We start from the raw sequence: 144179 nt of genomic DNA on the forward strand, positions 1-144179 counted from the left end.
TTTGGAGCGACTGGAAGGAGTATTTCCTTAATTATATTGCAAATCTTGAAGATGTTAATGGTACCTTTTCGCCTGAAAGGAAAAAAATGAATTCATGTTATGTTTGGGTCCAGAGGGACTTCGTGTGTATAATCAATTACAGAAGCAGGACAGAGTTGGGGGAGATATGGATGTATTCAAAGCAGCTATTCTTGATCTTGATGACCATTTTTCGCCAAGTGTATGCATTTCATTGCAAGACATTCTTTCTTCCAAAGGAAACAAGACAAACATGAGAGCATTGAAGACTATGTAGCAGCATTAAAGAAACTTGCCGTCAAGTGCAGATTCGCTCAACTACATGATGAATTTATATGGATCAGGTTGTCATGTATACAAAAAACAAAAGCATACAAGATAGGCTATGGGTAGAAGGCAAGGGCACATTAAAAGATATTAATGCAATGTTTAAAAAGGCAGAACTTTCGAACGTTGTGCTAAGGTTTCGTTAGCTCATGAAATAAAAGAAAGTAAAGTTGTGAGTAAAATTTCAGAAGGTAAAGTCAGTCATGAGACCAGGAAATATTTTAAAGTTGTTAGCAATAAGAAAGAAAGTGTTGAATTCAAGGAAGACACTGATCTAGTTTGTTACAGGTGTGGCAGTCGTTTTCACTCAGCCAATTTTACTAAGTACCCGGCATGATCAACCAAATGTTTAGTGTGTGGCATAATAGGACACTGCAAAGGTCTGTAGATGGAAAACGTATAAAAATACAAAAGGTAAAGTGCCCTGCATACAAGAAGCAGAATTTGACACTAGTTCTTCTTCAAGAGAAGAGGGTGTACAAACACAAGCCACCATGAAATAGAAAGTTGTTTTAAACATCTCAGATCTTTCTTTCACTTAGCCCATGTGTCAGGTTTCTTTGGGAGGTGTGTCTATTCAATTGGCGGATGACTCAGGCTCACCTTATACTATTATAGCTCAACATGTATGGGAGGAAAATTTCATCCCTCAAATTGGTAGTTGGTTGAAACCTCCTGATATTACCCCTGAGAGCTATAAGAGAGAGAAAATTGATATTCAATTGTTCAGATTACTGATCTTTAAATTCAAAGGCAGGCATGCCACTGGGAAATTTTATGTTGCTACAGAAGGACCATCTGTCTTAGGGTGGAAAGATCAAAAGAACCTGAATATCATTCTTGAACCCAATAGCAAGGAACAGGTATTAATTTCTTGTGAGGGTGAAGACACTAAGAAATGGGTTCTAGATGAGTTTCCTTCTGTTTTCTCATGCCAAATGGGGAAACTCAAAGGTTTTACTCCCCAAATTCGACTCAAAGATGGTGCTGTGCCAAAGATACATAAAGCACGCAACATAACTTTTATCATAAGAGCTGAAGTTAAATCTGAAATAGATAAATTGTTAAGTTCCAATGTAATTAAAACAGTTGAAGAAGCAGAGTGGGTTTCTCCATTGGTCGTTGCACATAAGGCCAATGGAAAGGCCCGCTTATGTGTGGATTTGAGATACTTAAACAATCACATACTAGTTGATCAATGCCCACTGCCTAGGATAGATGAAATGCTGTCATTGACACGAGAAGCTAAATGGTTTTCCACTTTGGACTTATCAGCAGCATATCACCAGGTTGTTCTTGATCCTGATAGCAGACATTTAACAACATTCTGTACTCCTTTTGGTTGTTTCAGGTTTAAGCGTATGCTGTTTGGTTTAGAGTCAGCGGCTGCTGTTTCCCAAAGGTTAATGTCTAGGCTATTCGGTCATATGTCTGAAGTCATTTTTTTCCTGGATGACATTTTAACTATGGGTAAAAGTAAATCACATCACGATACCATCCTCAGGGAAGTTCTCAAAATTCTAAAAAACAATGGTCTAGCTGCTGAGTTACACAAATATACGTTTGAAGAAAAATCTGTTACATATTAAGGGCACGAAATTAGTGAGATGGGCATGAAACCTAAGACAAAATTGGTTGATGCAATCATTAACTATTCAGCACCCTAGTCGAAGGACGAACTTAGATCCTTTCTACGATTAGCTGAATTTAATTCAAGTTTGTCAATCAATTCTCACAGAAAACGTATGAGATGCGTGTTTTGATGAAGAATAAGACTCCATTTGTTTGGAGTGAGGGATGCCAGAAAGCGTTTCATGAAATAAAGTCCGCTATTGCTAATGCGCCTACCCTACAAGGCTTTGACCCATTGGCTGATACTTATCTCACCACTGATGCAAGTGGTACTGGTCTGGGAGGTGTGCTCTCACAGATGTTTACTCAGGGTGTAGAAGTTGTCATAGCCTTTGCCTCACGCTCGCTCTCACCTTGTGAGGAGAAATATTCTGTCATTGAGCGTGATACTTTGGCTTGCGTATGGGCAATGGAATACTTTCGCAAATTTATTTGGGGCAGAAAGTTTACTCTCCGGTCTGATCATAAGCCTTTAACTAAATTGCTGACAACTGAAGGGTTGTGCATGGCTTCAGTAAGAATAGCAAGAATGTCCATGACACTTCAGGACTATGTATATGAGGTACAGTAAGTTTCTGGAGTCAAGAATGTAATTGCAGATTTTCTTAGCAGATTTTCCCTATCTGTCAAAGAAATTGATCAGAGTTCATTGAATGATTGCTGTGTTGCTGGAACATTTTCTGATTCCAGTGGCTTATGCAGGGATAAATGGGAACTAGAGTCTGCAAAGGATGAAGTCCTTAAAAGTGTCAAGGATAAAATTACTGATGGTTGGTCTACACAATCCGAATCTGACCCGCAAATTAGACCATTTTGGGTAGTCAGAAATTAATTAAGTGTTGTTGACAATAATGTGTGTCGTGGTGAAACGCTTATTCCACCTAAAGCAATTTGTCAAAAAATTATTGATATTGGATAAGAAGGTCTTCCTGAGGTTTCCAGAACTAAGAGAAATATTAAAGCTTTGTACTGGTGACCTGGAGTTGATTTAGAGATTGAAAGATGTGTCCGAGAGTGAGTGTGTAAGTTGCGAATGTGCAGACAAAAGTCAAAAAACTCTTAACCCACCGATGTCTTCTTTAGGGTGCCCCAGGCTACCGTGGGAAGAATTGGCCTTAGATATTATGGGACCTATTGTATGGAAAGATGGTATGTGTAAGCATATTCTAGTTTTAGATTACTTATTTTCAAGGTGGATTGAGGTGAAAGTAGTTGAACGAATTGACACTGAAGTTGTAATCCGGTTTTTGATCGAATGTTTTATCAGAGAAGGGTTGCCCGCTTCTATTCTAACTGACAACGGTATGCAATTCAAATCTGATGTTATGAAAAGGTTCATGGAGTTCACAGCTCTGTACCATCCCAAGGGAAATTCTGTTGTTGAAAGAGTCAACAGAGTCATAAAAGGAACGTTCTAATTGGCTAACAAAGGAAGAAAACGTTGGAATGCAGAATTAGATAAAATGATATGGTCATACAGAATAACGGTTCATGACACATGTGGGGAGAGTCCCTTTGGACTCATGAGAGGCAGATGTCCATATTGCAAGATTAATCCTGTATGGATGGGCAGAAGTAAAAAGTATGCATGAGACAGCGCAAAAGTTAGAGAAAACATTTGTAAGTCGCAAAGTAAGAACAAAATGTATTTTGATGTAAAACATGGCACCAGGAATGTGTTTTTGAAGGTTGGCCATTTAGTAAGAATTAAAAATGCAAAGAAAGTCGGGAAATTACAACCGTGTTTTTCTGAACCTAAGACTGTCACCAAGGTAATGCGCAATACGGTGATGTTAGATGATGGTAGCATTCACTACATGAGCCGCGTTGCTTTGGCTCGTCTTTCCGGGTTAGAAAACATGCCTAAAGAGGGAGGAGTGGGTCTTGACTACTGGTGGTTAAGTCCTATCCCAAGCTCTGATTCAGTGACTGGTCAAGACACCGGGTTGAGAAACGACAACACTGAAAGGGAGTCCAGTATTACTGAATTGGATTCTGGTGTTGTGCAGAGTCTTGGTATTCAAGATACTTTGTCATCTGTGTCCACAGCAGAACCTGTTTGTGGAAAATATAGTCATCCTGTGTGTACCAAGTTTGGAAGGCAAATTGTTGCACCTAAATTTTTACAAGATTTTGTGTGCGATTAAATTATATATATATTTTTTTTGTTTTGTACTTTTGGTACACGATTGTTCTAGCTCATATGTTTGATGTTTCATTTTTATTTAGTTTTGTTTCTTCAATTTTTAGAAAGGGGGATGTGTAGTAATGTGTTGTAATGTATTAACGTTGTAGTAATGTATTAGCTTGGCATAGGGGTGGAATATTAGATGGTGAATGTGATGACATCAATTAGAATGTCTATTTATGTGGGAACTGTGGAATGTTCAGGTCATTCTGCTTGTGTCCTTGTTGGCGTGTCAGCACCCTTTTTACTTGCTTAACCACTTTGAAAATAAAGAAGCTATAATTAAATTTGAGTGAAGCTTTACAATAGGGGCAATCCTAAAACTCTACGGCAAAATCTGTTCTCCTCCAACTGCATAGCATGTACGTCCCTCCATCCCCAGATCACCGTACCATATGTTAAAATCGGAATACATTTACGTTTATAGATCTCTAAAAAAAAGGAAAAAAGAGATATTGGAGATAGCATTTAGGATCATGCACATCACCTTTTTTTTAAAACAGGCACTATCAAAGAAGTACACCAGGAATTTGGGACTCCCTCACTGCAAACTGAATTAAAAACAGCGGTAAGTACCAGGGATCAGAATGCTAGGTCTTCCTTAAATAAATCCAGGGGAATTCCATCTGGGCCCGGTGCCTTCTTACCTTTACTGTTAGCAATTGCTTTCCGGACATTAAAAAATAAGGTTTTGACAAGTTAGATTCAGCTGTAGTGGGTCATTCTCTGCAGCAAAGTCAGCCGAACAAAGGCCTGCATAATGGGTCAGCCAAGTCTCGGGGGGATATGGACAGTTACTTTGTCTGCTGGTAGGGTGGGAGATAGAACAGACCGTACGGCCTTCCAGAAGGCCTGAAGGTCTCTTGAAAGGCAAGAGCTCACCACTAGATCACACTTTTCTTCCTTCAATACTGCCTTTCTTTTCTTAATAATTAACATCAAGGGGTGGTGATGGACAGAGTCTCTGAATTAAGCAGAAAACTCTCACCCAGTCAAGAGATCAGGGCTAGATCCAACACCGTTTTTTAGCTCACTGCATCATCCCAGTTTCAGAACCTGGCTGTATGCAAATTAGTCTGTTCCTGTCCCAGTGCATGATGGGAACAGGGCAAACCAAACTACAAAGCCAATTCTTACACTGGAAAGGAAACAAGCTACCGGGGACCGGTTTCTGGCATTTCAGCCTCTTCGGCCCGGCTTGCTTGAATCCTGATGGTGCAGTGAGCAAGGGACTCATGTCTGAGCATACCCTTCCACGCTTAGGGTGGACAAAATAATTAACATCAAGGGGTGGTGATGGACAGAGTCTCTGAATTAAGCAGAAAACTCTCACCCAGTCAAGAGATCAGGGCTAGATCCAACACCGTTTTTTAGCTCACTGCATCATCCCAGTTTCAGAACCTGGCTGTATGCAAATTAGTCTGTTCCTGTCCCAGTGCATGATGGGAACAGGGCAAACCAAACTACAAAGCCAATTCTTACACTGGAAAGGAAACAAGCTACCGGGGGCCGGTTTCTGGCATTTCAGCCTCTTCGGCCCGGCTTGCTTGAATCCTGATGGTGCAGTGAGCAAGGGACTCATGTCTGAGCATACCCTTCCACGCTTAGGGTGGACACAATAATTAACATCAAGGGGTGGTGATGGACAGAGTCCCTGAATTAAGCAGAAAACTCTCACCCAGTCAAGAGATCAGGGCTAGATCCAACACCGTTTTTTAGCTCACTGCATCATCCCAGTTTCAGAACCTGGCTGTATGCAAATTAGTCTGTTCCTGTCCCAGTGCATGATGGGAACAGGGCAAACCAAACTACAAAGCCAATTCTTACACTGGAAAGGAAACAAGCTACCGGGGACCGGTCTCTGGCATTTCAGCCTCTTCGGCCCGGCTTGCTTGAATCCTGATGGTGCAGTGAGCAAGGGACTCATGTCTGACCATACCCTTCCACGCTTAGGGTGGACAAAATAATTAACATCAAGGGGTGGTGATGGACAGAGTCTCTGAATTAAGCAGAAAACTCTCACCCAGTCAAGAGATCAGGGCTAGATCCAACACCGTTTTTTAGCTCACTGCATCATCCCAGTTTCAGAACCTGGCTGTATGCAAATTAGTCTGTTCCTGTCCCAGTGCATGATGGGAACAGGGCAAACCAAACTACAAAGCCAATTCTTACACTGGAAAGGAAACAAGCTACCGGGGACCGGTTTCTGGCATTTCAGCCTCTTCGGCCCGGCTTGCTTGAATCCTGATGGTGCAGTGAGCACTTGTTGTAAATTATTTTGTCCACCCTAAGCGTGGAAGGGTATACTCAGATGTCAGTCCCTTGCTCATTGCACCATCAGGATTCAAGCAAGCCGGGCCGAAGACGCCTGAAATGGCAGAAACCGGTCCCCGGAAGCTTGTTTCCTTCCCAGTGTAAGAATTGGCTTTTGTAGTCTGGTCTGCCCTGTTCCCATGATGCACTGGGCCAGGGACAGACTAATTAGCATACAGCCAGGTTCTGAAACTGGGATGGTGCAATGAGCTAAAAAACGGTGTTGGATCTAGCCCAGATCTCTTGACTGGGTGAGAGTACTCTGCTTAATTCAGAGACTCTGTCCATCACCACCCCTTGTTGTAAATTATTTTCTTTTCTTAATGGCAAGCTTATACAGCTTCATTCTTTCCCTTATCACTATCGGGTCACTAGGATATTGTTTTGAGGCTCTGCGTATGGCATTATTATTCTCTCTACAAGCCTTGTCGAACCAGGAATGAGCCTGATTACAGGACTGTGACGTAGGTTTAGAAAGTAGATATTTGATTCTGTCTAACAGGGTTACAAAACCTTGTAAGATGTGAGCTGGATCACGTGGTATACAATTACAGCTAGACACCAGGGCAGAGCTAAACGAAATTACCTGCGACATAATACTAGTCATGTTCGCTGAACGCCAGACCACCCTGCACCCAGCATCTTTAGTGGATAATGGCTGAATGGTTAAAGGTTTGGGCTTCAGTCCCCTAAAGGTAACACTAACTTATCAGAAATAGGATTGTGGTCACTATAAGGCTCGATAAGGACCTCACAATCTTTGATAGAGGGAAACATGCCCCTAGAGACAAATACGTAATCAATAGTACTTCCTATACCTCGTCCAGTAAAGGTGGGAATATAGTGGTCAGTCAAATTGGGCGTCATATTAACCATTCCTCTTTCTATCAGGTGGCTGAATAGAACCCTTCCCCTGGTGTCCATTACATTTTGGTCCAGCTCAGAAGCGGCTGGATCAAAGGGGGACTGGGAAAGCAGTAATGGAAGTCCGAATTTCGCATTAAAATCCCCCGCCACCAACAACTTAAAAGGATGATCCACTCGAGCCTCTTGCTCCACAAGCTTCTCAATCAGCATAAACAGCCCTTGAAAATTGCTTTTGGATGTAAAGTTATTATTATAAACATTTACCAGGTACAGCTTAAAAGTATCTTTCCAGGCAAAACAAAAAACCTGCGTCTCTCCCTGCTCCTGGAATAGCTGAACAATCATGCCAGCAATTTCCACTTTAAACCAGGCCGGCATGCCCCCCTTAGCTCCGCTGGATGTAGAAGGAGCAGCGGGCAAGTTAAACACATTAATCCGTCAAAAACAATATCCTTACTCTCCCACGTTTCTTGCATAAAAACTATACAATACAATCTTTGAGGCTATATCTGCTATATTCCAATTTAGAATTTTCAAACAAGCATTATCTATATGGCCTTTAAAATTGATTGCAATCACACTTATCCTGATGGGGGAGGAAGCAGTAAGGGGCCAGAGGGCAAATGGGAAACAGAGGTTACATTTGCGGAATCCTCCAGGCTAGTCCCAGTACAATGTCCTACCCCAGGATAGTCAAGCGGTAAGATGTTGTTCCTCCGTACACGAGGTCTACAATTACAAAAACCCTACCCACCACCTCTAGGCCTGGCACCGAAGGTGCAGGATTAGGTCGGGGAGGGGACAGTATTTGGTTGGCAAGCACTGGACTAGCAAGTAACCTGTCTGCCTCCTGAGAAACAGGGTAGGGGGACACCTCCACAAAACGTCACTCTATTTCTTCCAAGCCAGTCAGAGGGGCAAATCTTTTGGACAGGTGTAGTGATAGTGACGAGGGAGGTTCAAACAATAGCGGGTGTCTGGTAGGAAAACTACCTGAGGTACCCGATTTATTCCGCAAATGCTGATAAAACAGCCAAGTGGGACTATCTTGCTAGAACTATTCTTGACCATTTCCATTCTAGCTTTATACAGTATTTCCGGGACCACCTTTGGCGAACGGAAGTTTACTACAATAACATCTCCTTTTTTCTGCAAGGCCCTGCCCCTAATGTCACCCGCCCGCCTTGCCATTAAAATGTCACTTGAAATGTCCCAACTGCCAGTAACGTTGTTGTTCAGCCAATGAATAGATGTATTTATTGGGCCTCTTGTAGATTCCGCATTAGTTTCTGTGAGCCTAGGCACATCAGTCAGTACTACAACGTATGGAGCTGATGCTGGAGGAAGATCTATCGTAGGAAGAATGGCCGTGTCTCTGGGGCAAGCTGCTGGGCAAATAGCGGGTAGGGTTGTTGGCACAATCTTAACTGGCTGGGAGCCATCCTTGACTTGATCAATGGAGATAGTGGTGAAATCACTGACCGAATACTGGGTGCAAATAGAGATTAAGGACCGAGGATCATTTAACTTTGCTATATTGGATTCAATTATATCCAGATGATCAAAAATGGGACGTAGCTTGGAATCCAAAAGCTCACTTAAACATTTGTTCTTTGCACCGCATGAATTCACATTGGGCTCCACCATCCCCCCAATAGGATACCATCTACAGCTTTGTTTTGCGAAAGGGGATTGCTAATTTTGGCAGAAATTCTCGCCTTTATAGTTTTAGCAATTTTCCTCCTTCGCTTGTTTCTAGGCCCACGTTCCCCTTATGAGGCAATGAGCTGAACCATGCCATCAGAACATGTTGGGCACAGCCACATCCCCCGCAGTTGCTGGACCTCCACCCTCCCTGCAGGGCTGGTTCACAGTAGAAGTCAAAATCCTTGGTGCCTCTTGCAAGCTTCTTATTTCCACAACACCTTGTACTGGTAAAGGCTCGTTATAACTCTGATTGATGTGAGAATTGACCTCTTCATGTTGTAAGGGGAAGGCGGTGTTCAACCATCTGAATCTCACTTGAGACCATGTCCACAGCTGGTGTTAGATAGTTATCAATTGTTGAGCGCGTGCGAGCAGGTGGTAGCCCGCTGGGCAAGCTTGAAGCCCCCTTTCTCTTACTCATGTTGGAACTTTTCACTTAAAGGGATAATGTAGTTTAAGCGTAACTTCAGGCGTAGCTGTTGGGTAGACGGGATAGGCTGCGTTCCTTACTCCACGGGCAAACACAGTTATTCTCACAGCAATTAGGGAAAGTATATACACTATGCCTCAGGTAGAGAATACAATATGGATATCCGGAGAATCTGCTGCAAGTCTTAGAGGGTTGGCCCAGCCCAGCCTTATCCGGTCTTCGATGGGCGCGGATGGGCCCGGGCGCGGCCCGCGCCGCGGAGGGGGGGGTGGTAGAGCTATATAGCTCGATAGAAGCACCTTCCCCTCACCTGCAGCAGTGGGAATACCTTGCATTGCACCCTAGGAATTGCAGTCGCACCATGGTGAGTCCGGCCCAAACAGGGAGCAGGTGATGTGAGCTAGCGGTAGTAACACCCTGGACTTAAGCTCCAGCCAGGATGTGTTTCCAGCAGGAATTAGTGCCCTCCGCAATGGCATAGCCGAGCCCCGCACACAGGTGGCGTATGTAATAATATTCGTTCCTCCTCCCACCCTGACAACAATGTCAATAGTTAACTAAGAGGCAAGTAAATCAAACTGTCGAACCCTCTGGGTGGCCTGGGATGCAATTATACATGGGCAAAATGTTAGATTATTAAATCAAACAAGAGAATGTTTTGTACAGTGCATATCTGTAACACACATTTTTCACGCTGAGATTACACGTGGTAAAGAAAAAAAGTAAGGCAATCTGAAAGATAACTATTGCCTAGAATCACATAATTTGGTCGAAGTGGGAAGCTGGGATTGATCGTAGGTTTTCTGGTTTCACATTGTGCCCTTCTCTTTTATCCCACTTCAATAATGAAGGCAGTTTTATTTTATACTTGACTCTCCCAAGGTGGTGATAGCATGTAGAGAAGGGTTACCTCAAAGTGCAGTAAAGGGAAAGTTATTCATATATTGCATAGCACAGTATTGTCAAATCTTTGACTCTTCTAGAGATTAGTAGATTAATTTAGACGGCAGTATGGAATGAAACCCTCAAAATAACCCCATGATTCACTTACCACACAATGCAAATGCAACTTACCCTCCATCCCACCCCTGCTCCGTAACACCCTACTCTCACCCAGCTGGCATAAATCTATGCGGCCCTCGGACATACCACAGACCATAATCGTTTATATCTATTCTATAATAACACGTGAAGGAAATATATTTTATGATTTGGAATATTGTAATGGTTTTAATTAACTACACAATAAAGAATTTTCTCTTTCTATTTCTATTTCATACGTTGTGGCCCCGGGGAAAATGTATGTGAGTACCTAGGGTCTAAAAGGTCATAGAATTAAAAAAAAAATGTAGGACGAAATTGACAGGACAAGAAAAGAGGAAATGAACAGGTAACAGGACTTTGAAATGGCATGGAGTTAGACTAAAAGGATTGGGTAAAAAGAAATTACTTGGACCAAAAAGATATGAGTACAGAGATAAAATTACTTGGGGCAAGAAAAAAGAATGTGGGACAAGAAAAATGTGTGGAAAAGGAAGAAATGAAAAAGGAATATAAGGGCATTAGGTAATGAAAGAATTCAGGTAACAAACATTGGCAAAGTCAAAAGTTTTGACTTTAATGTGCTAATCAATGCAAATACATGTGTTAATGCCTTTGTTTTCTGGCTTCACTACATTAAAGCCAGACCTATTGGTTGTGCATATGCTCGTTTTGGTTGAAGCAACTAGATTGAGTGCAAGTATACATGTATATGTGGGTTGTAAAGATAAGTGCATTGTCTGTGACTTGCCCTTGATTCTTGAATAAAACTTTAAAAAGCCTAATGCAGTTACATCAAGTATCCACTACCTTGAGGTGAGAATAATATAGTCCTCTGGACAGAGCCAACCCTCGCTTTGTGTATAATGTAATAATTAGTAACAGTAGGTCACAAAAACAGCTGCATTGTCAAGCTAGACTTAAAAAAGACAGCAAAAAAAGTAAAAGAAGAACGACAACGTGAAAAGAAGGAAAAAAAAGAAAAAAATTATAAACATAGAACATGGTACATGAAGAAAGGTCCCAGGGAAATAAATATATATATATAAGAGGGCAGGACGAATACGGGAAGGGGTTACAGCAAGGAGCTTAAAGGAGGGCTTGGTCACAAAAAAACATAGCACATGTGAGAAGAGGCCAAGATGTGTTCTACATTCTGTCCATCAACTGTGTTTTTTGCAAGATGTGAGAAGGGCACGGAGCTTTATAAAGGCAAAAGTAGTTTTATTGAGTGAGAAAAAATAACCTGTACCACATGTACACAGCACAGGCAAGAAAATGAAGATATGAGTCAAGAAGGTGTAACATGGGGTTTAGAGAGGGGTAGTGAGAAGGCGGAAATGGATGCAGGGCAAGAGGAAATGACTTGGAGAAAGAGCGTTGGACAGAAGGTAATAAAAAGTATGTAGGTCAAAAAGGGAATGGGGCAAGAAAACACATATGGTGGGGGCAAGAAAAGGGTATTATGGGGCAGGGATCAAAAGATGTAAAAAGAAGAATGGTGTGGATCAAGAAGAATATGAATGGGTTGAAAATGACTGACTAAAAAAATCTAGGACATGAGTCTAGAGAAAATGAAATGCTGTGGAGAGGATGTAAAATGAAATTGCATGGGGCAAATGAAAGGTCCTGAGCAAGAAGGAAGGTAATGCAGTAAGCTGAAAAATATGGGGGTGACAATTTGAGTAAGGACAAAAACAAAAGAGCTTGGGACAAGAAAGGTTGTGGGATACGGAGCAAAACAGATGTGGGACACGAAAATACAAAAGTGACAGCAATGGAGAAAGCGGTAAGGAAAACACATCTGTGTGGGGTAGGAGGGGGTTAAAAAGACAAACACTAGACAAAAAAAAAGACATGGTTGCAGATTTAGAACCTCATGACCAGAAAACGAGAAATAAAGTTTCATATCGCGTTGTGATGTAATGCAGTTGGGTCGCTTCTCTGGCTTTCTGGTTTTTTCTGTGTGTTTTTTTCCCCATAGTCCTTTGACCTCTTATCACTTCAGTACCTGGTTACCCTGGTAACCGAACCTTTAAATCTGGGAAAAAAAACCGCGAAAGTAAAGTTCTGCTGCAAGGACTCCACAGCCTATCCAGAGTGCTTCGCACTGAACGTCCGCGCTCCCTCTCCGGTGACCCCGACGAACGTCTCCCTGCATTCCGAAGCCGACCCACCGCAATTTCTTTTACTTGGGGTCAGAGGGCTCGAAGTGGTAAGTGTTGCAAAGTGCGAACTTAAGGGAGGGCTTTGAAGCGCGGACGCTTGTTAGTCGTGCTGCTAGAGCACGACCCTTCAGCCACTCAGGAAGCCCAGTAGAAGTTAACCTTCCCCAGGGATGTTGTTTACCTTCTGTATTTTGGGCTGCCTTAATTTCTTATGGCTAGTTTTAGTTGTTTTGTTTACTTTGACCGGATATTAATATTGTGCGGAAAATAGTACTTATTTGTTTACTAGAACCTACATTTCTAAATATCAAACCTCACTCTGAAAGGTGACTTTTTTAAATAATCAGCCCTAACGAGGGGCCTCTCCATGAGGTCGTTAGTAGAATGTGTTCTTATGTGTACATATTAGCTACTCGGGAGACGCACGTGTTTTACGTTGTAGAAGTCCTAAAACGCGAAAAGGCTTATGAGAATAAAAGGGCGATCTCTGAACCAGCCGACGGTAGTTAAACGGGTGAATTGACTATTCTGGTGGGTTTTTAAAAACATTTTTTTTAATTGTATCGCGTGTTTTAATAAAGCGTTTTGTTTGAGGAATGCGGGAACTACTCTGCCACACCACTCTGGGCTTCAAGCAAGTCCACGCCGTCCTGTCATTTGATGGAATGCGAGCATTACTTACAAATGATTTCAAGGAAAAACGGTTTCCCCGTCTTAGGTTTCAAAAAACACCCGACTCACCTGGTGAAACTACCCATTGAATTAAAATAGTGTCACGGAAATGTGTGCAGCCTCCATGTCAAATTTTGGGAGTAAAATCACTTACCTTCCTATAAGGCTACGATTGATTTAAGGGGCTTGTAGCGGTGTCTGAGCGGGATGGAGTTTGCCTCACAGGTAGACCTTGAAATGTTAATTCCGCTGATGGTCAGTCTCTTATTTCTTCCTTAAGTCACTGATCACATTGTAACGTATAGGAAACCAAGTTTTACTAAATGGTGTACGAGCAGTGGTAGCGACCCCCACAGTTCTTACATAGGTTTGCCGCGAGTGTATGCCATTAAATTTTTTTTTTTTACAATTTCACGTGTCCCCATTAATCGTCTAATCTCCGTACTATCGATTCTGCTGCTTAGATTAGTAGTGCCACAGTGGTCCTCGACTCGGACTGTGTGTGGCACGAGGAGAAACTTACACCTGGGCTCGACTTCTCCTTTTTTATTTTTATTTCCCCCTGGTTACAGTATACGTCATAAGCTACCGTTACTTTTAAGCCTCTTTCGTGACCGGCAATGCACATACCAAAAGCCAACATAACCGTGTATGACAAAAGGGAGCAGGCGCGCAACACCCATTGAGAAGATTTAGGAGGGTAGTATGGTAGAAGGTAGTATAGAAAGGAGTTGGGTACCATGACGAAGGAATAATATGGTGTACTGGTATATGTTGGTTAGCATTTAATTATGTATTTTCCCAAATATCGAAGTATAAGTACATTGTGTTTTTTTATTTTTTTTACTGATGGTATAATCCTTAAACATTCAAATATTTAAAGTTGGTATTATGGTGGAAAAATTATTTGGGAAAAAATATTGTTTAATGAAATTACAACCAGTGTGTATTCAAATATAAAAAAAAAACATCCTGAATAATGAAGATTACAGGTAAGTAACCGGGACATTAAACTACATTCCTCCAAGAGCACCTCCTAAACCATTAGCATAACACTTATTTCGCAGCAACTTCGATCGGGGCATAAGAGCTGGTCTTCTCCTGCTTGGGAGGGACGAATTCTGCAGTAGAATGAATGCAAGCAGCTACAGACTCGAAGCACCCACAGTGTAACAGGAGCCATGCAGAAAAAGTAATAAAATAGTCCCCCACCTCCCCACCCCCCACCAACGGATAAACACAACTAAGCGTACTGGTGCTGTACTTAGTCCTTGCTTCCCTGGGAGGAACAAAGAGTCAAAGAGGCAGGACTGACCACTAGAAAGCAAGGCTTTTTAAAGGACACTGAAACAATTCAAAAGCATGGGCCATGCCTTTAGGCCTACTGAGAAGTATACTAAAGTAAACAAGAGGCCATATGCTTACACTCAACCTAAAAAAGGGTTCTAGCGTAATCTTAACCCTTGTAATTGACGGTGTGGGTGAGTGGGGAACTCGTATAAAGTAATTTTATCGATCGGTTTAAAGCGGCTTCCAAAACTCTTCAGTATTGCGATCCACTTTGTAGAACGACAAACTATCACAACCCATCTAAATGTAATTGACACAAGGCAGGTGATTTTTTTTTACTGTAAAGCATAGTTTCGTAGCACACCGTCCCTGACACAGAACCTTTCCATTGAAATGACCACTAACTTTGCATCGACGTAACGTTTTACTGCTAAAACTACATAGCACACACATTTTAGTGTGGTAATCTGTTTTCTATGAATATCATTGGTGCAACACCAAGTAAAACGTTTTGATTTGTTTCCATTGGATTAAAATCAGTTTCCAACCCACTTCAGACTTGCCATTTTGCTTTTTGAACTGTTGAATGCGTTCAGTTCGTTTATAGGTCTTCACATGTTGTGATGCAAAAAGAGTTCCTGCTACCTTTCCTATCAAACTCTTATGTATTCCAGCAAGATTGCCACATAATTCACTTTAAAAACTCATTTGCAGTCAGAGAAATAAAAGTGAACACCAATGCCCATGTTAAGAGTAAGTAGCAATTTGTCACAAGACCCATCCTGCCATTTTACATTTGTCTTTGAAGCACCGACAAATATGACCGCATTTAAAGGCATCTTTATTGCGCAGACTTTCCCATCCCATCAAAAATTGACTTGTGACTCAGTTTGGGAAATGCGGGTTTAAAGTATTTTACAGCTTTGCTAAGTTTCCCAGGTCTGCTTCAGGCCAGTTTTCTTTCTTTAAATTCTCAGACTTGGTCTTTTTTTGCCATCATTATAAAACCAGCACTGCAAATTCCCCATATAAAAATGTATTTATAAAATCTGTAGCAGTTCATACACATAGAGCTGGCTAACTTGCTACCTTTTTTCCTTAAGCTCCAAACCTCCTGGAGGATTCTGATTCCAAGCCCATCAGGCAGCTGAGCAGCTCTCTGAAGAAGTCAAGACAATAGGACGAGTAAGCTTGCAGACCCCAGAGTGTTCTGAAGGTCTAACTTTTGATTCAGTTGGAGCAAGTGGGGATCAACTCTCTAATGAGAGGGCAGCGGTTTCAAAGCAGGTTTCTATCTTACCTAGACAGCAAACACCATGCTAGATTTCCGTCTAATGGACTTTCAATTCTGACTCCTTTCGCGTCTACAATGTAAATGAGCATGGTGAAGTTTGTGTTTTAGATGTAACATTTCTGACTTAGTTGGGCCCCCAGACTTCTTGCAATAGAACTAATCTGTAGTAGTAAATGTACCACTAATTACCCGTTATCGTGTCCTTACTGTGAGTTAGATCCGGTTTCACGGTAAGGCTTCCTATTGAGAGCACCCCGCCTCCCATCTTTCCACACCCTGAAAACCAAACCAATATATTCCATGTGCTCAGACTATCAAAGGGACTGGTTCTACCAATCTCTATTTATACCCATGGGTTAAATAAGGAATCGACCGTGGTTGAGCTTTGATCTTTCTGAACTTTATTGGTATTCCGACAATCATTTCATAAATGTTGGCCATTGTAAGTGACGACGTCCATGACCGGATCAGTGTTTTTTATATGTTGAATATGTGGATCAACAAAGTGACTACAAATCGCTTCAAGTTATTGATGGAAAAACAAATGTTCCTCCTATGTGTCAAATCATTGGGAGGGGGTAGATAAAAAGTTAGTATCTCAGAAGATCCTGCTTTTCATTTAAATATTAATCCAATAGCACTATCTTCCTTTAAATTTAGATTTAAGGGTTAGGCGTGATTGTCGAGACCTGTTTTTGAGGGCTGGCTATTGTAATTAAGTATTCTGTGACCAGTGTTTAGTTTAAGGAGAGACCTTTTGAGAAGGGTATGTGGCACCAAAATGACAACCTATTTTTGGGTGGAGACATCAGGGGAAGCTGGGTATGAATAGGGCCAGGATCATAGTCCTACTTTTTCAGCTAATCTCTGAGGATTTGTTATTATTGGAGAGTTTGAAGCAAGTATTTTGCGACACGTTGCTTAGGGTGAAAGGGATTTGTCCTGAAATAAAGTTAAATAATGCAGCAATATTGGTCAAATAAGCTTGGAAATAGTCGGTGTTGAAGTGATTTAATGAAGAAGCTTAAGAAATTTGTATAAAATTATTGAGCAGTTGATAACTGATTCGGTTTTCCCTGACATTACATGGTGCAGCGTGGAATGTGTGATCTTCTCTTACAAGAAAGAAATAATTGTAGATGGTAAATGGTAGATCCGTGTCGGTGGTAATTCCTGTTATGTGAGGGGCAGTGTGGTATGTGTGAATAAATGCTGCGCAATGGTGTGCGCAGATTTATTGTGGTTATTTTAGAAATGCCACTTTTAGACCTTGGCATTTTTGTGTGCTATGTGTCTGCCTGCCTGACGTCTATTGCATTTCTGGCTTGCGAGTGACTGGAGCTGAGGTATATGGGTGGCTCCGGGAGGGGCAGGATGAGTCAACAATGGGCTGAATGGGACACCTGGGCTGAGCGTAGTGAGGGGTAATCCACTGATTCTGTAAAGGACTGTGCCCAGCCTGTACAATGCTGGCTCCGTCCCCTGTGTTTTCTAATCAGAGCCCCCACCTGACAAAGGGGAAGAGGAGCTTGAAAAACAAAGTGCTCCAAATCCCCCCCTGAACCAGTTGCATCTGGTTCCCCCATGCCCTGCACTTTACACAAAGGAAATGTAGCATAAATATAGGGGCTGTGACCCCTTGAAATGTTCAGTTCTGTACTTTGGTGCTGCTGCTGGGGCCCAGCGGGGGGCTACCATGAGGGCTTGCCTTCCTGGACCCTTCATTGTCCTTTATCTTTGAGGACATTTTCCTGTGACTTATTCTTTTCCAGGACCTTTTGCTGTTTTCTGCGCCCTGTGAGCGCTTTATCCTGAACTTTCTCCAAAGGAGAGGGAGAGCCTGGGGGCTGCGCAGCCCTGAGCTGCAGACCTTGGTGAGGGAATGCTCATCATAGGGATTCCCTAATGATGCCAGGGGGATTGCGGGTGCCCCCAGCTTACGCATTTGTTTTCATGGCGGGTGCCCACCTGCTGATGCCGTTATTTTTACCCCGGGTGCCCACCCTGCATTGCTGGCAGGAGAGCCGCGGCCGAGAATGGCAGGAGCGGAAGTCCGGCCATGCATGACTGTGCGAGTGGCCCACAGCCGGAAGGAGTTCGACTGGAGCCTCGCAAGCTCCATGTCGAGGCCCGGGAGACGGAAAATGCTTAGCGCGGCTCCCGAGAGCAGAAGGGAAACCCTGCGGACAGGAGAAGCAGCTCCAGCCCCAGGGAGACGAGAGAAGCCAGGAGTCCCCGAGGCAGCCCGGTGAGTGAGGGCTGGGCGGGTCGCATGGCCCATCCAATGCGATTGGCATATTGTTGTTTAAAGGGCCAGAGGATCCAGTGTTCTTGTGCTGGCCATTCCCTGAGCGGGCCCGCCGTCGCGGGCTACTCCAACAAGGCTGGCATGTTTTGTTTGGAGCGCCAGTGCGCTCCACGATGGGGGGGGGGGCAAGTTTATTGAAGAGACCCGTGGGAGCCAGAAGGCACCGTATGCCGGGCTCCTCTTTTGATTTACAGATGCCCCGCTTGCTAGAGGGCAGCTGCCACGTTTTGGGGGCATGTTTGTGGAGAGGGGGGGGGGGGGGGAAGAGTAATTCCAGGGCTCCTTCCCATGATCCTCAGCTGCAGCTGCAACATTTTGCACATTGTTCTAAGGGCATCGGAGGTGTCAAGGCCTCATTTGATATTTACAGCTGCCCAGCAAGTAGTGGGCAGCTGCAACGTTTAGGCCATTCATTTTTTGGGGGCATTTGTGCTTGAGTTAGGAGTGAGATGCACTCCTCTGCCCCAGTACTTTCACAGCTGTGCAGCACGGTGTCAGCTACTACGTGTAGGCCTGCACAAGTGTGCACATGGAATCTGCTGCATTGGCAACGCGCCCTGACATTTGGACATACGGCATTTGAGCCCCTTTGAGAAGGCCAGTTGGCCCAGGGGACTGTTGGGTTTATAGGGTGCCAGGCCCTAATGTGATTTGTGGTGCTAGGAAATGGGATCTATATGTTATGATTTACGCACCCTGATTTATGCCTCTAAATGTGGTTTTAACCTCATAGAAGCTATGGAACGTCCAGCTCCAGTGCTGGACGTTCCATTGTGCAGGTGAGGTTCGAACGTTCAACGGCCGACGGCAGCACTACGGAGGTAGTGGTGCCGTCGGCCGCTGAACGTGCGCAGCAATTAAGGGGTTGAGGTTTTGCATATTGTTATGTTTGAGTTTATTCTCTACTGTGGTTTATGATGGTGAGAATATTTCCTAACGTGAGTTATACTTGGGGAGGTTATGGTCTAATGTGTTTAGGCTTATGAGGTTGGCGCAGAATTTATTTCACGACTAAATGTGATACTGTGCATAATTGTGTTACAGGATGATGTTGATACAGTGTTTATCAGTAATTACTGGTTGTGTTCTATGTGCTACATTTACTATTTTTACTAAGTGATGGTTCTGACAGTGGTCCAAGTGGCCCTGTCATGCATGTTTGTATGTAATCCCAAGTAAATATTGCCCAGTGCCAGTTGGTACAGTGTATATTGCGTGATGACTATCCTATTGTGTTTTATGGTAATACAAGCGCTATTTTTGATAACCTTGTGTGGAGTTCCTTTTGGTGGTATGCCTAGCATGTTGCTGTGTTGCATAAATGCTTTACACATGGCCTCCAGGATAAGCCTGACTGCTTGTGCCAAGCTACCAAGGAGGTGAGCAGGGGTAGTCTTTGGCATGTAACTCACTTGCCCTGACTAGAGTGGTGGTCTCTTCTTGGCTTTGGCGCAAGCCTTCGCCAACCAGAGATCCCATTTCTAACAGTAAAGCAACAATCGGGCACTTTGCAAGGTAAAATAATGCAAAGCATAATACAACCTCCCGATACGTCATTATGCATAAATACGGCTATGCATAATACACCAATTGGGTAATTTGTTATGCAGTAACCATGCAATGCGCAATACGCTAATCAGTTTTCAGTTTTTGGGTAAAGGGGTATTTTTAGGGTTCAGGGTCAGTTTTCAGTTTTTGGGTAAAGGGGTATTTTTAGGGTTTAGGGTCAGTTTTCAGTTTTTGGGTAAAGGGGTATTTTTAGGGTTCAGGGTCAGTTTTCAGTTTTTGGGTAAAGGGGTATTTTTAGGGTTCAGGGTCAGTTTTCAGTTTTTGGGTAAAGGGGTATTTTTAGGGTTCAGGGTCAGTTTTCAGTTTTTGGGTAAAGGGGTATTTTTAGGGTTCAGGGTCAGTTTTGGGTTTTTGGGTAAAGGGGTATTTTTAGGGTTCAGGGTCAGTTTTGGGTTTTTGGGTAAAGGGGTATTTTTAGGGTTTAGGGTCAGTTTTGGGTTTTTGGGTAAAGGGGTATTTTTAGGGTTCAGGGTCAGTTTTCAGTTTTTGGGTAAAGGGGTATTTTTAGGGTTCAGGGTCAGTTTTCAGTTTTTGGGTAAAGGGGTATTTTTAGGGTTCAGGGTCAGTTTTGGGTAAAGGGGTATTTTTAGGGTTCAGGGTCAGTTTTGGGTAAAGGGGTATTTTTAGGGTTCAGGGTCAGTTTTGGGTAAAGGGGTATTTTTAGGGTTCAGGGTCAGTTTTGGGTTTTTGGGTAAAGGGGTATTTTTAGGGTTTAGGGTCAGTTTTCAGTTTTTGGGTAAAGGGGTATGTTTAGGGTCAGTTTTCAGTTTTTGGGTAAAGGGGTATTTTTAGGGTTCAGGGTCAGTTTTGGGTTTTTGGGTGAAGGGGTATTTTTAGGGTTCATGGTCAGTTTTGGGTTTTTGGGTAAAAGGGTACAGGGTAAAAATTAAATATAATTAAATTTAAATTACATTAAATTAAATTGATTACATTAAATTACATTACATTACATTAAATTATATTAATTTTAATTAAATTACATTATATTAATTTTAATTAAATTAAATTAAAAAAAATATTATATACTTACCAATACTTACGTTGTAATTGTATGCGTTGTAAAGGTATATGCGTTGTAAATACATGCGTGGTAATGGTACTTCGTTGTAATGGATCCTGCGTTGTAAAAATTGCGTGGTAAAAGTATGCGTTGTAACGTCATACATCCCTGTACGATGTAATCAAAGTGCAACTCTGCACTCTGCCCCTGTACTGCCACTCCCTTGGCAATACAGGTCTCGATACGAGCCGAAGCAGATGCTCGCCTGGCTGACCCAAGAGGGTCCAAGAGTGTCTCCCTCCGAATCCATGTCCCACCCCAGGAGTCGACACACTTTACCTGGGGGCGCAAACTCACTCCTCTCCTCGTCCAGCGGCTGGGCCACCAATGCAACTTTGTGAAATGGCAACGGCGGCTCAGGCCGGCAACTCTGCTCCTCTGGGACTGCCGATCCGGGCTGCTACAGTTACGAAGATCTCAGGCTGCCACAGAGCACACGCACAAAGCATCGCTTAGTCTTCCTTAAACTTTGGGTGCACGAACACTGGGCACTCCACACGAAGGTCTCAAGCTGCATGAAGATCACCCGCACAGCATCGCTGAGACTCACTTTAACTCTGGTGCACATGATAACAAGGCAAATCCTCACATAGGTCTCACGGTGCACAACACACCTGCACACAGCGTCTGACTTACTTGGATTCCAGTGCACATGATCCCAGGGCACGCTCAGGCTGCAACAAGCACACGGCGCTGCTGAGACTCTTATGGAAATGTTGGTGTTCCTGTGTTTCCGAAACAGGGAGCCAGCTCACTTCGGGGCCTTGGCAATAAGCTACCTCAGGACACAGCGCAGAGCAAAGTCCTTTCTAGCAGGGGGAAACAGCATAGTCTCATTAGCCTTTCCTTGGTTAAAACCGTAAACTGCAGGCCAGCCCCAGAACACCCAGCAAGGGTCTGTCCTATCCTTCAGTCTCTTCAGTTGTTTCTTCCTTCGCAAAGGTTCTATTGACCACGAAGTAGCTCCAGTCTTGTTCACACTAGATCAAGTCATTCTCCAAAGTTCAGGGGCTTCAGTTCTCATAGTTATACCCCTCAATGGCTTTGAAGTATTTGTGTTTCAGGGGGCACTGACCCCCTGTTCAAACCAGTTCTGGGTGCCTCCCTGCCAGTGACACCTTTCTTCCTTTGATTAGGTGGGATCTGGATTATCAATCACGCAGCAGGAGATGGGACAATTGTTTTATAGCAGCAACCCAGGCCTCTTCACATCAAGGGACTTCTCCTACACTCCAGCTGCAGGTCAGCCTGTTGCTGTCGCCTCTACTCCCCTGGGTCAAGACATTCGCCAGATCCTATCGCTTTCAAATCCAGACTGTCCATCCACAGCCAGGTAGACACACAAATGTTAGAGCACAAAAACTCAGCCACTTCTAAGAGTGGCTTCTAAACACACAGTGCAAAAACCACTTTCATAAAAAGGTGTATAGGGCCACCCTTAAGCTTAACCGGGAAAATGTAATCCTCCGCGTTAGCACTTTTCTGAAAATGGCCATCCACTCGCACGTCTACATGGACACTTCATAAATTGACCTGACTGCACCTCCTTTTAAAATGTTTGATAAGGAACTTGAATTTGGACCTTGATTGATGCTCTGAAAAATGTTTTTATGTTATGATCTTAACATTATAGTTTAATTTGATAACACTTTTAATGTACCAGGCTGCTTACACTGGATAGTGTCCTGAAAATATTCTGATGCTAGTTTGTCAAACCTTTTGCACTTTACTACATTATGCTGCTATATTTTATGAAATACTTTGTTATTGGTCTGACCTAACCATAAGTTTATGATGAATTTGTTGCGTTGTTTTGCATAATGTATAGGTCCGTGTCTATTCACGGTGTAAGTCATGAATGTCTTATTTATGTAATGTTTAAATGCACATTTCTTGCTGGTAGCTTTGTTCTGTGCTTTTATGGATATTTTATATCTGAATAAAGATTTTTGAAAAATGTGTTATTACACCGTAAGTTCAGGCATACTAAACTTCACCTTTCCATCTTAAGCTTTTAGGAAGGTAGGCTTTAAAACATATTACACAGCCATCCCATTCTATCCTACAGCCAAGATGGCCTTTCCACAGTGAAAAACGAAATGGAGATTCTTTAACTTTCAGGACATGGCACACACCTTAGTACATGTCCTACCTTTCAAATGCACTTCACCCTGCCCAAGGGGGTACCCTAGACCTACCATACGTGTGTCTGATGTGCATCGAAAGGGAAGGGTAAGGTCTGGCAAGTGAGTGCACTTGTCAGAACAACATGGCTGTTTAACAAATTGCGCGCAGGCACTGCAATGGTAGGCCTGAGTTCCCTTTTTATTACAGCTACTTGTGAGTGGCACAAATAGTGCTGCCGTCCCACTAGTAGCAGTTGCATTACCAGCCCTGGCACACATAGTGCACTTTACTAGTAATGCAAGCATATCTATCCTGGACAGCCAATTGCCATTATATATTATATAGACCCCCCACCAGGATTTAGCGGCACAAATATGGAAATTTAGTGGCACAAATATGGAAATTTAGCTGCATTTTTGCAGCACTATTTTACTCATAATCAATAATTTTCAGCCTTAAATCAATAGAAACTGTTTTAGCAGAGTATTCCACTTTGAATAGGCAACTAACTATCCATTGGATGTCGGATGGAGGATAGCTGTATAGAGCGTAGGAGGTTTTCGAACAGATAGTGCATGCTCTTAGGACTGGTAAGCGCACTTTTATAGTTCATCATAATAAATCCAAGGCCTGATTCACAAATAAAGTACTGAATCTGTAATAGTATGTTTGCACCTATGTACAAGTGCAGATGTATAGCTTTTCTGAAGTCTGTCAGGCACATGCTTTCATGTGTATTTCTGGAAAGATCCGGTGGCATTCCCAGCAGGATCTATCCCTGCTGTGCAAACTTCTCATAGTGAACTCCACACAGAGAAACCCTTCATCTAAATCTAGGGGTGATCTAGACCCTTTACGCCCTGAGCTGGAGTAAAAATCAACACTTTCCAGGGTGAAAAGCGGAGGAAGAGGAATTTGTGAATGCCAATAAAAATATGTTTCTGGGTGTTCACAAACTTCTGTGACTTCACGTTACGCTTCCTGTGGCGTGTCTAGGTGTGCGTGTATGTGTTTGAGGTCTTGCACACAGGGCGTCATTATAGGAAAGTGCAATCCCATGGAATAGTTGGCAAGTGGTGCTTTGTCTTGGGTGATTGACACATTTAATATGTCCTTGATTTTTTGCTAAGTTCATTTTGGAACCTGGGCTGTTTTAAAGCCAGTTCTAAACAATTAGGTTGGTAAAGTGGGTATTTTCTAATGTTATTTCATGGACATAAATAACTGCTTTGTTCTACTCGTGATCAAATGTCACTCTCTGAAAACATTCAAGTGTCGCACTTAAGCAAACTAAAAACTTAACATGTGGTGATTGTGCCGTGTTCTGGAGGTCGTATCTGGACTGCCCCATCCATTTCTGGATGTCAGATCGGCCGGCCTCGAGTCAATACAACCAACTCAGACTGGAGATAAAGCTGAACTAGCACAGGTACTCATGGGCACAGGTTTAGATTTGGCTTCTCACATTGCACCAATCACAGGATTCCAGACCTTCTCCAAGAAAGATTTTGGGACTGCTGTTTCATGTATTCACATAGATCTGAACAATGCAAAACTGTATGCAGGGATCAGTTGCTGGCTGTCCAATATTTGTGCAATAGCACATGTGTTTTCCGGCGAAAAAACAATGTTCCCGAGAAGAAACTCTTTCCTTTAATCAGTGTGTATCTTTTCTGTGCCCTTTCCACCTGGAGAGGGGTTTACTGCGCCATTCGCAGCACCAAACATGCGACCATTGAAAGGGTCAGAGGTTACTAACTGATGTGATTGTGGGCATTCACAAACTTGCAAAGCATAACAAAAATACGATTTCTTCCTCCCATGGGTGTGATTCACTCCCTTAAAATGCCTTTTGTGGATATCTTGCACTTGTAATATCAAACCATGTGTGCCCTCTACAATGTACCTTTACAAGTGCCACTGGCTCTGTGAATCAGTTCCTGTATCTGCATTGCTGTCTCGAGGTCTGGACTCTACTTCAGTCGAGTCCACTTAGACTTTATCTTACGCACTGTGGTGTGTACAGTTTTGCACTGATATTCGTGACAAGCAAGCTCCTTCACTTCTGCTATTCAGGAAGGAACTGAACATCTTCCTCTTCAAACCACCCCACATGCAACCCTCAATACGCAGGGCATACTTCATAAGCCAACCCCCCCGCCCTTTTCCTACCTGCATCCTCTCCATGAGATCGCAAGCTCTTTTTACAGTTTGTGCGCTACTGCAAGCAGTTTAGCAAGTTACAAAATTACTCGCTTTTACCGAAGGGCACAATACACTTAGACCAGTCCTCGCAAACCATCTCTAAAGCACCAACAAAATCATAGGAGCTGCCTGCAATGCATGGTGTTTGACCACTGCCTCCCTCACCAATCAAACCTGGTCCATTAAAAAAAAGCCCTTTTGTAAAAATCGCAGCATTTTTACAAAATTGCAGATTTTTGTGGCAAACCGCGAAATCCTGGAGGGTCTGATTATACAGGGAGCACTTGCACTTTGGCACTCTTTAGCAGTGGCAAAGTGTCCAAAGCATAGAAGTTGGCAACACCATGTTAGAAACAAGCATTAGAAATGCAATAGGTCTCGCAGCATTAGAGTTAGTGCTTTTAGAATTGTTAATGGTTTTTTTTGTAAATCTTTAGCATGAGGTTGAGGGTGAGTGAGGGTGAGGGGTTGAGGGTGAGTGAGGGTGAGGCTGAGGGTGAGGGTGAGTGAGGGTGGGTGAGGGGTTGAGGGTGAGGGGTTGAGGGTGGGTGAGGGGTTGAGGGTGAGTGAGGGTGAGGGGTTGTTCCTGTTGGGCCAGCCCTGCTGCTGGCTGGGGGAGGGCTGGTGAGACTGGTGGAGGGAGTTGATGGAGAAGGGGTCGAGGTGTGAGTAGGGGTCTGCCGACTGGGAATACGACAGGGGCTGGTAGGGGGGCGGGAAGTACGGAGGCTGAAAGTCAGACGAGCCAGAATGAGAGAGAGAGGAGGGGCCGGGCTGTACAGGTGCTGGCTCATGGCCGAAAGGTGAGGTAACATCGGGTTCCCGTTGCTGCTGCCATCATGTCGGTCCAGAGGAGAGAGGAAAAACACAAGATGTAGGTAATTGAGAAAGAAAAAGGACTCAAAATCCGCGCGCATGCTTCGTATATTCAGTTTTGCGCTTTTCACTTCAATTATCGAGTTTTAAAAAAAAGAAATTATATAGCTATATTTAACAGATTAATCGTAAGTCAAAATCGCTGGGAAAAAATATGCATCAATAAAATCAATTATCCATCTAAAAATGCACTATGGAATGGACTCCTTGCGTTTTTTTAGCGCCGGATACTTCCTATCCAATACCTGCGCACTATTGGAAGTTCGTAGAATAAAGACAGAAACACGATTTGCCCAGGATCACACAATTTTTATGGCGCTGGAAAACATTGTAAAACTCTGGACTCAGGATTGCGTAAACTACAATGTAGCCTTGATCACATGTATGACAGCTCGTTCCATGTGCATTAATGCTCAAACAGTGCTTCTCCAACACAAATGACATCCCCAGCTCACGGTAATCACCACAGGCACGCCACATCAGTCAAACAGAGCACGTACCCGAGATTTTAAAGGCATTTGAGCACCAGTTTCCGGGTGAAAAGAATCAATTAATGACAGCGAGATATGTATGAGGAAAAACACATTTGGCAAGCAATGCAATTCAGCGGTGTGCTTTGTATATTAGAAGAAGTACGGGGAAAGCTGCAAAGTGTGTTTTTTTTGTTTTGTTTTTTAGGGGTGAGGGGTCCCACTGCGGAAAAATACATAGATGTTTTTGCAAACGATTGCTGAATTTTAAAACATAGACGGGTTGCCTAAAGCAAAACGTGAGTCACCAGTGGCACAGCCTGTCATCCGAGGGCAAGGCGCTTCCAGTGCGAAGAAAAACAGATTAACATATTTTCTCACAGAAAGAAACTGTGCCGTGATTTTACCGCTCCATGCTTGCTGGAATTACACAAATACTTAATTAAAGATAGTCGCACACATACTGCCGTTACGACGCTTGAAAACGACCGTTTCTAAATTCGTTTTACGCAAGCACCAACCAGCTGACTAACAGCTCCGCGACGAAGAAATCGCAGTTTTGTGCACCCACTGGCGTCCCCGCGTTACACTGTTCATGTGGTTCAAAAGCAGCTGACATAAGCAAAGTTCTGCGTTTAGATTCCACCCTGACAAGCACATTTATCAAGTTAATGCAAATTGTTATAGTGCGTGCCAGTTTTTAAGTGCGGCTGCGAGTGAAGTGGGCTTTATGTTAATAAATAAAAGTATTTGCGGCCGTGCACATTCTAGGTATTGCGTGGCTGTGAATATTATAGGTATTGCAAGGCTCTTAATAAAGCGGGCGCCATGTTAATAAATAAAAGTTTTCAGCAGCCATGCATATTATAGGTATTGCAGGGCTGTGAATAAAGCGGGCATCATGTTAATAAAATAAAAGTATTCGGCGACCGTGCACACTGTAGGTATTGCGTGGCTGAGAACATTATAGGTATTCACTCAGCATGGTGCCCTTGTTCACATTGCCCTGAAACTGCGCTTTAGATCTTGTTTAATTTTACATACACAGGCTGATCAAAATTATTTGAATAAACAACTTACCTCTGGTTAACTGTGCAGTTGTGCATTTATTTCATGTAACACAGTTTTAACCAGTCTTTTTTAAAAGCAAATAAACCATTGAAACAGGGCTGTCTACGGGATAACATGATTAGTCTACATCATACAGTGTGTTTGAAATATGCGTTACAGCAGTTTATCTAAGTACTGCCTTGTGAAAAACTAACTACAGAACCACTGAGAGCTTTATATTGTCCAGCATTTAAATCCGGCCGTCATCCATAATGCTTGGTAGCAGGCTCTGCACTCTGATTACAGAACGCCGGTGTCATTAAGTGAGCAAATTAAAGACGTGAATAATTCACTGGTGCGGCTGATTGTTGTGCTGTTTGCACGCAAGATATAAAAGAAGAGAGGGAAGTTGGGCGCGCCAGAGCTGGATGGGGCTAGGAACTTGTTCACTTCACAGGCGAGCATGTACGTCGGGCACAAACTTTGCAACTTCTATTGCCCGGCGGGTGTCTGTATGTTCCAGGCTTACCGGTACTTTTATTGCGTGGTGGAGCGGTGAGGCGCCCGCGAGCGGAGGGAGGAAGTTGGGCAGAGCAGCAAATGCTGCAGAGGGAAGTGTGTATTAAAGAAGCGTTGCAACCTTAAGGGAAAGATTGCATGTGTGCCAAGCGTGGGGGAAGAGAGGGGATTCAATGCGAAGGGCAGGGGAGCTTGAAGGAGCACGCCGCGGCGTATAAAACAAAAGAAAGGAGGCGCCTGCTTCATGCCGGGTGAAACTGCCACGCATTAATGCACACTGCCCGGGCGAAACTGCCACGCATTAATGCACACTGCCTGGGTGATACTGCCACGCATTAATGCACACTGTGAGAGCCATCTCCCTCCCTGGCTTCATTCCCATATGAAGAGAAGCACAGGGGAAGAGCAAATTAAGTTGTGCGAGCCGGCCTAAAAGACAAGACGGAGGGAAGAGAGGGGAGGGGGGAGGAGAAATGCGACACGGCGGGAAGGGGCAGGCAGGATGACTCAGGGGAGGGGGCGGAGCGGGGCAGAGCGGCATGTGGGTGTGAAGAAGCCGGGCCTTTGAAGTGAAGCTAAGCTTCACTTCAAAGGTGTCGGAGGAATGCGGGCGGCTGTGCACGCGCTTTTAAGCTCAATGCACATGCGCATTGAGCTTAAAAGTCACGGGCACTGCAAGGAATCGCCACGATTCCTTGCAAGTTAGATAAAGAGTCGATGAGCCCCTATAGTCTCGCTTGCTCGATGCGCATGCGCATCGACAGGCGAGACCTAAAAAGGCCTAGGGGAAAGCCAACCGTTTAGGGACTTAAGCCAAAAAGGGCCAAGTCCTACAGTCCTATATAAAAAAGGTGATCTTTAAACCATGTGTGTTTTTATCTAATAATGGGAAAGCTTTTAACCCCTTGCATGCTGATGACGGCCGGGAGCCGTCATGACACACAGTGCTCGTGTTCTGATGACGGCTCCCGGCCATCATGACAGCACCGGCGATTGGAATGTGCCGCACAGGCGCAGAATCGCAGCCACGCCCAAGGGGTTAAAAAGTTAGTTAAGATATTGTCAACATGCTATGAATAAAATTATAAATCAGTATTTTGCTTGTAAAAAGATCAAAAGCAACTACGTATTCCATTAATGAATGTGTGATTGATACCTCGGTGATGCTAATAGAATTTAGAAACAGGAGGCCAGTGAAGAGTTTTTTGGCATGATCACTTTTTTTTGGAGAAGTTGATTTGTGATGGAAAGCTAGCAAAGAGCAATAGATTTGAGTTTGGTGTTATGAGTTCTTTGGAGGAAAAGGGTAGAGTTGTCATGAAGGTAATGCTTTCAGCCAAGTAGACCAGTGTTTTCATACTGTAGCACTTAGAAGTAACAATAAATGAAACTGATAAGGTGGCCATTTGTGTGAAACTGCAACAAAAGCACATTGATTGGACCTATGTAGATTGCATTCTTGTAGGGGAGTGTGATGCTTTAATTCTGCCAGAAAAAAGGAGCTCTTCTGCAGATATACATCCTGATTTTCCTATGGATTTTCATGGCCCTGTGTCATTCTGAAAATTACAGATTTGTGAATGTAGTGGTTGATTATTTCCAAGGTGGGTTGAAATAGAGTGTGCAGATGTGCTCAACATTGAAGGTATGCTGGATTTTTTTTTTTTTTATGGACAATTGCCACTCTCTCTGTGAATGCTGTGCATTTTTGTTCAGACGTTACATTTTTCACAGAAAAGTGATATGGTTCATGAAATGAGAACCTCTGTTCTCCCAAAAAATTATGCTTTGGTGGAAATGGACAATAGGCTAATTTGTCAAGATATGCTGAACTGGACATAGGGACGTTTGGGACTATTGCAAATAGAAATATTGGATGTAACACCTCATGGTACCAGATGTTTAGCACCCAGTCAGATGTTCATGTTATATCAGCATGGATACAAAGATAAAAGAATGAAGTTTCAAACATTACAGAATGAAATCCAGGCTGTAGTGTCTTGTGTTGCTCTCACCAGGTTGTTACCCAGGATCCCTTTTAAACCTCAAACCTTGTCAAAAAAGTTTCCTCACATTTCTGTGATGGAAAGTTCTGGAATCTGTGTGGATCCACAAACTTCCACCAACCCAGCATTCCCTCAACTCGAACAATAAAAATTGTACCTCACTTTTGTGGGTAGGCCTAGCAAAATCTACTGAGGCGACTTAATTATTATCAATTACAAAAGACCTTGTACTGTGACAGAGTAACCTGCGTTTTTGATCTCTGGCTCGTCGGCCTTCTAGGGAAACCTACCAATCCCGGGGGGGAGGGGGGGGAAGAAAGTCTAGGGAGGTGTCACTTGTGTGGATTCCCCAATGTTTTTCTATCCAGAATCCCTTAATACTCCTCTGCTGCTACGAATAGTCCCAACTTTGCCGATGCATCCCCAATTCTTCAGCCTAACCATGGAATGTTGGGCTTGAGCTTGACAGGGGGTTTTGTAACTTGGGCACCCTAAAACCCTCACGTCCATGGACTCCATGGACAATACCAACAGACGTGCTACAAAGTTTTTGTTGCAGCGGTTTCCCTGGCCCCAAATTGTAATCTTCAATTTTATCTACTCGCACCCATAGAGGCTTTGGTCCTCCTGTGGACTTTGCTCATCGCATTGAGGGATGACACATCAGGGTGACTCCTGTTGGCTACTCAATGAGCACCAATTATTTGGTGACGTACCCACAGATTGGAAATCAAATTAAAATATACTACTCATTGTTAAGCTTTAAATGTATAGGATAGTGACTGATAGCCCAAACCTCCTGAAGTTCAATCTGGCCCAGATCATGTACAGCAAAACTATTAGTGCAAAAAACAATTAAAAAAAGAATCTGATGTTCTGAGAATAATTTGACTGTCTGTTATGCATTAGAACCCAATTGTTGGATGCACAATCTCTATGGAAAGAACATTTGAAGAATACAATCTAAAGAACACCGTCAATATAGATTGAATTCAGTTATTATATTAAACTGATTTAGAATTTATTGCAAGAATCCACGTTCAGGCAATAAGTCAGGAGTCTGAGTAAGCAGTTAGATTGTAGTATAAGCCACACATTTAGCAGAGTTAAAGACCATCTTACAATAAATTTGGGAATCGAAGGTTCAGCCAAAGAGTCTATGGAAAGTTAACTAGGCGAGGGGTTTCTTGCCACCAGAAAGGAACGGGGGCGCAGTTCAGGTAAAAGTCTCAGCATGGGTATACTTTTTGGTCAAAGTGCCAGAAAGAAATCCATGGGCATAAGCAGAGAGAAGCTGTCTCCCTGTAGCGGTGCAGGCCTACAGGATGGGGTTTGCATTTTCCCTAATGTTTCAACAAAATGGAGAGCTTGTATCCAATGGAGGAAAGACCAGGCTGTACAGAGAAGGCAAAGCAAATTCTGATGCACAAATGATGTCAATAATACTTAAGTAATAGGCATTGAGATGCTAAAAGGCTGTTTTGTTACACTGTGAATTCTTGCAACAAGTGAGTGCTGGTCAATGGACATGGGGTGGTCATTTGCTTGTTTTAGGCCACACCCCATTTGATTGTTGAAGGGATTAAAGAAATAGGATTATGAATTTGAAGGCACTACTGCATCTTACCCCCCAATCAAATGCCCACCATGACTTGATATTTGATAACCAAGAGGGTACATTAAAATGGAAAGGGAGTGGAAATAGCTTTAGTGCTCGTTAATTTAACTAGACATGCCTCATATGTTCTCCAGTCTTGTTTCACTGTACATTGCCTGTATGATTGTTACTTTATTAGTGTATTGCTGTGCATATCATGGCAGTAGCCTGTAAATGTTGCCCGTGAAGGTACAGTTTTAAAACCAAATACTCTGCAGCGCTGTACTGTCCCTGACTGGTATATCTAGACTGGGCCCATTATCAGCCTCTAAAGTGAACTATTCACAAGTACTTCTTGCTGCTGGTGCAGTGGTTCCATGGCTGTGCTGCTTCATTGGAGGCAGCATTCGCAGTGGAATTGTCAGGTTTGTGCTGCACTGCTGGATAGTACTGCAAGTTTATTTTGCAGTCCTGAACTAATAATCTAATGCGCTTTGGACAAAATGGAGAACACGTCTGACTAATCCTTTTGAATGAGAACTGACACCGCAGGTGTCTGGCCATTGGCCTTTATCTTCAGGTTCAAGGTGTTTATTTGGTTCCTGCTAGTAGATAATAGCAAAATGCTTATTGCCTGGAATGGACCACAATGTTTTTATTACAGTAGTTAAATGCCTTTTGCTGCTGCCTTTGGCTAGATTAGGTTTTATTTACTCTACGTTACCTTATAGTGATAGTCTTTCCATAGTATTGGAAGTTATCTATTCATAGTTGGTCTTTCTTTCTTGCAGTAATGGCGTCCAAATGGTCTAACTCTCCTCCGCCCTGTAATGCTTCTGCATGCTTCACTGATGACCTGATCTGTTCAGTCTGCCATGGTCTCTTCCAAGAGCCAGTATTGCTAAAGTGTGGGCACAGCTTCTGCCGGGTCTGCGTCAGTGGCACCAGTGCAGGCCAAGCACGCAGCATCTGCCCCATCTGCCTGGCTGAGTACTCCAGGGGAAAGTTCATGCCCATCAAGACTCTGGCTAACTTGGTGGAGAGAATGAAGGGGGGCAGCCCAGGGAAGAGCGGAAAGGACCAGTGTAAAGAGCATCGGGAGAAGCTGAAGCTCTTCTGTGTTGACGACGGAGTTGCAATTTGTGTTGTCTGCCGGGACACAGTTAAGCATGCCAAGCACAAGTTCCTGCCCATCCAGGATGCCGTTGACATGTATAAGGTAAGTCATGTGCCTGCTCTTTTGGCTAGAGATTATACTGCTTCTAAACCAGTAACACTTTGCCTAATCAACCAGGGGAATTGTAAGCAGGCTGAGGGTCTTGAGACGCTAGGGGGTGGGGGCGTAAGCAGCTCCATTCAGTCGAAGAGCCAGGTTTTGGGTTTCTACCAGAAGATATTCAGGGAGGGGGGTGCGTCTGAGCGGGAGGTCATTCCAGGTCTTGGCAGCGATGAAGGAGAAGGTTCTTCCACCTGTTCTGGCTCGGTGGATGTGTGGGATTTCCGCGAGGGCGCGGTTGGCAGATCAGAAGTTTCTCTTGGGTATGTGGAGGGAGATTCTCTTGATGAGGTATTGGGGTCCAGTGTTGTAGATAGATTTGTTGGCGTGGGTGAGTATCTTGAAAGTGACTTTCTTCTCAACCGGGGCCTTTTTTGTAATGCAGGGCACCATTGTGTTCATGTTGGACTACTTCATTCCTTGAAGTTGTTTTTTTTTTTTTTTTTTTTAATTTAGTTGTGCCCACTGTATAATTACTGCAGCCCCTTCCACTTTTTTTCTTTTTTTCAGAGTTTTATGTAGCACGAACTACACCCAGACATTCAATATTAGAACGCTGTACATGAGCACCAGTTTCGTTACAGATTAACATTCATTTTTGTAAGGCACGGGGAGATTAAGTGATTTGACCAGAATCAAAGGTTGATAAGCATTGTTGCCGATACTTGAGCCGGCTACCCAGGACTGAGGTTTTTCGCTCTAGCCGTAAGGCTGCATCCTCTCCTCACTTATACCTCCGCTAGTTGTATGCCATTTGCAGTCTTGATAGAGTAGTAAAACCTAAACTAAGGCACTTCGTACTTTACGCCACTAGCCCCCCAGAGCACGTTTAAGGTAAAGTGGGAATTCTGGATTCCATTTTTAATGCCTGTCGCACATTCCTATTCGTCTGGCCCCTTTGTCTCCAGTGCAGCACACATTCCTGAAAACGTTATTTGTGAGGCACAACTTGTTGCCCTTTCTCTAAACCTTTAGGGAGTTGTTGTAAGTGACTGATCAGTGCCAGATGAAACCCTACTCTGAATTATTTGTCCCTCTGCCGAACCTGATGGATGGAGAACCTGATGACACCAGGGTCAGATTGGTAACGCAGGCACTCGGGAAGTGGTCGAAGGTTTGGTAGCAGTTTTCCATCTCCTGCTCCCAGCCTGGTAAACATCCTTGACACCATGATCAGGTTATTTGGACAATGGTCTGACTGCTGGGATTTGATCAAGCTGAGTGAACCATGACCTGAAAGACCAGCTTTGATCACACTGAGTGAACAATGATTTGTGTACCAAGCCATGACCAGGTCACCATCTACAAACATCGTGTGGATCTGGTTATCAACTGCAAACACTCCTCTGATTGAACAATGGACTAACGGCCAAAAGACTGGAATGAAAAAGTATAAAAGGCTTGTAAGCTGCAGAGTAAAGCAGCAGCCTCCTGGGTTTTGTCTGACTAGCTTGGGACTCTGTTCCATAGCCCGGGCTATTTGAATAAATCTGGGTTCCTCCTGCAGACTAAGGCTCCTGTGTCTCCTTTTACTAAGTATGGAAGACTGGGCGGTTCCCCCGCCGCCGAGACCCAGTAATTGGCTTAATCTGGTTCTTCAAATGGCGCCCGAATAGGGACTCCACGAGCACGAAGGTCAGGCCCGGTGGATGTGAGGAGGTGCACGGAGAGACTCGGAGGCGCCCTACCCGAGGGATTCTTGCAATCCGGTGAACTGAACGACTCGCCCGCTGTTCCTCCCCACCCGGTCTGGGCCACATGACCGCGTTCTCGCTGGAGTCCCCTAGTAAATCGTTTCTGGAGCAGGACACAGCCTACGTCTGCAGAAGAGAACTACCCCTGTAAGGTAAGGGTGGACTGATCATCCACCAAGTCTGTGATTCTGTTATTGACTTTTGAAAAAGCCATGCTGTTCACTTTTGCAAAAGGCAAGCAATGTGAGTTTTTAAAACCAGCTGGTGTCTGTTATCTGTTTACAAGCATGCCAGTCAGTAGTAAGTTCAAGAAATTATGTTGTATGTGTACGCAGGACTCCCAGCTGGAGGCGGCTTGTCCGCTTCCTCCAGAAGGGACCCCATGCCATACAATGTATGTTAACCATGGCCCTTCTGCCATAATGTTTTCCTCATTCTGGGTAAAATGTACGAAACAAAGTAACGCGGAATTACAGTGGCGACTTTATGGCTCCTTTAATTCCCAAGTTCTCACCAACTTAGACGGGCGCGTTTCTTTTCATTAATTGTTCCTTTAAGTTTGAATCCCTCCTATTTTGGAGGAAAGATGAAGCAGAGCTAGAAAGCAGAAGGCTCAAGAATGAATAACGGAACGTATGTCAATGGCCAACCACGCCAGAGAATTTACAAAATCTGTAGAAATAGCCGATGTGGAGCATGGGGCCTGGGTACAAAAATGTTATCCAGCTCGTGCGGAGAAAGGAAAGGTTCATATGGAAGGGGGAGAAGGTGATTCCTTGCTTGATACCATGCTAGAAAGCCTTCCTGCATATGCCCCAATGTACCCTGCCCTGATGCCTCACACCCCACATGTACCCCCCCCGCCACTGCCCCTCTTACTGCTCTCCCTGTCACACCGACCCTCCCGATCTTTCCTATGACACCGACCACGCACGCTAACCCTGTCCTTGCTGTGGGAATAACAAAGTCCCCATCCGTCCAATCCCTGTGTCCTTACCACTAGCACCCTTTTCCTACTTCCCTGTGGTCTACAGTTAAGCAGGATTTATATAGATTGTTGAATTCCCCCCGACTGGCACCTTGGGCTCTGTTGAATTCCCCCCGACTGGCCCCTTGGGCTCTGCAGTCAGCTTTTCGTCCCTTCGAGAAAATGACCTACAGAGGCAACCATGTGAATGTTGGATAAATAACAGGGATAGTTATGCCTTTAAAGAAGGATGTATGACATTACAACGCATGCTTTTACATCGCTTGCTTTTACAACGCGAGTTTTACAACGCATACCATTACAACGCATAGTGCTTTGGGGCGCTGGATAGTGAATAGTTTAATTTACTATTCCAACTCCAGTCCCCGTGGATAGTAGGGAAGGTGTTGGACAGTAAATGAAACCTATTCCCTATCCTAGAGCGCCCCAGCGCAATGCGTTGTAATGGTTTGCGTTGTAAAAGTTGCGTCATAAAGGCACTGCGTGGTAAAAGTTGCGTTGTAAAGGTTGTTTCCCTTTAAAGAAATGTGGTCCACCTTTTCTCAGTGGACGATTATGGAACAGACCACCTGGGCTAAATACATGTGTACCCTCGTCATGCAAAGATTTGATAATGCGCTTCTGCAGATACCCACCGGATTAATGGACCTTGGGTCACAAAGAGGCGATGTTCAGGGAGAGGGGATGTTTGGCGCTATGTCTACTTTAATGGCTTACTGTGATATGACCGCTTTGCTCAACACCCCTCTAGAAACAGCTATGCCAGTGAGCGAGGTGGCCCCTGACTGTTAACACACTTACCGATGCCCAAAATAATGGCCAATGGGCTATTGAGGCACACTGGTGCAGGCTTTGGGTTCATGTTCCTTTGAAAAGGTCAGAAGTAATGCAGTTAAAAGGACAATTACCAGATCCCCAGAAGAATCTGGCTGCCTTTTACAGAGAATTAGGTCCGATTATATCTGCAGGTACTCTTGTCCTTGAGGATGTAGATTTACTTTTTGGTACGGTTGTCCCCACTGAAATTTGGGACAAGATTCAACATACTGACCATGAAGTGGCATTGGGAGGTAAATGGGCTGACCTAGAGGCCGTGGAAGAAGCAAGGATAGGAGGGACTAAACCAGAAGCTGCCATCCTGACTTTGTACGGTAAAATGACGTTTACGTAAACGCTTTTGCCAGAAACTGTCATTAACTGGGAGCAAAATTGCCTGTAGGCAGCAAAAAGGTGAGAATGTGGCTGACTTCTTTACCCGTTTTGAGACTGAATACAAGGGACCTAGTGGTTTGGATCCCCGGACCCCAGGTTCCGGCCCAGTGTTTGTCGATAAATTTGTCAGAAACTTGCTTCCTGAGATCTCTGCCAGGCTTAAAGTTGAAAGTACGTGGTCTGCCCAATCTATGACTGGTATCTTGGCTATGGCACAATATCACGAGAATAGGGAGAATAAAGATGGAGACAAGGAAAGTAAGGAGGTCAGGGATCTTAAGACTAAGGCACTTCTGCAGCAGGCTTGCACTCCCCGATGTCCCCGGGAATTTCAGATCTCCAGCCCAACCCGCTCCGAGGGCTTGCCAGTCTACCCCCTCCAGCCCTCAATGTACGGGAGCCCTCCAAACAGATCAGTGTGCTTATTGTAAGGGTTACGGCCATTGGATAGATGAGTGTCCAGTGTTAGCTGAAAACATACGAACTGGGAAGTCTTGGCCTCGCACTCCCGACTAGGGACCATGGCCCGCCCATCTACAGGATAAAGAACGCAGGACCAGGGTTGATGCTCCTGTCCGGTAGTGCTCGGTCAATAGGTTTGATGGGTATGAAGCCACACTCACTTATTACAATGATGATTATGACGAAGTTGATGAGACTGGGTCCTACCAAGCATAGGACAGCCAGGAAAGGGGTATTACCAGAGTGCAAATTCCTGTGGATCAAAGGGGCCTGTATGTTCAAATGTCAGTTGTGGGGAACGATCAGAATTTTCTTTTGGATATTAGGGCTACCAGGTCTTCTATTGCACGTCTGTCAGCCCGGAGGCCCCCCTTTCTAGCAATATGATTGTCTCCGTGGGTTTTGCAGGGACACCTGTGACCAGCTCTGTCTCTGAGCCCCTTCCCCTCGATATTGGCCCTGCACATGTTGACGCTCCCTTGGTCCTTACTACAGGTTGCAGTGAAAACCTATTAGGCATGGATTTACTGAAAGCTCTGTATGCGACCATATCATGTAGTCCCCAAGGTGTATCCTTAACAATTTTCCCCACCGCAGCATCCTACATGTATCTGTCCGGTCCCCTACCACCAGAGTTGCAGTCTTTACCTTCCTCCCTCTGGGCATCATCAGACACTGATGTGGGGTGTCTCAACATACCCCCTCATGTGGTACCCATCAGCCAGGTGCACTTCTCCCCCACCTCCGGCAGTATCGACTGCCCGCGGAAGGAGAAGTAGCCCTTTTAACTATCTGAATTGATGGACAAGGGCGTAGTGGAGGAAACACGTGGCAATATCTGTAACAGTCCCATTATGCGTGTTCTTAAAAAGACCAATGGAGATGCTCTCTCCCATAAAATATACAGATTTGTAATTGACCCAAGAGCCCTTAACAAAATAACAATCTCCTAATACCCTGTTGTCCCCGCTATTACAGCCCTCTTAACGATGGTCCCTTCTGACGCCACGCACTTTTCTGTCATAGACCTGAAGAATGCTTTTTTCAGAATTCCTATACATCCTGACGGCAGACATATTTTTGGTTTCTCCCTTGGTGGGCGGAGCTTTGATTTCGCTGCGCCCCTCAAGGTTTCACTAAGAGCCCCAGTATCTATCTATAGTTAAGCTGTCAAAAGTCCACTAGATTCCCTGGAACTCCCTGATAATTCTACACTATTACAATGTGTTGATGACCTCCTAATTGCTGCAAATTCTGCCCCAATATGTAACAAAGCTACAGTTTGTTACGCCACCTTTCCCTCCATAACCACAGTCTCTTTGAAAAAGCTTCAGTTTTGTCAAGAGAAGGTGACCTATTTAGGTCATCTCCTCTCGAAAGAGGGAAGGCAGCTCACCACTGATCGTGTAGCCATTATCAATGCTATGACTGCCCCACGAACACAAAAGCAGGTGCGAGCCTTCATAGGCCTAACGTCCTACTGTAGACAGTGGATTTCCAATTTTTCAGCCATGGTCAAACCTCTTCTTGCCCTCACCACTAAAGACATATCCGACAGTTCGTTTCCATGGACTAGAGAGCATGTGCAGGCCTTCCAAGATTTGAAGATGGCTCTGTGTACCAGTCCTCGGTACTCCTGATTAGCAAACAATTTTTTCTTTTTATACATGACACAGCTGTGCATGCGCTGTCTTGACCCAGATGTTTGGAGGTCACCATCGGCCATGTGTTTATTTTTCAGCTACCTTAGATCTGTTGCGAGGGCTCTCCCAGGATGCCTACGGGTGACAGCTGCGGCCGCCCTCATGGTCTGTCAGAGCGGGGATCGTCATGAACCCCCCCCCCCACCCCCGACTCTGATGGTCCCCCATTCTGTTGATCCCTCTTAACACCAAGACACACTACCTCACTAGCGCACGACTCCCAGGATATGAATTGACACTTTTTGCCAGCCACATTAACATCAAGAGATGCACTGTACTAAATACCGCCACATTACTCCCACTTGATACTCAGGATGCCTGCTTAGACCCACATGACTGTATATTGAGGACAGAGGAGGAGACGAAGGGATGGGTTGACTTGCAGGATACCGCAATAGCAGAACCAGAAGGTACACTGTATGTGGACGGATCATGTCTCAGAGGGCCATATGGTAACGCCTACGCCCTGACGACATTGGAGCAAGTAGAAACAGCTCACATTCTGCAGTGCTCTGCTCAGGCAGCAGAATTAGTGGCCCTCACTAGAGCCTGTGAGTTAAGCAAGGGAATAAAAGTTAATATTTATACTGACAGGCAGTATGCCTTTGGGGTGGCTCACAACTTTGGGAGACTATGGAAAGAAAGGAATTTCCTTACTTCACACGGGACCAAGATTCAACATGGCCCCCTAATTCACCGAATGTTAGACTCCCTGACATTCCCCAGAAAGGTGGCCATTATAAAATGTAAGGCCCATAAGAAAGTGACCGATGTTGGGAAAGACAATGCCCTGGCTGACCAGACGGCCAGACAAACAGCTCTTAGGAAAAGGGAAGGAATGTATATAGGAGGTCCTGCTAGGTGGGTGAAAAATGAAGGCATGCTTGAATGTGATTGATTTTCAGTCCCATACTACTCCTGAGGAACTAAGGGTGTGGAAGGAGCAATTGGCAAATGAGGGAGTTGATGGTTGCTGGGTCCGTACGACTATGGAAAGACAATGGATGTTACCTGACAGTCATGTGCTACCAGTAGTTACAATGGCCCATGATCCTGCTCACATTAGTGCAAAAGGGATATGTAAACTGTTGGAACCTACATGGTACAACTCGAAGATAACAGCATATGCTGAAAAGCTGGTTAAAACATGCATGATTTGCCTAATGTATAACCCTGGAAAAGGCACAGTTACCCCTAAGGGAGGATATTCTCCTCCTACCTTCCCTTTTGAAGTCCCCCAAATGGATTACATCCAGATGGACAGATGCAACAATTTGAAATATGTACTGGTGGTGGTCTGTACCTTCAGCCGATGGGTGGAGGCCTACCCTGTCAAAGACTGCACCGCTATCACTACCGCCAAAGTGCTATTAAAGGAGTACCTCCCATGATTCGTTTTGCCCTGCTTGATCTGGAGTGACAACAGGACACACTTTACGGCTCAAATGGAGTATGTCTGTACAGCATTGGGTGTAAAACAAAAATTTCATGCAGCTAACCACCCCCAGTCAGATGGTCTAGTTGAGGTGTACAATGGCATCCTAAAAACTAAAATGGCCAAAATATTAGCAGAGACGGGTGTCCCTGGGGTTGATGCTCTGCTCTTGGCCCTACTGTCTACAAGAACTGCCCACACCAGGATGGGGTTATCCCCATGAGATTTTGTTCGGGAGACCTGCCAATGTATGGGGTGTCCCACGGCCTAAAACTGTCTGAATACCCTGTATCTGATTTTCTGTGCAGTCTAACACCTTTCGTACTGTTTATCACCAGGTGCATGAGGCCATACCTGACCAAAGCGAGGGCCCAGGACACGTTATCCAACCTGGTGAATGGGTCCTGATCCGAAACTTTCAATAGACTAATTCTCAAGCCCCGCTGGACACAGCCCGTCAGGTGTTACTGGCCACCTGCACCGCCGTGAAAGTAGGTCGGAAGAATTGGGTGCATTCATCACACTGTAGGCGTGTGCCTCTGCCCCTCACCTATGATCAGGGTTGAGGGAAGGACAAGGACACTCAAACAGAAATAGTCCCGACGTTTGTCCCTTTCAGCGATGCCAGATTGCATTCTAAATCTACAGAAGCAGAGTGACAGTGTACTGAAGGGAAGGGTGGAACCCTCCCTTAACTCTGCTCAACATCAAGGACAATTGTTCCCCGACCATACTGTTCCTACTTACACCCGATATAACATGTGCTCCCGAGGGAAGGTTCGCCCTTGACTTCCCAAGTGCCTATAGGCTGTAGGGCCGTGATCTTCCTGGCTGAGAGTAGTGCCGCTGTGTCACACTAAGGTACGCCATAGGGCCCAGTGAAGCAACCACCAATCACAGACGGCCACTAGAGGTCCCTGGCTTAGCACAATGGCCGCCGTCCAATACAACAGAGTCCGGAAACAATATGTCCGTCTCCTACATAGCAAATGCTTCATGGCCACCATGGTGACAGTTTGCCTCCCTCATCCTGTCTTATCGGTTGGCTGTTACTGATCTACCATCCTGTTACCCCACCAACTCCTACCCAACTCCTGCAGAACACCAATATTTCATGCTACCAGCCCACAAATTACCCCGCCGTGCAGAATTTTTCAATAACCTCTTCGTCCAAATGTTGCATCATCATCAGCTGATCATGAATACTTCCAACTGTTTGGTTTGTGGACTAATGCCACGTTCCATGAAACACCCTGTCCCATTCTTTCCTTACCCCTTTCCCATCTCTGGGTCTTGTCTTGCATGGTGGATGTTTATGCAGGAGGCCTACACTGTCAATGTTACTGCCAATTCTGTCCTTGGGACATTTCGGGATGACTTCTGCTGGAACAGATCTGGCAATGCCAATGCTCCTTTTTGCCCGACCAGCTCAACCACATTCCTACTACCACCAGATGAACTTGGTGCGATGGTAGTATTCAACTCAACCACTCAACGAACATTTTCAAGATTCCGCACCAGAAGGATACTGCCTGATGAACGAAACACTCCGAATGTCATAAATGTGCTGGGCCGTGTCTGTATCCATGGCCTAGGGACCATGAAAGTTGGTACTGCTACTTGTGATATCACAAAAGCTTTAACTAAATCTCCTCTGAAGCTGGTGGCATCCCACAACACCTATTTTATCTGTGGCACTGCCGCTTACACTTGGCTCCCCCACAACTGGTCTGGTACCTGCTATTTGGCCTTACTCCTTTCACCAACATATTCTACCTATGGAGGTTACCACCTGTTGATGAAGGGCGCTCAGCGCTGCTCACGTTGGGGCATCATATCAGCCAAGGATACAGCAGGCCAGGAAGCCGGGGACTTCTTTAAAGGTTTCCTTCCATTGTGGGCCCCCATGGCAAACAGTCTAGCTGTACGAGGACTGACCAGGGTCCTTGAGGCAACCATCACAGTAACAGCTGGTGCCCTCCAACATCACTGTAGAGCTACAGGCGGACCGCCTTATAATGCTTCAAAACCGCATGGCCCTTGATGTCATCCTTGCTGATCGTGGGGGGGTGTAAATTGATCGGCTCCAGCTGCTGTGTACATTCCAGACAACACACCTACAGTGTACGATGCCATCCAACGTCTGCATCTCATTTCTTCTGAAATTCATCTGGATGAAGGAAACTGGTCCCTCATAGACTGGATCTGTGGCCTCCTTTCCCAGTGGGGGCGGAGTCTTCATCTTCCTTGCCTTGGGAGTAGCTGTCCTGGTCTCCTGCTGTTTGTGCTTTCAGTGCCTGCCAATGCTCTGTACAATGTGTGTCCAGACTATCAAACCTTCACCCTCTAACATTCACAACACCAATATGATGATGATGCTTCAACAAGAAACAGATGGCCTTATGAACATTGACATTTCTTAAAGTATTTGCCACTCCATGGCAAAAGGAGGGTCTGAGGTAAAGTGGTCTTCTGATCGGCATAATTTGTACCGGGACTCCATTGTTTTTTCATTGCCATCTTGTGTCAAACACTTCCACATGACCCACCTGGTCGTTTCTGCTGATGCCTGGGAAACTTCTAACTGTCACGACAAAAACCATCTTGCAGCCTGCATTTCTGCCCAGGAACTGTCGCCCCCCCCCTGTTCTTTGCAGTTCAATAGAAAGCCATGAGACACTCAAGCCCTGGGTAAATGATTTGTTTTCCATCTCCTGCTCCCAGCCTGGTAAACATCCTTGACATCGTGATCAGGTTATCTGGACAATGGTCTGACTGCTGGGCTTTGATCAAGCTGAGTTAACAATGACCTCAAAGACCAGCTTTGATCACACTGAGTGAACAATGATTTGTGTACCAAGCCTTGACCAGGTCACATCTATAAACATCGTCTGGATCTGGTTATCAACTGCAAACACTGCTCTGATTGAACAATGGACTAAGCCAAAAGACTGCGAGTAAAGCAACGGCTTCCTTGGTTTTACTAGCTTGGGACTCTGTTCCATAGCCCGGGCTATTTGAATAAATCTGGGTTCCTCCTGCAGACGAAGGCTCCTGTGTCTCCTTTTACTAAGTATGGAGGGTATGGAAGACTTGGGCGGTTCTCCCGCCGCCGAGACCCAGTAAGTGGGTTGATTTAGTTCTTCAGTGGTCTGTGATGTTAGGATGCCGCCAACGTCCCAGTGGGGGCCTGAGTGGCCCTTCTAGAGGCAGATGGGCGGAGGTATCTCTCTCTCTTTCTCTCGCTGGGCGGGCCCATTAATGTATGCTGATTGAGCGGGGGCAGGGGCCCGGAGCAGAAGTGGGATCACTTGAATTCTTGCATGGCTCAGCAGTGTGAACGAATCTGTGCTTTAAAAAAAAATATCTAAATGAAGTTAATAAAACATACCCCCCACACCCTTTCTTTTCATAAAACTTAGCGGAAGCAGTTATTTGCTGAAAGGCAATACGCAAACGCGGGCACTTATTTTTGGTGTCCCTGGGCCGATTTTTTTTTTTATTTTTTTTTTTTTTATTTTTTTTTTTTATCCCAATCCAAGCCTGGATGACACTACACCAGATGCAATTTCTTGCAGTGTAATGCCTTGCTTGCTTCAAGGGTCAAAATGGATCATTTGATTTTTCCTGTCCTCCTCTGAAGCCTCAATGGCTTTGTGCATTCTAAAGATTTATAAAAATGCCTGAGTATTTGATCCTACTCCAGACTGCTATAATTATTTGTTTTCTATATCTACTGTTATAAATATTTCTCTGGAAAGGACCTATTGTTACTTTAAAAATAACTAAGTTGGCATTTTCTTAAACTATTTGGTGCCTTCTGCCGGTCTCTGGATTAAATGTCTGGTGTGGGTGACAGCTAACTTCCTGCATTCCCTCAAGAGCCAAACACAAAGGAAAGGAAGATGTGAATGAGTAGCCATCCACATATTTATGTGTCCTCCTGTACCGGATGGAAGGGCGAACCTGACGCTTTACAACTGAAAGGCCTGTGTCCGGCTCACACACAGGATTACATACCCTACTGGAATGAATCTGGAGCAAGGGCAGTAAAGGCAGTCTTGTACACTTCAAAGCATCTCTTTGAAGTCTCACTACTTCAAAGGCCTTACTGACATTCTACCATTCTGCTGTCCTGCCAGGGACGATTGCCTCTCTGCTGAATTGCTTTGCTATGTTTGCCTGTTGCTTCTTGCCTGGAAGTGAGACAGGATGTGCATCCCCGTATCCCAGAACCGTTGTTTCTCCAAGGGTCTGTTGACTTGCCTCCTGTTGCTTAAGACTCTGGGATAGCAAAGACTCCCATCTTCAAACAGCACCTGGACTTCACTTGCTGTAAGTCCTACCCTGCCACTTGTGCCAACCCAGTCCAGGGCCTTTGGAAGTAAGTGCAAAATTGCTGCATCTGCCAGAACCTGCATCAATACCATTGCACCTATTGGAACAGACAACTGCTGCGAGATTGGGAACAATGTATCACCGCTGTTGCAGGTACTGGACTGGCGCATCGCACTCTGGTGCCTCTTTGCCTCTGGAATTGGTGCTTTAGAACCTACTGATCATTGCCACTGCTTGGAGAAGATGATGCATCGCCCCCTAGCGCGTATTAACCTGGTGCATCGCAATCAGAACTGCTGCAATCTGACCTGGCACTTCGCTCAATGGAACAGACTTATTGCCGCGTGGAGTGGGGAAATCTGGTGCAGGAGTGGGGAAATCCGGTGCAACACCCAGACTACAAGGAGATCACCTCTTGTGCTTAGGCAAGGATTAAGGTACTTTTGCTCAGCAGGCCCTGCATGGGTCTGGTAGCTGGCATGCCCTCAATCGCAGGCGGCCTGACCTTGACTTTGTTCTAGTCCAGCATGACCAATTAACTGAGTTATTTGCTTCAAAGTGCTATTTTTACATTGAATCTTTATACATTCATATCTCTACTACTACTACTACTACTACTACTTAGATTTGTCATTTTGGTCTTATTTAATTTATAAAATCATATTTTTTTTTTTTTACCTGGTGTGGATACTCGTTTTCACTGTTACTGTTTGAAGTATTGCACACGTTCTTTATACATTGCCTCTCAAGTTAAGTCTGACTGCTCTGTGCCAAGCTACCGGAGTGTGCACAGGTTAATTTAGGGTGTGTATCTGACTTACCCTGCCTATGATTTTGGTACATAACTCTGCCAACTTGAGACCCAATTTCTAACGATGCACGTTCTTATGCTGCATTGATCTCCGTAGAGGTCCTTTCCAGGCTAACCCATCTAAGTGATTCAGGGAGTCAATGGGGCAGGTAGATATCTTTAGAGGCCAAATAGATTTCTCTAACATTTGGAGTTAAATTAAAAAAACAAAATTCTCACCTCTGATTCTGTACTAACTGGAAGTAAGTGCATAATTCAGCCCAGGAGCCCCCATATGTAATCCAGATGATAATGTCAGTCAGTAACATTTCTTTATTCGATTTAATAAAAATCAAAAAAGGTGGACACATAGTACATTTCATCATTACATTAATCTATTAGTTACAAATTTAAAAAGAGAAATTCATACAACCCTATTTAGTGGAATTAATACATATAAAAAGTATCTAAGTTATAAAAACATCATATATGCTAAAAAATGATCAGATGTTAATTGGTGTGGACTTTGAGTTTAGGCGATTCTTATTAATGCGAACTCCTGCGACTAAAAAATTTGCTACATGAAATGTTACTCTTGCACTTGGTAAAAGTTGCAAGAACATGAGTGCTGGCCTAACCTGTATAAAGCCTGCCTCGCGCAAAATTGGTAGCAAATATTTTTTCCTGATCTTGGTATAGTGATCACAGAACATGATAAAATGTAACATGTCCTGGAGAGAAAATGATCAGTCACAGGGTTTTGCATTCTCTGGTGTATCCCAATTAAGATAATGACCAAGCATTAAATGAATAAGATTAAAACGAAATAGATGAAATGGTCTGGTTACTGAGATAGGGTATGGTTCAATGCCCGGGGCAGTCATTAGGGTATAGGTCTTTCTGACAAGTGGCTTCTTTAATTCGATTTCTTCCCTTTCTGATATATACATATTAACCAGGGTACTTTTTACTGTGTTAAGATCCTCTTTTGTAATGCGTTCTGGGGAGAGAAAAAGCTCAGGACGACCTGCTTGTGTAAGTTGTGACTTAACATATTTCACCCACAGGATATTTAAGGCTCTATCCAGGGCTAAACAGTCTTTAAGGATTATGTGATTTAGTGATATCTCCTTATTGAGCCAGGTTTTTAGCCAACAAGTGACTGGGGCTAATTTTAATGCATCTGTTACATATCCCAAGCCCAATTCTGCGTGTAATGAGTATACAGGGGTAGATTGGGGAACAGAGAGCAAAGATCTTAAAAATCTATTTTCCACCTTTTGAATCTTGTCTTGGTTCGTGTGACCCCAGATGGCGGAGCCGGAATAGGCTATAGACCAACATTTGGCTTTGTAAACTTTTATAATAGCCTCCATGGGGCGTGCTCCCAGCCTTTTTGTAAATCCAAGCAATGCTGCAGCCGCTATTGCTACCGCATTACTTTTTGAAAGTTGCTGGGGGCCCCAGGTACCTCTGTCATCAAATAAGACCCTCTAAGTATGGAAAGGATGGAACTCTTTATCTCCTGGCCAGTACAAAAAAAAGTTTGTTTTCTTTTTCCTACCTGCAGCACCAGTAATCATAATCTGTGATTTCTGAGTGTTAATTTTCAGGTCTAGGGAGGCCATAAAATTACCAAAGGAGGCCAATAATCGGCTAAGGGCCACCCCAGAACGTGCCAAAAGAACAGCATCATCCGCGTATAGGAGGACCGGGGATCTGTCTTTCCTGCACGCGGGATATCCAAGGATGCATCAGCCAAAGCTGGCTCTAGGGCATTAATGTAAAGTGTAAAGAGGAGGGGGGGCAAGGATACAACCATGCCTAACCCCCCTCTCTGATTTAAAGTGACAGGTGCACCTCCCCTACTTGGTGACTCTGACCGAGGCCGAAAGGTCGCGGTGACGTTCGGCTATGTAGCTAACCAATGGGGGATCAAAGCCCATGTCCAGAAGGACCCCCCCCCCCCCACAGCCTCACCCTGTTAACAAGGTCGAAGGCTGAGGAGAGGTCCATAAAGGCCATGTACAGAGACCCCCCCCCCCCCCGGCAATCGAATACTTATTTATAAGGAGTTCGAGGTTAAGGCACTGGTCCAGTGTGCTCCTGTTTGCCCTGAAGCCATATTGTGCGTTTGACATCCCTTTCCCATCAAGCCATGTTGTCAGTCTCCCCAAGAACACTCTGCCCAGGATTTTTACACTAGAATCTATTAGCGAGATCCGCCTATAACAGGCTGGATCTCCCCTCAGACCTTTTTTAAAAATTGGGATAATTCTAGATTTTGCCCAAGACTCAGGAAAAATGTTGTCTCTTGTGGCATTAAAAACATTACTGAGGATTTTAGCCCAAAAGATCGGTGTGCACTTAAAGAGATCAGCGGGTACCCCATCTGGGCCCGGGGCTTTATTCTTTAGTGTCATTTATGGCTTTCTCCACTTCCTCGGCCCTAAAAGCCGGGACCATTGCTACATTTCCGGGAGGCGTTATCTCATGTATTGTGGTTGAGGCTGGATGACTGTGTATGTTTCCAAAATGGGCCACCCACTGTTCATCCGGAATACATTCTACTCAATGGTTCTCTATACCCGAGAAGTAGGGATGGTTTATGATTGACCAAAATTTGGCGCTATCCCGCTGAGCCTCAACTGATAGTAAATCATTCCAGGCCTTATCTTTGATCTTTAATTTACGGGCCTGGATGGCCTGTTTATATTGTTTTCTAAGGGATGCAATAAGTACTCTATCCCTTGGTTTTTCCTTTAGCGCTGCAAGGAGAACTGAGTGGGCTTTTGAGCAAATGGAGTCAAACCATTTTGGCCCAGAGTTCATACCTGGTTTTACTTTAACCGTTAACTTGATGGCATATGACATTAAAAGCATCAACTAATGTTGCATTCGGGTTGGTATTATCCAGGCAAATGCCCACCTGTACCTCGACCTTAGCCAGGGTGTCTTGTAAGAAGGTCATTGGGATTACTTTGTCCCATTTTAGCCTCCGATTCTGGTCTTTGGGGACCAGCTCAGTGGCGCAAACATCCTGCGTCTCAATACATCCCAGTGATCCCTATCGGGCAACCTCCAGGATTATGGGTTTATGGTCGCTAAAAACCGAATGTTCTACCCTGTAGTTTATAACTTGCTACAAAGCATAAGAAGATGGAAAAATTAAAATCAATAACTGTGCCTGTGTTATTTCCTACATGTGTTCGTCCTTTGCCCAATCTCGCGGCATCCAGATTTGTAGAGAATCATTGATGCCAGCAGAAGTTCCAAAGCCTCCCCCTGTTTTGTGTGTTCGAAATGCGTCGGGAGCGAGTGGGGAAAACCCTCGCTATCTTACCGAAGCCACTCTAAACTACATGGGTGAATGTTAAAGTCTCCCATAAGTATGACCTCAAACAATGTTTACTGGACTCCCTGTACGTATTCAAGAACTCCCCTAGAGAGTCTAGATGCTCATTTGGGGTATGACTGACTGGGGAATTATAAAAGTTTATAAGTAATAGGGTGGGGGAGTTAGTTATCTTTAGTTCAACGACTAAACAATTTCTAGAGCCAGAATCAATCTGTTTTGCTGTGCCTTTTATATTTAATGAAATGAATGTGGCTAGTCCTCCCTTCGCCCTGCCGGCCGTACTAGGATCGGCTGGAATACTAAAATGGATATAGCCATCCACAACCAGGCTATTTCTCGTATCCCATGTTTCTTGCAATGCTAGAATTTCATGGGCTATCATGCCCAGCCAATTTTCATCCCTGCTTTTGGATCTGATACCGGCTATATTCCAGCTCAGAATACTACATATATTTTTGGGGGAGTGACTTAGCGACAATCCCGTCTGTTTTGCCACATTGGTTTGGTTGTCAATCTAGCTCCTCCATCCCAACAAGTGGCAAAAAGCGGTTTGATAGAGGTATACCCCGACATGGTGTGTTTCTTATTCTTGGGGACCTTGGGTGATGTGATACCTTGCCGAAGAGGGGTACAAGATGCCCTAGATGTAGAGGTTCCATCATGAGCAAATATTCCCGAGTGGGGTTTGCTGTGTGATAATAGGGGCCGCCTGCCGTTCTGGGCTTTTAAAGGTGGATAGAAAAAACCCAATGGATAAGGTCTAACCCCAGTTTTAGTGATCTCAGAACCATCCCAAAACAGTCTTTCAGCGGCATTTTTGTCACAAAAATTCACAACAATACAATCCCCTAGAATTGACTTTGGGCCTTTACCTACCCACCCCACTTTCCTAACCATACTGATGGAGGCGGGTAAGTTGTGATCCCCGCTAGAGTAGTGTCTACACCACTCTAGTTTTGCCTAAAAGTTCCACTGTAGACTCAGTGGCCTCTTGTGCTAGGGGTGGAATCCCAGTTAATACGGCTACAAAAGGGGCGGCATGGGGGGGAAGGTGCAGCCTGAAATTACTAGGTGTTTGGGTGTTAATAGTGATGTTTACCTGTGATGTGGTATGCTTCTGGGTGATGGAGTTTGTAGCAAGTGCACCGGCGAGAGTGTTTTCTTTGCTATGGGTCAGGTTTTTAAGTTTCCTATATGTTTGACGTTAGGTTTTACTTGTGTGTCAGGTGCGATTGCACTTGGTCCTGAGCATTCCATTGCCTCCAAAACAATGGGGAGTACAAGCTTGGGGATGGTATTCCCCTCCCGAGAGTGCGATAGATGGTCTTTTATAAAAACGTCTATGGTTGCGCACCTTTGCGCACCTTTTTAATAAACCAGCCACACAAGCATTTAGTGAATCCACGATATCTTTAGCAGTGCCCAAGAGTAAAGGTTCTTTTCGTAAGTTGATCAATTCCTCCAGTTTATCCCCAAAAAATGCATTCTTAATTTGTTCTTGATCTGCTTGCAAATGTTTTGTGTTGCGAGCGCATTTTTTGGGTTTTGAGTGTTCCAGGGCTGAAGGATTCCTATGACTGATCCCCTCCTCCGGTAGCAGTACAAATGTGTTAGTGACAATGTCTTGGGGTATATCAAAAACAGGGATTATGTGCTCGCTTGGAGACTCCGACAGAACAGAAGGGGTAGGAGTCTTGTTAGCAGTGCCATTTATCCTTTCCAGTTCCAACACGTTTTCAGCGTTTGCAATCTTCTAATTTATTGCCCCCACAGCTGAAGTTAGATAGGATATGATAGTGTCAGCCTTACGTGGGACTTTAGCATTTTTAATACCAAGACCCTCCGAACCCATCAGTTTTCGCTTACCCATGCTTGCAGGTTCGGGATGTGGCCCGGCCTCCCCTCCTCCGGCCCCAGACGGCCCGCCCTCTGCCTGGGCTCCGCCCGTGAGGTGGAGGGTGCCTCCTCCTTATCCGCTCCTCCGGGCGCGTGGTGACAGGAAGTGGTTGGGCGGAGGGTCGCTCGGCCTGCTGGGAGCTGTAGTTCCTCCCCACGGCGGCCGTGCAGGTGGTGAGCACCGGCGGCGGGAGGACCAAACAGCGTGAGGCGCCCAGCAGTGATGTTAGCAGCAACTTTCCCCTGGTCCTGCGCATCTGGTCAATCCTCGTGAGTGTCCCCCGCTCCCCAGTGGGAGCCTCCTCCTTATCAGCGCCTCCGGGCGCGTGGTGGCAGGAAGTGGTTGGGCGGAGGGTCGCTCGGCCTGCTGGGAGCTGTAGTTCCTCCCCACGGCGGCCGTGCAGGTGGTGAGCACCGGCGGCGGGAGGAACAAACAGCGTGAGGAGCCCAGCAGTGATGATGTTAGCAGCAACTTTCCCCTGGTCCTGCGCATCTGGTCAATCCTCGTGAGTGTCCCCCGCTCCCCAGTGGGAGCCTCCTCCTTATCAGCGCCTCCGGGCGCGTGGTGGCAGGAAGTGGTGCAGAGACCACAACTGCCTGCAGGGTTCTAATTGCACCGTAAATAAAAGCTTGTATAATAATAATGCAGTTACTAAACGCTTGCTGTCGCAATGGACAGTGCGTATTGTAGGTGAGTCCTAATGCAATATACTGACCATTTGCGCAAAGGCAAACTTACATCCTAAGCATATACTGTCTGGCTATTGATCTTACCAACAACCCCTACATTCTATAAGCTGGTGATGGCAACTTCCTATTCTCCTCCACATCTGATACTTAACGGCTCTTGCTGCAGTTTTCCCAGATGAAATGTGGTTGGCCGTAAGCTAAAATTAGACACAAGGGATCACAAAAGGGGAACTATATTTCATGATGGGAAAATGCCAACCCATGGAAACGCTTGCATCCTTCAACAAAAAAAAGACCTAAAAGTGTGCTCATGCATATGTAACATTAGTGTCAGTGGCCTGGTGGAATCAACAATGACTTGCAAAATGTAAGTGTAGAGAATCTGATTATAGGCCTATTTAGGAACGACTACTTCATGTTCCGGACTGAAGGGGTGACATCCTAACTGCTGGGGTGACATTCCACCCCAACTCAATGGCACAGCATTGTTGTGATTTCTTCAAATATTATACAGTCTTTTTAACCTATTTTACTCCAATTAATCTGTTTCACTCTGTTTTTCACTTTAATCCAATATATTTCCCCCCCCCCCCCCCCCCTCGGCCACCACCAACCCAGCCGGTCATTTAGCAGATTTTTCCCTTCGTCTCTCTATTGTAGATCTCTTCCCCCCCCCCCCCCCCGTTACCCTCCCCTTACCCTTTTATATTCATAGATCTTTATTTCCTGCAACTGATGTAATTTTGGAACTCTGTGGAATTAATGTAAAGTGCTCTGATACCTATGGGTCTAATCTGTCTATATTCCTGAATGTTGAGACTTGAGCAGCATAACTGATGCCCAGTGGAGCTGCTAGACAGCTCAAGAGATTGGCCCTGGTATCCCCTCCCCCTCAACAGTCACCTACCCAGCCGGACATTGGACATAGTTCCCCCTCGTCTCCCTGCTTTTGGCTCCTTCCTCCTCCCCCCTCCCACATTCTCGCAACATGATTTTTTTTTTACTATACTTTGCTATGCTCCTGTAACTGATTTAATTTGTTACTCAATATTCCTAAATGTTAAGCGCTCTGATACTCCCTGGGGTCTGGTTTGCGCTACATTAAACAAACTCAGTACACCAAGCATGAGGGCTTGTAGCCATCACCACCCTGGTTTTGCCTTCACATTTTCATGGTTAGCCAGCTTTGCTGATGGGTTGTTGTTGGAACTGGCCCTTTTTGCAGAGTTTTCCCCAAACTGTCTGCCTTACTCTGCCTATTTTTCCGGCCTTATTGTTGACTTTAAAACTCTAGCACGGGTTAGCAGCGGTAAAGTGCATGTGCTCTCTCCCCTAAAACATGGTATGATTTGGTTTACACCTGTTTGGTGCATTTTGTTTACATTCACATCCACTGTGCAGTGGTATCCTGTATACCCAGGGCCTGTAAAATGAATGTTGCTAGTGGGCCTGCAGCACTACTTGTGCCACCCACTGAAGTAGCCTTTCATACCCATGTCAGGCCTGCCACTACAGTGCCTACATGCGCAGTATACTGCCAGTTTGACTTGGCATTTAAAAGTACTTGCAAATTTCTAAACTCCGATTTTACTACACATAAGTCACCCCTAGGGTAGGCCCTAGGTCGCCCTATGGGCAGGGTGCTGTGTAAGTAAAAGGTAGGCCATGTGCCTTTATTGTATGGCATCCTGTCCTGGTAGAGACAGACAATTTTGTTTTTCACTACTGTGAGGCCCTCTCATAGGCCAACATTGGGAATTTCCCTTTATATATTTAGTGAAAATTCCTGATCTGAAAGGAGTAGCATTATTTGGTAGTTGGATTTTTACATTATCATTTTAGAAATGCCACTTTTAGAAAGTGCAAAAAGGACAATTGATGGATGGAATTCTTAACAATGTCAAACATTCACCCCCAGTATAAAGATCTGGGATGAAAGTCATCATTCTGTTGCTCACCATGCAATTCCAGTGTGGACCCTGCCATATGAAACTGTCTTGACCCTGCTCCCCATGGGAACAGCCAGGCAAGGTACTTGGACTGGAAACTAGCATCCTGGGACCAGTTTTGGGGTATCGCCCCTAATCCGCCAGGCTAGATTGACTACAGTTGCATGGCGGGCATGGGGCCTATGACTGGGCACACCCGTCCCACTCGGGGAGATCTTAACAGTTGATCAATGGAATGCTGGACAATGTCAAACCTTCACCACCTGTACAGAGCAATCAAACTATGGATTGAACTCTGATCTGTGACTGGGGGTGAATATTTGAACTGTTCAGCGTTCCATCCCTCATTTGTTCTTCTTACTTTTGGAAAGTGGCCATTTCTATGTGCTTATGACTCCGTGCTTTGCAGCCTGACTCTAATCCATGGCTAGGCCTAGGTGACCGCTACACTTTGTACACTCTTTAATGATGGCCACAACACAGGAAGCACGGGGTGACATCTGCACTCCTCTGCATACTGATTGACATCCTCGGCTGGGAGAGGGTGGCGTTCACGTTTTTAAATGTATAGGCTGTGCCCTGCCTTCACACAAGGGGCCTATTTACCCCCTACAGATGTCTGGGGCCAAGGCTGTGTTGAAAGGGGATTATTGTACACTTGAAAGGTTTCTTTGAATTTCCCCCTTGAACACGAGTCAGGGCAGAAGTAAGGGCTCTGACCCAATGTCTTCAGGGCACTTTGGATCTAGAACTGAACTTCTGTCAGAAGGAATGTGGGACTCCTCCTGACTGCTTATCTTTTGCTCTCTTGCCTGCTAACTTCGGTGCTGCCAAAGGACTCCACTGGAATCCTTTTTGGTTGTTGCCCTGTTCTAGCACCCTGACTAACTTTTTTTTATATAGTTTACCAAAAAGAGGTATACTGTGCAGAGTCCAGGTATTCCCTATAGGTTGATAGTGGCTTGCTTTAGCAATCTCAAGGTGCTCTTCTAGGGGGTAGTATGGTCGAGCAACCTTGGGCTTATCAGAGAGGAGTGTTAGACTTCTACAATACAGTCAATTAATGATGCACACAACTTATTAACTAGATCCACACCAGTTTATAAAAAATAACGCTTATGTAAGTTTTGGTTTCAAGATCATAATCTGGTAAGTACATTTCAAGCTGAAAATAATTGTGGGTTTCAAAAGTCAACACTTAGTGTGACTTTCAGAGGAGGCAATGTTCAAGTCACTGAAGTACCTACAGGTACTTCAGTGACTTACGGGACCAATCTCCGGACTAAGTATGGGACAAGGTCCAAGGCTGCACCAACAGGTCTCCTTGGGTGGCACTATGGTGGCCTGGTGCAGAGGTGCTTTTCAGCATCAGGTGCCCAGTGTCTTCCTGTGGGGCAAGAACATGTACTGCGTTCAGGTGACTTGCGGGACCAATTGCTTGTACTTCAGGTGAGTATGGGGCAAGATCCAAGGCCAGACCACCAAGTTACCTCTGGGGCATTCGGGTGCAGAGGTGTTACAACAAATAGAAAGAATACTGTGTTAGTAGGCTGGCTAGGACCAGTCAGCACCCTAGTACTCAGACAAGACTAAAGTCCTCATCCTGGGACCATCCCCCCCCTCGGCCTGGAACGACTCCTGGTGGCCTCCTGCCCTGGGCACCGCCCCTAAACCCACAGACCACGCTCGCAACCTGGGATTCATCCTGGACTCCTCCCTCACGATGACTAAGCAAGTCAACGCCGTCTCTTCGTCCGGCTTCAACTCCCGGCGCATGCTCCGAAATCTTCCGATGGATCCCCACCGCAACCAGGAAGACTGTCACCCAGGCCCTCGTCACCAGCCGCCTAGTCTACGGAAACACCCTCTACGCCGGAACCACAGTCAAGCTCCAGAAACCACTACAGCGCATACAGAACGCCTCGGCAAGACTCATCCTGGACACCCCCGCCACAGCCACATCTCCGCCCATCTGAAGAATCTGCACTGGCTCCCCGTCAGCAAGAGAATCACCTTCCGACTCCTCACCCTGGCACACAAAGCTCTCCACGACGCGGGCCCCATGTACCTCAACTGCCTCGCCTTCCACACACCAACCCGCCAGCTCCGCCTCGCCCTAGCCACCGCCCCACGCATCTGCAAAGCCACCGCCGGAAGAAGATCCTTCTCCTACCTGGCAGCCAAGACCTGGAACTCCCTCCCCACCCACCTCCGGCTGACACAGGACCACCTCGCCTTCAGGAAAAAACTAAAGACCTGGCTGTTCAAGCAGTAGTAACCACCCCCAGCGCCTTGAGACCCTTACAGGTGAGTAGCGCGCGCTACAAATTCCTTGATTGAGTAGTTGGTAGGTTTTTAGGGGGTACCTCTAAGGTGCCCTCTAGGTGATTGTATGAAATCAATCGCTGGAATCTGTGTGGGTTTATTAACACGGGCTGTTGGATACCAAACATCCCTAGTTTCAGTGAAGCCATCATTTAGCTAGGGAACTCTTTTTTTTACTAGTGTCGCGCACGTGTCCTTAAAATGGCTTCCCTGGTCACTTGTACTGGTACTGGTCAGTACAGGGGCATAACTGCTTGTGCAGTTGTGACCACACATATAGTATAGCGCACCCTGCCATGGGTCAGTTAGGGTGACTTATCTATGCAACATGCAGTGTCTGCAGGCATGACACATACGACTGTGACCTGTTGTTTTTTCACTTATATCTGTACTAAGACCCGCATCCTGCAATGGCAGTCGGCATATGTGTGGTGAGGGGTCCTTAAGGGTAAAATTGTAAATTGTAAAATGTAAATTGATACTTGTATAGTGCACTACTCACCCGCAAGGGTCTCAAGGCGCTTGTACGAATACCGCTGTGGAACCCATCCTGGCTTTCCCTGTGAGGTGTCCACTCCTGGGCACCCCCAAGGTGGAGGCCAGGCATCCGTAGCATTGTGGGGGCCGTTGTGGAGATTAAGCAAGCTATTGCCCAGAGTTGCAGAGTGCGACTCCATGATTGGAATAGGCACCGAGGCGAGAATTATCAGGTCCGTGGAATTTTGAGCCCAAGACCCGCCGAGGCGGGGAATTGAACCCTGGTCCCGGGCTAGACCTCTGCATCAGGGTCTGCCGCTCTTACCATTGAGCCACACTTCTCCACAATGTGGACTGCAGCGCTTGGGGACCCTTTTTAGCGCTTTAGGTACTAGCAGTACAACTTACTAAGGACTTACAGATGGTGATAAAGGTATTGCCTATTGGGGAAACAATTGTACAGTTTAGGGAAAGCGATCTGGCACTTGGGACCTGGTTAGCAGGAACCCGGTGCACTTCCAGTCAAAACTGCATCAACTACCAGGCAAAAAATGGGGACCCTGTCAAAAAAGGCACTATACTAAATCTTTTGCCAACTGCTCCCCGATGATGGCTCTAATAACTGCACCTTGACGGGACTGCTGGGCTCTCAGGGGAAACCACCATTAAGCTATCTGCCCTATGTGCTGGCCTGCTTTCTTCCTTTGTGCCAATGCATTCTCCTGTGACTGTGTGACTTCTCACCTGTTCTTTTGGAATCCCAGCACCTGAAAGGATTCCATTATTTCCAGCATGACTGATGTGACTGGCTGTGGGGATTGAGTCTTGCCATTTGAAAATCCCCAAGGGACAGAGCAAATATGAGTCCTCTTCCCTCCAGTCAGCATTGGGTAAGCACACCCTCATGCCAAGGTGTGTGCGCGGGTTGGGCCTTTTATGCTAGGCCATTTTGAAGGGCAGACTCTGGGGGGAGTTTATCTGCCTCGGTAAATGCGGCGACTGCCACACTTCAAGTGAGGACAGCAAGAGATCTTGGGACTCCAATATAGCGAGCAAGGTTCCTCATGTGCTGGCATTCATAACCCAACCCCGCCTTCAGTGTCTGACTGTACTGCAGTGCGCCTTGCCTCCAAGTGACTGCACCCAATCCTGGTGGCGTTTGGGAGCAGGGGCTATGTTCTCTCCAAGGAGCCTTCAGTGAAGCTCTCATTGGTGTCCAGTTCCCAGGTCAAAGGAAGACCTCCAGGACCCCTGGGCTGAGATGAGCCCCTCTGGGTGACTGGCAGTTGTACTGCCCACTCAGACTGCTGCCTTTGATTGCCCTCTACGCAGAGGGCCCAGCGAGGTCGCTACACTGCTCCTGGCAGTGTTCCCTATTGAGACTCGTTTTAGGGGCATCTGTTTCTCTTCACTGCAACTCTGTGGGTAGCCTTGACTAAGCTTCCTGGTTTGGCCTGGATTACCATATACCTACAAATAGCCATGCAGCTGTCCTGCCGCGTATGCCTTTGAAAAATACACTTGTCGGGGACTCTCTCAAATCTACTATAATCCTGTTAGTGGAAGTGCAGAGGCACTGAGCCATACGCCACTTTATTATATGGGGATTTCATGTGGTGGCCTTTAAACAATACTGCATTACCTGCAAAGTATTTATGGTCGTGGTGATATATGGTCACTTATGTTTTTCTTTTTGTGATTGATCGTGTTTCATGCTCTGTCATGTTTTGCCTTGTATTGTCCGAATAATGAGTTATCTCAGGATTTGCATAATGTGCACAGAATAAATGATACATGTTTATCCAGTATTAGGGGTATCTTTCATAGATTAACATGCCTGAATCATTCCCCATCTGAGTGGGAGTCCCCGGTACATAAAAGAGTAATGTCATAAAGACATATACATAGTAATAGGCCGGAGGCCTCTCATTAGTAACATATCCATGTCCTTTTGTAAAAAGGACCATACTTTGGCCAAGAGCCAATCAGATCTCACCACCCTCTAGAACCTTCCTGGAAGGAGCCCTAGTCCCTCAGATTTTCTACCGCATGTCGTGCTAAGGGAGTCTCCACTGAGCTCTGCTCAGCTTCTTTGGATTTCTGGATTTTTTCCACATATTTTTCGCAGAATTGTCTTTCTGTGAGGGATTTTCAGTTTAGCCGTGGCTGATGCACAAGATCTGAAGAGCCCCTTTTTTGGAGTCTCTTTTGGCAAAAAGAGGCTTCATGTAGATGACGGGCATGAGGACTGCCTTTACTGTCTCTACCCTGACAATTCAGCAAAGGATTGTAAAGTCAGCCGCACTTTTTCAGCCAAAACTCTCGGATAGAGAGGGCCGCCTGCTGATATGGCTTCAGAGACTCCAGGACAGGGATCAAGCAGTCTCTTCAGGTGAGAGTGAGTGTTCCATTAGGAGTATACACTCTTCTCCAAAAAAGGCCTAGAACGTCGTCCCCAGAACCATCTTTGCAGCCACCTCCAAAAGAAGACTCCCAAGTCTTCAGAGGTTCGTTCTAAGGCAATTGCTGTGAAGGTTTCTCAACAAGACCCTGCCTTCAAGACACCTTTGGTGACTTCTTCAGCTCTGCCTGTGACAACGTCGACAGCCACTATCTCAACGTCTATGGCGTCGTCTTTAACATCGACTACTACATCCTAGTCGTCGACGGGTAGGTCTGTTCCATCTCTTATTGTTATCAAAAAGTCATCGACTACGCCACCGTCGACAAGTGCCTCATCGTCGACTAAGCCAAAATCGTCATAGTCTACAAAAGCACCATCGACTTCGACAAAAGCCTCATCGTCGACGAAATTGTCATCGACGGTAAAGGCTCAATCGACAAGTTCGTCGATGAGATCATCGTTGCCGACACTAGCGTCGACTAGGCTGTCGACTGGCCCGTCGACTGCGACACAAGCGTCGACTAAGCCGTCGATTATGCTGCTGTCGACTTCGTCCTCTAAGACGGTCGACGACGGAATCTGGATTGTCAACGTTCCCCCCTGTCGACTACCCTTCCGTCGACAGTCACCTCCCTTGAAGTGTACTTATACGCCCTTCAGGATGACCACGCATACTTTCACGCCGGAATTGACCTCTCCGAGCAGGGTCTGGCCATTCCCACCTGCTCATCTTCTGGATACTGAGGACTCTGAGCGCTCTATGTTCCGACAAGCCCCTCTGAACTACACGTAAAACTACATGAAAGTTCAGATTATGAGGAACAAGGACAGGATAATGTGGAGTACCAGATGGAATTCCAACCTCCTCCGCCTTCTCTACATCCTATGGTTTGTCTACCAGCCTCCATAGTGACAGATCTGCAGTTTCTGATTGCGGACTACAAGCAAAGGTTTCTGTCCAATTCTCCGCCTCCTCCAGTTGTGACACCGCCACCTATGCCTCGGCCTCCTCCTTTAGTCCTTCAACCAGATCCGGTTCCTTCGCGTCCTCCGCCATCCTCTGATGAGGAAGACAAAGAAGAGGAGCAACAACGGGAGGAAGGGGAGCTCCAGGACACACAAGACGAATGGGATGACTACGTGATTCCAGGTCCAGCATCCCCTGTACAGGCACAAGCGGATTCACCCCCGGAAGACATTGGGGGATTCCACAATATCCTAGAGAGGGCGGCGTTGCGATTCAAACTCAAGGTAACTGCAACACAACAGGATTGCTTCCTTTATGCTTTTAAAGAACCATTCCAAAAGGCTGTACGGTCCATTCCCATCATTGATTACATCTGGGAACAAGGGGAGAAAATAATGCAAAACCCTTCATCTCTGGCTCCAGTGCTGCCCAGACTGGACAAAAAAATATAAAGCTCCTGACACAGCTCCAGCTTGCCTTACTGGCCATCCAAAGCCTGACTCAGTCATTACCCAGGCAGCGCAAGTCAAAAAATCCATCGGCTGCGTTGGCTGCGCCGCCAGATAAAGGTCGTAAACTGGACAACATAGGGAAGAGGTTTTCGTCCATGTCGGCTCTAACAGTGCATGCAGCAAACTCTTTGGCACTGTTAGGACGCTACAAGTGTAAAATGTGGGCAGATATCGCTCCATATTTGGATTTGCTTCCAGAAGAGCAGAAAGAAGAGGCGAATAAGATTCTCCTTGAAGGCGAGCGTTCCGCCTCAGATGATTGATGTGGCGATGGATCTCATCAACGGGGTTCCGTCAGCTGGCAGGAGCTGCAGTCCTGAGGCGCCAAGGTTGGCTTATGGCAACATCTTTCCGGCCTCAAGTTCAGACCAAGGTATTGGACATGCCGTATGACGGTCAACTTCTTTTTGGGCAACACATCGATGAGATGCTCCAGGGTATCAAAGAAGATACTGATACCGCAAAGGCTCTAGGTACTCCAATACAAAATTCCTTCCTTTCGGGGCTCCAGAGGAAGAGGTCAGTCCTCGAGAGGTGCCTATCAGGGGTACAAATCCACGTACAGCTCAAATAAACAGTACAAACCCCAGTACCAACAAAGACCGCAGCGAAACCAGTCGTCCTACAACAAGTCTTCCTTTCACGGACGAGGAGGGAAGGACACAGCCAGAAGGCAATGACTTCTCTCAGCCACAGGTCTCCATTTCCTCTCCACCTTGCAACGTTGGCGGGAGAATGTCCTCCTTCCTTCGCAATTGGCAACAAATTACAATGGATCGGTGGGTCCTCCAACTTGTTCAATTCGGACACTCTCGAGTTCGTGGAAACTCCTCCTCAAAAGCCGCCAATACCAATGCTTCACAAAAATCTGCATCTGCTGCAATTGGAACTCTCCCTCATGCTCAAAAAAGGAGCGATAGAAAGAGTCCCCGTAATGAGAAGGGCAAGGGATTCTACTCCCGATTCTTCCTAATTCAAAATAAGGAGAAAAAATGGAGATCTGTATTGGACTTAAGAGACCTCACCCAATACCTCAAAACAGTCATTCCATATGGTGTCCATCCAGGAGGTGCTGCAACTCCTCAATGCGAACAACTTAATGGTGTCTTTAGACCTTCAAGACGCGTATTTCCATATACCAATCCACAGGAACCACAAGCAATTCCTCAGGTTCGCGGTGGCGGGCAAGCACTACCAGTTTCGGCTATTGCCCTTCGGCCTGAAGTCGGCGTCAAGCATTTTTACCAAATATAGAGTAGCAGCGTACCTCCGCCAACATCACCAGGTCTTCCCGTACTTAGACGACTGGCTCGTCAAGGCACCTACTTTTGCAGGCGTGACAAAGTCCTCAAACGCCTGTCTTCAGCTCTTCAACGATCTGGGACTTACTCTCAACTAAGAGAAATCCATCCCAGTGTCTCACTTTCCTAGGAGCTGTCCTAGATACTACTCCGAGAAAGGGTTTCCCTTCACAGGAACGTCAATTGAAATTAAGGACCTTGGCCGCCTGGATTCAATCCAAAAAGTCCATCACGGTGCGCCTGTACAAATCCTTGTTAGGGATGATGTCCTCAAACCACCTGTTGGTTCCACACTGCCGCCTTCATATGCATCCACTTCAGGAGGCGCTATCCGCTCAGTGGATCCAATCCAGGGGAACTTTCGACGACTTAATCCAGATAACTCTGAACTGGTGGCTTCACCCACAGAATCTGAGGCAGGGTCTTTCGTTCATACTTCCAGTTTCGCCACATGTGATAACTACAGATGAGTCTTTGGAAGGATGGGGTGCGTTCCTTCAGGACCTTCAAATCAATGGGCAGTGGTCCCTTGCAGAGAAGCAACTGCACATAAACCTCCTAGAGTTAAGGGCAGTCTACCTGGCATTAAAAGCGTTCCTGCCCATGATCAAAGATTGCCCAGTGCTTGTGAGAACAGACACCACCACAATGCACTATCTAAACAAACAAGGGGGAACTCGCTCTCTGACACTCAAGGATCTCAACGGATTTGGAAATGGCTACTTCAACACCACATTTCCCTTCGGGCAGAGTACGTCCCAGGGACGGACAATGTCCTGGCGGACTCTCTGAGCAGACAACGCTCGGTGTGCCACGAGTGGGAGCTGGATCAACAACTTCTCAGCTCTGTATTCGCCCGATGGGGCAGGCCTCACCTGGATCTGTTTGCGACAATGCACAACACAAAATGCCAACATTACGCAAGCTGCCATCCCCAGAAGGGATCGCTAGGGGATGCAACGTCTTTGCACACGCATTTCCTCCATTTTCCCTAATTTTCCCTAATTCCCAGGGTCCTCAGGAAACTGAAGGCAGAGCGTTGCACCCTGATCTTGATAGCCCCAGCATGGCCGCACCAGCACTAGTTCACAGAGCTTCATCTCCTGTCGCTGGAACCGCCGTCTATTCAAGTCTTGCCCAACTCTTCTCCCAATGAACCAGGGACCAGTCCAGCATCCGGATCCAGCATCTCCAGATTGTCAGCTTGGCTCCGAGTTCAGAGAGTTTCAGAACCTAGACATTCCTCAAGAATGTAGGGCAGTCTTAGCCCGAGCTCGGGCCGACAGTACCAACAAGACTTATTCTCTAAAGTGGAAAAGGTTCTGTGTATGGTGTAAAGCAAACAAGATACACCCCTTTTCATCAACACCTGCACAAATTCTTCCTTACCTGCCCCATTTGGCGCACTCAGGATTGGCCCATGCTTCTATTAAAGTCCACCTAGCGGTCATAATCTTGGTTCAGGCGTTCGTCATCTGGTACTTCCCTCTGGTCCAATAGGCTGGTTAAACAATTTCTAAAAGGCCTGTTCAGGACATTACCTCCAGTGAGAGCTTTACCACCCACCTGGCAGCTAAACATTGTGCTTGCTCAACTGATGAAATATCCCTTTGAGCCAATACACAGAGCCGACATCAAATACCTGTCTTGGAAAACCGCTCTCTTACTAGCGCTCACATCAGCAAGGCGTGTAAGTGAGCTGCAAGCCTTCTCTATCTCTATTCAGGATCCTTTCCTGCAGTTCAAACAGGACAGAGTTATTCTACCGACCAACTATAAATTAATCCCGAAGGTTCCGTCTAATTTTCACCTTTTTTATGCCTATTGTCTTGCGGACTTTCTTCCCAAATCCACTTTCCGCAGCCGAGATGTCTCCACTCTTTAGACCTCAAACGAGTTCTACATTCACAGAACATTTTCGGAAATCCAACCAGCTTTTTGTTGCCTTCAGCAGGCCCAGAAAGGGTCTTCCATTATCTAAGCAGAGCATTTCTCGTTGGATCTCTGCAGCCATTACTTTCTGCCATCAACAGGCAGGTCATCCTCTGCATTCTAAAGTTCAGGCTCATTCAACCAGAGCTGTCTCCACTTCAATGGCGCTCTTTGCGGGAGTGCCCATTATCTACATATGCAGAGCGGCGACATGAAGACACCACATACGTTCACCAGGCACTACTGCTTGGATTCTGAACTTATGAAAGATGCAGCAGTAGGACAAGCTGTGATCCGTCATCTATTTCACTAGAGGTGAGCCTTCTCTTTCATCCCTCCATCCTACTGTCTACTCGCACATTTCTCTTTTATATGGTATTTTGGTACTTGTTATATTTCAGTTGGTATTCCAATATCAAGTAATTTTACATGTAGTACCATACGAAATGTGCTGGTGATTGCTTGCTACTCTGATTCAGGCATGTGAATCTATGAAAGCTTCGATGAGTATGCCCTTTGCCGTACCTCACTCCTTATTGTACCATGTGGAGCACGGTGAGGGTGCAGATTTTTTTATATTTTGAGCCTTGCTGCGTTGAGGCAGGAAACCGCCCAGAATGGTGGCCTGATAGCCGGGAAACCTCCTCAGGTTGATCAGTTAACGGTTTGTGGATTGTTAAAATCATCTTGGGCACCTGCTAAGATGCCAATATCAAGACTTGGTTGTTGGAACAGGGACCACCGGAACACTTAGTGTAGCATGGCAGAGTGGGAAGGCTAAATCTAGAAGGCTATTGTGACATACTTGCGTAGCACACACTACAACACCCCAGCGAAAACCCACCAAAAATGACACCACACCATCTTAGTTAAATAGAAAATAGAGAGGCGTTATCCTTTTCCATTAAAAAGGGGGGTGAGGTTTCCATTATTTAATAAATTAGGACTTTGGGCATTCCATTTTTGGATTCACTGCATTAATTAAACAGTACGTTGCATTTCCTCACAGTAGTCAAAGCACCAGGTATTTAAATACTTTCAACTAGGCAATCAACAGGTAAGTATATTCAATATAAATCGATAGGTACATGCAGCAGTTACAACCAAGCAGGTAAGTACATTAAATATTGAATTAGGAGGTATATATCAATTTGGAACAAGCAGGTAAATACATTAAGTGTAGAACATCAGTGGTTCTCTATCCAGGGTGCACTGTCCCTTCCCCGCTCCTGCACAAGAAAGTGCTTATTGTTGCTTAACTCCGGAGGGGGGGGGGGGGGGTTGGGGCTGGGGCTGGTACCCACTCTCAATGAGTCAGTCGTGTTATTCCAAGGGAGAGTGGATCAACTTAGCGACTCAGATTTTGGCAGCTCCGTCCCTTACAGTACCCCCTACCTGACTGACTCCGCTCCTTCAGCCCCATCCTCCATTAAGCTGTTCCCCGATACCTCTGTGCCCGTCTGGCGCCTCGGTCACTCTGTGGAGTGAATTTGCAGGGCTGATCTTTCTCCTGACCACCCGCTCAGGCCTTATAGCACTACGCATGAGGCGGGGGTAGGGGCCGCAGCTGAGTTGCAACGCAGACACCCGAGACCCCACAGCGTGTGGGCCTCCTCATGCTTTTTCTCCTGCTCTCCGGAGAGTCTAGATGGCAGTTGATTCGGCCTCCCAAAGGGCTGTGGCAGCTTCCTCTCCTCTGAGGAAGCTCCGGCTTGGTAGAGAGGTGACACGCTAGGCAGGAGTCCTGTTGCTAAGCGACCCCGCCCAGCGGCCATGGTGGTTTCAATCTTGGCCTGGAGGGGCTGCACCTTACCCAGACCCACCAAGTGGCCTAGGTACACTACCGACCCCTGCCCGATCTGGCACTTGCTGGCCTTGATCGTTGGGCCTGCCTGCTGCAGGGCCTGAAGTACTTCCCGAAGGTGACACAGATGGTCCTCCCAGCTGCTGCTGAAGACAGCGATGTCATCAAGGTAGGCAGCAGAAAAGGCCTCAACCGGAGAGGACCTGGTTCACCAGCCGCTGGAAGGTAGCGGGGGCGTTCTTGAGCCCAAAGGGCATCACTCAGAACTGGTAGTGGCCCTCAGGGGTGGAGAAGGCAGACCTCTCCTTTGCCCCATCTGTCAAAGAGATCTGCCAGTACCCTGACGTGAGATCGAAGGTACTCTGGTATTGGGCAGCTCCCAGCCGGTCAATGAGCTCATCCGCCCTTTGGATGGGATGAGAGTCTGTCTTTGTCACTGAGCTCAGCCCCCTGTAAGCCACACAGAACCGGAGTTTCGGTGTGGTGCCCGGTTGGCAGCTTTTGGTACCAGTACCACTGGACTGGACCAGGGGCTGTCGAAAGGTTCAATCGCTCCCAACTCCAGCATCTTCGTGACCTCACTGTGGATGCTGGCCTTCACCTTATCTGACAGCCGGTATGACTTGGACTTCACAGGTGGGCTGTCCCCTGTGTCCACATCGTGGGTACACAGGTGGGTCCTCACCGGGATAAGGGAGAACAGCGAGGAGTACTGCTCCAAGATTTGGTGGCAGTCCCTCTGCTGCTCGGAAGTCTGGGATGGTGAGGACCACTCCTTCCACTGAACCATCCTTCTCCTGGTACACAAACAGGTCAGGGAGAGGCTTGCTTTCCTCTTCCTCTGCCCATCAGTCACCATCATCAAAGTCACTTCGGACATCTCATGGTGGGGCCTGAGGCGGTTGACATGGATCACCCTGTGGGGCTGTCTGGGGGTCTTGAGGTCCACCAAATAAGTGTCTAACAACAAGGAGCTTAGAGGGAAAATAGGGTCATAGGTCGCCCTCCAATCAACAACTTTTCAAAAAAAGAACCTAGACCCTAGGCACTATCTAATTTTTAACTTGATGGTGTATCATGTGTCGAAAAACATTACAACTAGCCTCCCCTCTTTCAATTAATGGGGTAGGAGATACATCCACATTGTGCCATATTTAAAACTTGCCCAGTCCCTATTCATAAAATAACAGCTATGAGACTACAAACAACACACACCCAAGTGTCACGTTCAGACAAAAGAAAAAAGTGTGTGTGAGCGAGATGGCACCTCACGGGAGCACCACCAACGGGAACCTGGCAGGTACTCACCAGGATTGCCCTGTTCTCATCATTGGCGCCATCAACCTCAAAATAATTGTGTCCAAATAAACAAACAAAGGATGTGTTTGTGAATACGTGTAGTGTAAGTAGACAACAATGACAAAAATGAAGTCAAAACAACATACACACCACAAACAACACGGATAGCCAATTTTATTCTTTCTCCTTAGTGTTGGTTGAGGATTATTAGTGTGTGGTTACTACTTATCCAACCGATCCTAATTGAAGCTCATGGTTTTATTGGCAAGGGTCCATGCATTTGAGGTCTGCGATTACAGTATGCCTTTTACTTAATGGAGCACTAGACTGGCATCTTTATTTATTTATTTCCTTGAATCATTGCATTGTGGTCCAACCTGAGGCTGAATACCTCACTAGTGCGGCTACTACAGAGATGCAGAAGAATGTTTTCCCTACTAGTACAGTGATGCCTGAGTGCAGTATAAATGTAAATTCTTTAGTTGGTTTGCAAATGTGATGTACGAACTAGCTGATGCTCTTTTCCCTAGTACCTACTCATGCCTGGTACAGCTGGCAAGCTTATTTCCTTAGCTTGGGATAATTCCTCTAATTGCCTCATGTCTTTATAGTGGTTTCCTCATTCTCTGTCCCTGTATGATGTGACTTTCACTCTCCTTCTCCCCCCCCCCCATCCTCCAATGACCCCGTCTTTCCTTCAATGATGCCCACCTATTGTAATTCTATGGCTGAACTGGAGGCTCCGATTCTGCTCCCCTTTCTTCAGTTTAATGAACAGCCATTTTTCAAGCACATCAAGAACTACAATTCACAAGAAACCTTGGGAATGCCAAAGAAACAAATCAACAAGTCCAATAGATACAGTCCCAGGTCCTCAACCAAACAGGCACTCTGGATCAACTCCTCAGTCCTTCCTCTGTGCCCTCTGCATCTTTCTGTGCTGTTGGCCGCCAAGAAAAGTTTCTTTTTTGCCTTCTCTCCTGTATCATACTTTCCTAGAGAGCAGACTCCTCCGAGGGGGGGGGGGGGGTCTGTATCGCCCAAAAGGGATGAGCTATGTTTTCCCTGATGCCCTGCTTGGGTCAGTACTGTTGCTAGTTACGGCTCACATGGAGGGGTCGGTATATTACAGGTCAGTGAACGGTGGGGACTTGTTCCCAGCTAGGATTTTCCCACTTGTTTGGCTGTGCCTGGGCATGTGTGGTGTCCCTGGGCTTGACCCATTGAGCATGGGGCTTTGCCCACAACTGACACCAGGCTGACACTACCTTGCATTAAAGCCCCAATTTTGTAGTTGGCTTAACCCCAGCTCCTGGATGTCTGCATCTGCCTGCTAAGAAACAGACCAGCTCTCTGAGCACACATTGGGCTCCTGAGGGGGTAATTGGCCATATTTGCCCATGGGATGGAGCCCTTCAAAGAGGGGCGAGGCAGAGGGGGAGCACCTAGCGGCCAGTCCTTGGAGCCGGGTCTACTGCCAGTGAAGTGTCCCCACAAAGCAGGCATGTACCTGGATGCCTTCAACAGGCTGAAACAGGCCTTCTTGGCTAGCAATACCCCTACGCCTCCCTGGAACCCCGCTGGGTTGTTTACTGCACCCCATTCCCACTGACTGACTGAAGGCCGTAGGGACCCTAATGAAGAAAGCCCCTCCCACCTCTGGCTGCCTACCTCCAAACCTCACCCTACCCCAGATTCCCTGATGGTCTGTACTGATATGCAAGACCTGTACGAGATTCTGCACCTGACCTCTTTTTAGTGGACTCCGTTGAAGAAAGTGGCAGCCTACATGGAGGGTCTTAGTCGGAAGCTCTTGGAGAAGGAATCTCGTAATTGCTTTTGGGTGGAGTACCCCGCCACTCCTTCGAGCGGAGGATGGCCCTTATGCCGGAGATTGACTAAGGGATAGCCACCTTTTTTTGCTGAAGTTTGTTGAGGACCCAAACAAGGGGATAGATCGATCCTGGCAGGTGTGCCGGGGCAAGCTTCTGGATACCCTGGGGCCACTCAATAAGATAATTGGACCTGGCTGAAGAGGCCAAGTCGTTGGGATCGCTAATCTTCCAGAAATTCATTCTGCCTGGGCGCAGTGTGCAGCCATATTTCTAGGAAACTCAAATTGCGTATTGTCTACAGAGCTAAGGCGCTCCCCTTTGATTAAAGTGGGCCCCAAGCTTGAGGATTTAGCTGACTCTGAAGCAGAGACAATAGCTTTGGGGGTTCTGTTTGGGGAGCAGGTTATCAAAACTGGCCACATTTGTCAATACCTTCCCCTCCCTGGACAAAGCCCAGGCCTCCATTAAGGTTTTCCCTCCCCTCCTGGATTTTTCACTGGTATGGTCAAGGTAGAGGCCCCTCAACCGTCTATCTTAATGCTAAATATCCTCCCAGAGGGTGAGGCTCCTGTCAAGGTCAGGACCAGGCCAGAATTGATAACTTTTTCCCCAATAGAGCGGTGTGGCAGAGGAGCAGGAGCCTCCAACTTTGGTGGGTGTCCTCCCTTCCCTACTGAAAGTAGGGGGAGGCAGTTGGCAATTTTTTATACCAGCTTGGACTTAAATCACAGTGGACGCCTGGGTCCTTCTGACCGTGTGGGGGTTTCATGTAGAGTTTTATGGGACTCTGCAGCCCTGAGGCCACTCCATTTTTCAGTAAATGAGTCTGCACAGGTGGACTAGGAAGTGACCTCCCTCTTAACCAAAGAGCCGTAGACCAGTCCACCCTGCATCGCTGATGTTTTATCAGCAACATCTTCCTGGTCGACTATGCAGAATGCGCCTGGTTACAAATCTCTGCGCATTCAACAAGTGGCTGGTCTACTGGGACTTCAAGGTGGAGGGGATTCGCCTCCTCCCGGACATCCTTGCACCTAGAGACTGGATGATGAGTTTGGACCTCAATGACACCGATCTCTTTATTCCGATTTTATTTATTTTTTATTTTATTTTTCTAAATTTTTTTTTTTTCCCGCTCCTCCCTTCTTGGTGCTTTCTGCAATTTCTGTGGTGGGGCCACTACTACGAATTTGCCACTCTACGGACTGTTATGGAGCATCTACAGGTGCAAGGAGTCCACCCAAGTCTATTTTGATGACATCCTGATAATGGGGCAATGCCAGCTCAGGTGGTGGTTCCAGCTTCGAGCCGTGGTGAACTGCTGCAAAGCTTGGGCTTTGTGATCAACAACCAAGTCTCTCCTGACCCCTTTTCAGAAGATTACTTTTCTAGGTTTCTTGATGGACTCCGTCAATGCTATTCTAAGACTCCTTTCCCGAAAGCTTAGAGATTCGCCACAAACTGCAGCAGACCTTATCCAGACAGTGGGTCTCCCTTCGGCAACTGGCTGCCCCTTTGCCTCTTCTAGTCTTCCATTCAGGGAATCTTCCTGGGCCCCCTTCACTACCAGGCCCTTCAGAGCCTGAAGGCCGTGCAACTCCACAAGGGCCTGTCTCACTCTCGTGGGCAAAGATAGATTCCAGGTTTAACATGGAAACCTGGAATGGAAGGGCAATCTTTGGCTCTGTCCCGGACATCGTCCGAGTTTGACGCCAGATGGTCAGGGTAGGGTGCCAGATGTTGTGCGTGTGCTCCACCAGACGGTCATAGTCTCCTCATGAAAAGTTGCGTATAAATTGTCTGGAGCTACTGGTGGGCTCTTTTGCATTCAGCTGCTGGACCAAGGACTCGATCCAGGCATGCTTGCTTATCAAGATGCACAACGTATCCGCGGTCTGGTACATCAACTGTGTGGGGGGGTTACACGGTAGAAGGCCGTCTCCGACATAGCTGTCAATTTCTGGCAATATTGCCTCTAGCACTGGATCAGTAATGATGGAATATTTGCTAGGTCAGGACAATCTGGTGGTGGACGTTCACTCCCACAATTTCTGAGACTCAAGTCTTTAGAAACTCCACTCAGCGGCGTTCTTACCTCCGGTAGAGGTGGGCCCTTTACGGTGGACCTCTTTGCCTCCAGGTTAGACCACCAGATGCCTAGGGTTTTCAGCTGGAAGTTGGATCCTCTCGCAATAACCACGGATGCCTTCCTCCAGAACTGGTCGCTGGAAAGGGGGTATGCATTTCCTCCGTTTGCAGTGATCACGTGGGCATCCGCTAAAGTTCAACACCAGCAGGCTGAAGTAGTGATTGTCACCCTGGTGTGGAAATCTCAAGTCTGGTTTCTGGTTCTTCTGGAACTTTCCTGGGATTTTTGAATCCCACACCCCCTCTTTCCAGAGCTTCATCTCAGTTCAGAGAATCTGCCTCATCCGCTGATCCTGGGGAGGTTAATTGCCTTTTGAACGTGGCTGAAGCATTCCTCTCCTATGCCTGGGCTGATGGCACAATGAATCGATAAAGATCCACCTGGACCCATTGAGGTTTGTGACCGTGTCTTGATTCTGTGGTAGTGGATGTGACCACATGCTGAATTTTTGGGTCTGTCAATTCTTTTCACTCTGTTTCAGCGGGTCATCTATCTCTGGACGGCTCCCTAGTTGGGGAGCATCCCTTTGTGTGCTGTCTGAGGGGCATCACTGTTGCCTCCAGAGCCTAGGTAGTCATTGCTTTGGAATGCGAACCGTCTTTAATCCAGAAAGGAGCTCTCAAAGTTGGCAATGCTGCTTTGCCTCCTATCCTGCAGCATTGTCTTAGATGTGCGAGCCCTGGACATCACCGTGCGCACATTCTCACCCGTTTGGGTGTGGTTCACGCTCCGTACACTGATAAGTTTGGGATGCGGGTGGTTTCCTACCCGGCCTTTACGGATTCCCCTAAACTGTGCATGTTGGGGTGCCTCAAGGCTTATGTGGAGGTGTCTGCAGAATTCTGTCCCCCGGGGGAGTGTCAACTATTCATCGCACTGAGGAAACCCCATAAGGCAATATCTTCTCCCACTATGGCTCAATAGGTGATGCAAGAGGCGGATATCAGCCTGTGAATGTTTGGGGTGCATTCAGCGCACAGCGCAATGGCACCTAAGGCTGTCACTCTAGGGGCCCGATTAGAGGATCTCCTAAATGCTGCTTGGTCTTCTAACTTCACCTTTGAAAGGTTCTATTTAAAGCCAGTGCTGGATATGGCTAGTTTAATGGCAAGTTAGCTTTGAACTAGCATAATCTTGGCCTCTGGTCCTGCCATAGAATGAAATATTTCCTAGCTAACGTAATTCAATTCTGTGTCCTTGCTTGTAGGGATGGATGCGAGTAAACGGGATTCGTGAAAGGATGTAGTGGCTCTCGCGCATCAAGAGGCAGAGGACTCACAGGAGGAATTCATTAGCTGATCCAGGGCTCCTGATTGGTTGAGGGTATTGGACTGTGTCTATTGGACTTGTTGTTTTTTGTTTATTTGGCATTTTATGGTTTCATGGTAACGGTACTTGTTGATCTTATAAAATGGTTGCTGTTCATTAAAGAAAGATTAGCATAATCCTCGTCGGAGTCCTTAATAGAATTGAAACTTTCTTTTACGTTAGCTTGGAAATTTTTCATTCTGCTTCCTTGATGTCCCCATTTTCTCTTCTGTTGATGAAAATAAACTATTGTACAATTTCCCCCCCCCCCCCCCTGCATTTAACTCATCACCCAGTCTCCAAATGGCTGTAGTCCTTCTCTACCGCAGCTTTAGCTCTTCCACTTGGCTTTATTTCCAATTGGGCAGTCTCTCCTGCTATGCAATATTAAATAGTGACATCAGCAGTCTTCTAATCTGATTATAGGCCAGTTTGCTAAAGAAAGTCTATTTTGCCAGAGGTATCCACTGTTCTGTAACATACAAGATCTTTCCCTTAGGCATACTGTACTTTGCATTTCAGAAGCAGTTGGCTGAATCGGCAGATCCCCTGATGTCCACACTTAACAAACTTCAGGATCTAGAGAAGAAACAAGAAAAGTTTATTGAAGACCACAAGGTGAGCGATTTGTGCAGCTGATTCTCTGGACTAAAGCTTGTAGACTGATGTATTTGCTCCAGTCTTGAATGCCTGATGCCACAGTCCCTGTTGTGTAGGCGAAGAGGTTAGCGGAGGAAGGACTATCAGTTGGATATAGAAATAATGCCTTTGGTATCATGATCGAAGGGGTGCCTAGTATTGGCTGGTTTGGTTAGTTACTCGGAACATCTCCCATTCAAAGTGATCACTATATGGTACATACTTGATTAAACCTAGCTAAGGAGCTCTGGTGATAGGTGCCATAGAAAATGCTGCAAAACGTTGTAGCGTGTTGAAGTGAATCTACTTTCATGCCTACTTGAAGTATAACATTTTAAAACCAAAATTCACTGAGTCCATTAATTGGGCAACAAAACATTGCCCCCCCACATTCACCCAGATGCTAATGCACACAGAATACTAAACAGACGTACTGGTTTTTTTAAGCATGGGCAAAATTTGTGAATTCGCGTTCCGCGGATTTCCCTGTGAAATCGCAAAAATAATCAGCGAATTGTCCTGCGACATCGTGGATTTTTTTGCGATTTGCCCTGGAGTACTTTCTACTGGCTAATCCAGTAAGTGCTCCCTCATTGGGTAAATGTATAGTGCTTTTACTACACTACACTGCAGCTGCGTAAAGGGCCAGAAGATGTGTCTCCAGTGACCATGTGTGCCTGTAACACCGGCACAGGCACACATGGTCACTGGAGACATATCTTCTGGCCCTTTACGCAGCTACAGTGTAGTAAAAGCACAATGGGGCAGATTTATAAGCCGCTTGCGCCTCTTTTGCGCCGCAGTTGTCACTTTTGTGACGCAGCGGCAGCACAAAAGATGCGCCATGGTGCTGGGTATTAACAACGTGGCGCATCTGAGAAATGCGTCGCGTTGTAAAGCCCTGCGCCATCAGGAGGCGTTCCAGCGCAGGGGAGGGCGTTCCTGCGCAGGAACACCTCCTAAAAGTGGCTGAGTGAATCTACAAGATTTCTCTCAGTCCCTTTTAGGCCAATGCTGCGTCAAAACCCTGCGCCTGCTTGAAGCAGGCGCAAGGCTTGATGCAGCATTGGGGAGATAGGGCCCCCCAGAGCATTGTGGTAAATTAAATTTACTTATTACCTCATTTCTGAATTTCTATGCTTAATAAATCATAATTTCTTGTCAATGCAAAGTGAGGAGTCCGTGGTGCTCAAATGAAGGAGGAGGAGACCAATAACTCTAGTTAAGGGGAGCGCTTCCAGCACCAAGCGGGCACAGGAGCAATCTGTCAAGTCCCTCTCTTGAAGTGGGTGTTTTATTTTCAACAGCAGGACATTTATACAGTCTTGGTCATGAGGCAAAAATAGAGGAACAAACAGGTCATGGCAGATAGAGGAACAAAGATCAGCAAGAGGAGCAGATTGTGAAGAAATGGGGGCGTGTCTTAGGCTTTGTGAGGGGACTTGCGATGTGAAATAGTCTGACAGTTGGAAGGGGGAGGCTTCCTCATTTGGGGTTTGTGCTCGTGCTTCATGTCAAAAAGAGGAACTATCTTGTGTAAAACAGAGACCATCTGCTCTCTGGCTTGCAGTAACTATTTCTTAAAACAGGAACTATCTGCTGGTTCTGGGAATTGGCTGAAGCACAGGAAGGGGTGGTCAATGAACTAAGATGCCAGGTGCAGGGTGTCTTACAGTTAAGAACAGGAACTATCTGCTGCTGGTTCCCAGAATTGGCAGAACCACAGAAATGTGTATTCACAGTGTACAACCTTGTGTTTCCTCTATTAGTTGGTGTGGTTTCAGGGCTTAACCTCGTGCTTCCTCTTTCAGTTGCGGGTGGTTACAGGGCAGTTGGTGTGACAGGCTGAGTTACCAACAATGGACAGGATGTGGCGGAGTCTCTGGCACAACTGGGGGAAGGCACACAGGCAGGCTTCTTGGAATTGGCTCGACCACAAGGAGCAGGGGGTTGTGCAAGATTCAATGGGGATGTGAAGGACAGTTTTCAGACAAGTTGATGAGAGCATGTCACACACAAAATGGCTGTTTGTCTGAGAAAAATGGCTGTCCGGCAGAAACAGGGAAATTATGGGGCACAATTGTCGATTTTTATTTCCACATTCCCTCCTTGCCCCAGAGTGTACCTACATTATATCTCAATTTGCATGAGATCTATACATTCTTGTAACATGATTCTTTCCCTTTCTCTCTGCTGGACAAGAGGTTTAGGAATACATTTTGCAGCGCATAGACCGCACAGGGCAGGACCACATTGGATGCAAAGGCAGCATCCAGGTATTATCAGGAATATTATACCTGCTGCTGACAGCAGTTGCCATCCCCAGGACGATCTGACATGGGGCACTAGGAGGTCTCGGTGGTAAGTGGATGGGGCCACAAAGACAGGGGGTAACAGGAATGCTATATGCAAGTTCCCCCTCCGTTCAAGGGCAGCTGCACATAGGCCGTTTGGCCACAGACGAAATAAGTATGGCGAGATGCTAGGAATGAGGACTTTCCTCTGTCTTCAAAACTTATAGTGGTATGACAGTCACTGTGTCCTAATGGAACAGAGCCATTTTTCTGGATGCACAGGTGTCCTTTTACTGGTGAGACCGAGATGGAAGGGGGACCAGCATTCTTTTTAGGTTTGGTATTTAACATCTTGTAGGACATGGTCATGTTCCCTTGCTTGTATTCTTCACTTTCTAGGACTGTACCTGTCGCCTGAGGATCTCCCTCCTTATTAGGGTAACAGGCAGTATTGAGTACCTTTTTAAATCCCACCAAGGCCACCCATTCTTGCATGAATTATTTCCGTCAGGGCAGGAGGTGGGGGTAGTATCGTCAGCTGTTATTCGGGCGAACCAGGCTTCACAAGTTCCATTATAAGAGAATGGGAAAGGAAAAAGAGGCATCCCTCCCTTTTTCTGATGAGGTGGGATGCGGCCACATATCCAACAATTGGTGCTATTACTGGCTGCTGAGTGTGGTGTAGCATCTGTATGAAGGTATTGTTTCGCAATGCTAGTCTATGGGCTTGTTCATGAGGGGGTAGGTCGTGATAGGTGTGTTCCTGAGTGCTGTTGGGTGTATGAGAGGTGTGTTGTGTTGGAGGAAAAACAGTGTGGAGAATCCAACCAAGACACGTCATAACTGCCATGAGGAAAAATAATACTGTCAAACATATAATAGGACCATTATGTCTTTTTCTAGAGTTCATTTTTTCTTTCTCCCACATAGTCAAGGTGTTAAAATCCATTCCCATGCTCCCACCGCTTCACCACTGGACCGACGCCCAATGGACTTAATTAGCCAGAGTCCGAATGGCAGACCTTAACTTTGATTTGTAATCCTGTTGTGGGGTTAGTTCCAAAGGCAATAAAGATTGTTCAGTCACAATGTCAGTGGGATTGGCAGGGCCATCAGCAACAGTGTCTTTTTGTCCAAAATGTTTCCGGCAGTGGCTTGCGTGGAGCCAGCCCTTCCTGCCCTCGACCTTCACTGCTGTCCGTGTTAGTAGTACGAGTCTTGGCTTCTTCCACCTGGGCTGGAGGGGGCTGGTCCGGTCGAAGTTCCTCACGAGGACCCAGTCCCCGGGTCGGATGGCGTGTTCTTCCGGGTTGGTTTTGTCAGGGAAGGTGGCAGCAACCTGAGAACGACAAGATTGGAGTGCAGACATCAAGGAAGCCAGGTAGTCAGCATAGTACTGTTAACATCAGTTATTCTTTTAGGCGTTGGCGTACCCCACATATTTGGTGGTCTGCCAAAGACCACTTCATATGGAGATAAGCCAGTTCTGGAATGGGCTACCATACGCATGTAAAAGAGGGCAACCGGTAAGGCTACCATCCATTCCACGCCTTTGTCAGTGCATATCTTGGCCAATTTTGTCTTCAAAGTTTGGTTGTGTCTTTCTACTAGACCTGCTGCCTGAGGATGTCTTACACAGTGAAACTTCCAAGTGTACCCTAACAGAAGAGACACTTGCTTCATGAGTTCAGAGGAAAAAGGTTGGCCGTTATCTGAGTAGATGACACGGGGCAACCCATACCTCGGGAAAAACTCTCACTAATTGTTTAGCAGTTGTCGTTGCAGTGTAATCTGGGACGGGATAGGCTTCTGTCCATCTGGTCAGAGCACACACTACAACTAGTACATACTTGTGACCTCTACATCTCTCCATCTGGATATAGTCCATCTGGAGAACTTCAAATGGATGATCAGGGGGTTGGAATCCTCCCTGTTCCACCTTTGTGCCTTTTCCTGGGTTGAACTGATTACAAATCATGCACGTTTTAACTTTTTGTTTGGCTGCAGTTCTCAAATGTTTGTTGTGCCATATATTCTGTATGCTGTCTAACATTGCTTTTTCTCCCAGATGCGCTGGTCCATGTATGGTGTTTATTATAACCTGTACCATGGCATCCGGTAGAAACCATACTGCTCTTTCAGGTGTCATCCAGCCTTGATCTGTAAGGACCCCTCCTTTTTCCTTCCATTCTAGAAGTTCCTGTGGTGTGACTTTGGACATCCTGGATGTCAGAAAAGGGGTCTCCTATTGTATATTGACGGTGTGGTATACTTAATTCTGTGTTTGCTGCTAACTTGGGCTGCACTGTCTGCAGAATCATTTCCTTTTGATATTTCATCTGTTCCTTTTGTGTGCGCTTTACATTTTAGCACTGCGATTTTCTCTGGTAACTGACTGGCCTCTAAGAGGGCAGTGATGAGTGTAGCATGCTGTATTCTGGACCCATGTGATGTGAGAAATCCTCTCTCTCTCCACAATGTACCGAAGTTGTGTACAACTCCAAAGGCATATTGTGAATCAGTGTAGATGTTAACTGACTTTCCTTTTGCTAAGTGACATGCTCGTGTTAGGGCTATGAGTTCTGCTGCCTGTGCCGACAGTATCTCTATCTTGTGTGCTTCTAAAGTGTCTGTACCATTTGTGACGGCATAGGCTGCTGCTAATTCTCCTGTGGGGAGTCTCATACATGAACCATCAACAAAGAGTGTCATTTCTGCCTTAGCAAGGGGAGTATCTTGTAAATCTGGTCTTGGTTTGGTCACTAAATCAATTATGTCAATACAATCGTGAATTTCTTCAGTAGGAGAGGTCAGTGGCAACAGTGTTGCTGGGTTTAAAATGTTGCAGCGTCTAATCTCAATGTGTGGCTGAAAGTGTCATCTCATATCCGGTGAGTCTGGCTAATGTCAGATGCTGTGTTTGTGTTCTGTTTAACAGAAGTTCTACAGCGTGTGGGACCTGAACTATCAGATGATGTCCCAATACAATAGAATCGCTTTGTCTAATCGCTTGTACAGTAGCTGCTACTGATTTTAGACATGCAGGCAATGCTTGTGCTACTGGATCTAATGTGCTTGAAAAATAACCACATGGTTTATGCTTGTCTGCTTGTAGTTGGGTCAGAACTGATACTGCTGTACCTGAGTTTTCTGTTACAAATAATGTAAAATCTTTGGTGTAATTAGGTGTTGCCAGCACTGGGGCTTGACACATAGCTTTTTTAAGAGACTGAAAGGCTTGCGAGTGTTCATCTGTCCAGGGTAATTGTGGAGTAGCGCCAGCTTCGAGTGTTGTCAGCTGCACTAACGGTTTGGAAAGGAGTGCAAATTGTGGGATCCACTGTCTACAATATGAGGTGAGACCAACAAAGGCTCAAACTTGTTTCTGTGTTGGTTGTGGTATTTGTAGTATGAGCTGGATGCGTTCCTGTGTAAGCTGCCTACCCTCCTTTGACAGCAAGTGCCCTAAGTATGCCACTTGCTGTAAACAAAATTGGAGCTTACCAGGGGAAACTTTATGGCCATTTGCAGCTAGGAATTCTAGTACTAGTAGTGATGCTTCAGCACATGCTGCGTCAGATCTGGCCGTAATGAGGATATCATCAACATATTGTAGTATGGCTGTATCCGTGGGCATTTGAACAGTATCTAGTTGTCTTTTTAATGCTTGGCTATATACGCTTGGACTCTCTGTGAAACCTTGAGGAGCTCTTGTGAATTGGAAACTTCGTCCTTGTAAGGAGAAGCCAAAAAGGTATTGACTGTCTGGGTGAATAGGTATGCTAAAGAATGCGTTTTTCAAGTCAATGACTGAAAAATGCGTTGCTTCCGCATCTATGGCTGTGAGTAGGGTGGAGATGTCTGGAACCACTGGGTGTTGTGGAACAACATTTATTGAGCTCTCTCAAATCCACCACTAGTCTGTAGACAGGGGGTGTTCCTGGTTCCACTTTTTTATGGACTGGTAAAACAGGGGAATTGCAAATGTTAGAAGTTGTTTCCTTAATCACACCTGACTGTATTAGGTCCTGAATAATTAACATTAATGCTTGTTCAGCCTGAGGTGGAATTTTTGTATTGCCTTATACGTGGTAGTTGGGCTCCCTCTTTCAGTGTAACCTTGTGAGGTGTTATTTCCATACATCCTACTGTGGAGGAATCAGTGGCCCACAGGGTGTGTGGCAAATCTTTCAAACGCTCATCTAATTCTCTACTTGTGTAGTGGCCCTTAATCTCGCAGAAATAGTCTTACATCTGTTGGTGAGCAAACAATGACAGCTCCTAATTCTTTCAATGTTTTTATACCAAGCAAGTTTTCTGGACATGATTTTGTCAATATAAGATCTGTAGTTGTCATGAGGGGACCAACCTGCAAGGGCAGTGGCTTTGACGTGACGTTTGTCACAGGTTGTCCCGAGAAACCCAGAGAAATACTTTTTGAACCCGAGAGAGGAGCCTCTGGGACTTCTTGATGGCTTATAGAAACTTCCTATCCTCCCCAAGAAGTCGGACCTCTATAAATGGACCTGTCTGATCTACTGGAATGGGGATTAGGGGCAGTTTGTAATCTTCTCTCTCTGGGCAACATCATGAGAAATCTGGGTAATATTCAGTGTAGGCGCTGTCTATAATATTCATTTGGGCCATTTGTGTTGTCAGTGGAACTGAAGGTGTTGAACTGTCTAGGGAACCATTCTGTTTTGGCTGATATGGGTGTGGCTGTGTCTTACCAGTAGCCAAATTGTGCTTTAAGACAGGGCAGTCTTTAACGAAGTGTCCCATCTTCTTGCAATAATTACAAGTGCTTTTTATATTTGTCTGGCTACTTGGTGTCTGTTGACGCTGGGGTGCAGTTTGGGCTACTAATGCTTTCATCTTTGTATCTTTCATGCGTTTCTTATCATTTTCTTCTTCATCCCTAATGCGATTCTGGTGATATTGTAGCATTTGTAACACCTGTGGAGGTGTATGTGCTTGCCTGGTACTTTCTACTTTTAGTACTCTGTCCTTAATGGCTGGCAAGGCGTTATCTACTAATTTGGAAACAAACAGATGCGGGTAAGCTTCACTTGTCGGCGTAAGGCCGCTATTTACCGCAAAACACTTCAAGTCTGGTGTAATAATCTCCAATGTCTTCACCATGTTTCTGTTTGCAGGAGGAAATGGCATCCCAGTCCTCCTTTTTCACTGTTAGTAACTGTGGTAGCACCTTTAAAATAGTGCCAGGAAGTGCTTTTAGTCTGTCTCCTATACCTTGACCTGCTACTCTGGTATTTTCGTCATTCTGAAGTTCAGTCCATCTAATGTGTTCACCTGCTACTTCCCAATCTTTTTCTCTTAGTTGGTCATATATACCTGATGGCAACAATAATTTCAGAATTGCTGTGATATCAGAAAGAGTATATGTTCCCATCATTAATACATCTCCTAACTCCTTAAAGAATCCAGCAGGATCCTTTGAGTGGGAGGGAACCATCTCTTTCATCCTTAGTAACTCAAGTTTTGTCAAGGGTACATAAATGACGTGTTGTAGCGCTCCATTTGTGTCAGCTCTGGGGTGGACCTCTCTCATGGGGAACTGGCATGTTTGAGGGAGTCTATTAGGTGATCCACACGTATTATTGAAAGATTTATATTCAGTCTTTTTCTGGCATTTCTGTCTAAAATCTATAAATGTGTTGAGAAAAACTGAACTATTGTGGAGGAACATGTTATCAGCGCAGTCAGACAGAAAATCTTCGAGTCTTGGATCATGTTTAAAATGAGTGTCATTGAGTGTGATGAGATGTTGTACCATGTAGAGACTTGCTAATCTTTGATGTGAGCGTGGTAATGCTAGAAAAAGTTGGGCTATGAGATCATTGTCATATATCTTATATTGAGACCCATAGGGTCGCAGTTCTGGCTATTTCCTCCTCCGGTGTAAGCGGAGGTTCCTGGTCTAACCAGTAGTCTAATGCATTGGATGTATTTTCAAATAACTCATCTGGAGATGACCGCAGAGTGACCTTGGAGGAATGTAGGCGGGGGTGTTCGTGAATTAAGGGCGGAAGAACGAACGGGTAGGACTTTTTCAGTAGGTTCAGTAATTTCCTCCAAGTTTCTTATTCTCTTCATTTGTTTGCAAGTTTTGCAGAATACGGGTCACCTTACGGGTGAACCTGTCTAGTGCATCATTTATAAGTTCTAGACTAGTGTGGTCGGATGCGGAATCTAATAATTCAAAAAGTGAAACTGGTACATTTCTTTACTCTGCTTGTATGTGTTTTATGAAACAGCAAAGGAGGAACCTATACATGTGCATTTTTACAGGGTGTGATCTTCTTGTAGTCATAGCGTTAATGGCTCGTGAGTTCTCTCCAGTACGAAGAAACTCAGAGGCCGCTTGAAGAAACGTGTCAATTGCTGGTAGATGTCTTATTTCTTCCCAGGAGTCATGATGTATTTTACTTATTCGGCAGCCTCCCCTGTGTTGCTCGGAGTTGGGTCATAGGGGCAGTCGGGAATTGTTTTACCTGGGTCTGGACTTACGGCACCCCCTTCTGGAGTGAGAGGTGGTGCGTTATGTTGTAAAAGGGGTGGCGGAGGCAGAGGGTGTTGAATGACTGGAACTTCATAGGGTGGTGGAGTATCTAAGAGGAAATTAGTAAAAGTATCCTCTGGTAGTGGGGCTGTAGGCTGTGCTGATGCAATGTTAAGGTTTTCAGGTGCAGATGGCAATACAGGATAAAAACCAGTAGAAATGGCTGATTGTTCCCTTTTATTCCTTTCACGAACTACTTCTTTCCCTATTTCTTGTAACTGTTCTTTCTTGGCCTGCTCTGACATTCTCTTACCCTTTTCAACTTTATGCAATTCCTTCTGTTGCCTCCTATGGGCTTCTTTTCTCCATAATTCTACTGAGTCACTCTGTGACTGGCGGACTCTCTTTTTCTTCCATACCTGTTATTCTAATTTTATAATACATTCCATGTCAAAAGTACCATTTTCAGGCCATCTATATCTGTGTTCTAGGTCTTTAGTATAATCCACCCATAAATAACAATAAATAAGTGCACCGACACCATGTTTTGCATACATGAAGTGTCCTGGAGTATCCAGAAGGGGAATTTCCTTCTCAAGAATACTCCTTTTGGTTGCCATCTTACGTATTTTCGAGAAAATAGGCATGATGGCAAGACTTTCAAAGATTTTAGAAGTGAGAAAAACACAAACGGAACAAATATCTTTACCGTACCCACGAAAGAGGCGAGTCCGTCTTTTATACTAGTTTAGTAGTCCTCACAAAATAAGTGAGAAACCCACAAAAACATGTATCTTTACCGTGCCCACAAGGTAGTGAGTCCGTCTTTTATACTAGTTTTAGTAGTCCTCACCAAAGATAGGTGAGAAACCAACAAAACTCGTATCTTTACCGCCCCCACAAAAGCTGTGGGTTCGTTTTTATACTTTTCAGCAGTACTCACCGAAAAATAACTGGAAGGCCTCTTGAAGATTTTGGGAAAACGCAGCGCGCAGTTTCAAGGTGGGATTTGTAGAACCTCGGACTCGTCTGCTTCGCAGGTTGGGCTTTGGTTCAGGACGTTCCGCTATTTCCTCACCGCCTCGTGTGGATGCTGGGCCGCAGTCGGTCCCCCTCTTCGCCTCGAGGGAGTTAGTGGGAATTCCCCGCGTTGTGCACTTTTGAAGTCCGTCAACGGTCAGGAGGGGACAGTACCGGGTCCAATATCGCCGGCGCGTGGGGGAAAGGGAATGTCCCTGTTCCGGGCGCCAATTAATGTGGTAAATTAAATTTACTTATTACCTCATTTCTGAATTTCTATGCTTAATAAATCATCATTTCTTGTCAATGCAAAGCGAGGAGTCCGTGGTGCTCAAATGAAGGAGGAGACCAATAACTCTAGTTAAGGGGAGCGCTTCCAGCACCAAGCGGGCACAGGAGCAATCGCTCGTCCCTCTCTTGAAGTGAGTGTTTTATTTTCAACAGCAGGACATTTATACAGTCTTGGTCATGAGGCAAAAATAGAGGAACAAACAGGTCATGGCAGATAGAGGAACAAAGATCAGCAAGAGGAGCAGATTGTTAAGAAATGGGGGCGTGTCTTAGGCTTCGTGAGGGGACTTGCGATGTGAAATAGTCTGACAGTTGGAAGGGGGAGGCTTCCTCATTTGGGGTTTGTGCTCGTGCTTCATGTCAAAAAGAGGAACTATCTTGTGTAAAACAGACCATCTGCTCTCTGGCTTGCAGTAACTATTTCTTAAAACAGGAACTATCTGCTGGTTCTGGGAATTGGCTGAAGCACAGGAAGGGGTGGTCAATGAACTAAGATGCCAGGTGCAGGGTGTCTTACAGTTCAGAACAGGAATCTGCTGCTGGTTCCCAGAATTGGCAGAACCACAGAAATGTGTGTTCACAGTGTACAACCTTGTGTTTCCTCTATTAGTTGGTGTGGTTTCAGGGCCTAACCTTGTGCTTCCTCTTTCAGTTGGGGGTGGTCACAGGGCAGTTGGTGTGACAGGCTGAGTTACCAACAATGGACAGGATGTGGCGGAGTCTCTGGCACAACTGGGGGAAGGCACACAGGCAGGCTTCTTGGAATTGGCTCGACCACAAGGAGCAGGGGGTTGTGCAAGATTCAATGGGGATGTGAAGGACAGTTTTCAGACAAGTTGCTGAGAGCATGTCACACACAAAATGGGTGTTTGTCTGAGAAAAATGGCTGTCCGGCAGAAACAGGGAAATGATGGGGCACAATTGTCAATTTTATTTCCACAGCATTGCTGGAGCAATGCGCTGCTTTTACGGCACAGATGCGTGATGCATCTGTGCCGTTTTTGCCACATGGTGCGCCGCATTGTAAATGCGGCGCACCATGGGTGGCGGAGCTGCGGCGCACAATAACTGGCGCATCCCTGAGGATGCACCAGTTATTGTAAATCTGCCCCTATACATTTAGCCACCGAGGGAGCACTTACTGATTAGACAGTAGAAAGTACTCCAGTTGAGTAGAGGTATTGCACAAAAAGTGGCATCTTCGTGGATAAACACGCAGGGCGGGATTCATTCTGCCCCCTGTTAGACTCGTTTTTTGTGCCCTTCTGCCCCCTGTTAGACTCGTTTTTCCCTTGTTTTTGTACCCTTCTGCCCCCTGTTAGACTTTTTTTGTGCCCTTCTGCCCCTGTTATTCCCTTGTTTTTGTGCCCTTCTCCCCTCTTAGACTTGTTTTTCTGCCCTTTGTTAGACTGCTTTTTCTGCCTTTCTGCCCTCTGCATCACTCAGCGCCACCACATTATCACTCAGCAGCACCACTCGGCGCCACCGCAGCACCACTCGGCGCCACCGCAGCACCACTCGGCGCCACCGCAGCACCACTCGGCGCCACCGCAGCACCACTCGGCGCCACCGCAGCACCACTCGGCGCCACCGCAGCACCACTCGGCGCCACCGCAGCACCACTCGGCGCCACCGCAGCACCACTCTGCGGCGCCACCGCAGCACCACTCTGCGGCGCCGCCACCGCAGCACCACTCGGCGCCGCCACCGCAGCACCACTCGGCGCCGCCACCGCAGCACCACTCGGCGCCGCCACCGCAGCACCACTCGGCGCCGCCACCGCAGCACCACTCGGCGCCGCCACCGCAGCACCACTCGGCGCCGCCACCGCAGCACCACTCGGCTGCGCCACCGCAGCACCACTCGGCTGCGGCGCCGCCACTCTGCTCCACCGCAGCACCACTCGGCGCCGCCACTCTGCTCCACCGCAGCACCACTCGGCGCAACCATTCAACAACTGGTTCAAATATGTTCTCTCAACATCTTTTTGTGACATTTGTAATAAAGCTTGAAACATTAATATTTAACTTCTGTTCAGTGTATTTTATTGTGACGAAAATCCAAGAACATTATCTTCACAAAAGTTATTTACAAAAGCTATTGCCATTATAAATTAAAATCACTTTTATTTAAGTATTTAAAAAAATTAAAAGCCATTGTAATTTGTAAAATATCAATACATCTAAGTCACGTAAATACAAAACATGTTGCATTACAAATGCTATAGGTGTCTCTTGCGAAAGTTATAACTATTGGCATTGTAAATGACAAAGCTATTAATTTAGCTATTTTCAAAACCAACACATAATTAAAAAAAATTGTCATTTACAAGACCAATAGCTCAAACTTTCCTAATGCGAGACCTATTGTATTGCAAATGCTTGATCTGTCAGTGCTTCCTGTTGAGGTTTAATTTTTGTGACAGGCGCCTCATTGCTTACTTCTAACTATTCTCTGACCCGGCTTCTAGGGTCAGAGCAAGGTCCGAGAATAGTTGCAAGTAGGCAACGAGCAGCAGGTGCCCAAGTTGAAGTTAATTTCTTTGTAACCCTTTTGTAAAAGGTTACAAAAAATTATTTTTAACTTTTGCACCTGCTGCTGTAACCCTGTAAGTGCTTGGCTGAAAATTCATCCCCGCTTTTCGCGGATTCTACCGCAATTTCGCGAGATTCGCGGATCGTGAAATCACAGAAAATCCGCGAGCGGAACGAATTTTCAGCCCATGCTTAGTTTTTATACACCATTACTAATTGAAGATGGAGCAGGTGCAGAAGAATGCTGTGAGTAATACAATCTACCGTCGATCTGATAAGTGGACTGCTCCATTCCTTGCACTTCTCCGCCTGGTAGCTGCTGCTCCCTGCTGCTGACTGACCCTCTGGTCAGTGGTTTGAGGCCCTCCTTCACCCACAGGCTCCCACCTGGTCCTCATCCCTGGTGGTCGACCATCTCTGCTCTGCTGCTAGGCTGCCCAGTTTCTTTTCTGCCTTTCTCCGAATTTTTTTTTTTTTGGTGAATTTATTTTATTATTTTTGCACTTTTTTCCTTCTTTGGCGTGTGCAGCTGGTGCGCCACGGCAAGCCAGTCTCCGCCCGTCCATGCCTGGACTGTGCCCAGCACCATGGACCCTGGTTCTCGTACCCTCCTTCACTACTACACCAGCACCATCCACGCCGGACACCACTCTGCCTGCAGTCGGACATCAACAATGGACACCAAAGGCCTGTTTTCTGCCCTGAATCCTCCCATGCTTTATCTTCGCTATTTCAACCTGTTATGTCAAGCTTCTTTATACTAATGATGTTGAATCCGTACCTGGTGACTATCTTGTGGAACTCTTCAGAGCTTTACGCAAACTTCCCAATGACTGAGCATGTTTTATCAAACCGGGGTGTTATTAGGCACTCTTTGGCTGATAGGTGAGTTAGGTGTTGCTTGATATCTTAAGATTTTTTTCAAAAGCTCCTGATACCTGGGACGGGCAAGCAAGATCTTCTAAGCACACAATTATCTCCAATATACCTGTCTGGGAATTTAGTTTATTTCCAATTGATAGATTCCAAATTACCAATAGTCTGTTTAGGGCATTCCCATAAGGATTGTGAGTAAGGTGTGTGATCGAATCTCCAGCACAATCCGTAACCCCGCAAGCCGAGGCGACTACTGTCTGACAACTCGTAACACTGAAGTTACCATTCCAGATGGTCTTCAGGGGTTTATGGTGCTGCTGACTGATTTCATTTACCTTCTTTCTACTTCAGCCACTACCACCATGTTGCTGAATTGATTATCATAATTTATAGTTGCTAAATCCCAGTTCTCGCCAGTTGCAGACCAGGTTGTGACAATTGAGGACAGTTAATGAATTTGAAGATCATAAGGCTGACCTTGTTTGCTATTAAGGAGAGTATACCTCTTTGCCCTGCCCTACCTGGTCAAGATGGTAGTGCTGGGGCGTGAAGATCGATAACCGGCCTAGAATATTGCCCCCCTCTCCCATTTTCCTGGAGAAATATAACACGGAATTGTATAATTTTGTCTACCCACTCCATACCTATCTTACTCGCATAGCCTGCAGTATTCAATGATCTCTGCCTCCATTCTGACTTTGCCACGTTATTTTTCCCATTATCTACTATCATTGGTTGCTTACGTGCTCCTGATTTCCCCCCCCATTGCGTCCCAATCTGGTCAGTCAATCTCACTCTCCTAAGCTCGCAAATATAGCGAAGTGGTTCCTAGTTTGTATTTAGGGAAGGACTCTCTGATGAATAGCTAGCGCACGAAAGGGCGGCATCCCTACCTTTCCCTTCTGTATTCTCATAATTTCATGTGGTTTATAGAAATACCTTCATGGTACCACGTATATTGGAGTACATGTCGAAGGTGCCATTGGGAGTTGGGTTAGGTCACCTACTATGAGGGTTATCGAAATGGAGTACGATGCAATCCCCTGCCATTGTTTTTGTGGTCTGGCCAATCTAGGGTATTCATGCCATAATAAAGTCCCTGTTCTGGCAAACTTCGTCAGCCAATAGCAGGCTTTGGCCCTTAATTGCTTAGTAGATTATTGTTTAGTGTGAGCTTTGGGACGTTAATCAGAGTTATAGTATATGGGCACGCATCCAGTGGGAGGTTTAAATAAGGCATCGATTGCCCTGCCGGGCCTGCCTTGCTGCTTGCTGGTGATCACAACTGTCTCGCCCTCTCCTCCCAGTCTTGTTTCGCCTTCCCTAGAATGCTCAAATTGGGCCTAGTAGTCGGGGTTATCATAGGGGGTGCCCCTAGAGTTCTCACTCTGGAGTTTACATAACTGGCTGACACCTAGATATAGGTTCTCTGGCATCTGTCAACTTCGTTTTTGATTAAGTGCTCATCAAGCTGGACCCCGTTTTCTCAATATGCCCCCCCCCCGCGCCCAGGTTTGCTCCTGGAGATTTCGAGGCATTAATATTGTTGGGGATAGGTACAGGAGGCCCTACCGCCTGAGATTGCGCCCCCCCCAACCCCCTTCGTGATCTGTTCCAAGATCGCTGTTCAATATTTTCAAAGGGAGACTAAGGTTGCATCATGGTGTTCTGGTGAACTTTCAATTTTTCAGGCTTTCCAAGTGGAGGTCCGCCTGGTCTTCAGGTGTTGCATTTGCACATGTGTTGATTCAAAATCGCAATGCAGTAAATCAAAAGCGGAAAAGTGATTCTGTACACCTGGATAGCACAGGAGAATATAGCCTTTCAACAAACGGCAGCAAATTAGTTTTACATCTATATGTGTGCAGTACTAGCACAGTGATGGTGAAACAAGCAGTCTTGAATCAATTGCAATGCAATAATACTTTAAGTAAAAATCAAGTGGTAGGACTATCACCCCCTGGGACTTAACTTTCCACAACTCCAGGAAGCCCACTCCAATCGCTCTCTCCCTGGGAAGGGCATGATGTAGGACAGCAGTTGTGGGTGACAGCAGATCTGCATGACTCACTCTGTGTGCTTCACTGAGTGATTTGCACCTCTCCGTTGTATGCAGTAAAAGTTGTCTCACACAACACCTTGTTTCTTGCCTGTGCCTGTTGCACTTGTGGTGTTTAGTGTTTTCTCTCACCCCAGCTCTCCCGACTCCTCCCAGCTGCATCTTGCACCTTCCCTTGTTCCAATCAATCCATCCTCCTCCCAGGGCCTTCAGCTACTCCCAGGCGCATCCAATGTCTGTACAGCCTCAACGGTATGTCTCACAGCCCACATGCCTCTGCCAAGGCGCTGTTTGACACCAGGCTGATAGTTGCGTCTATTAAAAATTACCAGCGTCACGTGAGTATCTGCTTTCTCAGCATGGTACAGGGGTTTTTCTGCATGCATTTCCACTCCTTAGTGCTGCCTAAGCTAGAGAGCCATTTTGCGTCCGTATCTTCCACGCACTATTCGCCATGTACAACAATTGGGGGGGCAGCAAGACTACAAATCATTGGCGTCCTTTCTCAAGCATTCGCAAAAAACTGTTGCCTGGAAGTCCAGCTATACACCATGAGGTAGTGCCCCAGTAAAAACGACTTGAAGTGCAGTCTGGACAGTGTGCACTGCTTCTCCCCCAAACCAGGCAACATTAGTGCTGCTAGACAGCTGATCCTCAGCTGAGATTTAGGATTTGAAAGTGGCAACCCCCCTCATTGGTGCTCACTTGGGGCGTAGATGATATCTTACCCAGTACTCTCCACAGGTAAGTGGTACACAGGTCACACAACCACCCCTTGACCCCTTTTCCCCTCATCTGGTGCGCCTTTCCTCTCCATTTACTCAATCAGTAGTTTGACCTCCTCTCACTCTGCATCTTATGGAGTCCCATCTTGTTACACTTTGCTGGATTATCTTACTTGCACAGTGCTCCGGATGTGTAGTCTTAGCCATCTTAGAACAAAGTCAAGACTCCCTATTCGCATCCACTCTTCAATCGTCAAGAATGATCAAAACAAAAACAGTGGCACGTATTTGGATTTTGAGTTCCTCCCGAGACGGGAGTGTCTGAAAAGTTGGTCAGTGGGTGGGTTTCTCATTTTGCCATAAGTGATTCAATAAAGAGGGGTGTCGTGTCTGGATTGGGGGTGTGACTCCACGCAACTGAAACCCCTTTAAATGTATACCCTAGGGCCCCGGGTAGCACTATGAAGTCCACCTCACTATGGACTATGTGCAGTGGTTGTGTTATTCAGCATGTGTCCCCTTCTAATGCCTCTTTCCGAATCCCTTGCTTCCAGGCGATAACTAGCTCAAGCCATCCTAAACAAGTGATTTGTGTCTTCAACGGAGCCGCACTGTGGCATGGAGTCTCCAGATTAATTGTGCTGTACAATTGGGAAGAAAACGAGCAAAGTTAGTTGAGTGGGGTGGTGTCCAGTAACTTGGAGTAGTACAGTTGTGGGCGTAAGTAACTAAGCGTCAATAGAGAATTCAAATGGGGTGACAGCGGCATAAATAAGAAGCCTTAAGTTGTGCCAACATTTGGAAAGCTCGTATGTCCAGGAATAATACCAAAACACTTATAAAATAAGTGTTCCAAACAGAGTAAGAACGAAGACTATGAACAACACATGTTCTTGGTCCCTGCTCTAGGGAGGAGCTAACACAAAGGAAGGGAAAGCCTACAGGATGTAAGTGATTGGAAGATTGCAAATTAGTGACAGTTGAAAAGTATTGGTATCCTGTGGGTTGTAAGCACATTAAATTGTAAGCAATGGTCTCAATTGTGATTAAAACTAGGTTCACTGAAACTAAACCTAAAGTCCCATCTCAGTGCGCCCGGAAAATGGGATGTAACGTAGAAGCTGCTTGTCATGAGGTTTCCACCAATGTTCCTGGAAGATATCTTGTTGCTCCTGGCTCTGCTCTTTCTTTGTCAGGTCTGCGCTCCTTTTGCTTTAGGTGCCAGTTTCCTGTACAGACAGGCCCTAAACCCTGCACACTGTAAACCAGCTTGGATGTGATGGTCCAGTTACTCTTCTGTGAGTACTAAAATTACCACCTGGCATCCATGACAAGCAGATGAGGCACATGTTGAACTTCAGGCTGACCAAACACTTGTGTACTGTCTACGACAAGAGTGAAGATTACCTTAAAGGGCTGCCAAGGCTTTAGGCGTAGACTCCAGATGCTGCAGGCCAGACCCCTTCCTGACATCTTGATCATACTCTTAATGTCTGCCCTTCGCTGCTCATGTTACTCAGCACATACACTGGACTGAACCTAGTGTCCAACACCACAGCAGCTTGGGGAAAGCTAATGTTACTTGGCACCACTTTAAGTGACCAATGCATTCAAGCTCTTACCTTGAGGAAAGCTGGGTTTGGTAACTTTGGGGTGATCCAAAAGTGCTGGTGCCAACTTTATTCTCCACAAGCTTCTAGTACTTTATTTCTTCCAAGTGTTTAGCAGGGAGCACTCCACATTGCCCAATCGTTTTAACCAAAAAAGAGTATGTATTGAGAGGGGGGGAAACGACTGGGGGGGGGTTAGACCTGTCGGAACAAAAGATGATGATGCGCTAAACAATGGCCCTCTAATTCACATTTTGTGTATTTGTCATCAATTGCGGCCACAAAGAATATTCTGGCTGAGACCAATTTGGCTCCTTCTAGGTATCAGGACATGCCAAGAAGCACTCGAGGAATGCATGAGGGGCGATTCGCCTCAAATGGCGACCCGCTTTGTAAAATTCATTACCGAAATTAATTCCATGACTTTTCCCTCTGTGCAATGCCTGAATTTAATCCCTGGCAAGTAATCGATTTTGACTTTCCTTGTCTTTTTACTTTTCCTTCCTACCCATTCACTGTTTTAGTTTTTAACAGTCTCGAATATTTTTACTACCGTTTTTTGTATTCTTGTATATTGCAATGATTTTAAATAATTGTGCAATAAAAACGTTATTATTAATGGCCCTCTAATATGCTTGGTTTCTTCCTCTGTACTAGAATTGGACCGTGTTCTCACTGCCCTCGAACACTACACATCACTCCAGTGTGAAGACTGACACGCTTATTGCAACATACTGATTTTGAAATCCAGTATACCCGTTTACTTGCAGGGTTGTTGTAACACTGGAGCATGGTCTTCCAGCAGAATTCAAGCCTTCACACACATCTGTCAATAGTTGCATGCAGCCAGGACTTTCCCAATGTTTGGTTTGAGCGTTGAGGATCAAACTAGATTCTAGCACAGTTGATACATCTTATCAGCTGGAGTACTGGCTCCTTTTTCCATTGAACTACTGTATTGTTTCAATAGATGGGAATTCCCGGCTTTTGCTGGCATTTAAAGGAAGGTGGCACTCTTGAGCTTCTCCAAAAGCACCCTCGCACATTTTTCTGTATACTGAGGTTTACCATTTTTCCTATCCACGTTGTGCGCCAGTCCTGATAGTCTTATGCTGTTTGAATAGTAATATATTACATCTGTCGCAAGACTGTACCATGACTCGGTATTATCGTGAATGTACATGCCCTAGCAACACCACTCCAAAATGAGAACTAGTAAATCAAGATCTGAACTGCAGTGTGTGAAGGTTGTGAGGGCTTTAAGAGGGTCCCTTTGGGCCATTGAAAGAAGTTGGTGGTTTCCATCAGTATTCTTTGATCTGTCATCACCTGTGAAGTTTCACCCCGAGACCCCCACCTGGTAACTCTGCCTTTGAAACTACTGTTGCCAGTGAACCTTTTAACAGTAACTCCTGATTGTGGGGTTCCCAGGTGTTCCTCTTGGACCTTGTAATGTGTGCCTTATGGCTTGCATCCTGGTCATTTGCAAGACCGGCAAAGCACCTTTAAAATGTTGTCCCAATTACCAATGTGTTAAAAGCTTACACCCTACAGGATGGTATTAGTTATTGGCGAACTTGATTGGACTATTGGTCTTATGAAGAGGTTAAGGAACGGACGTGGCTTGGTTTTGTGGGCTGGAGTTATTGAACTTGTGTTCTTTTTTCAGAAGGCCGCTTCTGAAATCAAGAGTGACATCTCCTCCACATTTGAAAAGCTCTACCAGACCCTGAAGATAGAGGAGAAGAACACTCTGGCAAAGATGAAGACTGAGAAAAATGCTTCCCTGAAGGAGACTGAGGCGCAGCTGTCTAAGGTGAAGGAGGATTGGTTGAAGATCCAGGAGACTATGAATGCAGCTCAGATCCGGCTCTGTGAGCAGGACCCTCTGCTGTTCCTCACGGTAAGGGGACACTAATTGGCACAAATTACATTGTTCGCCTGGGGCAAGGAAGAGTTGGGGGTGAGCAGTTTACACCACTTGTGCACTGCATGATTTTGATCTTTAATTGCACTAGACTCCTTGAGTTCATGGCTTGAACCATGTGGGTTTTTTCAAATTCCTCAATTGACATTTAATTTAACCCTGTATCACCACAAAGTGAGTATTTCTTTAGCCTTACAATGTTAATCGTGGCAGTACTAGATTTGACCATTTTGTAAATCTTCAAATGTAATTTCTCTGCAAAATTGTGAGTTTTTTCTTTCTTGTATTTAGCACTGTATGAAATACTGCACTTAGGAGAAATTGCCCTTGCGGCAATGCCCAAAGAGAAATAATGTTGCATTTTCATTTACGTGGGTTGACTTGGTTCTTCAGACTTGGTCTGCTTCGTCTGAAGTATGTGGATGCAGCCGATTTGTAGGTGGTCTAATCTTGCACAGCAGAACAGAAAAGTGTAATGGGATGTAATGCTCTGGGCTAGACTATCACCGGTGGAGGAAAAACCGAACGATATGGGCTTTTCAGATGCTGAAAGTAAATTTGACGTGTCTGCATGAGGAAGCTCCTTTAAGTTGCTGTTGAAATCTAATTTGCGAAAGCAGTTTCTTGGACTGGTTAATTCTTGCATTGTCTGGTTGCATGTATATCTCATGTTGGTTCTTTATGCAGCGTGTTCATTGTAAAGTTGACTAGAAGTGGGTTTGTGGATGTCAAAGGCAAGAACTGCTAATGTATCCAATGCAAAGGATTATCATTACCTAGACTCCAGCGCATGGTATTCCACACATGCATTGCATACACTTCTGGAACCCTACCATTAATTATTACCACAGTGACCTAAAAGCTGCAGCTTATTGCATAGCTCACTTTTCCCCAGGTTTGCACCTAACTCTATCAAATGGAAGTTAAGTGGTACACTACAATTGGAGTCTGTAAATGACTTTAGTGAAGACATTCGATTTGACAGTGACCATGAAAGAGAAGCAAATGACTTGCAGAGTTCATTTATTGGCATTAAATAATTGGTGGCTTCCTAAAATTGAGGGTCACAAGCCTTTGAATGTTGAAAGTTTGTTCAATAGGCATTCTGGGTGAGGGGTCCGCAAGATTCTATTAGTACTCTCTTACTCCAGTAACTATCTGCTCTTTGGGCATCTTATTTTCAAACCAAATGGATGCAGGGGGTCTGGAAAAAAAGCAATCAATTACTGGGTCATGCTAATACTGTGCAAGTCTTAAAATAAAAAATCTTGGTTTTAAGGATGCAAACCCCCTCCTCACCCACCCTTGGGTGGCATGTTTCATCATCTGGTGGTTCCTCACACGCTAGCAAATGTTAGTCGTGTGGACTAAAATTCTTTCAAAGCTGGAGAGGAGCTTCTGAAATATATCTGCAAGCTTACCCCAATGATGGCCATGTGGTGTGGGTGAGGGTGTGCTGACTGCAATGGAGAACATTGAAAGTGATCTAAAATGTCCCTTTAGGGAGGGTTGGAGGCGTGAGGCAAAGCACTTCCTTGAATGGAGAACCACACCATCCCTGTTTTGCTTTACGTGGACAACCGTTTTAATTGCTAGAACAGCAAATGGCCTCCGGCTCCTATTGGACGTTTTGGATGATTTTGAGTGAGCTTATGTTGAAAGTCAATCATTCCAAATCTTACATTATAATTGGCCCTAAAGACTCGCACCGACTCGCAACATTGAAGGGATCGCCATTAGTAAACTTCCCAATTTTACCTACTAGGGGGTTAACTTGTCACACTATTTAAGTTGGGAGAAGCTTTTGAGCCAAAGAGCTGGCAAATTTGAGGGGGCAATAGATACTATTTTTAGATTTTCAAAATGTCTCAGCCATAAGCCCATAAAGGAACTCTTATCGTTGCATTAGAGCAAATGTCGTTCCTAGGGAACGTATGGGGGCTGGTGTTTCGGGCTACATTAAGACTAGAAACCTTCAGGTGATCGAGAACAAATTCTTGGGTGGTCTTTAGCAGCCGCCAAGGAGTGTAGCCAGTCCGGTTACTCATTTTGAGGCTTGCCTCCCCTTTCTGGAAGATCTAGTGAAAGTCACCCGCTGTGTTGTGGCTTAAGATCTGGCTCTCACTGCACACTTCTTTCACCCAATTAATTATCGAAGATTGTCGAAGGCAAAATGGAGTAGATTCTAACCCCTGGTTCACAGAAGTTTGAAAGACTCTCTCGGATCTTGATGTCAAACTTTCTTTTTCCTAAAGAAATTAATGCTCCTTCAAAAAATGTGGTAAAAACGGCTATTTCAAATTACTGAATTTAAGCAAGAGTTAAGTCAAAAAATGTCCTCTGTTAAAAGCTATCTGGATCTAAAGCAACTTGAGGAACCTAAATCAACTCTTATGGGTGTCGAATCCTGAACACAGGTTTTATTTAACACGTTTTAGACTAGGCACAATACACTTTTTGTTGCTTATCCCCAGCATGGCACCTGGTTTCAATCTTTACCCCCGTGTGATGATCTTTCTAAGCAATCATTAAAGCATTTTATGTGTTTTTGCAGTGTTTATACTCAGCCTAGACTTAAATTCATGTGGCCCCTCTTTTGCTACTTTGCATCGAGTTCTCACGTTGCTTGAGGGTTTACATCTTCTCTTTTTTAGGATCTGAATTTTGCTGTTTGTCTTATGTTTGTCATGCGCTTATTCTTAGAAAATCCATGACCTAAAATCGTTTTGTTATATTTTAATCGTTATAAATGTGGAGTTCGTTAAATGTTTTATTGGGGCATGCATGGAGTCATATTGCAGAACTATGTATAGACTGTAGGTTTGGTGCTTGAATTTCTGGTCTTAATGTTTAACCTTTTTAGCTGGTTGTATGTGTTAATGCTCTTTTATGGCATGTTGTCAAATAAAGCTCTTTGACTGACCGCACACTATTCATTTAAGCTAATTTCTTCGGATTTGCACTAACCAACTCGAGTTTTACTGGGTCCAGACCTATCATGATCTTTGATTAGCAGATTTTTCTGTAAAATATAATTTTACATATGTAGTGTGAGATGAATACCCTCATATTTGATCGACAAGTATTCTCTGCATAGTGGAGATATCTGATCTCTTCCATGCCCCAGTCCCCTATTTCGGGTGGCACTACTTGCCTTATGACTATTGCTGTTCCATTTATGCTGTAGATAGCCTAGCAGGGTACAAACCTGCACCCCTGCTTCATCCTCGGTCTATATCATTTTGCTGTTACCAATGCCAGCCTTCCCACCATTTAGGTTAATAAATATTATTTATTTCGGTCATCAATGTTGGTTTCCAGTGCCCCAGTATCAGCCAGCGCTTCTCCGTCAGCACAGCCAAATGATTCTCCATAGTCAAAAAAGCAGATGTAAGGGTGATCTTAGTATATCAGCATTGTAAGGGTAAAAATTGTATCCAATGTCTGCCAACAAAGACCTACTCCTCTCAGCCTGGGAACAGTTGTTTGATTGTCTGAGTATGACCATTTTCCAGAATGTTTATGCACCATATTACTCTTTTGTAATGGGTAGTGTGGAAAAAGTAGCTCCTATCTTGCTTTGAGTTTAGATTGTAGATGGGTCATGATTGGGAGCTGTGGAGTTCAGGCCGAATACAGATTCAAATTCTCAGTGCCAGTCAGTGGGTGGTCATAGGGATTTTTAATGCATGTTCATCCAATTATTGGCCTTTCTGCAGAGCGCACGCAGCAATGGTTTAGTATGGCAATTATGATTGTGTAAAACTGAAGGATTGACACCTGTGTTGGGATCCTTAAATAAGTGGGTGCTGTCCAAGCTGACTTCAGACCAAACTCATCTGATCCAGTGGTTCACCAACAGATACTCCATTACCATATAATCACCTGGGCCCATAAACTCAGTGGATAAACCGCTGGGGGTCAAGTTTTATAAAATTCCACAAAACTGTTTAGGATTAGTCTATTCAATACCTATGTTCATTTTCTAACTAACCCTTCACAGATCAACAAGTTCTTTCCTCTGGTCGGTGGACCATTAGTTTAACTAATTGATGGTGATAATTGACATAAACTAACTTTCTATACTTTAAGTAAATCACAACAGACTCCGTTTTAAATTCAATTAATAAACACAACGCATTTATCTCTGACTCTCGCAACAGTTGAGGTCGGAAAGGTAGAGTACAGACAATCAAACATTTGACAATAACTGAAATTTAGAATTACCAAGGATGGTGTGGAAAACCAACCCCCTGGCCAAAGGGCTGGTAGGTGTCCCCTGAGATATTCAGGAGACCATTACCAAGGATGGTGTGGAAGACCAACCCCCTGGCCAAAGGGCTGGTAGGTGTCCCCATAGATATTCAGGAGACAAAGACTTCAGGATAGTTAACCTCTCTAAGATACCAACGATTGTGCAGCACCCCTCTCCGACACTTTTCCTCTTCTGCTGCAATCTTCGAATCTAACCCAAATTAATTTAGCATAGAAAGTCCCGGTTCTGCGATCAGCAACTCAGCATCTCACAGCATCAGCTGCTCTAGCGAACCGCAAGGGTTCATCACCAGAGTTCAGCAAATCTGCATCTGACTAAATACAGTCATCTTGATTATACCTTTTTGTTCTGCATGTTCCACCCTCTAATGTTTCAATATCTGGAAAGTACGAAATTTGATTGGTCTGGCAAAAAGGGGGGGGGGGGTTCTTCAGCACACGATGCTTGCATGTCACAGGATTCAGTTAAACCATTGTTCGTAAACCCAACCCCTTACTTTTTATTCATTAAATGTATTCCCATGTACTAAAAGTAACTGTTGATACAATTAAAGTTTCTTCGTGGTTGAACCATCCTGTTCCCATGAAATAGCACCCAATCTTTGCTCCTTTTCAACTGCTTTGCCATTGGCTTCACTCAGAGGGCATGTGCAAACTTCGCGTCATTCAGCTCATTCAGTTATGCGAGAGGCCCAAATACGCACTAATGATAAAAGTCAAGACTGATGTTAATTTCTTAAAATAAGTGTTTGCACTGTATACCACCTGCCTCTACTATCCCATTTTATTTATTAAACGTATTACTGCATTAGTAAAATAGCTTGCTTTCATTTCAAATAAGCAGGTGCCATGCATGTGAGTCTTCAAGGCGCCATGTTAGTAACTTCTGCTCATGCGCCGGAATTTCCTTCCAAGCATTAATTCTTCATTCTACATAGATGTAGTTGGCACATGCGCAAAACCGATTTCCCGTTTAAAGGGGTACGAGTCCTTCAATGTTATCTTCGTTAGTACATCCATACGCAAGCTTCAGTAACCCAAAAATGTTTGTGTGACTGCATATTCGTTTCCACAAAACTTTGTTAATAACTGGTTAGTGAATTAAAGAGCGGATTGCCTCCAAGTCCCTTTTCTCCGATATCTTGCTCCATCACATCCCAAGCCATTCCAGTTTGAACCCAGCCATTAGCAAATCAGTCTTGACCCTGCACTCAATGGGAGCAGTCCAACCTGAACTGCTGGGTCTTTACTGGGGTGGCGAGATGAGCTGAAGAAAGATGATGGATTCAACCCAGATTTGTGCAGGGGGGGGAAGGGGGGGGGGGGAAGTGTCTGAAAAGTTTCAGCGCTCCGTCCATCATCTGCTTGTGTTTGCTTTGTTCACCGTAAATTGCCAAGGTATGCCCAGACGTGGGTCCCTTGCTTACTTTGCCACTGGATTCAAGGTAGTCTGGCTGATGAGGGGTGTTACCCAGAAACCAGTCCCAGGATGCTGGTTTCCTGTCCAGGGAAGACCTGGCTTGGCAGTTTAGGCTGGACTGTTCCCATGAGGCACAGGGTGAAGACTGATTTGCATACAGCTGGGGTGGCGAAGTGAGTTAAAGAACGATTATGTATTCAACCCAGATCTTGGGCAGTGTGTCTCAAAAGTTTCAGCGATCTCTCCACCATCTGCTTGTATTTACACATCACTGTGTGCCATGCCTACAATACAATACACTACCCTGGCATAGGTAAGCTACCCCACTAGCTGGGTGCACTAGATCAGTGGTGAGGGTATAGGTGTATGAGCCCTGTACCCCTACAGTGTTTAAGTCACTGCTTCGACATTGTAAGTACAGCAATCCCATAAGGAGTATATGGCCTGGGAGTTTGTCATTACGAACTCCGCAGCACTGTTATTTGCTACCAAACTTCTCAGTTTCAAGTAAACTTCTCAGCACCTTAAACCCACACTGATGCCAGTGTGGGATTTAATGAAAAATACACTCGGAGGGCATCTTAGAGATGCCCCCTGAAAAGCCACAACTCTGGTGTCCTGGCTGAGTGGTTGCTTACCACCAGCCACCACCAGTCAGGTTTCTGGTCCCCTGGGTTGAGAGCCTGCCGCTGTTGGTCCTGAAACAAAGCACATCCTGGGATGAGGTGCCATAACCCATTCCCCCCCCCCCCCCCCCCCCCCCTCCCTCCACCCCCTGGATGGGCAGAGTCCACGAAGGGGAAGCTACAAAGGCTTGCTGACTTTGTGAGCTACCCCAGCCATTTGCTGCTCCTAGCAGCTGGACCCCACTGGTTCTGACCACTATGGAGTGGAGTGGTGTGGCTCACTGGTTAGAGGCGGCAGACCCGGAAGCAGAGGACAGCCCGGGACCAGGGTTCAATTCCCGACGCGGCAGGGTTGTGGACCAGGGTCAGCGGACTCGATAATTCTCGCCTCTGTGCCTACTCTAACCAGGGATCACACTCGGCAACTCTGGACATTAGCTTGCCTCATCTCCACAACGGCCCCCCACATATGCCAGGGATGCCTGGTTTCACCTTGGAGATACCCAGTAGGGACCATCTCACAGGGAAAGCCAGGACGGGTTCCCCAGCGATCTATAGCGCAGAGATACTCCTTCGGGAGTCGATTCTAGCGCGTTAGAAACCCACAATTAATATGGGCTGGAGAATCCGTGGGAAAACCAAGTTAAGAGAGGTGTTCCCAACTTTGTTAACCCCACCTGTCAGGTGGGGGAGGTGAGCTGAAGTACAACTTAGTCCTTGCTATCTTGAAGATTGGGGGTGGGGGTGGGACCCTGACCCACCCAACCAACCACAGTGAGGCTTCTTCCCTCCTCCCACTGGAGGGTGGCTTAATAGGGGGTGTACCCACCCAAAGGAAGGGACCCATAGGTCCCAACCTATACCTACTCCTAAATTTTGTATTCAAGGGCATCCCTGAATCTTTCCTCCTCAGGCAAGAAACGAGAGACCGAAGAGCCGTGCTGACTAAGGAGAGGACACAACCTGACTTGGCCCCAGCCCTACCGGCCTGTCCCGACCTCAACTGACTAAGGCGAAATCCTGGTGTGTTCCTGTAGCCAGTAGCCCCAAGAACACCGAGGACCTGCCCTTATTTCCCAAACCAGACTTTCTCCCATGAGCATAAGATTTGCTCACCCACAGACTCTATCTCTGGCCAAATCCATGGGTCTGCACCACTCTGCACCAGACACCCACGGACTAAGTTAGAGTGGCCCAACACCATTCAGAGGTCTCCCCAGTCATTATGACCTGGGATTTGGTGATCCCTGACCAACCACGAGTCTCCAGCTGACACCTGCAGCCCCTTTCTGGAGGATCCCCAACTGCAACCGGAGCCGGTAAAAAGAATTTGACTCCAAAAGACACCCCTCCACCTGATGCCCCACGGCCTTGGGTGGCCCAACCGACGGTGTCCTGGCTTCCCGAGACATCCCAACTTACCTCTCCAACTGGTGGCCTCCTCCACAAGATCTTAGTCCTCGAGCCTGCAGTGTTTGTTGCCACCATAGAACCTCCATTGAAAACAGGGCACCAGATGCAAAACCAGCTCCCTGCACCCAGCTGCACTAGTGCCATTGTGGGTACAGTTTGGGTGGTAAATCTAATCCCCCTTTGCCTGAGCCTACATACAAGATCTTTGCTCCCACAACCTTATCACCTGCTCTTGAGCACCCACCGGAGGCCCCCTAACCCCCATTGCATTACATTGGGCTTCAGCACACTGCACCCTGCCGCCCTAGTGCCGCTGATGGTGGGTTTGAAAGTGCATCCTCAACCGAGCGGGAACCCTGGTTCTAACCCCAGAAAACCAACCCCCCAAAACGAAGTACTTACCATTAAGACTCCCATAGGAGTCTTAATGGTAAGGTAAGACTCCTATGGGTCTTAACTTGGTTTGTATGAAACCTTAAACTGCATATGTACCAAAACTGATTTGCTTACCTTTTTCTCTAAGAACTGTCCAAGTGTGATATCTAGGCATATCACACCAAGTAGAAAAAGTAACAAAGTAATTTAAAAAGGAATTTAAACTGCTTTGCAAACAAATTACCTGTAACAATTCAATTGCATTCAACTGTATTTAACTGCTTTATTCTTGCAACGTGTTATTATACTTACCTGTACCAGGCCCGGCTCGGTTCTAGAAAATAAAATACCAACTAAATAATTTTATATAAACCAATTGGTCAGAGTTCAGTCTTTTTGTGTGACATCATTTCTTGCCTTTGTGTGTACAATAAATGCTTAACACTAGCCTCTGACAAAGCATTACTGCTCGCCCACACTACCACAAATGGAGCATAAGGTATGATCTACTTTTACCTCTGCCTACCTTTGGGGTTCCACTGGACTCTGTGCACAATATACCTTACTTTGGTACAGTACTACAGAGCCAGCTTCCTACAGTGTTTTATGTTGGTGTTTACGGAAGCTGAGGAGAGAGCAAAATTGTCTAACCAAGACTGCAGAAGAGTGGTGTGAAGAGAACCAGAATGATTGTGAATTAAACATTGCTATGGTCTGTGAAAGAGGCCAGAGCATCAGTGTGTCCATCTGCTTAAGAAGCATATTTTGTGTAATGTATCTTGTGCACAATTTTCATGTTCACCCATTGTAGGTGACATGCCAGTTTTATGTGGCACCTTGTGCCCCACCCTCTCAAAAGTCCGCTGTAGATATGGCACAGAGTACCTTGCAACAAAGCACACTAGTGAAAAGCAAAGTGAATGTTATAAATACTTACTGGAGGTGAAGATAAGTCTGTTGAAAATGTCCTGCCCCTGCTCCTCGCTGAGCAAAAGAAACAATTGAGGGATTTTACTCAGATCCTTGTGACTGGGGGGTTAATGTTTGCATTGTCCAGCATTCCATCCATCTTTTGCTCCCCACACCCCCAGTTTGGACGCAGCCATATGCAAATCACTCTTGACCCTGTTCCTTGTGGGACCAGTCCAGCCTGAACTGCCAAGCCAGGTCCTCCCTGGACTGGAAACCAGCCTCCTGGGACAGGCTTTCCAAAACAATAGAAAAAGTGAAAGCAGTTTGAGGGGTTTCTCCTAATAGATTGACATCCGCCAGGTCTCTTGGCACAGCTTTGAGATGCAAAAAGCCCAAACCTCTGCAATTTACAGTGTACTACTGCTAGCAGTAGTGTGGGGAGGACATCTTGCCATACAGCAGCAATGAATTATCTTCTATTCAAAGCTGCAATTTGTATTTGTTGTTTGATTCTGATTTAGTTGTGATCTGCCAGACCCCATTGGGTGGTGGCGAGAGTGGTTTGCAGAACAGGCAGGGGCTACTGGGGCCGCAAATGTGGTTGTTTGCCACTGATGTCCTGGTGTCTGTCCTGTGGCTCTGCAAATTGAGCCAAGTACCACTTGATGTAGGGTAGCGAAAGGTGAGCAGTCCAAGGCTTCTCATGTAGGTACTGTGTAGGGTCGGGTGAAAGATCTCAGAATTCCACAATATACTGAAAAACCCATCTAAATGTTCAGCTCATTGCTAGTGGCAATCTTAATCGCACAACATAAAGTAATACTACACCATGCAAGTGCAGACTTCAGTGATGTCCTCTCACCTCTGGGAGACTGGCTGTCGGGCCTGCACTATCCCTTATTACACACCTGCACTTAAAGTGCTATGCTAAACACGTTCTTGGTAAAAAAAGAACTTTGAATTGTAACAAATTGGGGTGGTTTGGAACCCACATGTATACAACTTTTGCAGACTAGGCATGTGGAACCATTGTCTAAAACACAGGCGGGGGAGGGACCCCTTTAAAGTGTCTTTCTCAGGCTGGTCAAACACAGCCTTTGTAAGTTTTGCTTCTCATAGACTAGTACTGGGGTGGTCTCCAGGCAGTAGCATCCCCAAGATGGACAGGAGGTTCCTGCAACTGGCAGGAACAGGGAAGGGACAAAAGGGAAGGCCGATGTAAAATCTTCATCTTGAACAAACTGCAGTTACGCCCTTCACCTCTGCAATCTACGAAACTGCTGTGCTCCAGAACTAATTAGCAGCTTCTGTCTAACACACTCTTAATGGAATTTGTAAGGTTGGACACATTTCCATCCTCCTCACCTCAATGTACAGCCACAGGAAGGCAGGCATCTACTTCCACTGTCTGGGGAGGATATCCTCCACCTTGTAGGATGCCAAGTCAAGGGCATCCCAAATGGATCCTGCAAGCGCTAGTACTCACTCACAAGCCTGCCACATATGTATAACTGGCTCACTGTATATTCATGCAACATGCACATGGGATGTCAACACAGGGCTCTGGATGACACTAACACGGCATAGAATCATCACCCAGAATAGTGACTGTAGTCCTCCGTCCACTTTAAGGGTATGCTTGGTGCATCCATCTAGATCAGAGGTCCTGGACTTCAGATTGCCAATGACATACTTAGGCCTCTGTTCACAAATTAGATTAGCGTGATGCCAGGGCTAATATAAGTTGGGACAACCGGTTCACATGCAATTGGGCACTATGGAGAAGGCAGCATGGCATGCACTGTTCAGGGGGACAGACCTGCTGCAACTGCTCGCATGTACCCCTTCTGTTCTGGATTGTGGAGCAGCAGCACCCACTTTAGCACTACGGAGCACTGTCACAGCTTTAGAGACTATGGTTTAACACAAATTAAATTGGCAAGAGACTACCACGGCAACATAAGTGAAATTGCTTTGTTCTCTTGCACAAGATAATTTTCAGTGCACACGCTATCCAAATTTCGATCTTGGATAGATGGGCAACCTTTTTGTCTGGGAAACGAACTTCTGAGTCTCAATGAAGTGCATAGTTTGACATAAAATATTCACCGTTGTAAAATGAGAGGTATTTGTGCAGTAGTGAAATGTGTAGTAAATGAAACCTTCAGATTTACAGGATTCTGTATACATATCAAAGATCTAGAAGTTGTCTAGTATCAGAGATTGACATGGACTTAGTCTCAGATTTATCCCCAAATGAATCCAGTTGTGTGTTCTTCATGCAATGTGAAAGCAACACTTCTTCCCACATCTTGTTTTGCCATAGAACCTAGGCAACATTGACCTTGTCCCGTCTAACCTAGATTTGCTTCCTCTTACTACTCTGAAGACCTCCAAGAATCCAAAAGGTAGTACCAAGGCAACTCAGAACTTTAGACCACAATGCACCACCTCCAAGTACTTCACTAACTGTGGCCCGGCCATCTTCATTCCAGCTACAGCAATGATCCAACCTTCGATCCAGAAAAAATAAAGGCACTACCTGAAGTCCTTTTTCGTGTTACTAGCACCCATGGCTACTGTCTGGTTTTATAAAAAGGCATGCCTCACTGAAACCTTCTCAGACCTATAGAATTCCCTCCAGCTAACAATTTGCCTAGACCACTTGGGGTTCTGGAAGATGGCAAAGACCGTTTTTCGAACGAATGTAAGATTCAACAGGCTGTGAATTGCAACCTGCAGACGGATCATATAGCTGACTCTTGTCCAGAGATTAAACTGACCGAAGCACCAGAATCTTAATGCCAAATCCATCCCTATATCTGCCACACGAGTCCACCAGACACCACTTCATGTAAAGCTTGAGTTCTATCCCTCACTCCTTCGTTCCACCATATACTGAAGCACAGTGTACTATTGAGAAGCTCGCCATTGGTCATTGAGCAGGACAATTTCCTCCATAAATTGGCCACAGTAAGTCCCATCCTTCAAGCCATGGACAAACTAAAGAGTAGCACGTGACCTGACATGAAAGTGCTTGGATGCCTCTTCATGGATATTTATTATTGGTATGCAAGTGCGGAGTTGGTTCAACTGAACGGTTTCCATGTGAAGAATATGAACCACTGCATTCAATGCATGCGGCCTTTTCTGTGGTTGGGGGAGAGGTGGTGTAATCACTATATTTTTGGAGTGTTTTGTAGGATCTGCGCACCAGACAATCTGCAGGTTGCCAGAAGTTTTTACATTCTCATTGGGCAGCTTGACCCTGGCACACGTTAAAACTTTTTCTAATTTTTTTTTTTCTCCGACTTTGGCTTTTTTATCGGTGTAAAGTGGCTTTTTTTATTGGTGTATAGTGGTTTTATCTCCATGGCCCGATGCAGTGAACATTGCTTTCCAAACCTGTTCTGTTTTGGAGTAGTGTTGATCTCTTGAACAATTTAACACATTTGTTGGGCCATGCCCTCTAGATGACTTTCATACCCTAGCGACTGGAGCACTGTTCTGACCCATGCAGTTGTCTTGGAGATCTTCACATAGGGACTTTTGGTCCCGTAAGGTGTGAGTTGAAGTGCAAAGATGGACAATCTCTTGAACTAAATCTGGTATTTGACTTGGACCATAGATGAGTCCCAGCTGCTTTCTTGAGCCTGTGGGCATAGATGCATTAATTTGCGGTCAGTTTTATTTTTCCTCAAAAGCCCTGACACGCCTAGAGTAAATTTCCTTGAGCTAATGCACTGTTGCCGTGCTCTAACTGGGAATGCTACTCGGAAGCCTTATTTGTGGATCACTCCCTGGGAACAGAGCTAGGAAGGATCCTTTCTCTAGGCCTCTAGAACACCCCAGAGGGAGATGAGCTTGAAGTAAGAGGGCAGAGTAGGAATAGGTTTTACACCGGGTATTTACTTTTTTACTTTTACCTGGAATTCACAAAAATTCCCAAATATATGCATGTAGAGCTACGTCGGGTGCAGGCTGGCATGAATATTTGCGATATTACCACCTGGATCACTTTGCCGTCGCGAACTACTCCATAGCAGAGAACTCTGTACAAGGGGAGTACGAGTCCCTCTGAAAAAGTACTTTTTTTTTTCTCTGCATGGATAATATTTTTCATATGGTGAAATTCCTTCACCCTGCACTCAGACAAGGCTGTGGCTGGAGGGAAGGCCTTTCAGAGTACAAATGATAATGAGTACGACAAACCTCCTTGTTTTAAAAGTGTTAAACGTAAATAATTCCCGGAAACTCACTTGCTCGCCCTTGAGTGAGACTTAAGGCTGCGGAGATCTGTCCACGTAGCAAGGTCCTCTGTGCGTGGACATGGGCTTATGCTTGCTGGTAAGCCTTTGTGAATTCCTGGCAGGCACAAGTGTTGTAAATTTGGTCGTAAACTCCTGTGCGGCACCTATTCACAAGGATACATTTGGATGAAGACTTCTTGTTAACTCGGTCTGCCAGCTTCTTTCTGTAATCAAAGACACACACGTAATGAATCCTACATTGAAAAACACGCCAGTTCCCGTCCCTGCTTTGTGCCGACTACAAAAATGCTTACGGTTAAATGCCAGTTCGAGTAGTCGGCGGGGGGAGGGGGGTTGTTTTTTGTAAATTAAGATTAACAATTCTTAATGTTAATTGTTAGATTTTCATTAGTCTCAGCTGAAGTGCAGCAACCCATTGTATATGTAGCGCCCTACGTTGGGAATACAAATGTATAAAATGATTACCATTTGTTTCCTTGCATGAATACAATTGGACACCATCCTTCACAGCAGAGTCAGTTTCCCGCTGATGCGGTGGAGTTTACACCGTGTTTTTTTTGGGGGTGGGGGGAGTGCAGTGGATTGATCCTGGTACGGTAGTGAGGAAGCTTACCTTGGTGGGGGGGGGGGGGGTGGTTGCAGAGGCGGTCCTTTGGCCATACTGTCTTGTCTTTCTAACTCGCACACAATGCCTTGCTTACTCATGTTTTTCTTTTCCCCTAACAGGGCATAAAATCCTGTTTAGAAACGTAAGTAAAAGTTGATCCCTTTAACTTTCAACCACTTTTGTGAGATCCTGCCACTAAATAATTTCTCCCTCCCCAGGTGTGCTGAGGAGCAGAAGCGAGTCCCTGCCCTCCAAGTGTCTGGAAGTCCATCCCAGCCTGTGCCCCGGGGGCCTCTGGAGTATATATTATGGAAGCAAGTAATGGCTGCCGTCTTCCCAAGTAAGCAAAGGGACAAATTCTGGACTTCTGGGGGAGGTCATTTAAGATATGCGGTGTTGTATGACCAACACTAATGTAATCTGTGGCGGGCCATTCTGCCTCCCCCGCAACCCCTCCCTTGCAACTATCCGCAATGGTAATTGATGCATCGTCTTAGCTGAGGTGACCTAGGTAAAGGTGACATCAGAGGAGACTCCCTGTCAGAGCAGAGTTGCCACATAAACCTGTTGGAGCAGTTCAGCTGGCACTTGAGTCAATTCTGCTGTCGACCAAAGCAGGTTGATAGAGTTGCTCACTGACTAGAGAACGCCATGTGATCCTGCAGCAAGCAGGATGGCTTGGGCTCTTGCGTTCTCTTGAGGCGTTGATGTTGTGGCACTGGCAAATGTTCAAGTAAATCTTACTGGTGGGGAGTCTGGGGGGGGGGTGCGGGAGGTCACAATTTGGGCAGCCTAACTCAGCAGGTGTCACCTTGCCAGCCATAAGTGGCTGGCAAGGTGCCAAAACTGACTCTAAGTCCTTGCCAAATGGGGTACATCCTGGTTAGACTTATTTTCCACCTCAAATGTGCAGTGTTCAGTGTACACCTCATGGTTTTCTTGCAGCAGTGTACTGCCTAAAGTGGGTCTTTGACCTTCTGTGCAAGTTACGACGCCTGCCTCCGATTCCACTCTTTAAGAAGAAAATCAGGCCAGACCAAAGTCTTCCTAGTGCCCCTCGAGTCTATTCCTCGCAACTTCTGATACTGAGCATTTGCCCTTCACTTTGGCTGAGTGGCCTTGACCTTCAGCTGGGTTGATGAATGTCATTCTGGTAGTTTGCTACCATTTCACCAAGTCCATCTTTTCAGGCTGTTGGTCTCCGCTTCTCCTGCCGTGAGAAGCGTGTTGACCCTGTATAGTCAGTTGTCTGTTCATTCTTTAATTGTTCCCACAGCAAAGTTGTATCTGGTCATAGACAGTTTATCATCTTCTTGGTTGCCCTTTGTCTAGAAGAGCAGCCTTCCTAATTCAAATCACCTGTGTTAATCTTTAATGTGCACACAATTTGAGCTGCTGCATAGCTGCAATGAGGAAAAGATTCCAGAATAAGTAGTCACAGGGTGCATTCACTTATGTGCCTCATGTAAGCTTCACGCTTTGCTGCTTCAACCTTCATGTAAGACCTTGGACTTCAATTATGTGCACCTTTTCTTCCAAATGTGGTGTCAACCTTCCATATGGGATTGTCTATTGGGCTTCCCACAATATTTTTTTCTGCATTCATTATAGTTATAATTATAGTTATAATAATTATAGTTAGAGACCATCTCCCAATCAGAACCACACCGATACCATCTACATGTTGCGAAGCCCTACTATTCAGTATTAAGCTCACACCCCTTTTCAATTTTAAAGGCGTATTGGTATATCGCCCACCTGGAGCACGTACCCCCTTTTTACTCAGCCTTGGGTCTATATTGGAATCCATAGCGCTGGAAGACCACTTTGCAGTTTTAGGCGATTTTAATTTCCATCTTGAATCAAGTAATGACACAGACACTGCATGTCTCTTAGCGGACATGGAAATATTAGGTCTTTATCAACGCATCTCTGTCCCTACCCATGATGCTGGTCACACTCTCGACGGCATTTTCACCAATATTGAGACGCTACATATCGCAGATCTCCTCCCTCTGGCATGGACCGATCATCACGCCATTGTAAGTCATTTAGCCATGCCCGACGCCTCTAAAAGGAAGGCTGTTAACAATAGCCCCAAACAGGTGAGAGCATGGAAGGACATAAAGGTGGGGACGCTGAACACATTTCTGGCTAGAACATCGCCACTGCTGTCAGATGACCCTACTGTCGCCACAAACCAGTTCAATAACTGGCTTAATCAGGCCACACTTGAGCTAGCGCCCGTCAAATCTATCTCCCAGAATCGAGCCTCCCCTAGTGCTCCTTGGTTCTCGGATGAACTCAAAAAACAGAAACAATTAAATAAACAAAGAGAGACTCTGGCGGAAGCGCTACGACCCAGAAAGCAAATCATTATATAAAGATTCACTTGCCCGGTATAAACAGATGATCGCAGAGGCGAAAAAAGCTTACTATGCAGCACAAATTGAGATTGCCAAAAACTCATGTAAAGAGTTATTCGATATTACTAAACGATTGTCGGGTGGCACGCACGACTTACACCACCTCCCTCACAACATCTTTGCGATGCCTTATCTGATTTTTTCTTTACTAAAGTCAACGACATCTATCAGGCTTTTTCTTCAAACACGGATACTACGCCGCTATCCTTGCCCACCACCTCACGGGATAACATACTGACCCGCTTTGTCGATCTTACTATGGATCAGACAAGGAGCATTATCTTAAGGATTAAATCAGGTTCAGCCCTGGACCCGTGTCCGCTTAAAGTTCTTATGCCAGTTATGGACACGCTGATACCGGTTATAACCCATGTTTGCAACACCATGTTTAGCTCCGGAATTTTCCCGGTGTCTTTGAAACATACGTTGGTCAAACCCCTTCTAAAGAAAATCAATTTGAATAAAGATGACCTGAAAAACTATCGTCCGATAGCCAGTCTTCCTTTTCTGGCTAAGGTAACAGAAAAAGCCATAAATCAGCAACTGTCGGAATTTGTGGAGCAGCACCAGTTGCTCGACAACACCCAATTCGGATTCCGCAAATGTCATGGCACGGAAACGGCTCTCCTAAAGGCTGCGGACGATATTAGAGCCATACGAGACCAGGGGGGGACAGCAGTCTTGGTACTTCTGGATCTTTCAGCGGCCTTCGACACGGTCGACCATAAGATCTTAGTCGACCGTGTCGAACGACTGGGGGTCCAGAAAACTGCTCTGGACCTGCTTGTATCGTTCCTGGCTAACAGATCACAGGCAGTATCTCTAGGACCCTACCAATCATCTAAGGTGTCTCTGCCGTGTGGGGTCCCTCAAGGCTCATCCCTGAGTCCGACACTATTCAATATCTACGTGTCGGACCTTGCTAGTGTCATCCAAGCATTTGGGATGAGCCTGACCTCCTACGCTGATGACACCCAACTGGTACTGGCTATCAAAGGGGACGGTGAGGAAGTGGCCAATCGATTCACGACAGGAATGATGGCAATAGGTGACTGGATGGCCACAAACTGTCTGAAACTCAATTCAGAAAAAACTGAAGTGGTCATCTTCGGTCACCTCTCCCCGGGCTGGTCACCTGTCTGGTGGCCACCTTCCTTCGGTCTTCCGCCTAGTCCAGCCAGCAAAGTGAGAAATTTAGGCGTCACTTTTGATGTTGGCCTCAACTTCATGGCACATGCCAACAAAACTGCGGCCACAGCTCATATGAAATTGAGAATGATTAGGAAAATTTTACCTTTCCTACCGAACACTGCCGGGAAAACACTGGTCAGCTCACTAGTCCTGTCCTCCATGGACTATTGCAACGCTCTATTACTAAAGGCCCAAGTCCGAGTGATAAATAGGATGCCGCCGCACGAATGTTGGCTGGGATCCCCAAGTTTGCACCAGTTGCAAATATCATTAGGGATCTCCACTGGCTCCCGATGCGCAGCCGTATTAAATTTAAATCGCTGTGCATTGTCTATAAGTCACTCAATAATCAGGGTCCCCACTTTCTTAAACAGAATCTTCTTCACTATGTTCCAACCCGATCCCTTCGTTCCTCCTATCAGAACTTTCTGACTGCCTCGCACTAGAACAGTCACATGGGGCGACAGGCGTTTCCTTGTCGCCGCCACGAAACTCTGGAACACCCTTCCTGCACATATCCGGGCAAGTCCCTCCTTGCTCAGATTTCATAAACAGCTAAAGACGTGGTTATTTGACCAATAGCCTTCTAAATCTTCATTACCCCAGTTGCTGATCTATGCCCTTAATTAGCGCCGAGACGCCCACGGGTATTCGCCGCGCTGTATAAATGTCAAAAAATAAATAAATAAATAAATAAATCTGAGGTAGAAAGGTTACTCCACTTGGAAATACAATGGTCCCTTATTTCATATATTGATGGGCCTAAGGAGTACTGCACTGATGAGCTACCCATTGGTTTCATGAGTGCAAATACAGAAGCATTCAGAAGCAAAACCTATTCCAATCAAATGGCCTCTACTTTAACTGTTATGCCTTGGCAAGCAAGAGCTGCATTATGGCTCATCCCACAGCATAATACTGTTACAAGTTAGATAACTTGTAGGCACTGTGCACTATTCACTGGGTTTGTTAACCAACCCTTATATTTGATGCCAAGTTTTCCTTCTGAAAATTATAATCAATAATATACCATTTGTACTTCAATGTAACTGTTTAATTTTTCTTTGACAATGTCATAGGCATAGCATAGAACATACTTAAAGTCCTGATTTTATTCACAATCGTTATCTTAACAATGCTGCTGTATAGTTTGCAGCAAATAATTACTACACAACAATCTTGTGATTGTCTGATGCATTTCGGGACATCGCAGTCCCTTCCTCAGGGGCCAACCTATAAAAGAAAAAATGTATACACTCTAATAAGATAATCAACGTACGATCAGCAAATACATGAAAGTAACCTTACCCAGCCATTTATGTTCCTGGTTCAAACCAATACAAAAAAGACTAGGCATGAAGGTTCCGGTTGAGTTGCCGTCTGGTAATGTATTCCAGTTGTCTCAGTTGCTGAGTAATGGAGCCTCCGTATATCTGCTGTTTGACTTCTTGTGTCAAATGAATAATGCTTAAAATGGCAGGTGGAGAAAGTAGGAGGAGAATCTTAATGAATGGCTCAAACTTTGAGCCTGTGCACAAAAAGGTGGGAAGTGAATGTGCTTCCTAAATGCGGATTAAACCCTTGCAGGTCACCTTCACTGCGTTACATGTCTGCAGGCGCGAACACTTAAATCCACTATACATTCCTGTACCTAATCATGGAACAAATGCCAATGCTGCTCAACTTATTCCAACTTTTTTTATATATGATGAGCAACCAATTTCATCTATATAGACCACTCGTACAGTCTAGAATTTAATCTTTGAAAAAACATTTTTATTTTTTGATTTCACCATTAATTAGAATTAATTTCTCTTATTAACAAAAGACCGGCTTTTTTTGTTTGACAGTTTTCTTTAAGTCAAAACGACCTTCGTTTGTAAGGGGAGAACTCCTGATACTAAAAACTGTGTGAATATTTACAAAAGAGTGAGAGTGCAGATGTGAAAGGACATCCATACATATGACTAGCAATTCATCCATCAATTTCATACAGCGTTATGAAATTGCTGTATGAAATTGATGGATGAATTGCTAGTCATATGTATGGATGTCCTTTCACATCTGCAAAAAGCCTGTCTTTTGTTAATAAGAGAAATGAATTCTAATTAATGGTGAAATCAAACAAAAATAATTGTTTTTTAAATTCTAGACTGTACGAGCGGTCTATATAGAGGAGAGATTGGTTGCTCATCATATATAAAAAAAAGTTGGAATAAGTTGAGCAGTATTGGCATTTGTTTTGTGGTTTATATAATTGGCGTAGCCTTACTGCGCTTAAGCCAAACCCGTGTTGTACCTAATCATGGGGCACAGACCAGTCCTCTTGGCTCCCACAGGATATTCAGTATACGTTCAATAAAGCAATAGACCTCCCTAGATCAGTGAACATAACAAACCTTTCAGTGCCATTCCAAGAATGTGAACGAATGTTATGATTTACTTTTGAAAACACAACTGTGGGCTTTGCCATACAGCAGAAAACACGTCAAAACCAGTGAACCTTTTCAACAGGCTATATTGCCCCCATTGAACCAAGATGTTAGCAGCCTCTAATGCCCCTGGACTCAGTGGGCCCATGAACACGGATGGCACAACAGCACACCCTTGGGAGTGCTTGAATCCAGCACATACCTCTGTTTCACTGATTGAATGCCATGGGAAACCTACGATGTCACTTACCCTAAAAGTAGGCGAGACCTATGCTAATTCTGGTTACCCACTAGGACAAACACTTTTGTTGGTACTCCTATGTTCTTTTGAATCCCAATACAGTGAATATGCCCATATTTATAACCTCCCCTCCCCAAGACCTTCTGGGAAACCTCTTTAAACTGTGAAAAAAGAGCAAAATAAACTACTCCAACCCAGGGCTGAATCAAGGAAATTGCCAAACTGTCTGGCAACGTGGTTTGGTGGAATGATCTTGCCATCCAGGGTGCCCTTCAGACTATAGGACAGGCCCTGAAGAACTCTACTTGGCATCCAGGTGTGAAAGTTACAGGACTCCTGCTGAGCTGTCGTCAGGAACCAGATCAGAAGTCTGGGGTGGGACTCACCAGCATCACTGGCTCACTCTGGTATGACCTGGGGGCTCACTAGACCAATGGTGTTTTCGGCAGCCGCAGCTCTGATTGAAAGGGCAGTTTGAAAAATAGTGCAGTGGTGCTCATGGTCTCACAGGGATTCCATGCACACTGGCTCCCAGAAAATGATTTCCTGATCCTGCTTCGGTTCTGATAGTATGGCACCTGCTGGTGAATTCCTGCTATTACAAGCGATCACTTACCAAGATGGAAATTATGATGGGTTTTTCTTTACTCTTGGTAAATTGCCTCAGCCACCAGGAGTGCTCACTAGAGGCCTTCTGCATCAACCTTCAGATGGTGGTTCTTGATTCCTTAACTTTGCCATAGTTCCTTCCAGCACCTGATTGCTCTCTAGCAGCAGGGAGTGTAAGTGTCTGAAGCTTCCCTGCTGTCCAGTTGGATCGGATTGACATTTATAGAGCGCACGAATGCCGAGGCGTCTTGGCGCTGGAGTGAAAGAAGGAGCACCAGTGTCAACAGGACTGACACATTAAGTCCTAGGGAACAGCCGTGTTTTTATTAGGTTCCTCAACACTGTCCTGTTTGATTGGAGTTGACTGTGATAGGTCATTGGTTCCACAGCCCAGTCACACCATGAGATAAACTCTTACCACCCCATCAGGCTCTACAAACTTTCGTGGCACAAACGAGACCAGAGTTAGCTGATCTAAGACTTCTTGTGGGAGCATACCAGTGGAAGATTTTTCGAAGGTCCGCAGCCCCTCCGCCATGAAGTGTCTTATGAGCAAGACATAAGGCCTTAAATTCTAGAAGTTGCTGTACTGTAAGCCAATGCAGCGACTTTATAGCATCCGACATAGGGTGACCTTTAGGAATATTCAACAGTAGACGCGCTGCAGCATTTTGAATAGACTGCAATTTGATCTTCTGTGCCTTGGCAATGCCTAAAAATAGAGCATTGCAGTAGTCTAGATGGGATAAGACTAGGGCCACTACCAGTTTTTTCCTTAGCTCCGATGGAATAAAAGGGAACACCTTCCTAAGTAGCTTCAAAATATAGCAGCAAGTGGAGGTTTCGAGATTGATCTGGGCCGCAAAGCCCAGTTGTTCATAGACTATGATCCCCAAGTTAACTTTAAAGTATCTTGGTAGTTCTTGGTAGTTTCCTTTCCTAGGTCCTTATGCAGCAGTGCCCTGCAGTCTTCAAGGCAAAACATACGCTGCCTACCCTCTCTTCACCCAAAGGCTTCTACCGGCGGCCTGTGTCCAGCAGGAGGTTATGATACCCACTCTGAGGGCTTCCAGGACCAGTCCCCAAAATTCCCAGATGACCCACTCTTCCTTAAGGGTCGCCAGCAAGTACTGACTCCTAGATGAGTCCGTGTCCAGCAGTCCCGAAAATAACATTTCAATGTTCATGCACTTTGTGGGTCCATTGGTCCACTTATTGCCCCACTTTTCAGAAGATTCTCTGTGCAAGGGTTTAAATGGAGGCGAAGAGTTGCTCTAGTCCTACCTACCTTGTGTCCCTCTGCGCCCAATTGGCATGGTCAGGGAGCAGGGGCCTGGCTATCCAAACCCAATGCACCACCGCATTCTAAGACTGATGGAAATCTGGTAGAGAGTCCTCTGAACCAAGCTCGACACACCTTGATCTTGCCTTTCCTCCAAGCTTCAAAGGACACCTCCTGTTCTATGGGCTGAGTGGTGTCCAAGGCCTTTCAGCCCTCCCTTTGTCCTAGGTGGGGGCATCTTGCCAGTGTTTGTTAGGCAGATGCAATAAATTATCCTATTGAGATTTCAACCTACCCCTTTTCTCTGGCCGTCGAAGGCTAATGTCTTAGGATGAGTATGTTGTAGCTCCCCGGCAAAGTAAATGACTCTCAAATCTTGAATTCCATTAAGGCTAGCTCTGAGAAATAGACCCAATTTTATTAGTACATGAACTAATGTACAGAGCGAAATATGGATATGCCATGGGAGGGACAAACCAGATGTCAAGCTGGGACGCAAATAAGAATCGGGCAAGTGAGTGACGACAAATGGAAAGTAGCAGACTGGGCTCTAAGCAACACACCTCCCATGCGCATTCTAGTAAGTGAGACCTAAAATGGGTATAGAGCTTGGAAGGGTGTGGGAGGGAACCTGTATCCATAAAGCATGTAAAGATGGAGGATGGAATCCAATGATTAGTGTGCGGAAGCTTAGGCCACCACTATTTCCAAACCGCTCAGGTTAAAAATATGTGCACATCGGGCAGAGACCAATATATGCAGCGTGTATGGTAACAGTCTAATGATAGCCTTTCAATGGTTAATGTATCAAAACGATAAACACATTTTTGACCAAAATGGAGATTTGCACATCAAGAGGATTTAAAAGAATAAACTCTGGGTCATTCTGAAACGCACAATAGGAGGACAGAGGACATAATTGGAATGCATGAACAGTGGAGTATTGCACAGAGAAGAATATTCCAACATATGATTAGAAACTATGCTCACTCTTTAAATGTATTAATCCAGTGTGTTTTGTTAAATCTTTGTGCTGCCTGTGTTCAAGTATCTATGCGTATTTCGGCATAGCGCCTTCCGGTATGGAATGGTCAACAGATTGGAGCGGGAGAAGCTGGTGTGGATGGGAACCTTCAGATTTTAGTGCTGGGCAACTTGATCCGAGGGCTGAGCAGTGAGCAGCCTGGTTTATCTGCTCTTATTATTGTCGCCATTTACTCGAGTTAGGAATGTGCTGCAGGATACGAACAGTTACATGTGCGCAGGTGAACGGGTTTGCTTAGGGCCACACATGGAATGAGCCAAGACACAGTGAAACCCTTTGAGCAGCCACAATGGGCGACTCCAATGCCTTTAATCACAGCACATGTCTGAAGTGAGCCAGTGGAGAGTGCCTCTTGGGAATGGTTAGAGCCATCCTGGCCCACATCAATGCAGCCTTGATTCACTTCCGGTTACATCTCCGCTGTATTGATGGATTGTGCCTCTCTGAAGAGGCGTCTTTCTTTGGTGCTCTTCTGAACAATGATGCAGTGTAGCTGAGCTAGCTTGAAAAACAGCACGGAGAGGCTAGCTTCACATTTAACAGACCTTCAATAAGATTGTAGCTGTGCCTCTGTGAATCATTGGAGAGTGCAAGGAGGAGATGGTAATTGTTAATAAACTGTACACCTGCCAGGGAACCACATTTCTGATTTAAAACCAGCTTCAGTCTGCAGCCACCATCCCTTTAAGTTGTAGGAAAGTGCTGGATCCTAGGAGCTTGTGAAACCTGTATACATAGGCTCAATTTTGCAACTGTACAATTAAGATACAAATCGCTAAATTTAGAGAAACTGTTCATAAATAGTAATTTTTCGCAAATATATAAATTGAATGGGGAAAAAAGTAAAATTAGGATGACACTGGTTTTAATTCTAAATTTAAAGACTGGATGTTAGAAGCATGACTTTAAATCATTTTTTTTCTCCTCTCCATTAGCTCCTTCCCGTTTGACTCTGGACCCCTTCACTGCGCACCACAGTCTGGTGGTATCTGAAGACCAAACCAGTGTGCGACACCGAGGAAAAGGCATGTGTCCATCCGACGACCCCACTAGGCACAACAAAGCACCCGGAGTCCTGGGATTTGAAGGCTTCAGTTCGGGGGTTCACTACTGGATTGTGCATACCAAGGGGGCATCTGTGTGGGCTTTAGGTGTGGCTGAAGACACTAGAAGATGGACTGGCAATACCCAGTTGCCTCCTAGCGGTGGGATTTTTGCATTGCAACGCAGTGGTGACACTTTCCAGGTTGTGGAAGGCCAGCATAAGAATCTACCCGTGGCCGCGAAGGCCTGTATGATTGGTGTACTGCTGGAATATGAGGAGGGACTTTTGTCCTTCTACAATGCCAAAGACTTAACTCTTCTCCACACCCTCCACTTTCAGAGTTCTGCAACAATCTACCCTTTTTTTAACCCTTCTAAAAGTTCCACCCAACCTCTTACAATTTGCCATGCCGCAGTCTAACACCGCCTCCTTGCGCTAGCCTCCAGGATGACCAGGATCGCAAAGTTTTGCTTGGGTTTTAAGTAACTCGTTTGCTGGTTCCTGATGAGGACACAATTTCGAAGCTCCTTTTTGAATTTCTGCTTTTGAAATTTCGTGTGGGAGGACCCGCCATGATAGACCTCGAAATTGTTTGTGAAGGTCATAAAACCAAGGTGCTCTTACCGTACTGAAGACCTCTCCCGAGAAATGGGAATATTGACCATATATTTGTACAAAAGTCACGGGTGTGCAGCTAAACCAAAGCAGTGGTCTGGTACTCTGAATATTATATTGTCTAATTTGTTATTTATTTTATTCTACTGTGTCTCAAAATAAAGTCTATTTTTTTTATACGAGCGCCAGGCTAACCTCCTTTATGCCTTTCATTATTGGGGGTGGGGAGATGGTTCTTTTAGGGGCGGCCAACCAAAGGCTGCTCAACATAAGCTGCTGTGCACTAAAGTGGATAATGGTCTGGTGTGCCAGTCCTCAGTCACTAACCTTTTGAACTTACCCTGGGTGGTCATTTAAAATGCCTCTTCGAGAGAGGAACAAGATTTGCTTTTTATCTTCCTTTCTCCATCAATAGATGGCAGTATAATTCACTGCAAGTAGTGCTGGCTTCATCTAGTGGTTGATAAAGATTGTCATGTCATGCCGATAAGTCTCGCCTATACGAGCTATTGGATTTTGAAATGTTTTGTAGCCATGCTGTACAGCAGTGCTGATGCTCTGCAGTATGGCTAAAAGTAATTTAAACCAGCATTGTAAATCTAATTTTAGTAGTATTGATTATTGTATTAAATAAATGATTAAAATAAAAATTATAAAACATCGCGATCAGTACATGTATCGGGAAATCGGTAAAAAAATACTAAGATAATAGTATTTTAGAATCCAGGCATAAAATAGTTTACTTGCATCTGGACACAGATGGATACAATTCAGAGTATAGGCAATATTTTTAATTCAGAGTTGATTTGTACGCCTGGCATAAAAATGTCATTGGCATATTATTGCACTACTGTCCTTGAGACCATCCGTTTCCAGAAATATAAACAGTAAATCTTTTTTTTGCTCTGTCGAGGGGGGGAGAAAAAACCACGAACCCAGCTCTGACTGGGGGTCAATGTTTGCATTGTTCAGCAGTCTGTCCCTCTGTTATTTTTGTTGCCCTGAGTGATCAGGGTATGCCCAGATGTGCCCATGCTCCCTGTGCCACTGAATGTAACCGAGCCAGGTTGATGAGTGGTGATACTCCGAAGCAGGTCTCAGGTTGCTTGTTTCAGTCCCTGAACGACCTAGCTTGGCAGTTCGGGCTGGACTGTTCCCATGAGGGGCAGGGTCAAGACTGATTTGCATAGGGCTGTGTCTAAGCTAAGGTGGTGTGGTGAGCACAAAGATTGATTAAACCCAGATCGGCGACTGGGGGTGAATGTATAGTTCAGCATTCCTTGATCGTTTTTTGGCTTCTATCAAATACCTGGCAAATGCCTCTTCTTGAATAACATTTGTTTGGGGTAATGTAAAGATATCCAGAGACGTATGGTTTGCAATCGGTATATATGAGCAGTCTGCTTTGATTATACTTGTGTAAAGGTTTATGCAACTGAGATGATTTAGAAGCCTAGTCAAAGAACATTCCTAGCATTATTATTCCACTGTTGTCCCAGACATTCACCGTCTCGAGCAGCCTCTACAGTCCCTCTTTTTTTACCTACAAAAAAAATCTATGGCAGCCAACTCGTCCTAAATACGCGGATGTGGTGCAAAGGTGCAAAAAAGATATATTTTAAAATGAATTGTGTGAAATCAACTTTTTTAAATCTAAATAAAGAATCAAATCTGGGTATATAAATAGTAAAATCATGCGGATAGGGATTTGTAAGCCTGATCTAAAAAATGTGTTAGTATTAAACTTTCTTCCCCCAACGCTGGAACAGTAACTTGCAATTATGTTTCTAATTAATAGTGTACACCCGCTAACCATTCCCCTCTTCTAGCCCTCCATATCCTTCTCAATCTAAATAACTGACTAATATCCACCACTCAAATTACTTTCATATTTTACTATACTAATTGAGCACTAATCCTTTATGGGTTCTGAAGTATCGTGCTACTTGCTGAAACAGCACTTAGACGCCTTGTCAGGGGTAGTAAGCATTATATAAATGCAATTACAATACAATACACCCAAACCTCTATCATTAATTAATTTTAGTGGCCCTATAAAAATCTTCTAAACAATTGCATAGTAGTACTAACACATGTGCATCAGTTATTTAAGCTTCACTAGGAAATTGATTTTTTTTTATCCCCCTAACTCTATATAGTAGGAAATTAAGCCCCCCTATAGCTACTGATCGTGATTGACAGCACAGTCCCAAAAGATCAAATTTCTTTATTTTTCATTTGGAAAAATAAAAATGGGAAAATAGATTTTTTGATTCCATAATTATTTGCATTTTAATGTCCAGGTATACCAACCACCATAAAAGGGAGACCACCCCCAACCACTTCCTGTCCCTCTCTGTGACCAGTCACCAAGTCTCATACAAAAACCAACTGCTATGCAGGTAGTTGGACAAACGAAGTTCAATCAAATTTTTCTCTACTTGATATCCACTTCGTATTGTGGTCAGATGTTTCAGTGCTTGTAGTGTCATTGGCCTTGTAAGTCCTCTATAGTTCTAGTTGGGGTCTGAAAATTCCATGACTGGGAGGAGGTGTGGGGGGGTATTGGGCGGGGATTGGGGTCTGCAAAGATCTTATCCATACCCCTAACATTAGTGTTTTGTTGTCTTTTTGTTGCCTTTTCTCGATCCCTAAGATACAAGCTGATAATACCAATCTTGTTGAAAGTGCCTAATTTGATCCCCATTAAAGAACAAAATGTGAGTCCCTTTCTACCCATATCCTTTGCAGCACTGGTACGATATTGTCTAGCATGTGAAGTTAGCCGGTGGACCAAAGCCATTTCAGGATTTTTGCTGCAGTTTCCTGCCAGTGTATACATGATCCTCTTATGTGTAATCAAACAAGTGGTTATTTCAGAGACCTCGCATTCAACATTTGTGTCCAAATGTGTACATGAATTGCAACCCAGTCAAATTATTCTAAACAAAAGCATGCATCACAAACACCATAGCAGGTTAATCAAATTATACTTCCGGATGCAAATCTATTTAAAACAATTGAGAACCGGCACTACAGTGGTGCATAAGTAACCACTCCGGAGTAAAAGCAGTGGGTGGGAAATGCACGCTTCTCTACTATTGCCTATTTATCTAGAAGTTGCAGCAGATACAATCATTTGTGCTTTTTCTTGTCTCGTTTATCACTGGAGCGCTCCTTTCTCTGTATATTTTGCATTCTGAATTAAGTTTTGATTAACTAGCCATGGATTATGTGCTGAATGCTTTGCTTGGGAATAATTTGACTGGTTTACAATTCATACATTGCCTTAGATACAAAAGTTAAATATTTATTTTTAGTTTGAGATAGTTCATAGATTCATAGTATAATAGCATTAAAAGGAAGAAATAAATTAGTACCACGAACAAGGTATCCACATGATTAGAGCCAATATTAAAACAATACATAGTAAACTAGGTTTGTAAAGTGCAATGATTCACTTCAATGAACGTACATTCTGATTTAACAATATTTTTTAAAAAAAAATCCATTCAGGCAACATAGCAACCCTGAACGTTTTAACCGGAGTTCTCCCATAAGGCCTTAAACTTCGTATAGGAGCCCGCTTTTAATGTGTGCTCCTTAATTCTACTTGATTTTCTAAGTAGCTGTGAAAAAGTTGGAATATCCTCTGACTTCCACCTTTGGAGGATCAGCGACCGAGCAGCCAGGACCAACATATATATATTTTCAGGCTTCAGGCCTTATATAGTTGGGAATTAGCATTTAAAAAACCTTTAAAATTCACTCAAACTAAGTTTTAGGGGTGTTATAGTTAGCTGGACATTTCCCTCATACAAAACCATTGAAATTGCTCCTAGATAGTTAGTTGTACTAACTATATTTCGCGCACCCGCAATCCACTGCTGATGTCGCATATTACATCATTCATGACATGGTCAGTGACTGAGGCTATGCCCCTTGTTACACCTCTCTGCAATGCAGCCACCTGGCACGTTTGCAGAGGGGGAACTAATTCCCCTTGCATACTGGGGGTCCCTGGGGGCCAACTAGCCCACCAGGAGCCTCCAGTATGCACCAGGGGGCTGCATTGCAGAGAGGTGTAATGAGGCCACACCCTTTTTTTACACCTCTCTGCAACGCAGGCCACTGGCGCGTTTGCAGAGGGGGGACTAATTCCCCTTGCATACTGGGGGTCCCTGGGTCATATCTTCCCAAACCCCTATATTCCGAACGATTGAAAATGACTTTTCTTGAGAAACATTTGCATTTTGGATTATCATGTCCTATACTTTGGAATTTTTGAAAGTCTGACTTTGAGGAAGCTATAAATTACTCAAGTCTGCCCGAATTGTGTGGGTAAAATTGATACCTAGTCACTTTGAATAAGAATGTACTTACGTCTCGTCTAACATTTGGAAGAAATATCTAGTTATATGACAACAGGATACCGACATAACTTGAAGGAAATAAGAACGCCCTGAAGAAGTTCTGTTGTACAGAACGAAACGTTTCGGCTGGCTGTGGTACATAAACTTAAGGAAAATAAAAGCCTTTGCATATACACCAAGATTCAGCACTTCAATAAGGACTTTAAGTGATATGATTTGATTGGACTTATTGTGCAAGTGGTGCTGTGCCAAACTTTGGACTATACTCTACTACTCTCTACTACTTACTCTCTACTACTCTACTGCTCTCTACCACTCGCTCTCTACCACTCGCTCTCTACCACTCGCTCTCTACCACTCGCTCTCTACCACTCGCTCTCTACCACTCGCTCTCTACCACTCGCTCTCTACCACTCGCTCTCTACCACTCGCTCTCTACCACTCGCTCTCTACCACTCGCTCTCTACCACTCGCTCTCTACCACTCGCTCTCTACCACTCGCTCTCTACCACTCGCTCTCTACCACTCGCTCTCTACCACTCGCTCTCTACCACTCGCTCTCTACCACTCGCTCTCTACCACTCGCTCTCTACCACTCGCTCTCTACCACTCGCTCTCTACCACTCGCTCTCTACCACTCGCTCTCTACCACTCGCTCTCTACCACTCGCTCTCTACCACTCGCTCTCTACCACTCGCTCTCTACCACTCGCTCTCTACCACTCGCTCTCTACCACTCGCTCTCTACCACTCGCTCTCTACCACTCGCTCTCTACCACTCGCTCTCATACACACCGCTCTCTACCACGCACACATACACACCTCTCTCTACCACGCACACATACACACCTCTCTCTACCACGCACACATACACACCGCTCTCTACCACGCACACATACACACCGCTCTCTACCACGCACACATACACACCTCTCTCTACCACGCACACATACATACCTCTCTCTACCACGCACACATATACACATGTATATGCATATATATGCATTTATATATGTGTATATATATTCTGCATATCTATATAAATATAAATGCATGCATACATATACATATGCATGTTATTTACATGAAAGTTTTAAAAACACTAATAAAAGCAAAGCTAAAAAGCCACCTCATTACAAATAGAATGGCTTTAACTTAAACGAGGGCGAGATCTATTGCATTTTCAATGCTTGTTTACTTTGGTTCCATCAAGAAGGCATTCAGAGGTGTCACACATTTGCCATAAATTCTGAATGTTAGCACTCTAGTTGCTCATTAGATCACTGTAGTAAAGCTACTGCTCACCAGGGAAGTCTGCTGCTGGTATTCAAAGTGCATGTTTCAGTCTGCATGTCAGAATTTTTTTAATGAAATAGAGGATTTGAGAAGTCACTCAAAATGTGCCCTAATTTTTCTTTCTGAAGCACTAATCATACTTGCTATGGCAAAATATACCCCCTCATTTTGTTCCTTTTTAAATTAAATATTTTAAGAGTTACCACTTTATTCCAATCAAGATGGCTTCAGGTGTGCCATACCTTTGTAATAAGTAGGACTGTTAGCGCTCTAGTTGTTCTTTAGGACACTCTAGGAGGCTGCAGTAGAACACAAAGGAATCAACTGACAGTCTCTGTCCTTGTTGGATGTACATGTTTTACTGAGAATGTCAGACTTCATTCTCACATGACTGAGAAAGATAATGTGAATTTACAGAAAATGCTTTCAGTTTAGCTTCTAGATCCCCTTCCAAACCACTGTGGGAAAAGCATGAGATAATAGTTTTCTTTCAAACATGATTCATGATATCCCAGCAGAAGGCTTTTTCACATGGTAAAATCGGCTCAGGCTCGTTGGGGCACAACAACCGGCTTACCTGTACCCTTGGAGGCAGAGAGGACCCGTGGACATCCCCGCTCTCCCCCGCCGCTGTTTGTTGGTTGTACGGCCGCCGGGAGGGGAGAGCGACACAAACATCCCCCAGCTACCTCTGCTTACCTGACAGGGACGCTGAACGCCGCCCACACTCCCGCGCCCGGAGGCGCATAAAAACGAGCTGCTCCTGCAGCGGAGCGGGGGCTCAGGCTCGTTTGGGCACAACAACCGGCTTACCTGTACTCTTGGAGGCGGAGAGGACCCGTGGACATCCCTGCTCTCACCCGCCGCCGTTTGTTGGTTGTACGGCCGCCGGGAGGGGAGAGCGACACAAACTACATACCCCAGCTACCTCTGCTTCCCTGACAGGGACGCTGAACGCCGCCCACACACTCCCACGCCCGGAGGCGCATAAAAACTAGCTGCTCCTCCCGGGATGCGCGGGTGACGCCGGGCTGAGCCCGGGCAGAGGGCGGGCATCTGTGGCCATCAGGGGCCAGAGGAGGCCGGGCTGGGCCACCCCATTTGAATTTCCAGATGGGGAAGCGCAAATTGATATCCAAAGACGGTGAAGGTAAGAAGGCCAAAGTGCCCCGTAATTCGGAGACTATTATATCTTACCTAACATCTGCAGTGGGGGCACTCAATGACCAAATTGCCAATGTAGTGAAGGAATTTGGACTCGATCTGCCACCGGATGCAGTTCCTGCCTCTGATGCTGTAACGCGACCTAACTCCGCTCCTCCCATTCCTTTAGAACCAGACATTGTAGTAGTGAACTCTTTGCAGGCCCATCCTGCTGATCAGGTACTCTCAGATACTCTACAGAGAGGCAGTACGGGGCAACTGAAGGTGCATGAACCTGTAAACTTAAAGTAAATGCAGTAATGAGGAGAAACCCCGCAACCAGCCCACAGGGAGTGTGGATATAACACCCACCCTTGGTCTCCCTGCCAACTTGGTGGACTTGATGGAAGACCTAATTGAATCCCGTTTGGAGCCTGTACTCGTGAATATCGCTAAGGACATAGTGGACTCTTTGAACACGTGTCGCAAATGTCATTAAGAAATGTGAAAATATTGATACATTTTAGAAGGAATTCAGGAAGCAACATAGTGATTGTTAACATAGCAGGGCTGCTCACGAGAGTCAAATTGTGATGAGTAGTCAGGAGGCAGACATGGATTCTCCCTCCTGTCACCTCGCAGATCCAGCCTGTGACACACACTCCAAGGGAAAAGGGTAGCGACAAGCCTGGGGGACCAACAAGCCAAACCTTCTGAGGGCGGGCAAATAAAGTCCTTGGGCCAGGAGCGCCTTACCCTTGGGCCTTGTACTTTAAATCTACCCACATTAAATCTTCCTCCACAAGCGGCACCCTTAGTGGTAATTTTAACAGGGGTCCCACGTTTAACAAATGGTGCTGCGGAAGCTGAGAGTGATCTTTTGGACAGAACAAGGTGGTGTTCACAGTTTAGCAGTGGGAGTGTTGATGTCGCCTCTAACATTATGGCTAGACGGGTTGAGTGGGTGGGGAAGAGAAGACTATTCCTGGAGACTGTGTGGTCGTTAATTTTAATAGGCCAAACATTGTGGATACCTTATTGTGGGATGGCTCTGAGCTTGATGGTCTCGGCATTAGGCCCCTTCCCCTGGGTTACTTCTACCCTCCACCTTCCCACTTACAGTCTAAACCGCGCCTACTGAAAGCACCACTGATCCAACGCTCCCCTGTGAAAGTTCATGATATAAAGTAGAACTCCTATCAAACACACCAGGCTACCTTGAGGGCAGTAGAAATGGCTACAGCCCCCCAGAATGTAATAGGTCAACATAGTCTAGGATACCACTCAGGAGTAACTCTGACTAATAGATTCTCTCCCCTGTCCAGTTTGGACACTAATGACTGACAATTACCTACTGACATGGCTGACATTGAGCAGATTAGGCAGGCCACATGTTGTTTCACCCACAAGATAGTTAGTTGGAACGTGGCGGGGTTGAGAAAGAAAGCTACTGATGAACGATGGTTACATTTTGTCACAATATGACATAATCGCCCTACAGGAGACATGGGACACAAGTGATAATTGTCTAGACGGGTACTGCAGCTTCTCTGTAAAGGCGATCCCTGGTCTTGGAGGGAGACCTAAAGGTGGCTTGTACATTCTTACCTCACTTAAACTGCCCGGATCATTTAAAAAGCTGGAGACCACCTCCGTTAACATTCTGTGTATAGAATGGTTTTGTCCTAAGCATCTAACAATTTTAATAGTGAACTTTTATAATGCCCCGGAGAAGGACACGCGGAATTAAAATTTATGCTCCTTGGCTTCTTTTTTTAGATGAATACAAGTCAACACATAATGCTTTATTCGAAGTCATTTTAATGGGAGATTTTAACATACACCCATGTGGATGGGATTGTCTGGTAAAACATCAAACCGGTCCCCCCGGTTCAACTTCCACCCACTTTGAACATTCCCCTCAAGGGGAAATGCTGGAAGACCTACTTGCTAATATGAATCGGTTTGAGATTGATGGAGTTTGGGGGGAGGACAGGGCCCCGACATTCACAGGTAGAGAGGCTGACACAGTAATCGATTTCATTTTTGTTTCACCCGGTATAGTAAATGTGGTCTCCTCCTATGAAGTTGTAGTTTCAGCATTTAGCGACCATAATCCCCTGGTATTGTCTCTGTTTATTGGGGGGGATACAGCTAAACAGAAGGAGGGACTGGAAGGCAGTATTAAACTTATTCCTAAGGACCAGGGTAGGAGATTACACAGAGCCAAGGTGGTCCCAGATACTTTTATGCAGGATCTTGAGACCAAGGTACAAGCGGACATGGCTGTATGCCTAGATAGCATGGCAGATGGTAAAGAGATTAATTCCTTCGTTAACATCTGCCTACAAGTTAGCCATGACCTGAAGTGCAATAAGAAGTGGGAAGGTGCAAACCAACCAGGGTGGTTTGACGAGACTTGCTCAAAAGCCCATAAAGAACTAATGCACGCACTAAAACAAATACCCAGAAACCGGGAGCTTGTGGCTTTACTAAGGAAAAATTACAAACTTGCCATGGCCAACCGTAAAAAGTGCATCAAAAACGAGGCATGGGAAAATCTTATGTCAATAGATGTTATTAGAGATAATTAAAAATTTTGGGCAGTAATCAACCATCCTTATTTCTCAAGTATGGACAACTCGTTCATGGACTCTGTGATCCCTGACGAGAAATGGGTTGCCCATTTTAGTAAAATATATAACCGTGAGGAGGAACACACACTAGAGATGGGGCCAGCATACATTCACTCAGTCCCCCGTTTGTTTTTTGAGGTCGAGGTGCAAAGGGCCATAGTGGAGATGACAAAATAAGGCACCGGGCCCAGATGGTGTGCCCGCAGACCTATATAGGACTCCTTTGGATTTCTGGTCAAAGACTCTCTCAAATGTTTTTAATTCTACAGTTACATCTGGGTTCCCTTTGTCATGGGCCACCTCTACAATAATACCCTTGTTTAAAAAAGTTCAAGAAGTGACCCCGCCTGTTACAGGCCGATCTCGCTGATTGACTCTGCCGTTAAGATCTTGGGCCGAGTCATTCTGCAGAGACTTGGAGAACATCTGAAGGAGAGGGGGGTTCTCTCAGAGCTACAATACGGGTTTAGGGCTAAAAGGGGTACCCTCGACCAATGCCTTAATCTCCATATGTTAATTAGTAAATATACCCTGGCCAAGGAGGGTCTGCTATATATGGCCTTCATGGACCTGTCATCGGCCTTCGACCTGGTCAACCATGCTAAGCTGTGGGCTATTTTGACTAGCATAGGGATAGACCCTTCCCTGGTGAACTTTTTAGCAGTCTTGCACCAAGACTAATGAGCCTCTATTAGAACTAACAAAGAGTGTGGAAGTACCAGGTTTTTTTTTAGATCTAAACGAGGTGTTAGGCAGGGTTGCATTTTGGCGCCCCTCCTATTCACCGTATGTATAAATTCACTTGAAACATCTTTGAAGGGGACCACACCAGACATCCCACGTGTAGGGGACTCTGCAGTACCAGTACTCCTCTACGCGGATGACGCGGTGCTACTGGCCCGCACGGGGGTAGGGCTGCAGAGACTCCTAGATGCATTTGTTGAATTTATGCTTTCCTTAGACCTACAGGTACACAATAAAAAATCGCATGTGATGGTGGTGGGGAAACGGCCTAAAGCTGCTAAGATAAAAAAGTTTTTGTGTAATGGAGAGGGGGTCTCCAGGGTCCTGGTCTTCACCTACCTGGGTGTCATCTTTGACGAAAGGGGTACTTGGAGCCCCCAATTAAACGCGAAAGGCATTGCTGTCACCAGATTAACTTCAGCTTTACTGAGCTTTGCAAAACGCCTGGTCTCGCGCCTTATAGAGGCCCTGTTGACAGTATACAAGTCTAAATGCCTCTCAATAGCAATGTATGGAGCTTCCCTGTGGGGAATTTGACCACAAGGCAAACTCCAGGTAGTAGAAAACAAATTCCTCAGATCCCTGTTAGCGGTCCCCCAAATGACCCCAGTTCTCTCAGTGCATTCTGAGCTAGGTCTTGGTTACATTAGCGATCAGTTACAACTGGCGCAACTGATCTGCTGGGCTAAAACCTGGCTCAACACCGAAATTACTTTAAATCACACTATTAAAGACTGCATGGTACTGGACAAAGTAAATAAAATCCCTTGGTTAGCATATATCAAGGACACTTTTAGCAAACTGGGCATGCCTGACCTATACTCTTTCCCCAATTTGTTACAGAAGAGTGATGTAACATGGATCAAGGATAATTTCCTGGGTCTAGCAGAGCAGGAACGGGAGGCAGTGGAGGTTCTAAAACCGGGTGTCAGAGCCAATTATATGATTCTGACCACTCCCTTAATAGAACCCTACCTGAAAATTGTTACCCGACCGTTCAATCGCAATCGTCTTGTAAGATTCAGATTTAATATCATTCAGTATTCCTTGGGGCACTATCTGGTATGGGGGAAACCAGATCTGTCCATCCCCTGTAGCTGTGATAATTTTTCGGAACAGTCACTCATGCACTTTATTATGTTTTTTGGCCATTTTGAGGATAGTAGGAAACAGTTCCTGTTCCCTATTTTGAGACACAAGTCCGGCCTGCACTCCTCTATTTACAGCTTCTGAGTAGTACCAGGGTAATTTTTGGGGTCGCAAGCTTCTTGGTCGCTGCTATGCGTATTAAGTCCAAAAAACCGTTGTTAAATGTCTGAGATGTGATTTTAATGCAGTCCTTTATATGTGGGGACGTTTTATTTGCATCTTATGTGTGTATATATATATATATATATATATATATATATATGATTTTGTTTTTAAAAAAAGAATGTTTTTAACACATGAATTGTTTATTAAAATGTGATGGAATTGCTTTTATGATTTTAATTAATCGAATAAAGTATGACTTGACATGGTAAAATCACCTTAGAACACACCACAATTCCTAAAATGAGTATGGTACTATCAACAAATGATTTATAAAGTAACTAAAGTCCTAAAACCCTATATTAACTACAATGTTTTTAATGAGGTGCTATCATGTATACTGGTCCCAAGATGGCTGCCAACACTTCTTGGATGAGATGCTGACAGCCAATCAGATCTCACGCGTACCCCGCAATTTTTCAATGGGGGGGGGGCTGGGGGGTCCTTGTGGGAACCCCTGAGCAGGCCTAGGGGGTCAGGGTGCTTCTACCCTACCCCCTTTTTGAGTTCTGCACGTTTGTTTTCCTGCTTTCCTGTGCCTCAGTCTACCGAGGTACAAGATGGCTGCCAATAATTTCTGTTTTGGAGTGTTGACAGACATTGGCAGCCAATCAGAATGCAGCTCGTACTCTGGAAGGTACAGTAAGCTTATATAGACATGTGTTTTTGAAGTTAATTTTCATAAAAACCACTGGAGCAATTTTCACCAAATATAGAAAAGGCACTTCTGCGTACCAGTCCCTACAATTTTGCAAAGTTTGGTGTAATTCCATTCAGCGGTTCGTGCTGTAGCCGTGTCTGAACGTCCTATGGAAATTAACATGGGGGAAACACGTTTTGGGACCCCCCTTTTTTCTCAGCCCCCGCTTTACGAATCCCCCCAAAACTTTCAGGGAAGGAGCATAACTGAGCTGGCCGAAATTTTGGAAAGTTTCACGCAATTTCCTCAATCAACGCCAAAGTTATTCCCAATAGAATGTTGTGCATTTCCTATGGATACTAGGTCATAACTATATATACCTAATATAGATTCACACGTTATAGTTAGCTGGACATTTCACTCATACAAAACCTTTGAAATTCCCCCGTTATAGTTGGTTCAGCTAACTAACTCGCGCGACCGCAATGCACTGCTGATGATGTCACATATTACATCCCTCATGGTATGGTCAGTGACATCACTCATGACATCATCCTGTGAATGTGTGTCTTTCTGAAAAATAAATGTTTTATATATGTATATCTAAAAGTCGATGGAAGAATAAATGTGTAAATAAGTGTCTAAATGGATGTATTTTTTTGTAAAATTGATTGGTTAACTGACTTAAGTGTATCTTAGTGAATACATATATTAGCGAGTAATGTTTAAATATTTAAATATCTGTTTCTCACTTTGTGTATAAGTGGCTGCATGGGTTGGTGAGTAGCTACATGAGTGTATATGGGTTGTTGTTTTTTTGAGTATCAGTATGAGTGTCTGTATGGTTCGGTATTACTTGGCTCACAGATGCATGAATGAGTGACTCACTGTATGTGTTGTGAAGACCGCATGTGTGCAAGACTGTATGGGTGGATGATTGTATGTATGGGTGGGTTAGTGAGTGAATGATTGTCTCAATAGTGTATTCATGAGTAACTACATATGTTTTAAACTAGTATGTGAGTATTGATGTATATAAATGAGTATGAGAGTTTGGAAGAGTACTTGTATAAATGTGTTTTTATAATTGATTTTTTAAGAGAGTAAATATGTGTTTCTGTAGAAGTAAGTGTAGTGGGGTGTATACAGCAGTATAATCAAGTAAATGGATTTTTGATAGTTTATTTGCATGTGTGAATGTGTGTGAGTAACTATATGGATGAGTATTAGTGTGTAACAGGATGTATAGGTGTATGAGTACATATGAAGAGAGTACATGTATGAGTGACTATAGAACTGTTGGTGAATGAGTGTATGTGTATGTAGATGTTGGAATTACCTAATATGTTGTAATTGGTATTGGTATCACCATTTTTTTTTAAAATTGTAGTTTCCATTTTTGAATGTTTATCAAAGGTTATATTAGAGTGAGAGGAGGTCTGCCACTCTTTCAGAAGGATGATGTCATCAGTGATGTCATTTGAGAAGTCATCAGTGATGTAATATGTGACGTCATCAGCAGTGCAGTCGCGCGAGTTAGTTAGCTGAACTATAACGGGGGAATTTCAAAGGTTTTGTATGAGTGAAATGTCCAGCTAACTATAACATGTGTGAAACCTATGTTTTTTCAGTGAATTTGCAAGGTTTTTCAATGCGAATTTTTGTATCCATTTTTGTATTTTTTATATATTTATTTTTCCACCAACTGCCTTTGTATATTGTAATACATTGACTGTATCCTGTAATATGCAACTGCACAGCTAGTTTTCATGATTTGGATAAAGTTGAACAGTATAGTCTACATCTTCAATCAACATATAAACACTCAAATTTGTTATCTAACTTTTTTTTTAACGTGCGCGCACCTCGCGATTTTTAAAAAAAATGGTTTTTTTGCACTTCGGGGTCCTTCAGGGACCCCTGAGAAGGCCTAGGGGGTCAGGGAATCTCTACACTGCCGCCTTTTCACGTTTTTAAAAGCATTTATGAAAATCAGGTATAACGTCATTCATATGTGCGCGCACGTAAAGTCATGTAACTTGAAAACAACACTTTTGATTGAAGATTTGGAAAAGAAACTACTATGAACCAAACACCCCACCCACTTCCCTCATTATCTCTTTCACTTTGCTGGGAGAAACATCTGAAGAGATATCGTGCTCAAAACCATTTTTACAATGTCGGAACAACACCAGTCTTCTTCAGATAGTGATGTGGAGCACTATCTTCCTGAACAACCTAAGGAGAAAAAGACCAAAGACTCTTTCATTTGGAAAATTTTTTCATTTCCAGAAGGGCAAAAAAAAGTGAATGCCCCAAAGGTGACGTGCAACATTTGTGGCTCCGTTCTGTCCAGAGGTGATCCCACCAAGCACTACTCTTTTAGCATCCATACAATGATGCGGCATCTAAAGAACGTTCATCCCAACAATTAAGCTTGGGCTTCAACTCAGCATTTGAGGGACAATCCTGCAGCTGCTGTCCCCTGTACGTCTACATCGGCAGCATCTCCATCAACAAGAACTCTTGACATACGTCCGGATTTTGCGAACGTCCACATAAGATGCAACTTCTGTAATGAGATCTTGTGCTATGGATAGCAGAGTGTAGACTTGATTGAGGCAAAGATTAGGCAGCACACCTGCCCCCACACTTAATTTTTTTCTTTTATTATTTTTGTTCAGTTTTTCGTTACCTGTTTGTTTTTTGTTACAAAAAACCCCAAAAATATATAAAATTGTTCAAAAAACAAAAAAATTAAGACAAAGACAAAAAAAACTGTTCTTGTAAGAACTAACTTCACTTCTCAAAGAGCTATATCTCTTATATACTGTCATACTTTTTTTTGAATGAATGTGTAGTGTATAAATGAATGACTGAAATGACTGAGTGAAGGGGAGGAAGGGACTGAGGGAATGAGTGGGGAAAAGGTAGTATGGTGAGTGAGGAAAGGGGAGTCCAAGAGTGACAAACAAGGGGACTAAGGGTAGGGAAGTGAGGTAAGGGAAGTGAAAGAGTAAGGGAAGGGCAGAAAGGAAAGTGAGGGAGGGGGAGAGAAAAGGGGAGCAGGGGACGGAGACAGGGAAGGGAAGTAATAGACGGAGAGGGAGAAGTAGATCAGGGTAAAGGGAGTGAAGGTAAGAGAAGTGGAGTGACTGAGGGAAGGGGTATGAGGATGAGAAAAGGGGGGTAAGGGAAAGTGAGAGATGGGGATTGAGGGAGAGAGAAGTGGAGTGAGGGGATGGAGGGAGTTAGAAAAGGGGAGTAAGGAATGGAGTGAGAGGGAGAGCGAGGGGGAGTGAGGAAAAGGGAACGGGAAAGTGAAAGGGTGAGCAATACAGACAGGAGAGAGTGGAATGGGGGAAGCGGAGTGACAGTGAGTGAAGGGCAGTGACAGTTAGGGAAGGGGTGTGAGGGTGAGGGAAGGGGAAGGGGAATGAGGGAGAAGGAAGAAAATTAAGAGAGGGAAAGTGAGTGAGGGAGAGAGGAGGAGTGATAGAAAGAGGAAAAGATTAAGGGTAAAGGAGGGAGAGAGAGGGAGAGCAAGGAACTGAGGAGTGAGGCAGAGTGAGTGAGAAAGAGGGAGACGGAGAGAAACATGGATAAAAAAAGTGGATGAGGGAGTGAACGAAGGGGAGTAAGTGAGATGGAGTGAGGAAAGAGGAGTAAAGGAAGGAGAGTGAGAAGGAGAGCGAGGGGGAGTGAGGAAAAGGGAGCGGAAAAGTGAAGGGGTGAGAAATACAGATAGGATGAAGTGCAGAGGGGGAAAGGGAGTGACTGTGAGTGAAGGGCAGTGACTGTTAGGGAAGGAGTATGAGGGTGAGGGAAGATGAATGAGGAAGAAAATTAAGAGAGGGAAAGTGAGTGAGGAAGAGAGGAGGAGTGATAAAGAGAGGAAATTAGTTTAAGGGTAAGGGAGAGAGGGATAGAGAGAGCAAGGAACTGAGGAGTGAGGCAGTTAGTGAGTGAGACAGAGGGAGACGGGGAGAGAAAAATGGATGAAAAAAGTGAGGAATAAACGAAGGGGGGTAGGTGAGATGGAGTGAGGAAAGGGAAGTGAGGGAAGTTGAGTGAGGGAAAAGTACTGAGGGTGAGTGAAAGGCAGTAACAGTGAGAGAAGGGGTATGAGGGTGACGAAAGGGGAATGAGAGAGAAGGAAGGAGATTAAGAGAGGAAAGGGGACTGAGGGATAAAGTAGGAGTGAAGGAAACCAAAAGAGAAAGACAGGAAGGGGGAGGGAGAGAGAGAGAGAGAGAGAGAGAGTGAGAGAAAGAGGGAGAGCGAGTGAAAGAGAGGGAGAGCGAGTGAGGTGGTTAGACTGAGTGAAACAGAGGGAGAGAGAAATGGAGTAAAGGGGAGTGGGGGACTAAAGGAATGGGAGTTAGCAAAAGTGAATGAGGAAAGGGGAGTAAGGGAAGGGGACTGACGAATGGAGAGAGAGTGAGGGGGAGTGAGGGAATGGGAGCAGGTGAAAGGGAATGGGAGTGATGCACAGAGGAGAGTATGAAGTAGGAGAAGAGTGAGATTGAGTGAAGGGCAGTGTCTGAGGGAAAAAGAAGCATATTAAGATAGAAGAAAAATTAGTGAGAGAAGAATTTATGGAAAGAGGAAAGAAAAGGAAGATTGGTGGAGAGAGGGAGCCAGTGAAAGAGGGAGAGGGGGACTGTGGGAGTGAGGCAGTTATAGTGACTGAGACAGAGGAAGAGACTTAGAGATGGATGATGGAAAGGGGAGTGAGAGAGGGAATAAAGGAAGAGGAGTAAGCAAAAGGAAGTGAGGGAATAAGAGGGGAAGTGACTGAAAGTGAGTGAGGGGTGGTGTGTAGGAAAGAGGGGGCAGAGAGAAAAGAGTGAGGGATAGAGCAAGAGAAGGATAGTGATAGAGGAAGAAAGAAAAGAGAAGTGAGGGTCACAGAGGAAAGAGGGAACAGGAGAAGGTGGGTGAGGGAAGGGTACTGATGGTGAGAGAAGGAGTGTAAAGGTGAATTAAGGGGAGTAAAGAGTGAGGGAAGGAGAGTAAGATGAGCAAAGGAAGTGGAGTAAGAGAGAGTGAAGAAAGTGAAAAAGGGAAAGAGAAATAAGAGTGATGAGAGTATTTTTTGTATGTCATACTCACCTTATAAGTAATGAAGGTAATAAAATATATTTTATAAATATAATATCTGTGGAAGAGAAGAACAAATTGAGTTATACCATATATTTAACAATACAAAATAATTTGTACTATGTTATGTATTTTATTTTACTGTTCTCAGAATATATTGAATTTCACTGAAAATAGTGAGTTCAATAGTACTCCTCATATAACAGCGGGCAAAAAAAAGACAATCAATAAGATTGTCTTTAAAAAACCCATTCAACATTTTCATTAAGAATGTAAAAATTAGAAAAAAAACATATCTTTAATGTTTTTTTTTCGAACAGCAATTTGTTACGTAAGTATGGGATATCCCCAACAATCACAAAGTAACAAAACATTACTTCTTTTTTTATACACTCTAAATAAAGTTATGTACAAACATATGCTAACAACATTTACCCGAAATAGTAATTTTTTGTTTCAAATACCATTCCTCATGGCCAAATAGTATGTGTGAAATCCTTAGTTTGGAAGATACTTAATAGTACTCTTAAGCGTCCGTTTCCCAACCTTCAGAATCAAAAGCACCAACATCGTTTGTACCATCTAACAATGATTTATACCTCCACCCGATGCTATTTATCATGTACATAGAACCTTAAACAACTAGCATTCTATCAGAATCTCAACATCATCTGATATGCAGATGACACCCTGCTCATCCTTTATCTTAGCAAGGAGCTGAATACCATTAAAAGAAACCTCTACAAAGAAATAAAACATTTCACCAAGAACTACAACAAATGTAAAACACCTCTGCCTCACTGATGATCAACATCTCCTGTGATAGCCACATCACCCACTATCTGATACACTTACACTACCTCTACTACAATAATTTTTTGAACCTGATCACCCTCACTCACAACATACTTTTCAACACCAGACTACCCTTTCCTAACAGCAGTAATTTTCCCAGGCCAATTATTTTCCCTAAAATTTGGGTTGTAAAAACACTAGGTAAGAATTTGGTAAGTCATAAGGCAAACGTTGTTTAACCCCTTTAGCGCTAATGACAAGGGTAACTCGTCATGGACTTTCCATTGATTTCAATGGAAAGTCAATGGAGCTCGTCGAACACCCTTAGCAGCCAAGTGGTTAAAAATCAATTATCATTACAAGGAGTCCAGCCTTTTGTACATTTTAAATAAGCTGTGTAATGTCCTGATGTTGTAGAAGAACCATCCTGGAAAATAATTGCTACAGTTACAAAAGTTCTTCCTGATTGATAGTTGAGAAGCCACAAATATTTGTTATTAAAGTTGTCCGTTTTCTTCCATCAGGTCTGCATCGTTGAAGCATTAAAATTACATACTGTCCATATCTTTGTATAAATAATGTTGATAACATTTGTGAGTTACATTGGGTATAGACCATGTTTTGATTTGCTTCTCTAACTAGATTATTAAAAGACACTGATTTGCAGTCTGGTAAAGTCAAATATATACATCTTTCAGTGTCTATTTCAGTACTACTTGAAAACTAACAATTGTCAGTCATGTTGCCATTTAAAAGAAAAGCCAAAAAGATTTTCAATATCTATACCTTCATCTTGCAATACAACAAGCATATACATTAGAAATTCCTGACAATCTTGCTGAATATTCTGTGAAAATTGATTTAAACCAGAACATATGTCTAAAACATTTCGAATATCAAACACTTTCTATTTTAGTTTTATCACTACTACATTTCTCAAACACAGAATTCAACAAACAACAAAATCTTTTGCCCCGATTTTCAACAATTTGTTGTAGTAAAGTTTCAAGAAAAAAACATTAACCACTACATTAGCATAGCAGTTGACACCATAACCGTTTTCAAACTGAAAACCAACAACCTCTTCAATAAAATCCTTTCTTTTTGCTTACTATCACGGTTCATGTACTTTTTTTCTTTTCTCTGCAACCTCGCTACAATTTTTCTCATATCTTCTTTTTTGGCTTAACACACGCTTTTCAAGTACTGGATATTGAGGTAAGTTGGGAGCATGTTCTCTTCTTAACCTATTATACTCTTACACAATTTACATCTGCACTAATCTTTGTGTCATCAAAATCAATGAGATACAATCCAGATAAAGTTCTGACTCGAGATAAAGCAACATATGCCATACCCTCTTTAAACACAGTACTTCCAATATTCACCAAAGCACAATCTACATGTCACATTTTAGGTGCATTAGCCTCTAGACTACATCTCCCAGAATGCCTGTTGTGTAGTCTGTCCTCTGTTTCCACTCTCCACACGCTTCTGCCTCCTATTTCTGCCCCTCTCAGGAAGCCCTCGGTGCTTGTCACCTGTGGTGTTTGCCTTTCCTTGTGTTTATCGGACCAGAGATTCCTGTAGATCTGAACTCGAAACAGGAGTGGTTTTGAGAATCGCCTCTGGGTTATCGGACATTCAACCTTGGAGCCACGCTGGAGAGCCGAGTGAAACGCTCTCTGCAACCGCGGTACAGATTGAACTTTGAACCTTGGAGCCGTGCTGTGGGAGCCGCGTTGGAGAGCCGAGTGAGACGCTCTCTGCTTCCGCGGTGTTTATGAAACATTGACCAGAGATTTTTATACCACTAACAATTACGGAGGTACCTGGCCCTGTTAGTGGTGTACTAACTGAGAAGGCAGTCGTTGACTTTTCTCTTTCTGTTCGTTTATTTTTTTTATTTTTGGCTGTGCTATTTGCGGGATATTTTTGGTAACCATAGAGCTGTTGAGAGGCTCGGATTGTGTACATTGGAGATCGCTTAGGAGGCAAGAAGCATTGTTTCCAGGCAACTCTCTGGGACTTGTGGAATCTCATAACAAGGCAGGAAGAGACCTCATTCGTGAGCTAAGTAACTTCCTTCTTATGTGACTTTTACCATTGATGACTAAGACTTTAGCTCTTCGGAACTGTTGTTCAATGGTAGCTCTTGTTTTTTACTTTTGCTTTATTTTTCCTTTTTTGATGCCCTTTTCTACTTGGATGTTTGTGGCAGCATATATCAGCGAGTGAATCCATACACATATATACATATAGCTCATGCTGGTAGAGATACGGGGGTTGTATTTATGAGTGTTCCTTGTGTCTTTATACAGGAAACCGAATGCAGACCTAATGTGTGGTATCTAACCTGTCATCACGTGCTGTAGATGATTTCTGGCTGCCAGCCCTTTATATTTTGTTTATCCATTTTTCTCCTTCCCTTGGTGAGATCCTCTCTGGGGAGTGTTTATATATATATATATATATATTACTCACTTGAGGTACCGCTCCTGGGGAAGAGCGAATCTAGCATCTACATCGCTCCCGCTGTACCTGATTCCTAAGGTTAGTTAATCTGTTTTGATTTGTGACACTACACTTAAACCTTGAGATTTATGAATAGTCACCGCATATGCCAAACAAACAGGAAACTGTTTTCTGAGGACATATAAATCTTTTACAAGCAAAAATCGAGCTGAACAACTACTCAATTGTTGTACTTCAATTTCATCCAATTTGATTTTCAAAAATTCAATGTCATCTCTATTTGGGTAATTCACAAAATCAACATTACCCATTGCTCCATTTACTAAACCTCTTTCCACATGTAAATTACGTCGTAAAATTATCCGACAATTTATACATGCATATAGATTCTTTTCTAAACCAGCAGTTTTAGATATTGATTTCTCTAAAGAATCCAATTTTGACTTCAACTTTTCTGACAAAATAATAGTTCCTTCATGCTCTATTCAATCAATAGCTTCCAGTTTTATAATTTCTTGATTTTCTAACCTTAAAATGTTTTCATTGAACATTCTTGCAGAGTTGGCATCAAGCATATCACTGATTTATTTTCTGCAATTTTTCTATATATATTCTTTAGAATATTTTCGTTTGGAAACAAATTTGTAAGTAATCGTGCCTGTAAAGCTGCTTTGCCATGTTCACTCACTTTTCCAATTCTTATATCTTCAAGAATACTTTTATAATCAGCGTCCTTTGCCTGTCGCATATTTGTAATGAGTTCTGAATATTCGAAATATGACCAAATATTTACATTTCCAATGCTTCCCAGGCACTTTCTGGTGTCTTCATGTGTTACTGTTTTAAATACTGGCTGTCCTTTCACAGGCGTTAGTTGTAGTAGATCTCCAAAAACTATGACGTGTTTGCCTCCAAATAACACATCATACTCTGTTTTAAGGATTTGTTGCATTCTTAAATGCACAAAGGCAAGCATGAAATTTGATACCATGCTTACCTCCTCAATAATGAAGTTTCATTTTTTTCAAGACTCTAGAAACTTCACAACCAGCTTCTCCTGATAGCTTGTGGTATTCTAATTTATTTTCATGCTCTACTGGCAGCATCAATTAACGATGTAATGTAATCCCTTTAATGTTATGTGCTGCCAACCCAGTTGGAGCAGTAACAACACAAGACAGTGGCGACTCAGTTCTTTTCTGTAGATAAGTTGCAATTCCTTTAATTAGAAAACTTTTTCCAGTTCCTGCTTCTCGACTCTCGGACAGGTTTAAATGACGTACATGAGCACTCTTTTTTTTTTCTCATGATATAAACCATGCTCAATCTGTTCTGTCACTTGATCGTATATTTGTTTTTGCTCAACATTTAGTTGTATTTCCAATTCTTCTAAGTTTATTACATCCTCTTGAGCTTGTTGCATTGCTCTTTCCACCTCATCCATGGCAGTTGCTGCTTCATTTTGGATAATTGGTTCTCCTAGTGGATCCAGACTCAACGAAACAGAACTTTGACTGTCTTGAGAACTGTCTCTAGCAATCTCTGCTGCAATTGTAGCTTCTTGCTGTATTTCGTCCAACATGTTCAGATAATTAGTAAAAACAGGACATTCTATAGTATTTTTAGTTGTGTTGAATGAATCTTCATAACTGTCACTGTCAAAATCTCCAAGTAGTTCCAGTTCTGTACGCCATGGCTTAAAGAGTTGCAAAAGAGCTAAATAGTAAAATTCCCTTTTGTCAGGAGTTTCGCAACTCAGTTTTCGGTGATTAATCAAATGTCCTTTTCTTTGTTTCACTAAACATCCTTCAGATCCAATCATAGCATATACTCCTTTATTGATATCTTCTATAATATTCCTCTTGAAAGTATAGCTTTGCAGTACTTCATAGAGACAAACGTTCTCAAGATGATTACTTGTGGAGAAGTGTGGCTCAATGGTTAGAGCAGGCAGACCTTGATGCAGAGCTCTGGCCAGGGACCAGGGTTCGATTCCCGCCTCGGCGGGTCTCGAGCTCATTAATTCCCCTGACTGGATATTCTCGCCTCAGTGCCTGTTCTGATCATGGGTCCCACGCTGCAACTCTGGGCAATAGCTTGCTTAGTCTCCACAACGGCCCCAAAAGCGCTGGGATTCCTGGCTGCACCTGCGGGGTGCCCAGGAGTGGACATTTCCCAGGAAAGCCAGGAAGGGTTCCTAAGCGGTATACGGACAGCGCCGGGACACCTCCGGTGGAGGTAGCTGTGCGCTTTACAAATTCTGACATTTATTTACTTCTATTTGGATAGTATGTATCCAACATATTTGTCTTCAAAATATCTGTACTGTCTGGTTCTCTCTCTGCTAAATACTCAATTTCTTCTACAGATTTCAAAACTCGGTTTCGTGTTCTTGCAAGACCTAAACTCACCTAAATGATTGTTCTAGATTTGGGTATAGACTTGCAGATGATAAGCGATCAGAACATTCATATGCTCCGATTTCTCGAAGAGACAACATCTTCAAACTGTAGCTGTACAATTTCTTACTTGGGCTCTTTTCATGAGAAATTTCTTCCCACATTTCCTTTAGTTCCATCTTTTCAGATTTAGTAATCTAAGACGTTACATATCGAGCCACAGCAATGGAGTTGTCTGCAACATATTGAATATCCATGTTAGCATTCCACATGGACAAAATGACTGGGTTATAGTCATTTATGTATTTTGACTCTTCATTTCTTCTTAAGTTGTAGGTATTTTTCGGTGATTTTCTTGTGACAGTATGTTGCAAAGATGACATAAAATTGTTCACTCTTCCTTTTGATAATACTGGACGTGGAAATGCAAATCGAAATTTTGTGTAAAACTTATCCTTAGATTTATACTTTCGACGACAGTATTTTCCACAACGATGGGTTTGAAAGTAAGACTTGATGTCTTAAATTCTTTTGTTCTGTACTTTTTGGTACATCACATGTAGAATATTGTTTAATAAAACTAATCACTGTGTCATCTGAATCTGTTCCAAATTTGGGGGCATCTTTGATCCATAGCAGCATATGTATGTGAGGAGCACCTCTTGCTTGATACTCTCCAAGAGTAGAGGATTTTTTTTGTTTGTGATAAGACATCATAGCTTCAAATCTATGATTGAAATACCTGCATACATTAACTAGATACAAAGAGCACAGTTCTCCAGGTGTCTTGTATTCTATATTTTCTATGTTTGCATTTGCCTCTCGAAGAAATTGAAGTAAATCTTCCCAAGCATACTCTGCACAGCTTAGAGTAAGGAACCATGTAGGAGTTCCTAAGTTTCTAAGCATACATTTCAATTCCCCATGACGACGGTACCAATACTCATTAGTACCACGATGACTTGCCATGAGATTAATCAGCTGAGATTCCAAAACAGTATCTTTCTGTTGGACTTTATCCATAAAGTCCTTTGCCGAAACATTTTGCAAATGTACTCCACTTTTTAGTATATGGTTCACTGCATAAGAAAGTCCAGACAAGTCACTCTCAAACAGAAGATGAAACAAATATGGAATACATTGGTGAAACCTTGGATCTTCTGCATATAATCTTGATGTCTTGTATTCAGATGCAGTAATCTGCACAGGTCGTTCATCATATAGTCCACCTTTGCCTGTTGGAAATAACTGAGGGAAACAATGAACTTCCAAGCTTTCTTCCCATACACTAATGGGACTTCCTTTTGCTTCTTTCATTTGGAATAACTCAATAGTATTCCCCATCACTTCTTTAGAGTGAAGTGGATGCACACTATAATGTTCATACATTTCTTCAGTTCTGGACACATCCACTTTTTCAATTTGTCCAGTTGACAAATCACTGTCCTCTTCTACAGTTGTTTCCTCTTCTCCTACATATACATTTTTATAGTATGGATTATTTTTTACCAAATACAACGTTGCCTTTTTCACTTTCCTAACATCCACTAATTCTTGCCAGATTTTCTTACTCTTCGTAGGAACGCCATTAACTAGAATAACTAGAGGTTCCTCTTCCACAATTTCTACACCAATTGTTTCAATATTTTTCTTTAAATCTAGAGGCAAATATACAACTCTTCCCTTTAATCCTCTCTGTAAATCTGAAGGAGGCAATTTCCCTGTCTTAGGCTCCATACGAACAATAGCCTGAAATGGATGCACACATTGAATAAGAATAGACTCATAAGTATTTACATCCATCAGTTCAGAAGGAATATTTACCAACTCAAGATTATTATGTACACCTTTAGTAGGCATTTTGTTTTCATTTAATTTATTATAACAATATTTACAAATACGTTGATCTGAACCCAAATCAAAACAATTCTCTACCAACAAATAAGTTGCAAATTCCTTCCACTCATTATTATTCTCCTTTTCACTTTTTAAATCTAGATCAACTAACCTGGTCTGATTTTTATAATGAATTCGTCTACAACAAATACAATTAAAGTTTGGCTTTTCACCCGAAATGACCTTAAACCTTGTAATTTCTTGCTCCAAATTTTCTGTACTAAAATTCTGTACATATTCTTCCACTTTGCCTTCTATAAATGTATCTGTTTCTGCTCTGTCTTCTTCACGACCAAAGTAACTAACCTCACTTTCTTCACAAATGTTGATAACATGTAATACAGATCCACGCAAAAGAGCACTGTTTTAGCTTAAGTGCTGGACTTTTTGCATAATACAAATGTGTGTCAGGCCTCTTAATTCCCAAATAGTCTCCATGCTGTGTAATAGAGATCCTGGGTGTACTGTAGAAATGCCATAGCAACTCTCTGTGTAGCATGTAGTAATCATGTCAGTGAATTTTCATTTCTATATTCTCAGTCCCACCTTGACCCCTTATACTGCCTGAACAGCACTGCACTGTCCTAAACCCTGATACACCATCCCTAGCAAAAGCTGCTAAACTCTTTCAACACTACTGCACTGCTCTAAACTCTGAAACAGCACTCCCAGCAAGACCCTTTTTCACTGTAGTAATCATTTTACTGAATTGCAAGGCATACTGTCATGTGTCTAAGATCACAAATAGTCTCATTTTTACCACAGTGCATACAAACAGACATTCTCTTGAATACCTCTGTACAATAGGAAATCAACAATCACAGAGACTTTGCTAAAAGTCAAACAATATACACCTGGAAATAAAAACTATGCTGTAAGACTCAGTTTATACCACAATAACTTGGCTTCTAGCTCAAAGGCTCAGTATCTCCTTTTCTGTCTGTGATGCTCCTTGGTCTACTTTTTTTGGGGACTCCCTTGTAATCTTAGCGCCGGGACACTTCCGCCGGAGGTAGCCGTGCGCTTTATAAGCTTCAAATAAATAAATAAATAAATAAAGTTTACAATTATACAAGAAGACTCTCTCAAATCATTTAAAATTTTTAATCGTGAATTTATTCTTGTAACATTTCATATTGTAATAGAACATCTAGCATGATGTCATCAGCAATTTCATTAACATCTTCATCAACTTCAGAACTTGTCACATTAATCTCAATATCATCTAATGCTTCTATGAATTCATTGTCCAAACTTTCACCCAAAAAATCACAGGTTATATCTCCTACACCAATAGGTTGTTCTTCATTGCTCATGCCCACAAAAGGTACATTTGAGCCCTCTATCAGAGTGTTAGAAATTTTAAAAGTGACTTCAATGTTCTGATTTTGATCCATAATAAATTTTATTATGTTGCTGTACCTAGCAGAAAAATATAAATACTTCATTTTATTATTTTTACTAATAGATAATACAAAACTAGCTTTATCAATTTCATGAGTACATGTATTCCCATATTTCTAAACACAACAACCAAGCAAATTATTCTGCCACATTTTTCTGAAATGAATTCTGACTCACACTGTGATCTTAGATGCATGACCGTATCCCTTGCAATTCAGTAAAATGATTACTACAGTGGAATGGGGTCGTGCTGGGAGTGCTGTTCCAGGGTTTAGAGCAGTGCAGTAGTGTTGAAAGAGTTTAGCAGAGTTTGGTACAGATGGTGTTTCAGGGTTTAGGACAATGCAGTGGTGTTCAGGCAGTGTAGAGGGTCAAGGTGGGACTGAGAATGTACAAATGAAAATTCCCTGAAATGATTACTACATGCTACAGAGAGAGTTGGTATGGCATTTCTACAGCACACCCAATCACACAGCATGGAGGCTATTTGGGAATTCAGAGGCCTGGCACACATGCTGCTTTGGACTTTATAGCACTAACTGTCCTAAGGCCTGACTCACTCCATGACTACATGTATTGCCATATTTTTAAACACATCAACTAAGCAAATTATTCTGCCACATTTTTCTGAAATGAAGTCTGACTCACACTGTGATCTTAGACACATGACAGTATCCCTTGCAATTCCGTAAAATGATTACTACAGTGAAAGTCTTGCTGGGAGTGCTGTTTCAGATTTTAGGACCGTGCAGTGGTGTTCAGGCCGTGTAGGGGCTCAAGGTGGGACTGAGAATGTAGAAAAAAGAATTCACTGAAATGATTTCTACATGCTACAGAGAGTTGG

The 144179-nt window shown here is 44.7% G+C and overlaps 1 protein-coding gene across 1 annotated transcript; it reads left to right on the forward strand.

Annotated features, from left to right (window-relative positions):
• Positions 1-12533: 12533 nt before the first annotated feature.
• On the forward strand, positions 12534-117274 carry LOC144766853 (zinc-binding protein A33-like). Its single transcript, XM_078650568.1, has 7 exons — positions 12534-12738; positions 32526-32953; positions 72361-72456; positions 92079-92312; positions 106355-106377; positions 106454-106575; positions 116397-117274. The coding sequence occupies exons 2-7, from the start codon at positions 32528-32530 to the stop codon at positions 116924-116926; spliced, it is 1431 nt and encodes a 476-aa protein (XP_078506694.1). The 5' UTR covers positions 12534-12738; positions 32526-32527; the 3' UTR covers positions 116927-117274.
• The last annotated feature ends 26905 nt before the right edge of the window (positions 117275-144179 follow it).

This window comes from Lissotriton helveticus, chromosome 7 (assembly GCF_964261635.1).
Source record: "Lissotriton helveticus chromosome 7, aLisHel1.1, whole genome shotgun sequence".
NCBI classification, from domain to species: domain Eukaryota; kingdom Metazoa; phylum Chordata; class Amphibia; order Caudata; family Salamandridae; genus Lissotriton; species Lissotriton helveticus.

Coding starts and splice junctions, on each gene's coding strand:
- LOC144766853 (XM_078650568.1), top strand. CDS start 32,528: ATGGCGTCCAAATGGTCTAACTCTCCTCCGCCCTGTAATGCTTCTGCA. Junction 106,378..106,453: donor ATAAAATCCTGTTTAGAAAC/GTAAGTAAAAGT, acceptor CTCCCTCCCCAG/GTGTGCTGAGGAGCAGAAGC. Junction 106,576..116,396: donor AATGGCTGCCGTCTTCCCAA/GTAAGCAAAGGG, acceptor CCTCTCCATTAG/CTCCTTCCCGTTTGACTCTG.